The 142,266-nt window shown below is 34.0% G+C and overlaps 14 protein-coding genes and 2 long non-coding RNA genes across 22 annotated transcripts; 7 read left to right on the top strand and 9 right to left on the bottom strand.

The window, feature by feature from the left end:
• Window positions 10,506–15,947, top strand: LOC18596155 (5'-nucleotidase SurE). 2 transcript variants are annotated; one of them, XM_007024455.2, is made up of 10 exons: window positions 10,507–11,157; window positions 11,574–11,668; window positions 11,960–12,027; window positions 12,117–12,160; window positions 12,413–12,490; window positions 12,586–12,739; window positions 14,435–14,587; window positions 14,742–14,846; window positions 15,245–15,310; window positions 15,476–15,947. In XM_007024455.2, exons 1-10 carry the CDS (start codon window positions 10,853–10,855, stop codon window positions 15,572–15,574), a joined length of 1,167 nt encoding a protein of 388 aa, XP_007024517.2. In that variant the 5' UTR covers window positions 10,507–10,852; the 3' UTR covers window positions 15,575–15,947. The 2 variants fall into 2 exon arrangements, with proteins under 2 accessions (XP_017979380.1, XP_007024517.2); XM_018123891.1 differs by lacking the exon at window positions 12,413–12,490 and having other exon boundaries at window positions 10,506–11,157.
• Window positions 17,903–19,641, top strand: LOC18596156. The gene is made up of 3 exons (XM_018122563.1): window positions 17,903–18,246; window positions 18,648–18,741; window positions 19,079–19,641. The coding sequence occupies exons 1-3, from the start codon at window positions 17,982–17,984 to the stop codon at window positions 19,149–19,151; spliced, it is 432 nt and encodes a 143-aa protein (XP_017978052.1). The 5' UTR covers window positions 17,903–17,981; the 3' UTR covers window positions 19,152–19,641.
• Window positions 21,190–23,573, bottom strand: LOC18596157 (transcription factor MYB26). Of its 2 annotated transcripts, XM_007024457.2 has the most exons (4): window positions 23,257–23,573; window positions 22,935–23,064; window positions 21,873–22,729; window positions 21,190–21,527 (listed from the first exon to the last, which is right to left on the bottom strand). In XM_007024457.2, the coding sequence occupies exons 1-3, from the start codon at window positions 23,387–23,389 to the stop codon at window positions 21,919–21,921; spliced, it is 1,074 nt and encodes a 357-aa protein (XP_007024519.2). In that variant the 5' UTR covers window positions 23,390–23,573; the 3' UTR covers window positions 21,190–21,527; window positions 21,873–21,918. The 2 variants fall into 2 exon arrangements, with proteins under 2 accessions (XP_007024519.2, XP_017978197.1); XM_018122708.1 differs by lacking the exon at window positions 21,190–21,527 and having other exon boundaries at window positions 21,678–22,729.
• On the bottom strand, window positions 31,175–35,904 carry LOC18596158 (protein IQ-DOMAIN 1). The gene is made up of 5 exons (XM_018122502.1): window positions 35,718–35,904; window positions 35,368–35,625; window positions 32,380–32,604; window positions 32,120–32,233; window positions 31,175–31,974 (listed from the first exon to the last, which is right to left on the bottom strand). Exons 1-5 carry the CDS (start codon window positions 35,784–35,786, stop codon window positions 31,297–31,299), a joined length of 1,344 nt encoding a protein of 447 aa, XP_017977991.1. The 5' UTR covers window positions 35,787–35,904; the 3' UTR covers window positions 31,175–31,296.
• LOC18596159 (IQ domain-containing protein IQM1) lies at window positions 38,151–41,396 on the bottom strand. The gene is made up of 9 exons (XM_018122501.1): window positions 41,381–41,396; window positions 40,794–41,270; window positions 40,634–40,748; window positions 40,262–40,327; window positions 39,765–39,853; window positions 39,558–39,645; window positions 39,022–39,252; window positions 38,808–38,909; window positions 38,151–38,690 (listed from the first exon to the last, which is right to left on the bottom strand). The coding sequence occupies exons 2-9, from the start codon at window positions 41,255–41,257 to the stop codon at window positions 38,217–38,219; spliced, it is 1,629 nt and encodes a 542-aa protein (XP_017977990.1). The 5' UTR covers window positions 41,258–41,270; window positions 41,381–41,396; the 3' UTR covers window positions 38,151–38,216.
• Window positions 49,532–51,502, bottom strand: LOC108662483. The gene is made up of 3 exons (XR_001928350.1): window positions 51,462–51,502; window positions 51,145–51,219; window positions 49,532–50,082 (listed from the first exon to the last, which is right to left on the bottom strand). It is a non-coding gene; the product is annotated as an uncharacterized LOC108662483 (long non-coding RNA).
• LOC18596160 lies at window positions 55,847–56,862 on the top strand. 2 transcript variants are annotated; one of them, XM_007024460.2, is made up of 2 exons: window positions 55,847–55,969; window positions 56,407–56,862. In XM_007024460.2, the coding sequence occupies exons 1-2, from the start codon at window positions 55,930–55,932 to the stop codon at window positions 56,640–56,642; spliced, it is 276 nt and encodes a 91-aa protein (XP_007024522.1). In that variant the 5' UTR covers window positions 55,847–55,929; the 3' UTR covers window positions 56,643–56,862. The 2 variants fall into 2 exon arrangements, with proteins under 2 accessions (XP_007024522.1, XP_017979308.1); XM_018123819.1 differs by having other exon boundaries at window positions 55,859–55,969; window positions 56,413–56,862.
• On the top strand, window positions 56,963–61,296 carry LOC18596162 (EPIDERMAL PATTERNING FACTOR-like protein 5). Of its 2 annotated transcripts, XM_018123818.1 has the most exons (3): window positions 56,963–58,595; window positions 58,780–60,377; window positions 60,718–61,296. In XM_018123818.1, the coding sequence occupies exons 2-3, from the start codon at window positions 60,269–60,271 to the stop codon at window positions 61,029–61,031; spliced, it is 423 nt and encodes a 140-aa protein (XP_017979307.1). In that variant the 5' UTR covers window positions 56,963–58,595; window positions 58,780–60,268; the 3' UTR covers window positions 61,032–61,296. The 2 variants fall into 2 exon arrangements, with proteins under 2 accessions (XP_017979307.1, XP_007024525.1); XM_007024463.2 differs by having other exon boundaries at window positions 56,963–60,377.
• Window positions 61,774–64,257, bottom strand: LOC18596163 (mitochondrial substrate carrier family protein P). The gene is made up of 7 exons (XM_018122830.1): window positions 64,078–64,257; window positions 63,440–63,525; window positions 63,130–63,337; window positions 62,745–62,880; window positions 62,469–62,653; window positions 62,156–62,275; window positions 61,774–61,845 (listed from the first exon to the last, which is right to left on the bottom strand). The coding sequence occupies exons 1-7, from the start codon at window positions 64,255–64,257 to the stop codon at window positions 61,774–61,776; spliced, it is 987 nt and encodes a 328-aa protein (XP_017978319.1).
• LOC18596164 (coatomer subunit zeta-2) lies at window positions 64,528–66,956 on the top strand. Its single transcript, XM_018123817.1, has 6 exons — window positions 64,528–64,613; window positions 64,936–65,095; window positions 65,367–65,514; window positions 65,624–65,701; window positions 65,974–66,058; window positions 66,277–66,956. The coding sequence occupies exons 1-6, from the start codon at window positions 64,590–64,592 to the stop codon at window positions 66,334–66,336; spliced, it is 555 nt and encodes a 184-aa protein (XP_017979306.1). The 5' UTR covers window positions 64,528–64,589; the 3' UTR covers window positions 66,337–66,956.
• On the top strand, window positions 71,226–77,743 carry LOC18596165 (probable phospholipid-transporting ATPase 4). 2 transcript variants are annotated; one of them, XM_007024466.2, is made up of 11 exons: window positions 71,226–71,481; window positions 72,114–74,026; window positions 74,115–74,225; window positions 74,363–74,639; window positions 74,722–74,810; window positions 74,942–75,014; window positions 75,080–75,316; window positions 75,448–75,573; window positions 76,207–76,305; window positions 76,412–76,603; window positions 76,693–77,743. In XM_007024466.2, the coding sequence occupies exons 2-11, from the start codon at window positions 72,237–72,239 to the stop codon at window positions 77,362–77,364; spliced, it is 3,666 nt and encodes a 1,221-aa protein (XP_007024528.2). In that variant the 5' UTR covers window positions 71,226–71,481; window positions 72,114–72,236; the 3' UTR covers window positions 77,365–77,743. The 2 variants fall into 2 exon arrangements, with proteins under 2 accessions (XP_007024528.2, XP_007024529.2); XM_007024467.2 differs by having other exon boundaries at window positions 75,107–75,316.
• LOC18596166 (casein kinase I) lies at window positions 78,536–84,176 on the top strand. The gene is made up of 14 exons (XM_007024471.2): window positions 78,536–78,983; window positions 79,084–79,124; window positions 80,429–80,498; window positions 80,614–80,762; window positions 80,853–80,948; window positions 81,034–81,104; window positions 81,713–81,774; window positions 81,881–81,944; window positions 82,024–82,108; window positions 82,195–82,321; window positions 82,468–82,550; window positions 82,654–82,717; window positions 82,896–83,044; window positions 83,400–84,176. The coding sequence occupies exons 1-14, from the start codon at window positions 78,908–78,910 to the stop codon at window positions 83,694–83,696; spliced, it is 1,434 nt and encodes a 477-aa protein (XP_007024533.1). The 5' UTR covers window positions 78,536–78,907; the 3' UTR covers window positions 83,697–84,176.
• Window positions 87,651–91,286, bottom strand: LOC18596168 (eukaryotic initiation factor 4A-14). Its single transcript, XM_007024473.2, has 5 exons — window positions 91,037–91,286; window positions 89,515–89,584; window positions 89,270–89,376; window positions 88,694–89,124; window positions 87,651–88,598 (listed from the first exon to the last, which is right to left on the bottom strand). Exons 2-5 carry the CDS (start codon window positions 89,580–89,582, stop codon window positions 87,963–87,965), a joined length of 1,242 nt encoding a protein of 413 aa, XP_007024535.1. The 5' UTR covers window positions 89,583–89,584; window positions 91,037–91,286; the 3' UTR covers window positions 87,651–87,962.
• Window positions 94,631–97,127, bottom strand: LOC18596169 (glycylpeptide N-tetradecanoyltransferase 1). Its single transcript, XM_018123606.1, has 2 exons — window positions 97,002–97,127; window positions 94,631–96,182 (listed from the first exon to the last, which is right to left on the bottom strand). Exon 2 carries the CDS (start codon window positions 96,157–96,159, stop codon window positions 94,855–94,857), a length of 1,305 nt encoding a protein of 434 aa, XP_017979095.1. The 5' UTR covers window positions 96,160–96,182; window positions 97,002–97,127; the 3' UTR covers window positions 94,631–94,854.
• LOC18596170 (telomere repeat-binding factor 4) lies at window positions 97,582–103,547 on the bottom strand. Its single transcript, XM_007024477.2, has 6 exons — window positions 103,164–103,547; window positions 102,275–102,477; window positions 101,628–101,712; window positions 99,167–99,250; window positions 98,030–98,303; window positions 97,582–97,910 (listed from the first exon to the last, which is right to left on the bottom strand). The coding sequence occupies exons 1-6, from the start codon at window positions 103,311–103,313 to the stop codon at window positions 97,879–97,881; spliced, it is 828 nt and encodes a 275-aa protein (XP_007024539.1). The 5' UTR covers window positions 103,314–103,547; the 3' UTR covers window positions 97,582–97,878.
• Window positions 105,144–106,931, bottom strand: LOC108662501. Of its 2 annotated transcripts, none has more exons than XR_001928375.1 (4): window positions 106,910–106,931; window positions 106,180–106,264; window positions 105,706–105,820; window positions 105,144–105,313 (listed from the first exon to the last, which is right to left on the bottom strand). It is a non-coding gene; the product is annotated as an uncharacterized LOC108662501 (long non-coding RNA). The 2 variants fall into 2 exon arrangements; XR_001928376.1 differs by having other exon boundaries at window positions 105,706–105,876.

Genomic DNA, 142,266 nt, shown 5'->3' on the forward strand with positions numbered 1-142,266 from the left:
TTTTTAATGCTTGATTTCTTGATTTCTCTTGATTTTCCCCAAATTTTTTCAGCTAGGGTTCTTATTTCTTTTCCCCCTTTTTCTCTCCTGGTTTGGACAGCTGAAGAAGATGAGAATTCTGGAATTTTGACATTTTTAAAGGCTAAAATAATATAATATTATTTTATTTATTTTTTTTGTTTTATTAATTCCTTAAATTCTAGCCATCCATTTATTTTCAAATTTTCACCATACACTTGTCCCACATATCTATATCTTAGATAAAATTCTCAGACTTATCCAAAGTCTTGGTGGAGTAATTTTTGAAATTTACACTTTTACCCCTGTAGAAGTCAAAAATTACATTTTTACCCCAAAAACTGAAAAATTGCCCATAGACATATTTTTCATCCCTTATACTCATACCATTCTCCAATTTGTCAAATTTGATCTAAATTCTCTCAAAATCTCAAAATTTGTCCGTGGATGGAAAAATTACGATTTTACCCCTACACTCCAGAAATCACCAGAATTAAACTTTTTCACTGCCAAACCCTCAAATTAAACTCCAATAAGTTTAATATAATCAATCTTAATCAAACGGGATTAAAAATTTTCATATTCGTCCTCAGGTGGTAAATTACCATTTTACCCCTAGAATACTTAAAGTTCGGATTAACTCCATATCAGACCTCAAACTCTGAATCCTCATTTTAAATCAACCCATGGGTTTTAGTTTTCTCAAATTCATCCTCGATTCTCTGTTTAAACTAGTTCAAGACTTATTTGACTGAAACGTACCATTAGGGGCAATATAGTCATTTAACTTGTTTTCCGGGGCAATTCAATATACAAACATGCTATCCAAAGCATGTGAATGATATATCACATATAATTTAAGGTCGGGTTTTACATATCTACTCAGCGAAATCAAGCTATTAGTATTACATCAATGCATGTCCTTGAACATGCAATAACTTTTCAAATACTTAGTTATATAAAAAGCTCTAAATTGGATTATTGAAAATTATCAATAAGAGTTTGAAGCTTGTACAGACATAGAACATCAAAAGGATAATAATCAATTATAAAAGACATGAAAGATACAACAAAAATTAAAAAGAAAGAAAATCCCGGTTTAATATGCAAAATAACCATAATAATATTGAAAAGCATAATTATCGTCTATAGACAGAGCAAACATTAAAGATGAAAAATATATAAGGCACAATCCATAAAAATGCACGAACAATAAGGACAAAGAAAATCCAAAAAGAAAAAACAAACAAACAAATAAAATCCATTTTAATGTAGAAAATAAAGAAATTTCATTTCATTATAACCCTATGAATCCTTTGGGCTAAACCAATTTCCTCAAGCACAAATAGAGAAGCAAAAAAAGAAATAAAACCTATAACTAATAACAAAACAAGGTCAGAAACAAAGTAAATACAAGAAATTTGGAACAACTCAAAAGAGACAAACAGTTCTAGACCCTAAAAGGTGAAATTGAAGCGATAAACACAGGAACACATAAAAGCACAAATAGTAAAAGGAAAAGAATGCAAATAGAAAGAAGAAGAAAACCAAGGAGTGAAAATGTCACAATAAACATCTAAAACCCCCTAAATAACCTCGCAAGGACAATTAAAGACCCATTATTGACATTGAAAAGACGATCGAAAAAGCAAAATAAGACACTGAATTCAGGCAAGCTATGTCTACCGGTTGTACAAACCAGAGCCGTTGTGTCCAAATCCCCATAAACTCAAAACTCTCACATCACTGTGGAAAGACAGAAAAAACACAGGACAAGAAGGAAGAAATGAGGCGGGTAAGAAAAAACCCTAAGGCAAGTACAAAATGATGTGGCCATGCAGCCTACCTAAGTTGATTGCATGTCAAAAGCATACCAAACCCCACAAAACCTTCTTCAAATGTCCATTAAAATGATCCGGGCATGTAGCTTGCACTAAACACCTGAAAACACTTTTATGCAGCTTGCCTAAGTTCCTTCTAAGTTAAAAGCCACCTCAAAACACTACTTAAATGGCTAATTGTCCAACTCAAAACCACATTTAAAATCATCTTCAAAAGTCACGTGTCTAACCTAACGGGTGCCACTTGTTGACTTTTGGGAAGCCTTCGCTGCTTCCTTTAATATAGAGGTATAGATATCTTCTTTTAATACATTGAAAATCATCACATTAACTATCAATCATTGCATTTAATACAAAAATATTATTATAAATAGTATATTAAATCCTTAGCAAATCTCTTTAGTATTGCATTAATTAATGAATCAATCACATTGAGCATCCTATTTAAACCAATCACATTGGTTTGGTACTACATTAATTAACAAACTGTGAAAGAAAGTTGTAAGGGCGAGCCACCTTCTTAGTTCATAGTTTTTAGATGAAACCAACGGTCAGGAAAGTGTTAAAGTTTAAATGAGTAATTCAAAGATACAATAGCTGTTACGTGAGGTGAAAGAGGAAGTTTCTTAACTGCACCTAAATCATATCTACCAAAAGAACATACCAAGAAAGGGAATAAAACTCACCACTACATTTTTTGGCAACTTCATTGTTTCTTCCAATTGCACATTAAGACAATCTGAAGAACCAATTTCAACTGAAGCCCGAGCATGCTATAAAATTGAAGCACAAGATTAGAAAATGGAAATAAACTAAATTGAAGGCAAGGTGTATAATTAGTAGGAGTAAGCAAATGGGTGGATTCGGTGGTTTGGTCCACCATACCTAAGGACCAAATGGATCAATTATTTTTAAAAAACTGACCAAATATAATAAAAGACCAAACCGAACCAAACATAGAATTAGTTTAGTTGGTTAAGTTTTGAACCAATGGACCAAAACTTTATCACCTTTTTTTTTTACAAATTATAATATCAAAACTTATAAACTTCATCCATAATTATATATATATATATGAAATTAATAATATAACTTATATGTTATAATATTTTATATCAAAGTTTGTATAAATAATAACTAATTATAAACAATATGTTATGAAATCTAAGGTGAGAGCTAATAAACTTATAAAACGTAATCATATAAATAAAGTTTATTATAAGCTATAGTAATGCTTATGTATAAATTAAATATATGTATATAGATAATATATTACATTATTATATATATAATTAATGATACAAATTTTATGTTAAAATGTTTTATATAATTATATAAATAAAGTCTATTATAAGTTATAGTAATGCTTATGTATAAATTAAATATGTGTATATATAATATATGACTTTATTATATATATATATATAATTAATAACATAATTTATATGTTATAATGTTTTATATCAAAGTTTGTATAAATAATAACGAACTATAAACAATATGTTATAAAATCTAAGGTGATAACTATAAAGTTATTAAATATAATCATATAAATAAAGTTTATTATAAATCATAATAATGCTTATGTATATGTATATATAATTTATTTATACAATTATATATATATATATATTCATACCATTTTATGTTACGAAACATTACTAAGGTGTAATAATTATAACATATTAATATGTAAGATATTTACTATCATATATTATAATATTAACATATAACTTATATCATTTAAAATATATAACTTGTAATTTCATATTAATACAGATTTATAAATAAAAATATATATATAACTAATATTAAATTACTATGATTATGATTTGCATACGTACATACAATACCCTAATATATTTTAAATATATTATTAATTAAGTTTACTATCAATTCTTCTTAATATATAAAAAATATTATATATATGACTATATATAAATATATAAAAAATTAGTTTGGTTTTTTGGGTGGATTGATCCAAAAATTTTAAAATCGAGAACTGACCAAAAAATCAATTGGACCAATTGATCTAATGGATTAATTAGACCGAACCATTTTACTCAAATCACATCTAGTTTGGGTGGGTAATTGGTTTGGATTGGTTTTGCTCACCCCTAATAATTAGTCGTCAATTCTAAGCTTTATATCTTGATTATACCTTACGGATAGAGTTTTTGCATATTGTTCTTTCAAGATAAGATCATTTAAAGCAACTTTTATGCTACATGATTAATCAAGTCATTAACAAGATACAACACACTTTGTTTGGTCTAAACCTTTGCCAATTGCACCTTGAAAACACAAATTTATAAGCTTCACTTAACTCAAATGATAATAGGCACCATATCTGTAATATAACTGAAACATGACATCAATGCAAATTTCTCCAAAGTTTGTGGAGATCAATAATTAATTGATTAGATGTCATACATATAAAAAACTCTATTCACGCCCTAAACATTCATATAAATAAACCCATGCAACATTTTGAATTTGATGTTCACATCAAATCATATGAAATCAAAAGTTTCTAATCCCCTACATAACCAGTAACTAAAATTCTTAACATAAAGCATAGTAGCAGGATTGCAGAACCAAAAAACTCAATGTAAAATCATCCTTTCTCCCATGGAAATTTCAAACTACTTTGCCAAGCCAAAATGAAAAAAAAAAATGTAGACATTGGATTTAACATGTGGGTTTTTATTAACAGAAGAGTGAAGACAATCTAAGCTTAGAAAATTAGAGAAAAAAATCTGAAAAGTCTTGAAAAACATGGATAATGTGGAGCACTGAGCACTATTTTTTTGAGAAGAACAAAAAGGAAAAGTCTATCCAATGAGAAAATATAACATATTCATCATTGTCCAATCATTGAAACAATGTGAAAAATCACACACACACACAGATATTTAAATTCTTTATTTTTTGCAATCATATTTTCCACAACCAAGTTGGTCACCTCTAGTATTTACTAAATGTTACTACACTCTGACGTTGGGGTGTCGTGAAGACACCAAATTGGCAAGGTTAAAAAACCCTATTTAGTGAACATTAATCTTGACTAGGTTTGAAACCCCACTAAAGTGAAAAATAGTCAAACTCTCACTTTGGTTGGTCAAACTAAAGATACTAGAATTTCTTACTCTTTTAAAAAGAGTCTAGAGAAAATATGCACTATTTATTCAAGAAAACATTCTTAATTTATTCTCAACTTAATTGTATAATAATTAAGCATAAGGGTGCTATTTATAGTGTAATAGCCTCAAATTTTAATAAAACTCTACTTTTAGTTATCAAATACAATTAGAGTAGTTAACAAGAGATTTAAATAAAATAGGTATGTTATTCCTAAATAGAATATAACTAGCCTAAAGTCCTAGTGCAAGTAAGTTAAATAAAAGGAGAATTTTATTAGATAATAATAATCTAATAATATACTTTTGCATCATTCTCCCTAGATTGGAGAAAAAAGAATCGTTTTCAAACTCCATGTCTTCTCTGTGTTCTAATTTCCCGATGCATCTTCTTATCCCATATTTTGATCTTGTTGCGACTTTCTCTTTCTCATTGTCGTTTAAGATTTTCTCACCATATAGGGGCATACTTCTTCAATTTAATTGCAACAAGTTTTACACGATTTTCATCAAGAACATCTTTGAGCTCAAAAACTCTTTTCACTATGTAAAGCCAGTCAAGGAAGTCATTAAGGTGAAGTTTTTCTTCAAACTCAACAATGTTGACCTTAATTCCCAAATCTCTAATAGTAGTAACTCTTAGGTGATGTGTAGATACTTCTTCATCAGAGGAAGATTCTTGATGGAAAAGGGCTGGTATTATCCTTTTCATCATTAGAGCTATTATTGTTGATTTGAGTAGCAGCACGTTTTATGAGTTGCTCTTATAATTTTTGAATTTGAAGACGTAATTTCCCAATCTTAATCTCGTGATCATTTATTGACAAGCATTTTAGCGTTTTGGCAGCATGTTGGCTCAAATGAGGAACGACAATTTATGACAGTGATGATATGGTGATAACATGGTGATGGCGATGTGGTGACGCAGAAAAAAAGATGATGATGTAACTATAAAAACAATAAAAAAGATAAAATTACCCGAACAAGGGGAGTCGAAACCCAATAGCGACAAGAACCCGAATTACATAATGAACAATGATCCTCCCACTCTAATACTAAACTGACACTAAAGCATCATGAATACACCAATATTAGAGAGAATAGAAAATGTCACTTAGGTGAATATCAATCTTGGTAAGGTTAGAAACCCCACTAAGGTGAAAAATAGTCAAACTCCCATATTGGTTAGCAAACTAAATATACTAAAACCTCTTACTCTTTTGAAAAGAGTCCAGAGAAAATAAGCACTATTTATTCAAGAAAATATTCTTTAGCTAACAAAATGAGCCAAGACATCAAAATCATTAAAGAATTGTTTATGACATAGAGATTGAGGAACTATGTCTCCAAGTTCAAGAATTGCAAGAACAACTCGCAAGAAGAAATACTGGTCAAATCAACAACAGTAACTCCAATGATGAGAGGATAATACCAACCCTTTTTATCAAGAATCGTCTTTTGATGAAGAAGTATTTATACGTCGCCTAAGAACTGTTGTCTTTTGATGAAGAAGTACCTATAAGTTGCCTAAGAACTGCTGCTAATAGAGATTTAGGAATCAATGTAGATATCCCTGAGTTTGAATGAAGGTTTCACCTTGATAACTTTTTGACTGGCTCTACACATTGAAAAGAGTTTTTGAACTCAAAGATATTCCCGATGAAAAACGTGTAAAGTTTATTGCAATTAAATTGAATAAGTATGCCTCTATTTGGTGAAAAAATCTCAAACTTCAACGAGAAAGGGAAGATCGCAACAAAATCAGAACATGAGATAAAATATATCGAGAACTCAAACGTAAAGGCGTCGTAAAGACACTAATATTGGCGCGATTAGAAAACCCCACCAAGGTGAACATTAAAAATCTCATTAAGGTGAAAATTAGTCAAAGGCAAACCAAAGATATTAGAAACTCTTGTTCTTTTAGAAAGAGTTTAAAGAAAATAAGCACAATTTATGTAAGAAAATATGCTTTATTTATTCCCAACTTGATTGTATAGTAACTAAGGCTAATTATGCTATTTATAGTGTGACAGCTCAAATTCTAATAAAATTCTACTTTAGTTGTTTAATACAATTATAGTAGTTAATAACATTTTTAAATAAAATAAGTGTTTTATACTTAAATAAAACATAATTACTAACCTAAAATTCTAGTGCACGTAAATTAAATAAAAAGAAAAATTTATTTTTTTAGTATTTCTTATGCGAGATTTATATAATAATAATTAATAATATATTCCTCCATCACACTCCCTCCTTCGTTTTAACCTTTGGAGGTCCATAGAATCAAACGACGACTCATGTTCCATTAAGATCCAAGGGACAGTTGCCGAGCGCCCTAATGCTAGTGCCGCTGCTCTCCTGGCATATACTCCTGCTTTCTCAAAAGCTCTTCGATCCAGGCAAGAACATGACAGTGAGACCCTGTTCAATTTCCAGTTGTATTATGCACGTGCACTATTCTTCTCTATCTCTTCAATTGGAGCATCTTCACGACATTCAGCCTCCATTATAAAAATAGACATATAATACTTTATCACTTTCCTCAATATGTACATTACTAAGTAAGGCTAGTATTTTCTAAAACGCCTTCGTACAAGACATTAACCTGATCAAACAGAAATTGTCTAAACTTGGTATATAGTTCATTTTTTCTTTGCAGGGTTGTCTAGGATCCAATCATCCTTTTGGGGCCACTGCTGTTACAATCTTTTAAGGCCATACGTATCACCCTTGAAAATTTGTTTAGAAGTAGAAATTACTGCAGAAATTTCATTAATTTGATAATGTAATTTACCTTTTAAGCTAATCATTAATTTCATGGTTAAAGCATAACTTTTCCCCAAAAAAAACCAAAGTATTCAGTGTTTAAGTTTCCTACGCCATTGCAGTTAATGAAGTTACTTGTAAAAGTGGATCTTATAAGAGGGCCAAGTAATATATTCGATACTTAAACAACTCTGATTTGTGGAGTCTTGGATAACGTAATTGAGTACCACTGAGTTGTCAAATTACTTACACATTATTGAAAAAAAGAAAAGTGTAGAGATTGAAGTAGATCCAAGGTTGCGACTGTTGCTGATGTCCTCTTAATTATTTAAGCCAGATGGAGTTAGCAGTCACCAAACGAGAGACTTTTTGACTTGATATTTTTCAAAGAAAAGAAAATGGGGGGAACATGCTACCTATCATTAAAAGTTAACCCAACTATATATAAAAAATTGTAGTTAAAGCAGCTGCTTTCACGTAAAAAGCTGATCAGTAGTCCCCTTCTCTCCGTTGATGATGCTTCGTCTGATCCCTTCTTTCTTGTCAGGTGTCCCACGCCCCCATTCCGTGTCTCTCTCCAATATTCTAGCTATCTGCGTATTTCATTATGAGCTCGTGGCTTGTTTCCCAAACGTTGACACTATTAGATGCTCATTAGAAATATAGTGAATATATAATTATTGTTGAATAACTCCAAATTTTGAGACATTAGCCAACAAATTAATTATAAGAGCAGTTCTAATTATATATGACAAACACTAACAGGAAAAAACATGAATTCATGTTGAGAAATCAAATCATATGAAAGAAAACAAAAACAAACAAAACCGTTCCTTTCAAAGTGAATTATGGGGCAAGATTTCAAGATTTGGAGCCACTTTGAATAAACCAACTTCCTACTTACATTAATATAGTATTACTTGTACAAGGGACCAACATATATAATGATGTTAGATGCTGCCCTTTAGAGTATTGGTGCAAGAGGTCAGGAACTGATCACTGGATATGTATGGGTCTGTTTGAAGTTCAATTTTAGCACTTACATATAGACATATGTAACAATTATTAAGAATTGATTTTGAAACGCAACCAACACAGTGATGATTCATTTAATCATACGTGTTGAACTATGCTGCCACTGTTGTGACATTTCTTTGGCTGCCGACAACTGCCGATGATATTGTACGTTTCGGGGGTGATAAGAAAAATGGAGAGAAACTTGTTGGAGATTTCATGAATTAATTACTAGCGGTTACAATGGAGTAATCTATCTTTAAGGTTTTGTTTTTATATATACATTTGATTTTGTAATTCCTTAATTAAAATTGGAACATTGTAACATATATGGTGTTTGAATCTTGAAAATTTCACCTTTTTCATGAATTTCTTGTATTTTAATTTATATACAAGTTCATTTATTCATTATTCATCTGTCATCTTACATATTAGAAAACATAATATAATTTAAATAGTGTTAATTGAATCCTTTTTTCGTCTTAAATTTTTGAGAAATGCAGTTACACAAATTAACACGATTCATGAGAAAACTTGGTTTAGTATTTTATCAAGTTGGCGATACCCAAAATCATTACAAATGGGTGCATAATAATATGAACAAATTAGGGGATTAAAAAAAAAAAAAAAAGAGTTCCCAAAATTCCAACCAATGGGAATATATAATTTTGACTCTTGTTTCATGGCTCATCTCTTCTAAACGTGTACCTTTATGAAGGAAACGTGGAGATCGCAACTTCAATTCTATTTTTATCAAAAAAGTGGCTGCCACGACTTCATGGGCTGCCCAAATGTTATTCAAGGTCATGAACGTTGTTAAATTATTTTACATAGATATTATTTATTTTAATTTTTTTTCTTGACAGTATCTTGATTTGTCAAGGTCAATGTAAGTGAAAAAAACTTTTCTGCTCTTGTCCCTAATAAAATCTATTTTATTGTTAGTTGATTTCTTAGATCTTGAAAGAAAATTGACATACTAATGTTAAAAAAGTTTCAAAATTGAAATCTTCTTATAATCAATTATGTGTTAAGTTCAAACATCATAAATATTATTTTATGATAAAAAAGTGTATATATATATATATATAGTTAAGAATTAGAGATCTGAACCCAAATATTAAAATCTAAAGTAATCCTATAAATGTCATAAATTAGACAAATTATGTAAGAATTAGTCATATGAGTGGTGTATGGTACAATAACACAAGTACTAAACGACATATGCTTGCTTTCATTGTGATTTAAATATGAAAATTTAATGATATTAAATGTTTGGGTATGATACGGTCTCTCAAGTACCCCAATAGCATGCCTCTCCTCTCACTTCATGTACCAAATACCCACATCATGAAACGGATCAAGGGGCAGCCTTGGAAATCAATCAAGGTACCCACAAGAAAAAACAGAAAAAAGAAAAAGAAAATATAGTCCATAAAAACAACAGCGTATTCTACTGTATGTATGTATATATATATATTATTAATTAAGTATATAATGTTTTACATTAAAGTTATATAGATATTTTTGGTACAATTTTAATTATTTTAATTATGTTATATATATTATATATATTTTTTGTATGGTGCAGAATTGCTGTTTGCTCTGCAAATTTAAGCTGGAAACATAACATGATTTGGTACCATGTTTTTAAGACCAATCTCGAACTAGTTGTAAAGTAAAAGCAGTGTCAGGCAAAGAGAAAGAAAAAGGAAAAACAGTGGGGAAAAAAAAAAAACCACATCCTCCATTTAGACAACAGTGTTCCATTCCATCTTCCCCCTCCCCTTCTTAATTATTATTCCTCTCGTATCAAAAAGTCCTCTCTCTCTCTCTCTCTCTCTCTGTCTTCAAAAGCTTTTTCACCGTCTTAAAATCACTCTCTCTCTCTCTCTCTCTTTCTCGGTCTCCCGGTAGACCCGGTCTATCCAACTCTCTCTCTCTCTTATTTATCTATCCATTCCGATTCCTTTTTGCAGCAAATTTTCCTTTTCTCATTTATTGTTATCTCTCTCTTTTGGCTCTCTTGTTTAGGGTTTTGATTCAATCATTCTTAATGAAATAAATATGACGACTACTTCTGTGAAGAAGAACATGTTACCTCCTGGTTTGGTTAACAATCTGCAAGAAGTTCTCCTTAGCAGAAAAGGAGGAAACAACAACAATGAACAACAAAAGGATGATTCTGCTGCTGATTCTACTGAGCCATCTACTTCTACTTGTAATGAAGACGCTGCTGATGGTAACGACAGCTCCAAGCCTGTCGTTTTGCTTACCAACGGGGAAGGGATTGACTCCCTTGGCCTTGTTTATCTCGTTCAAGCTTTGGTCCGTTTAGGCCTCTACAATGTCCATGTTTGCGCTCCTCAATCGTGGGTCTTTCCTTGAAATTTCTCAAATTTTCTGATTTCTTTTTTGTTTCGTCGTAATTTTTGCATTTGCTCATCTGGGTTCTCCCCAATTTTTATTTTTTGGTTTGCTTCTCATTGTTTATTTACCAGGATATGCGGGTCTCTCTTATTTTTTAATCGTTTAGCAAATTTGGTTATGTTCTTTTTAGTTGGTCTTGATATCAGAATTGGCAAATATGCAAATTTTCTTTCTTCATAATTCTTTTTAACTCTTTTTTTCTTTTGGAAATGTCGCTTATATCGAATTATGATTGTTCTGCTTTTTTTTAATTATATTAATTTGGACATTTAGTCTAAAAATATTTAATTTCTAACATTTTGGCAAGTAAATCTGGTAATTTGTTGTGATTTATTAGCTTCTGAATGGATTGCTTCAGGGACAAATCTGTTTCGGGTCATTCAGTAACTCTCCGAGAAACAATTGCTGTTACTCCAGCCGAAATTGATGGCGCCACAGCTTATGAAGTATCAGGTGTGATTGGATTTTGCATTAATGTTATTCAATTTTTTCGGGCAAGTTATAAGTATTTGTTGAGTTGGGATATGAAACCACACTATTATAGTAAGCCAAGTATAGTGTGTCAGAACTAAGAACCATCATTTTTTTATATGATGGAAATTTGGCTTTTAATTTTTTTTTCTGACTGTTATTTGTTACCTTTTTCAGATGCTCATGTGAATATATGTCTGCAAGCTTGTGTAAATTTGATGTGGATTGAGTTATAATTCATAATTGGCTTCAATCATGATTCTATGCTTTCAGGGACTACTGTGGATTGCGTCTCCTTAGCCTTGTCTGGGGCACTATTCTCATGGTCAAAGCCTCTACTGGTTAGGCATTCATCCTCTAATCAATGAATTAAAAACATAAGTTTGGTTTTAAGCATTTATTGACTACTGTATGTGATGTAAATTTCCAGGTAATTAGTGGAATTAATCGGGGATCAAGCTGTGGTCATCACATGTAAGTCTTTGAACATGCCTGCACAATAATACCAATTGAATTTTGCTTTGATTTTAACAGGTGGGACTAGTGCCCTTTTAATTGATATTTATAAAAGATACTATAAGTTTTCCTTTGAAGCTTTATCTGCTGATGATAAAGCTTTGCATGTCTTCATGCATGTGTTATGGTTTTTAGATCTTGTTAGTTTACCGATAATCTTTTTTGCTCGTGTTTGGATGCCAAGTGTATTTATAATGTGTAATATACCAGGTTTTACTCAGGTGTTGTGGCTGGCGCTAGAGAAGCATTAATTTGTGGTGTACCCTCTTTGTCAATATCACTGAACTGGTGACTTACAATCCTGTTTTATGGGGATTAGGTTCTACTATTTTCTTTTCACTTTCATAATTGAATGTTCTTTTGAATGTTGGATACTATTGCAGGAAGAGGGAAGAAAGCCAAGAAAGTGATTTTAAGGATGCAGTTGCTGTTTGTTTACCTTTAATCAATGCAGCCATCAGAGATATTGAAAAGGGTGTTTTCCCTAAAAGTTGCTTTCTAAGTATAGAAATCCCTACTTCTCCTTCAGCAAACAAGGTTTGGATTCCTTAGTTTAAGGACATTAATAAAATAAGATTGTGATAACTTTTATGTGATGTGTACTGATGTCTATCATGTTTTAAATGAGATATGATAGTGGTTTTGGTCTTTAAATTGTGGATATCAACTGATGATGAATATTTGCATATAATTGCTTCCTTGTCATGCCCTCATGAAATCTTGTTATATACAACTGTTTAAAAGCCAATTGGATTCTGTTAGACAATTCATTGTAGCTGATGGTGACAATAATTTTCTAGGGTGGGTATTGAGTGTTCCTGTTTTTAAACTGTCTGTTGTGCTTCTTATGTTAGGAGAGGCAAAATATATGAGGTCACTATCATCATAAAAACGATCTTTTGTTAGAGCTAATGTGGAAGATCCTTGCTTACGCCTTAGTAGAGCAATCAATCTGCTCATCTATTCGTATTCATTTGTTTGTTTGTAGGCTATAGCATGAATGTGTGGGAACTCTCATATAGTCATATCAGGTTCAAATTATTAGGTAATCTTGGAATTGTTTTCATAAATGTCCCTTTTGGAACTTTTCGAAGCTCTCTATCTCTTCTTTTAATTTTCTTAGATGCAGAGATTTGAGTGAGATATGATTTACTTCCTAAATTGTTATGGATGGGTGAAGTTTCATTGCTTTTAGTCATGTCAAAGAGTTGGATGTGCCTAAAAGCAGCATTTTTAGAGGTTATTATACAAGGTTCATGCCTTGTCTTCTTTAAGAGAATTAAAATCCTTAGAAAGCATCATGATAATATATGATCTGGTAGGAAGTTTCAAGTCATGCTCTTTATTGATGAAATGGAAATTTCCCTGATGCAATGTCCCTCTTAAAAGATCTGCACCCCAAGTGATTTGGCAGAAAAATTTTTGGAAAATTGATTATGTGAAGCTTCAAGTAGAAAACATCCAATTTTGCTACTTTTGAATGGAAGCTTCTTTGAACAGGGGAAAGCTTTAAATCACCCTTGGAAGGAAGCTTCCTTATGGTGGTTGGATGTTCTATATAAAAGTACATTTCGACAATCCAAGTTCCAACCAGCATAGTTACTCAAATATTTGAATCCAAGTTGTGTCCAACTAGACACAAAAGAATGGCTTTTGAAGTTTGATAAAATTTCACACATGTCATTGTGTCTTGTCACACATAATTCGGACTAAAATTTTTGATCTGTTCAGTGTTACTCCTTTAGATAACCTCTGTAGCTGTGCCTTTTTGTTTCTTTTTAATGTTTCACACATAAATTATGCTAATGGAACATGAGTCCCTATTTGACTTCATAAATTGTTCTTGATGGCTGATGCTTCATACACAATTGATCTGCTATGTTGCCTTCAGTTATGATCTTTCTACTGCTAATTTTTTCCTGCTTATTTTTGTTCTTGTGGGATAACTCTATCTGGCAACTGCATCAACTAATTCTTGCCTTTTTTTTTTTTTGAACATGTTGTTTGTTCTAAGAGCTGATCCATTTAATGACCTTTTACTTTGATGCTATATCTGTTTTATCAGATTATTTTATCAAAACTGTTTAGCTCTATATTCCTTATCTTTCTTCGAGCACAATCTATTGTTTCATTACATCAGCTGCATGCTCCGCCCACTGTTATGTGTAGTTATTTTCGGCACGTAACTTTATCTGGTCTCTTCATATATTTTTGCTTATTCATATGTGACAGGGTTTTAAATTGACCAAGCAAAGTTTTTGGAGATCTGCTCCAAGTTGGCAAGCTGTTTCAGCTAATCGGCATCCTTCTGCTGCACATTTCATGTCTAATCAACAAAGCCTTGGTATCCAACTTGCACAGCTTAGCCGAGATGCATCAGCTGCTGTAAGTTTCTTTTTATTGAACAAGATTGCATCATTCACTCCCCTTCCTCAACCCCCTTATACATGTCTGCATTCTTTATATTAATCTCTTAAATTGTAGGATCAGTATCTTTGTCACTCTTCACTCTTGATAATGTATGCATATGTTTCCACAGGGTGCTGCTCGCCGCTTGACCACACAAAGGAAGAACGTGGAGATAGAATCTGTTGGGGCTGCTAAATCTGATACCAAGAAAGTGAAAAAGTACTTTCGATTGGAGGTATTGAAAATTCCATCTAAGAAATCTAGAAGTTATTAATTGCCATAAATCCCGATTTTTATTGCTCTTGTAGTTGGTGAAACCAAGAACGAGAAATCCTTTTCTTATCATCTTCTTTTCTAAATAAATATTATATTTTAAAATTTTTTCTTATTTCAATAATATATTTGAACATTTCCATAGAATCAGGGTTTGCCTACTTAGGAATCTCTTAAATGGAATATTTAGTTGTCTCATACATGTTGCATGTGCATCTCAAAAGCTTAAAAGCTTCCTTTTTTTTTGTTTATACTAATTTTTGCTTGCTCTTCATCAATCTTTTTTCTTATCCACGTATACTTTAATCTTGTTACGAGTAATTATAGTTGATTGTTGATATGGGTATATATATTTTGCAGTTTGTTGATAGAGAACAGGAAGATACAGATGAGGATTTGGATTTCAGGGCACTCGATAGCGGATTTGTAAGTTGAAACCCTATTGTTTTTTTCCCTGAAATTGGTTTTGAATGATTGATTTTCGTTTTCGTGAGGGTCATGAAATTGACCTATGTAATATTAAATGGTTCCTTTTATGTCACCATAAAACAGCAGTTGATTTGGTTCTTTCATTTTTGCTTGAAATGATAGGTTGCAGTAACTCCCCTATCACTTTCTCCACAAATGGAATCAGACATTCAAACGGCTGCATCAGATTGGATCTCCAGTGCGCTTCATGGGGAGCAATAGAACCTTGGGTACCAACATAAAATCTTAATCAGTCATTTGTATAAAGCCACAGGAGCGATATACATTTAGTCATCAATTGAGATCTGCTTTGTTATGATATTTCTTTTTTCCCTCCTCTTTGTTATGTATTTCCCTTTCCATTTTTTATAAAGGGTTCTAAACACCATCAGGTTTGGGGTTGTCTTGGTTTCCTCTAGGTCTTGATACAAGGAAATAGCCTTGGTCTGAATGATATGACCATGTGCTTTCCCCAAATTATTGTTGTTGTTTCTTTTTTCCTGACCACTTTTTTCATTTTTTGTTCTTTGGATTTGTATGTAATTTCTTCTTTGATTTCTTAGATGGTGTTCATGATTATTAATCAATTTTTTCAATTTACTTTTGTGGTTGACTAATCATTGAGCAATACTATCATAAGCCATCACATTTACTGTATTTATTGAATTATTTGGGATGATTTCAAGTGTATTGAATTAACCTTTTAACTATTGGCCATTAAGCAAAACCTCTCTCAACCTCAATGGTTAAGCTTCCCCAATTACTTATGTGATTGTTAAGATATATTTAAAGATTTAAATTAATCATTACTAGTAACGAGTGTAAGTTTTAATAGTCACGTGATTTAAGGTCGAATTGTTGTTGGGTTAATGGTGTTTGGATATAGATCATTACAATTGATATTCGAACATGTTCTATCGTGGTGTGGACTTTTAATTTTCGTTGGTGAGGCATGGATCATACGGGTGGTGTTTGTTATTTTGTTAGAAATGTGATTATTGAAAATGTGATTACTGGATATGTGATTGTTGAAAAAATAATTTTGTAACGTTTGCAATAACATGAGAAAGTAATATCATAAAGAATGTGATTGGTAGGGGATTATATCGTAGTGTTTGGTTTGAAAGGATTTTATTGGAAATATAGTATAAATTTACAAAATTATCTTTACATATATCAATATACAATTAAGTACTTTTCTTCTTTTTAATATAAATTTTGAAGTTTACATTTCTTTTATAAAAATTGATTGAAGTAAAAAAATATAAAATTATTTTTTAAAATGGTGAATCAAAATATAAGAAAAAAAATGAAAACATCAAATAAAAGAAAAAAAAAAGCAACGAATAGGGGTATTGAAAACGGAACATTGCAGTGTTTTTTCTTTTTATTGATTTACTTTGTTTTGCCCTCGGCAAAGTAAAAATAACTCAAGCTATTGCACTGCAAAGTAAAAGATCATATCCTCTTTCCAAACACACCATAAAGTGCTTTGGGCAAGAAAGAGAAGAACATAGATAGTGTTGACATTTATAAAGCTTTTTAGCCGTTTTTTTCCCCAGAAGGAGCTGCTTATTTTGACGGTGGATCTTGATATTGTTAGTAAAACCACTATTTTGTATGAAGATTGTTTTTGAAAAAAGAATAAAAGAGAGGGTTAGATTATGGTGAGGACTGTTTGGGAGAAAAAAAATTATAACTTAACTTTCCCTTCGGTGAGAGAAGAAAATGATGTTCCCTTTGCTCACTGCAATCACTTTGTAATGGGAAGACTTTTTCGTATTTTTTTTACTAACCAAACACTATAAGCACATTACAATAAATTAAAATGCAGAAAATCTTCTCTACTTACATCATACCACACGCTCTCATAGAGTGAGTTTTGATTGTGATTGCTTTGATGCGAACATCGAGGATCCATGGGGTATTGATTATAATTGTCTTGACAAAAATATCAATGATTTGAGTTTGTGAGATTATTATGCTTATAGCACCTCATATTATACATGAATGTGATTGTTAAGACTTGAATCTTAAATTAGAACATCAAGGATCAAGGGGCTTTTATTATGATTGTCTTGATAAATGTATAAATGATTTGAATCGATAGGATCGCTATATTCATCGATTGTAAATGTGATTGGTAAGATTTAAATTAATGAAATTATTTGAAAAAAAAATTCTAGGTAAATGGTGCTCGGACCCCAAACATATTACAAACCATTGTTAATTTGTATTTAATTTCAAGTTATAAGTATGATTATAAAAAAGTTCTACTACTTACAACTTCAAATTTCATTTTTCTAATTTTTGTACTCTTATCTCTAACTTTCTCTATCTATTCAATTTTTTTTTTTCAAAATTTTCCCTTTTTGAACATCAATTTAAAGTGTAAAAAGGTGCTTATGATTTATTAACCTTCTTTTATGCTAACATATTAATTTCAAAATTAAGTACATAATGAAATTCTATGGAAAAGGCCCAGTAAACTACTTGGGCCTTGTTAGACAACATTAGTTGGGCCCTACACCCATTAACAAACTTGTCTTCCTCTTTTGCAATTCGTCACTCATTTCTATCCCACTCTCTAGGGTTTAGCAAAAGCCAGTTCTTCAACAGAAGAAAAATAATGGCGACTAAAGCCCTTGTTAGAACCGGAGCGTCGCTGATGAACCGGCTGATAGCGAATCCGCTTCTCAAGCAGAAGCCGATTTCCAACCACCGAATTGCGAATCAAGGCTTCCAAATCACTCCTCAGCTCTTCCCGTCTCTCTTGAAGCCACAACCCTCTCTCCATTTTCCTCAAAACGATGCCGACTCCCTCTCTAAAGTCTCCTCTTTAGGGTTTCTCTATCCGACTGGCCTCCCTTCTTTCCGCTTCTTCCTGCCGGACGGTACTCTCTCTCTCTCTCTCTCTTTGATTGCTTTGAAACTAAGTGGCATTGTAGTAATTCTACCGCTTTTAATCTTGGTATTTAGTAGTAGTTCTTAAGAAATTTTGATTTTTTTTTTTATGTTTAACTTCCTTTTAATCATCAGCAACTAGAATGAATGCCGCTGCTCCCCCCAAAATAAATTCATTATTTTAGTCGATAATAATATTTGTTTTCCAGTGTCAACAGTTTATGATTGCACTAATTCCGATGTTCATCAGATTCTAGATTTTGCCTGCAACCCGTTATTGCATGTTTTAAATGGTACATCGGCTGTCTAGTCGATAATTTGTTAACTGGTTTGATTGCTCCCTTTTATGAGTTCTGTTTACAGTTACTGTGTTTCTTACGTATTATTGCAGTGGATTCAGCCAGCGAGCCAATGCTCTTATTCCCCAAAAGAACATATCAGCCTAGTCATATCAAGCGCAAAAGGACTCATGGATATTTTGCTCGGTATAGCTCTCTTTCTTCTCTTATAATGTGAATCATTAACTTTTGGTAGTTCCTCTGACTCGAAATCGGCGTTGTAGTTGGTGAATTTGTTTGAAATATAGTTTCATTTGAAAAATCAGGATGGCTGGTTCAGTGGCTTTGGTTAAGACTAGAATTATTTTTGATTAGGCTAATTACCACCCACATCTTAGTGGGGCTTTCCTTAGAGCAGTTCCCTCTTCCTGGCTACATGACGAAAGGACTTTTTTGGGGGGCCTTTCAAATGAATTTTCCTTTTCAAACTCATTGAAGTCTGTAGATCTGCGAAATCAAATACTATTTTCTTTTTCATGGACAGCAAGGCAACAAAGGGTGGCCGACGAGTCATTGCTCGAAGAATAGCAAAGGGTCGTTCGAGAATTACTGCTTAACATCTCTTTTACTGGTAATGTTTTGATCAGAATCAAATTTCAATGCTCCCTGAAATGTGGTACAACTAAGCAATTTCAAAACACTTTTGCTCAACTCTGTTGGCTCTGCCTGTCCTGGTGACACCTTGGAGGAGTATTGTTCTTTCTTCAGATAGATGTTTTTTTTAGTGATATCTGATATGTTGACTATTAGATTGTCTTTCAATACATTAGTGTTTGCAAGAATTAACTGACTAAGAAAGTTATGAAAATGGTTGTAGTTCATTATCAGGAAGTGTAGTTGCATTTGATTTGATCTCTGTTTGTCTGCTTAGAACAATTGAAATTTTGAGTCTGATTTAGAGATCAAAGATTGTGTTAGGAAGGACAAATTGCGTTTGTTGATTCCAAAAGGATGTGTACCAACTCTTTTCTTCCTAATACATACAGTGCAACTGCTTGTTAGTCTTTGGATGAAGTTTTATGATGAGCGTGGAACAATATTCTACCATTGTAAACTCTTAATAATCTAATTTGGCATATTATTACGGTTCTCTGAATAAAGTAAGTATCTATTGCTTTTCAAAAAAAAAATGTAAGTATATATTATGTTTCTGTGTAGATTTTTTTCCTGTATGTATTCGTTCTCATGGTCTAGTGCAAGGTTCAGTATCAGCATGCATGGTGTCTAAAGCTGACAATATTCAAATTTCATAGATAAACGACGAAATGCCCAGGATTTCTTGCCAAATCTTAGTAGCCATCTGGATCATAGATTTCTTGCGGTACAGTGGGAAGTGGTACTAAATACTGAGTTCAATTACGGCCAGATATGAGATATCAGCTAGATAAGGCTGTACTCCATTTGGTAAATCTTTTCCCAAGTTTGCAAGTTAAGTGTACAAAGCTGGTGGCCTTATGGCCTCTTGCGTCAAACAGTTCTCCGGTCCATATGGATGGAACTCTTGAGTTATTTCCTCAATAAATTAAGCAGGAACTAGCATACTTTTATAGTGTTAATTACCAAGATACTTTCTTCCTCAGTTGTCCAACCCGAAGCAAAGCATGCCCCAATGGCTGAAAGTGATTGCCCTTGAAGGCGGCCTCCAGGCGGTAGTACTAGTGGGGAAACGAAGTCCCCTTACAGATTACATTGCAGTCATCTGGTTCCATCACGAGAGGCAAGCAAAGCAAATGCTGCTTAATTTTTTTTTCTCCTTTATTTGCTTGAGGTTGTGGTCTTCGAGCATAGAAAGCAGACATGGATCATGATCTAATATTAGTGGTTTACTGTTAAGGGTCATTAGCATTAGGGTGTAGTGAAAGGGCATATCTTCTGGGCCCCAACCAGCCCGATTTCCGGATAACTAACCACTGGTCAAGTGTCAAACATTGATGACATGCCGAATCAGTCGGGAAGTTGGCCCGTGCTTGTTTTGTCCTCATTGTTTTACGTTGTTCAGCCTGCAGCCATTTACTTTATAAAATTGAAAGTCCCTTCCATTCACCCAACTTGTTCATCATGACATTTTCTCGTATTATGCTTAGTTTATCAGAATTTTGGCTTTAAACAACAGCCCCCTGGCTACGATGGGCCCAAAAAGAAAAAAAAAATTTATCTTCAAAGTTTTATCCAATTAATTAGGAGGAAGAAAATGCAGGCGCATACACTAATTAATTAGCAGCTGGGCCTGTGCCTCTCAATCTCAACTCAAATTCTATTGGAACATCGCCTGTCTACATATGTAATGTAGACATTATATATCTTCCATACTATTTAATTTAAGAATAATTATTTTTTACTCAACGCATTGTAGAAAAAGATTAAATGCTGAAAATTATACCAACTACCAACTTTACGAAGGGGTCTCCAGGGAACATAAAATATAGTAGTATGTTAGTAATATAATATATAGTATCTATATTTTGTTGGAACCAAGATGTTATTCTTAAGGGATATTGAGAACTTTAATGTTATCCCTGGACGACGATTACGACGTTGATTAATCTGGGATAGAAAAAGGTGAATAAAAAGTCTGCTTTATTTATTTTAAAAGAATATTTATATCAGAGTCATGCAGTACGGTACTTAAAGTAGGATATAATTCTAGGTAGTAATATTTTTGTCTGATTCATGTAACTTGTTCGTCTTCCAACTTAATCCTTCATGCTGTCCCATCCCAATCCCAAATTAAAGTGCATATATGAAAATTAAAATAGCTTCGGAAACTTCCGACGGAAATTATGGAAATCTCTCATAAGACCCTATATCATTACCAGCTACTAAATATGTTGGTCTGCACATTAATCTTTAGTGCCGTCACCTTGCTACAACTTTCTATTAATCATACATAAAATGTATGAATATGAATTTTCCATTGTTTTATATGTCCCCACCTACAAAATGAGAGAGAAAGAGAAAGCTATATAATAGAGGAAATGATATAGAAATATAGAGTAGAACTTCACTAGAGAAAACTATATATATAAGCTGGTATACAAATATATATATATATATATATATATATATATATTTTCGACGAGTAATTAACATGTGAAATTAATTAAGAACCTACATTTATTTATGGAACATCATCAGACAGCATTATATATAATTCTGAACATTTGAAACTAGTAACATTTAGGTTTTAATTTTCTCTCATAAGACCTGAACTTAATATGTTCTGCATATATGTTAAAAGAAAATAATTGCTTTGTATGGAATGAGCCCGTAGACAATACCTCGCTAAATCCAACCCAACATAATGTAAGATGTGATCCGCCATGCCTAGGGGTCCCAGCTGCTTGAAGCAAGATTAGGGTTTGTAACATATTGTCCGCTGGATAATGCTGATAAGGATGACGATGATGAAGATGATGGCAGCTGCGACGTGATGATGGTATCCATGTACTCCATCTGGCTTGTTGGCACGTGCATGTCATGTGGGTAGGTTGAACCAGCTGACGGAAAACATGACGATGAAAGTCTGGAAACTGGATCGATATTTTCTAGTGAAACAGATGCTTGTGGCAAGCTGCAGATGTTTCCTTCAAGGATTTCACAGAGTTTGGGCACGGTTGGGGCCATTAACGGTTGGTCATAAGGAGTTACTGCAGTGGTTGGATTGATAAGCTTATCACTAACAAAATTTTGGACTACTTCATTGCTGAAAATTTGAACGTCTTCTTGGTTTTGATGATCAAGATGTTGAGGGACAAAGGGCGGCAATGGCCATGTTGGGTCAAAGGAAGAAGATGTATTTGAAGGGGGCGGGAGCATTGGAGTTGGAAAATGATGATGAACCAAATCGATATTGTAATTGTTCGAATTTGGCTTGAAATCTCCATGACCAAAACTTTGTAGTACTGGTGCTGCCGGGAAAAGGTAGAGGTGGTCTTGTTGAGTACTTAAGATCAAATTAGGGTTTGCGTTTAGAGAGATAAAACCGTCCTCTGGAGGAGTAGAATTATGAACATCAGCGAAAGATGCTAAAGGTGGAACATCATGAGAGATAAGCTTCTTCTTGATACTTGAATTCCAAAAGTTCTTCACCTCATTATCTGTTCTCCCCGGTAGATGCTTTGCTATCTGTGCCCATCTATTTGAGAGAAAGTGAAAAAAGAAAAATGAAAGATCTAAGTACGAATGTGTAAATACTGATACATATAATGATCATAAAAAAAAAAGAGACATTGATGATTACTATGATGATGGTAATTAACCAATTTCCATAGTACTAGTAACAATGATGATGGAAAATAGTCAAAATTATAATTTTAGCATGTCTATAATAGTTGAACTACCTGTTGCCTAGAATACTATGGAGTTCAATGATGAGAGCTGCTTCTTGTGGAGAGAAACTCCCACGTTTTAAGTCTGGTCTGAGGTAATTTATCCATCTTAATCTGCAGCTCTTTCCACATCTCTGCAGGCCTGCACCATAAAACAAGCCAAAAAGGATTAACAAGCTGAAAAAGATAATAAACAGGCATCAAATGTAGTTGGTAGTTGCAGTTAGTCTGCGAAAAAAAGGTTAGAGAAACTAGAGCAACGGAGATGATGGTAAAAAACAACCAAAAAATTATGGTTATGAGTCAAGAAACCATCGAGAGAGAGAGGAAGAACCTGCAAGTTTAGGGACTGAGCTCCAACAACCATGGCCATAGGTTGTAATGTAGTTAATGAGTTTCTCATCTTCCTCTGGTGACCATAGCCCTCTCTTCACCTTCTGCTTGTTGCAACAGGAATGGTGCCCCATCTCTCTCTCTCTCTCTCTCAATATTGCAGCCAATGGCAGGCCAGAATCAGTGCTGAAAATTGTTTATTCAAAAGGTCAAAAAGAAAAGCAGATCAGAAAAGGGCGAGAGAGAGAGAGAGAGAGAGAGTAGTGTTTCTATATGATCAAAGACCTAAGCCCCAGGAGTTGGTTTACAAGAAAATGTGAAAAACATTGAACTGGGGGTGATATGAGAAACTGATCAGAGTACACTGAGGCTGTGAATTTAATGTAGGGAGCTGTACCATGGTGGCCCAGTTAGGGTTTGCGGGCAAAAGGCTAAAATCTGCAGTCTTAACCTGTAAGGGCTGTATGGCTTATAATGGGATCCTTTCTCTGTTCTTTCAGAGATGGGGCTGCCTTGTCCACATGGCACACATGCAGGCTTGTGGGTCCCCTGTTTTGACAGGTCCCACTTTGGACTTATCGACTTCATGTACGATCAAACTTGAAACTGGCTGAAAAATTTTCTGATCTCTGACCTGCCAATTCCATTGTTGCAATGGTTCAAAAATTTAACCTTCACCGGAAGGATTGATAATTACAACAACATCAAATAATAATGAGGTCAGCTGATCTGACGGTTGTGATGGTATGAAAGTTTTGATGTGATAGTGTGGGTCTTGATTGGATCATTGCAACAGTAAACAGTCCCTGTTTGCAGACTGAAAACCTTCGCAAAATATGTTCTTTGTTTTACAAATTGACAGCAAGGTTTATACAACTGTCCCACCACAGATGCTTTGTTATTCTCTGCTAAAAGTAGATTTTTAACTGTTGAAAATGGAGTATCATCATCATATTCTTGTTATTATCATCATACTTTTATTTGTTCTAAAGCAAGATTAATTAATTGCTGTTGAATTCTTATGGAACTTGCATGTAATCAAGTGCAAAAAGGCCCCTTTTAAAGTCATGCAATGTGAGGAAAAAAAAAACAAGTAAATCTAAATATACAAATATTTTCCACCTCATTTTTCTCTTTTAGATATGAAAGGGGAGTTCAGAAACTTAAAGATTCGAAGATGTGGATATCAGCCATTCTTACATTTTAATTAGTAAAATAAATTCTTGAAATTTAAGTTCTAAATCACTAAGAGTTGAAATGTTTTAACAATATCAAAGAGTTCTTTCCATCATTTATTCTTGGTGTTTAATTTTCTGTTTCCATGTTGTTTATTAGAGTCAATATGCTCTGCAATTTTTGCATCATGCTTTAAATTATATGAATCAGAACTAGACAATTAGTATTAATTATGAATTAACAATTGAAACAACACTTTGAAAGCCAAATCATTGATTGGCATCTAAGCAATGGAAGACAGCCAAACTAGCTCAAGTAATTATTCCTCTTTGGGGACCACATTACACTAGCAATTGCTGAATTTCTTTACTTTGATGGAAGCAATGGATTGCTTAATTAACATCTAGGGCTCATTGTTGACAAAAAATTTCAATGCAAATCCGTTTGTTTTTGTTTTTGTTTTTTTTTTCCCAACTTTTCTTGGATTGGACTCGATTGGATGGCTATATCTTCGGACAAGAGTGGCCACCCCTACCATGAAAAATGCAAACACATAGTAAAGCAGAAATCAATTTACTTTTGAGCTAGATTATTAATTTTCATTAGTGGGGTCATAAGGAATTTGATATATATAAAAATCCAAAATGTGTAAAAAAATTTTATTTGGCTGATTGAATGAGATATTTCAGGCACATATAGAGATGGACAGAGAAATGACTAGCAATGATCATCAATGAAAGAGTCAAAAGAATTTTTAAGCAAGGGTTTGGTTATGATTGAACTAGGGTCGCTAGCACAAATGCTTGCTCTTTCCATATTTAGCAGCCAGGTTTCTTTGTGGTAACATGAAAGAAGGGGAGGACAAGTCTGGCATGGAATGAATGCTGGCCTTTATCTTTATAGATCGGACGATATTGGGAATACTTATTAATGAGTATCGAAACAAAGGCTAAATGATATTGGGAACAAGAATTAAATTGATGGCAAAGAAAACCTTCTGCAAGTAAAATCCAACTTCTTGCAACATTCCATGAAAATATAAACGTTACTTGAATTTAGGTTGTTAGGATCAAAAGTATTAATTTAATAGACCCATAAGTTTAGGTATGTTTTCTTCCAAGTAGAGAATTTAATTATATCGAAACATATAAACTTGATTCTTTGTTGGCTAGAGTCAAAAGTAATTAATTGGTTTAGATGCATCTCAATGATTAGCAATGCTTCATGTTCTGATAATTATTGTGCTAATTGATGGTAGCAAATGCGATGTTCTACAAGACTATGATTAAGGACATGGAAATGGTGATTATACCTCTATATGCCTGCCGGGCGTTTCTTTTATTTTTATTTTTTTCCTAATTCAATCTTTGCTCATTCGATTAGACAAATTTCCACGATTAGAAATTAAATTGTTCATCTTAATCTAAAGCATTTTTGACAATATTCTGCATGATCACTTAAAGGCAAAACAGAGTTGTTTTGCTTTATATTTAATATATATTATATATAAAAGAATAATCATCACGCTTACATTTTCTTCTAAACGAGGGTGAGGCTGTTGAAAAGTTAAACTTTCTTTTGTCTTTCCTCCTTGGTACAATTTATCATGAAACGAAAACCACCTTCAAAGCCATATGAATAAAATTTTTTTTTTTTAAAAAAAAAACCCCTTGGGAGCTAGAGTATAGTATGATCTACTGTACGTTTTTGTCAATCTCCAAAAACATGGCAAACGTACATCATCAGCTTTGTCTTAATTAAGTCGAATATCTTAATTAATTTTATTTTGTCCATCGTCTTTATAATTTTAGAATAAAAAAACAAAATTAGATTTTTTAAAAAATTGAATATTAAAGTATTAAATACTATGGAGGAAAAAAATATGTATTGTAATTTGTTCAAATGAAATGAAAAAAAAAATATTAAATATGAAATGACGTAAAAAGTGTACATATTATATTATATTTTGTTTAGATGAAATTAATGCGTTACCCATTACGTGCTGTACTATCATTAATTCATTATTATCAATTCCTGTAGAGGAAAGTCCCAACCACATCTCGCAACTTTGTTGAGCAAGGTATCTTTCACCGAGTAATATTGCTCCTTGCCTCTTCTTGCAATGCAAGTAATATATATACATTTATGGGAAAAAGTAGATTCAATTAATATGAGTGGCCTTTCTATATCCTTTTTCTCAGGGGAAAAAAATGATGAATTATATACCTAGGTTAGTTGGCAAATTCATAACTATTTTTCCAATGAATAAAAGACCCTCCAGCGTCAAATTCATCACTTTTCTTCAACTAGTATAAAATCTAGACTAATTATAGTAAAACTAAAAGATGGGCTATACTACAATATTCTCCAAGAAAGAATCTGAAATTTTTTGATAAGCACTCTATTCTTTCATACGCAAGAATTAATATGGATTGGTTTTAGTGCTTCTCGGCGTCGTTATTCCAATCAGATTGCTCTCGATTTAGCAAAGTGTTTAACTTGAAACAGATTAAGGTTCCAAATTGTGTTGTTTTCCTCCTTTTGATGCTTGACGTCCAAATTTAGCTCGATGGGAACTTGGGCTAAATTTCTCTCCTTTTGACCAACATCTATTTTCCTTGACATTCCGGTACAGCCACTAGATAATGACAGAGGTTATGATTATACTAAATCTGTTGGCATCATTGAATAATTAACTTAATCAAACTTTATTACGAATTTAGCTACAAATTAAAATAGAAGATACTGCGAGAATAATCGTAGAAGTCTGGACTCTTTTCGTTCATAATCACATAGATCATTAATTAAATTTATCATCATTTTTTTAATATCTATGAATATTTATATAAGCTGAGGTGTCAACATTGGAAAGTTGGTTAATAACAATGATTTACACTGAAAGTTGCAGTGTAGCTAACATTAATTCATTAAGATGAGTCTAAACGTGTTTCACAAGGAGGAATAGACAAAGCAATTCGTCAATGAATAGGGATTGATGCAAAAAGGGGTGAGTCCTGATATGTGTTTAACTAGCTAGCATTATTCCTGGTGGACTACTGCATTGACTTTCGTAAATGATGAACACCAATATAACTTGCAAATACAGGCTTTTGCAGCCAAGTGTGTTCTTCTTGTCTAATCTAGCTAGGTTAGGGACTTATAGTAGATACTTGATACTATGTGTGCTAGTTAAGTCAGATTGATCGATAATGTCCTTAATTTGAAGATTATATCAAGAATTTGAGAAAAAAACATTTGGATTATAATAAGCAATTGGGTATATAAAAGGAAACCCATATCCTAGAAAGTGTTGGAAATTAGGTTATAAGCATGCATAAATATACATCTCCCTGGCTAATGCAATTCCCCATATGAAAAATATGCAAGACGTAAAAGCTAAAATCATCCTTAAAGCAAATGCTCTCTTGAGGTGAAACAGGTGTGCAAAGTATCTAGGTTACATTTTAGTCTTGCTTCCGGAAGAAAAAGGTAAAGAGATTGGAATGCTTGTAATGGAAGAAATAGGACCGAACGAGATTCTTGATTTATTGTTGCACATGCAACAATTAATAGCCCCAGCCTCGTTTGCTTTATTTGTGGAGCCATCAGAGGACATAACCTGTGGAAGGATTTTGTTTTTTCCCAACTCACTGAGCCATCAAAAGAAGTACACATGAAAGAATGACCAGGTAATTCTTTGCCCTGTCTTGAAAGAGAATTGGTTTTGGTATGGGTCATTTTCATTCAATTTTTTTTTTTCGTTTTCGAATAAAAATAAAAAGAAGTAGTAATTTAGAAAATTTGCTTTCAATATCACAATTGAAATTTTAGAGAGGGCACTAATATCCTTTTCCATACTAAAAATGCCCCAAAACCATAAGAAAGGGAGTGTAGATTTTTGCAGTAAGTCATAAACTTCTCACCTAAATTTAACCCTTCCTCTTTGTTCTATACTTTTCCTCAACATTTTCTTTTTTCACTCATAAAACCAACTGATCATCAAATGACCTAAGATTACTCTATGTAAGAATCACGGTTGGAAGAGTATTATAAATAAGAGAAAAAAAAAAAAGCATTTCTCCTTATACCTCCCTTTTACCTCTTCATCAAGATGAAGTAATTACTTGTTCATAAAGAACAACTTGACTCTTATAAAAGCCATAAAAGATGAGAGAGGTGGGGAGCCGGAACTCCAATGGAGTTGCAAATGTCAAAAGAATCACTTTATACATGAAAAGCATGGAAAACTAGGCAATCATAAATTTGGCCCACCTCAATCACATATCTACAAGAAAGAAACAAGTAATTATCATTTTTCATTGGGTTATACTGAACATTTTTTTAAAAGTGGGTATAATTAAATTAACTTCCTTTATCCATGCATAATTAAATCAATGCCTCTATTCTACCTAACTTGACAAAGTCTTAATCCAATCAAACTTTTGGGCATAGGAAATTGGAAAATGTTGAGCAACTCTAGCTACCAATAAAAATAAACAAGTACCCAATATCTTTTCACCTTGACACACACTTGCATTCAATCCTTTAAAGATACAGCAGTTGACAGTAGATTAAAAAAAACGGGTTCAATCCAAATTTGAATCTCTCTTTATAAAATCAATCCTATCTCACCAAACTATATATAGATGTGAGTGTACATATTTATATCAATAGCATTCCCCTTTATACAAAGTAGATGCGGTGAAGAAGATCAAAGAAACTTTTAAACCATAAACGGTAGTGAAAACAAGCTATGCAGTGTACCCCATTATTCAAGAAAACAGGCAGCCTATTAAGACCCCACTAGCCCCCACACTGCCTTCCTTCTCTTCATAGCAACCCCCCCATGAAAGAAAGTCCACTTGTTTACTCAAAATTGAAGAAAGCTTTCCCATACCTTTATTATTATTATTATTTTTTTTTTTTGCCCCTTCACCTTGAGAATCTTATCAAGTTGACGTCCAAGAAATTTTTACAGCTTTTGGTAGCATCCTGATTTCTTGCCTTTGTTAGTGCACATCCCTACACGGAAGCAACTGAATTGATCCAGTGTTCCTTTGCGAGGACATAGTTCCATGCATCATTACAAACAAGACAACCTTTAACGAATTGGAGATACTGTCTATAATTTCTCAAAATATGTCCTCACTCAGTTTTTGAAGATGACCGATCAACCATCTCATCGTCTGATCTATTTGATATCCTAAAATTTTATATTAAAAAATAAATTATTTTTTTGAGTAATATTATTTTATGTTGTTTAAATTTTGGATTACTCGTAATTTTTATATTTAAATTTAATTTTTTTTCTATTATTACCAATTAATTTTAAGTTGAATTTAAGATTATATAACTTAATTTTACTTATTTACTTTAACGGATGAGAAGATTCAAAGTAATATAAAAAAAATTAAGATAAGACTCACTTGCCGACCAGTCTAACTAGGTTAACCCATGATACGGATTTTCAATACCTTTTGATATTTCTTTTAGGGTTGATTTTCTATATCTTTATATTGCTTAAAGAACGAAAGACTAGGCGATTCATAGTATGGAGGGAAGGAACCGATGATGGTGATGTGTGTGGTCCTTTGAAAATGAGCGTGAATAACGGGCCATGGTTTTCACATTTTTATTGATCAGCATATGATAATTAATTGTTTTTTTTAAAGGTTATAAGTAATTGTTGTTGATATAATGATTGAGGTTAACCACATGATGGCATGTGTCATCAAGCTTAATTATTGCTAATCCCTTGTGGTAAATCGTCATCCTCATGATGAAAGCTTTGCTTATCTATTGATCTTAGAGTGACTTAATTTTCTATCATTTTTTTTAATTAGGAAAGTGAATTTGAATTTTACTCTTTAAAATGGAGATCAAGCACCAATCAATGAGTCAAATACTTGTATGCAATATTGTTTCATATACAAGTATAGTATAGCTATTTAACTCTTTTTAAAGAATATTAATCTTTTATTAAAATTAGTCTTAATATGATAAATATGCATGAATCAACATTATGAATATATATGTATAGAGTTTTTAATCAATAAGTTAAATATATGAATAAAAACATTAATTTTATTTTAATTTTAACGAGAGATACATTTATTTATTATTAAACTAAAAGTGGGAATACATCTCATTAGTTAATTTAATTATACTTAATTTGGTAAGCACTCTGGTGATGCTCCAGTTTATGAACTTTTAGCAGCTGGCTTTTCATTCAATAAAGTTTGTTTGTTAATTGCTTACACTATCTCTTTCTTTTTACCAATAAAATGAATTTGTTTCATTAACGTTTCTTTCAAATCAGTTGTGACAAAAAAAAAGAGAAGAAACTCTTTCCTTTTGAAGTTGTCTGAACTTTCCAACATTACTCGGAGGTATTGGATTTTGAGCTAAGAAAAGTGTTGGTTTCGGCATGCACTGACAGGAATCCGGCATTGAAGGCTTTTGGCTAAAGCCAAACATAAATCTGTGGTGGAATAATTTTAAAACCAAGCTTTTGGGACCAACTTGAGGCCCTAAGGCACTACTCCAAAACAATAAGCAGAGAAATCCTAAGTTGTTCCGACATGTTTTGCTTGTCTGTCTGTGTTGTCAAAGCTCTGTTGTATTTTGGTTTTGACTTCAATGGAAATATGACATTTATTAGTAAGGCAAAAGGCACTCCCACTAAATAAATTTTATTTTTATCATCAACAAAAATATTGTATGTAACATTGAGATTGGGGGAATAATTAAAAGTTTTCTTAATTAAACTTGTTTCACTTACATAATACTACAAAAAAGTCTTTTGTAGGATTTCATTGTAGGGTTACATTAATACTTGTGATAGTTAAACAACAGAATTTTCATCTCATCTACCTTGACGCCACTGATTCCTCAGGCAATCATGTCTACCTAATTGTATTGGTCGGTACAACTCCCTGGAGATACTAATTGATGCATTAGAGCCAGCACTGCTCCTGGTGTCCTCACAAGGAAGTGTCACCAATTTCTTATGAAAATGTAAATCATCAACGGCATGTCTTGGCATATTATCTGAGGAAAACCTGAAAGCCTTTTGTTTAGCTTTAATAGACTCTGTAGGGTTCATGTAGCTGGGTTTTTGAGTACGATCATCATCTAATGTGTCGGCAACAAGAGTGTTGCTAGACAATGTGGTTGGAGATGCAGATGTAGATGAAGTAGATGTTGAGCCCTCGTCATAGACAGACTCAGAACTTGGGGCAGACAATGAACCAGAAGTTTGACTGGCAATTGGGGGTCTTGCAAGAACTCTGCTCGTCACATTGTTCCTTTTTACTTTTAGGGAGTCATGTTCAAAACAGCTGGAGTGACTGTTCCGAGAAAATGTGGTCATCTCTGATGCCTCTGTATGAATGTCTTCCATCATCCTGGTTTCCCAGGGCTTGATTGCCATCCAACGATCTAGCCAATTCCAATCTGGGCTATTCCTATCTAGCCTTTGATGTTTGCTAGGCAGTGGCTGCTTGTTTGCTCTTGAATTTGGGCTGGCATATGATCTTGATTGCTGAAAAGTAGAATTAAACTATTTGAAGTCAAACATCAAGGGAAATGTCTTGTAGTTTTACCATTCAACACAACTTTCGCATCCCCTTCCATTATCTAGCTAACAGGAAGTTAATGAAAGTGTCTATGTTTTCAAGCTCTGTTACCTGTTTTGAGAAAGAGTATGCTATTGCTCTCTCCCTCTTTATTGCACCTTCTTGCCTCATTTGTTGTTTTGCGCTTAGTTCTTCTAATGTTCCTGGACTGTTGCACCATCCTCTCTGAAAATTGTTAAGATAAGCAAACAGTATCAGCATCTCGTTATCGTCTAAGTTAAAAGTAAAATGATATATACAATTATATCTTGATGACAGGTAACCATACAAAATCTTATGGAAAAAAACAAAAAACAAGTAACCCATCTAACCTCGGTATTCTTGGTTGGATCAGTTTGGCTGTGGTATTCATTTATTAGTTTCTGCACAGGGTGTCCTTCTGTAGATATCACACATTGTGCTCTTACCCGAGCCTGGACCCTTACAAGTGCTTGCATGCACCTTAATGTCACAGCAGCTTGCTTTCGGACCTGACGACCACGGAATATAGCTTGAATCCTTACTACTGCTTTCAAGGCCCTAAGAGCTCGTCTTGCCTGACAGCATTTCATCGCCTTATTAATGAATCATATATATTTTCCATGAAATAGAAGGAATGCATCAAAAAGTAGATGGACAATTTTCACCAAATGCGCTCTAGTTTCCATTAACTATAATGACAGTTATGCCTTAAGATGAGATAAAATGAGGAGAAAGCATAATTATGGCCACTTACCATAAGATCAATTCTTCCTAAAAGACTAATTGTCACAATTGAATTTACCAAAATCATGCTTGCAAAAGAACAGTCTAAGATCAAGAGTCCTAGTTTCCTCCTTTTATTCGCTTGTTCAACATCAAAAGCATAAATAAGCTGTGCAAGTTCATATCAAGCCAAGTTTCATCCAGGACAGACTTTCTGAAATTTTAACTCAGTTGAGTCAGTTCCACTCTCGTAGAAGATTAACACAATGAAAAACTATGTGAATAAGAGATATGACAAAGATAAGTGGTGTTTAAGAACGGAAATCCTCGTCTTTACCCGTGTTCCCTTAATTTCCTGTTTCATTTATATTTTAATGTGATGTGTTTCCTGCATTAAGTTTATTAATATTATTTAATCAGATAAAAACGTTAAAGAGAGGAAAAAAATCTATTTAAAAGGGAACAAAAGTCACAAATTGAGATTAAATAATGGAAAAAAATTACAGGAGATAAAATGGATAGTAAAAATTTGTACGAAACCCCAATAGCAAAACCTACCGCCGTTAATTAATGATTTTCATAGGATTAAATAATTTTAATAAACTTAATGCAAGAAGCATGTGGTATTAAAATATAAACAGAACAAAATAAAAAAACACATGATAAAGGCAAAGGATTTCTGTTCGGTGTTTAAACCCTTCAACACTTTCAATGGCTTATCCCTTTTATGAGTTGTTAAGGGTTATACTTAATTGCCATTGTCTCTTCCCATTTATCTCTTCATGAGCTCGTGAATCCACTAGGTGAGTGAGTTAATTGTATATGTGATACCTGATTTACAGTTAAATACTCGATTGGATATTTAAAATTTTAAAATTCACAATTGAATATTCTAATTTTCTTTTTATTTATTAATTTGCTTATAAAATTGCACAATTAAACACTGGATGTGTCCAAAAACAACAAATAAGAAGACATCATACATTCTAAAAAATATATATTATGTTTAACAGCATAAATTTAACAGCAAAATATAGAAGCAAAAGCAGCAAGTACCAAGTAAGATTGAAATAAAATAAACGAAAAATTGGAACAAGGAAAGTAACAGTCAAAAACTGTGGTCATTAATTATCCTTAAGGCTTTGGACATGGATCGTATCGCCAGCAAACTAACACGGTGCGGTTTGAGCATTTTTTAATCTACTCGTGCTGCGGGCTATCATTGAGTCAAGCCAGCGCACTGATGATCCATGGAAAACACCCCACTCATATTTGGACATCAAAGGTCCATCACGAGTGGAGCCTATATGGTGCAATTAGTATAGCCCACGCATCGATGGTCCAATCATTACCCTAGCCCAAGTTCATATTTAATTTATTTTAATAAATAGATAAATATAGTTTATTATATAGATGATAAATATGTGTGATATTAATAAGGTATAGCTTATTATCTTTGAAGCATTGATCGTGATTAATTTTTATACACTATCAGCCAACAAACAAAATGCTGACATCTCATTAATGAGATAAAAATTAAAACATACAAACACTTAATAATAAATATTTTAACTTTTACATGTTAATTAAAAATATATATTTTAATTTTTTCTCCTAATTCAGTTTAAATGTTTATATTTTAGATTGCTTTCTGGTCTGTTCTCTACATCATAAAGACAACATCTTGAAGTAGAGAATAGATTGAAGAAGCAAAATGAAATATAAATCTTAATACTGAATTTGGAGAAAAAACTACAATATTTTATTTTTTAATTAATCGGCAAAAGTATTTTAATGTTTATTATTAAGCTTTTGTAAACTTTGATTTTTACCTCATTAATGAGGTGACAGTATCTATTAGTTGTCAATGCATCAAATATTAATCTTATAAATAAAACAAAATATAAGTATAAAAATAAATAAATAATTATATAAATAAGTGACTATAACCAGGAAATATATAATCAGTTTATTTTAATAAATAGATGAATAAATAAAAAGAAAAACACATATAATTAGTTATGTAAAATAAAAATATACGAGTAATTAATAAAATGAATATTACTTTGTTATTTTCCAATATGTTATATTATTAGTTTTTAAAAAATAATAATTATGTGTTAAATATTATTAACTTTGTAAATGTCAAAGATAATATAAATTTACATAATATATCAACTTTACTTTAATGTCATTAATGATTATTTTATTTTCTTATCACATCTTACTTCACAGCAACCAACTGTTACTAATATTATCTGACCCTTAATTTCAATCTCTTATTGTAACTCTCGATCTCACCCTTACATTTCTCAATCTCAACCATCAACACCACCGCTGTTTTCATTCTTAGGGAAACTAATCTCACTAACTGGCCTACACTGTTCAGTGCTCACCGTTACATATTTTAGCCAAAACTTGTCTGGAAAAAAGAGCAAGGAAATCAAACCCATAGATCAAAGTCACGTAGCCCTAAAAGGAGCCTTGGCATGTACCCTAAACCTCAAAGTTTGACGATTCACGAGGAAATATTAAAATTTATAGCAGAAGCTAAAATTATGCATATAAGGGAAAAAAAATCGTATCAACCATAGAGAGAGTAGAAACCCATATACCAACAAGCCTCGAAATGCAGTCTGGATTCGAATCGCGGCCCATTCTCGCTTCACAGCTCGGAAATCTTTGGGTTGAACACGAACAATGGTAGCCATAGCTGCAGCGAGCACATCATCATCCACCATGAAAGAAGAATCGGAAGCCTCTGAAGAAGCCACGGTGCGCATCTTGAGACCCTTGGATGAGGAGGATCCGAACCCTTCCGATGAGCTTCTCCATAGCCTCCATTTCTTCTTGGCTTTATCTCCCACTTTCTCCTACAAAACCAGTAAAAGAAAATGAAATCCGGGAAGCAAGAAGAAGAAAGCTAGAAAAGTGGTATTCCTAGTTTTGGTCTTGGCGAAATTACTTGGTTACTGGGAGCTTGAAGGGTTTTGAGAGTTATAAGTGATTTGAACCATTTTCCTGAAGCACCCATTTTAGGAATTGGAAGAAATGTAGTATTTAGAAAGCTTCAATTTGCTGGAATCAGAGCAAGTAAGCTTAAGAGGAGGAGGAGGAGATGGAGAGGGGAACTTGATTTTTGGTTAAGAAGTGAGTTTGGCCTTTTGAGGAAGGGGTGAGCATTTTATCGGGGAGGGACACGTTTTGAATTTTTGAAATTCGAAAAAAGTAGTAATAAATAGTCATAACGGATACATTGACTCTTGGGTTTTGGATATGGTCTGAACGCTCCCCCTCTTTGTTACAAGGTTGTCTACCTTTATATTCGGACATATCTACAAATTGAAAATTAAAAAAATAAAAATAAAAAAGGATGTAAAATCATTCTTTTCTTAGGAGAGCATCATATTTGCTGGCCGATTTCTATCCTGAGGATTTCATATTAGTAAAGAGAGTTAACGAAACAAAATTTAGAAATATTTAATATATATATCCACATGCATATATAGAAAGAAGCAAAATTGCATTGGCCTTTGAATTCCCGTTTTCTTTTTTGGTGAATTAGGATCCCTTGAGTTCCAATTTTGGCAAAGCAACCTTGTAACCTTTTTAAAAGCAACTAAATCTTTTCTTTTTTGACAATTAAATATTATTAGTAATACTATATCAAAAGGAGCCATGATTTCCAAATATTGCTTTATCTTCATTTAAAAAAAGAAGAAGAAAACTCGAAATGTTGCTTGTCGAGGTGTAATGGACCCCGTTGCTTTTGAGGCCAGGTTTTCTTCTACTAATTATATTGTGACCCCAAAGAAATTCAAAAATGTTGTGCTCAACACATGAGGTATCTGATGTCTTTGCCTTTCCTCTATCATCTGATAATTTGTTAGGCCAGATTGCCCTAAACAAGAGGAGACTAAATAAAGAAATTGGCATACTTGCATTCAGATTCGTGGCACCCAAAAATCATTCATGAGTGTGAAACAAAGGCAGCAGCAAATCAAATAATAGTAGAATGGAACTGCTTCAATACATGTCGTTTTCTACTTGGAAACGTATTAAGACTACGAAATAAGGGATTCGGCACAATGTGTTCCATAAAGAAATTGCGTCAGTAGGAACAAACTAAAAGGAAATTCTATCTCAACAAAGTTTCTTAGTTCAAACAGCGTGGAAACAACGCTTGGGAAAGAGGCAAGGGAACTACTTGTTTTGTTTTATGTGTGTGTGTCTAATCACGAATAAGACGTAGATAAATGTAGACCCGACCCTATAATAAATAAATAGTGCAATTACGATTTTATTTTTTCCTTCTTTATTTCCTTTTGCAAGTTTTATCAGTTACCTTGATTTGCGTTTATTTTTTATTTTTTTCAAATTGATTAGTGAGATTAAAGTCAAATTTATAACTGTAGCATTTTATGATTGAATATTGAGTCTTTCCTTCCATTTCAATCTTATTCAATTTTATCTCCGTATTTTCAATTTTATAAACTTTTAAAATAAAAAAAAAATAATTGAACATTTGTACAAATTAGTTTGTTGAAGCAAGTGCATATTTTTGTTCATTTCTGTTATTTATTTGTTTTAAAATCAACAAAGACACTATAATGGTAAAATTACTGAAGTTGAAGTATAGTGATAATATTTAACTTTGAATCACAACATAAAAATAAATTTGACCTTAATCTTTTAATCAGTAAGGTTGTTTTCAACTATTAAAATAAATTTAGAGTACTTGACTAAAGACTGCATGAATCGACCAGGATTATTTGGGCGCCTGCCTACAACTCTAATCCCTCATTAATTACAAGAGTATAACTGCAAAATTGAACTTTAAAAAAATTAAGCATAATGTGAATATCTTTATTTCGGACGACATGCCATTAAAAGTTTGAAACATAACTTTCAGATTAGAATAGACATGGAAGAAGTTCCCCTCTATGTACCATAAGAACTTACGGTATAAATAAATTGAAACGTATTGTTTTTTTTTTTTTTGTTCAAATATTTGATGCAGGCGTGTAGTCAAATGTTAATCTACCTTTCAATTATTGGTTTATGCAAGAAGGAGAGAGATTTTCTAAACTTATTTGCATTAAATTCTGAAATGTGAGTACAATTAACAAGCTTTGGATATATTCGAGCATTTGTTTCATTGGTTGGTGTATAATCTCTCTACTTAAATAGCAAAGTTCGAATCTCTCCTCCTTTAATTATAAAAAAAAAAACAAGCTTTGGATAAACCAACTCTTGCTTTGCAAAACAATTTCTCAAGAAACTGTTCCGCAAGAAAAATTAATCTAAAAAGGAAAATACCAACGCACTGCACAGCCGAGGTAAAAAAAAAGTAAAAATTATATGTAAGAACAATAAATTTTGAGTTACTCCTGTGAAACTCAAAGAGGGCCTATGGACCTTAAAAAAAGAAGAAGGTATCATTTAGTGAGTTGGTGAATTGCGCTTAATTAGAAGCAGGAACCCGGACCCTTGGGCTAACGAGTCCAATACAGGCAAGCCTAGGAGATAAGTGAAGTTTTGGACTTGGTCTGGGAGAAGGAATTGGGGCACAAGGCACCGAAGGATGCCCTGCCTTGACCCTTGGTGATAAATTAACCTGTTCCAGTGCTTTGAATTGTAGCTGTGCTGGGTAGTCTCTGACACAACCGATACGAGGACCTACTCCTGTACACCATTTGGATTTCACAGGCTTCCCCAAGTCATGCGCTGCAGCTTTGTCAACTAATCTGCTTCTGTCAGTATTTCCTTCATTCTCATTTTTTCCAATTATATGGTCTTTGGTGCACCCATTTGCATGAATTGGCTCGGCGCCATTGTTGGATGGCATGTTTTCAGTCGTTTCTTTTACGGACTCTGGTTTCAGTTCCTCGTGAATTTTAACTTGACTGAGGATCACATCATCATCCATGGCATATTTCTGCAGAGAAAAATAAAAAATAAATAAATAAATTTCAACAATCTAGTAAGCTCAACAAAATTGTCTTGAAATGGTGCCTCAGGTCAATGAAAGGAAGCTGAAGAGCAACCGAGTTACCTTGACATTTGTCAAGTCAACATGATGTTCCTCCAAGAAACGGCATAATTCCGCGAAATTTGCTTCGGTCGGGCGATAATGACCACTGTAGGGCCAGACAGCCTGAAGAAGGGGAAAAAAAAATCAACGTTTAAAAATCTTATGTTCAAAAATTGATATCGTGCACGCGTGCAAGTATTATTTTCGCGTTCATGAGACGAAGGAATTCACATACATCAAGAGTTCCATCAAGAATAACCAATCTGCCAGACGCAATGGTGGCTCCCCCAGCTAGGAAACTCGAGTGCTGAAACAGACCCTTCTCCTTCTGCCCAACATATAGGATTCTTGATGTACTAAGAACAAAGATCCACTTGGTTCCCTCTATGGTGTTAACTGCCACTTTGCTTTGTTTGTAAATCAGCTTCCCTTTCTCCAGAACTACTTCGTATGCTTCCCTTTCTTTCTACAAAAGCAAGCAATGAAACTGAGCATTAAATACACATTCCCTTAAAAACCTAAACCAAAATATGCAAGACTTATTCTGCAAACAAAAACAATTGCTTTTCTAACGTAAGACTTATCATGCAAATCAGGGTCACTGTCCTGAAGTAACGAAGGAGAAAAGTCCCTTGTTGCCTTGACTAAAAGGAAACAGCTGCGCATGGCATGGCATGGCATGCCATCTCTTTCAATTAGAATAGACTACTACCAATATATGCAAGTGCCAATGGTAGGTAACTAGGTATTAAATTGCCCCTTAGGCCTTACCGGTCCAAGATATTTGATGCATTGACGCTGTAGATCAGTCCTTGGGCATTTGTCAATATTAACTTCTTTGCCATCTCCAACATCCAACCTTCATTTTGATGAAATGAAAATTTTAACTAACTCAAGAACTATTTGACAAACTTAAAAAGTTTTCAAATTCCAGATGAAATCTTTGGAAATTTTATTTTGTGATTTTTTTTAATTTACCAGTAGAAAAAGGGTTGAGAACTCCCAATCTCAAACCAGATATTGTAATACAAATGTAGGTTGTGACCGTAACGATGACGTGGATCAATCTGTGCAATAAAATCAAACGATTAATTAAAGATAGTAAAATTTCTTTTAATTATATGTTAAATAACAAAGCATTTAAATGCAAGTCCCATGATAACTTATTCTAACAAGAAAATAAAGGTTTCATAATTTCATGCCAAAAATAGTTAAGGGAATGAGGGGACGTGTCTCCTTAACAAAAACCTCAGTTTAAAATAATAAATTTGGAGGTATATTTTTCTTCCATTCATTTTTTGCAGAATAAATGATACATTAAATACAAGCAGAACCCATGCTAATACATCGTTTAATCAAGTATATCATCATTCATCCAAACTTAATCAAACCCAATGATAAAGTCGTGAATAATATTGGAAGCATAATAGAGATGAATTCAAAGTAGAAGTAAGAATACTCCAGCGCTGACTTACAGCTTCAAGCCAGTGTCGTAAAGCCAACTGCTGACCTTTCACGTCCTTTGACAAGCCTTTCCCAACCTATACAATTTGTTCATAAGCAACAAATTTGAGATTGAATATCGGTTTGCAGCAAGAAGATTATTGGTATACTTTATAGGGTCATCATTAATAGGGTCCTGGACCTGGTCAAAGAAGGGATTTGCTCGACATTTTTCTTAATTCACAGCAATTTCCATCTTTAAGAGACACAGAATTAGATTTGGTCTAAAAGTTGAAACACGTGACAGCGAATATTAAGACTTTGTCTGATTATCTTCAGAAAACCTTGTCCATTCAAATAACGAACTCACTACATTAACAAAACAAGAAAAAAATAAAGCATACCTTGGCCGCTCTTGTCCGAGCTCGTGCCCAACGGGAAACAGCCGTTTCTGATTTTTTCGAATTAAAGAACGATACAGAGCTTCTTCTCAGAGCTGCAAATTCTAATGCCTTCCACCTGAAGAAGAAGAAGAAGAAGAAGAAGAAGAATAAGAATTATGACCCATAATTGCATTGGAAGAAAGAAATGATCGTAGTTAAGAGAACAAACCATAGCTCCTCGACAACAACAGCACAATCTGCAAGGTTTCTTCGAGTCCGGTAACTCTTGTAGAATTTTTGCAGCTTAGTAGCAGCTGCATGAAGCTCGCTAGCCGGCCTGGAAGACAGGAATTTTTCCTGCTCTGGTGAGGAAAATGTGATAGAATTTGCTTTGTTAACCAATTCATCATTTCCACCTAAATCAGAAATCTTTCTGTTCATGATATCCAGTGCTGGAATAGTCATTTGGAGCTCTAGCTTCCCGGGTTTCTTTTTCTTGAAGCTTATAGACTCTCCAACAAGGACATTATCTTGCTCATGATCGGATACATACGCACTGTTCTCCGAATCCCTTTTCTTGAAGCTGCTTGTTCTCAATGTCGCCTTCCCCATCCTCTCAAAGTCGACGGATGTCATCATGACCATCTCTGCGTCTTCTCTATAAAACGAATTGACCGTGTCATGAGATTGCAAGTCATAACAATCAAGGATGAATTGAAATCTCTATAACAAATGCCTGAAAGAAGGAAGAAGATTAATCAATCGTACCTGAATGAAAGTAGGAAACCGGAATCTACACTCTCACTATAAAATAATAATACTACAAAGTTTTATTAATGTTAAAATGTTGAGTCCAGTGTTTCTTAACATGACTGAGACCTCCTTTATATATCCTGCAAACATGTAAGGTTAAGAAGACCGGAAAATAAATGAAGTTTAGTAAACATGCATGTGGTACCTTCAAATACGTAAAGATGAGGAAAATGAGAGCCGCTTTTGAAATCTTGTACCCATCAAACCCTGGTGGTTTGAATAGAAAATATATAACACGAGTTGTTTGAAGATGAAGACTTCAATCTTCAAATAAAGTTTCCAAAATGTTTCTATCTTTGTACTTGCTTTGGAATTGGAAATGAAAAGGAGACTAACTATAGTGAACTTGTGAACCGTCTAATTCATGCTCTAAATTAAGATGTTTTCCCCTTTTTTTTTCTTCCATATATGTATGTGAAACAAAGAGGATAGTCAAAGGAGCAGCTCTGTTCCAATGTAGAAAGGTTTTGCTGTTTTTTCATTCGTCCAAAAAGAAAAGGCTAGCTAGCTTCTTATGATATGCTTTGATGTGACCATCTTTTAACTTTGGTCCGATTTCATTCTTTTTATTTGTTAAATTAGCCTCAAATGCATAATTAAAATAAAGAAATTATATATATATATATATATGGATGTATTTATATGCATTTTCATATATTAGAGTTCATTTTTTTAACAAGATTGTTTGTCAAATGAAATAATTTAACCCATAACTAATGATTTAAATGTGGCAATTAAATTCATTTATAAATTTATTATTATATTCTTTGTTACCTATATATTATAAGATAGCCATTCAAAATTTAGAAAAAATCAAGAATAGAAAACCAGAAAAAAACTACCGACCAACTACCACAATTTCACACGTCAAACACTTCAACAAAGAATTTCTAGGATATGTCATGGTCAATATAAATTTAGTCATTATTCATGCATGCGGGACATGCCCTAAAAGAAAAAAAAAATGCATACCATGACTAGGGTTAGCTTTTCTCTGTCTTTAAATTCCTACATATTACTATTAATCAATTAATATTTTTAGTTAATATAATATATTCTGCCTGCAAAGAGGGAAGAAATTAGACATGTCATTTTCCTTCTGAACTTGACTTCACTGAATGAAATCGCTGGTCGCAGCAAATAAAAGATGAATATGGGATGGGGTGTGATTCACAAAAAGTCTTTGTTTTCACAAGAGCTTGAAACAGTTCTAGCAAAATTGGCTAGAACTTGAACCAATTGCTTAACTGTTTCAAGTTTTTATTTCCCAAATTCATCAAACATAATCTCTTTACGTCCCGTTCTTGCCTTTTAGCTTTTAGCATTTCACATTTTAATACTATCTGCATCTATCAATGTAAGGTACTCATGCATTTGATAGAAAAAATATATTTTAAGATAAATTTAATTTTAAAGTAATAAAAAATAATTAAAAATACATATGAATATTTGATTTATTAATTGATGTATGATTTTTGAGTAAAATTAAAATTTTCTTACCTTAATTATAAAAAAATAATGACTAAAAATGTTTCCTTAAATGCAAGCAAAGCCATAACCGTCAGTTCTGCGATAAATTCCTTGAGTAAAATAACGAAGAAATATCGGGGACGGTTTGAAGCAGACGGCACTGTTTTTCCACGCGCTTTTGCAGACACGATTGAAGAGCAGTGGACCCTTACCAAATTAATCCCTTGACTTCTTCAGCCCGATTTGTGGGCCGTCACCTTCTTCATATTTTTTGGAGAATCAAAGAAAACAAGGAGATTCATGTGATGTGAGGGATCCCCGACCAAAAAAACACTGCCCTAAACAGATGAAGCTCAAGCTGTGGGTCAAAATGCTCGTGGGTTTCCATTTTGAGGAGCTGTTAGCTCCTATTTAAACATGTGTTTGCGTTCTTCATATTCATAATGGTTAGCGTTGAATATGTTAGAAAAAACACTGGAAAATAAATGAAAATAAAATAAGGTAAGTAAAAACAGTAAAAAATCTAAGACATAATATCATTATTTTTAAAGATAATTTTCATCTTTTCGAAGTACAAAATTCAGTGCAAAAGAACTGCAGTGATTATCCTTCAAGATTCAACAGACTCTTCCTGATTAGTTTGTACAAACTATCAGAGATACTAGAAATAATAGAAAAATTACTAATAAGAAAGAACCCATCAAAATAAGGAAGTGAGGGAAGCAGAGAAGTGAAGTATATTGAGAATCAACATGGAGGCTACATTTATAGGGAGGAACGATTGAGAGAATCAAGAAAAAATAAAAAATAAAGTATTATGTAACGTTATAAATATTTTGAAAAAATTAAAGACTAAATCAAAATAAAATATTCTATCTAACGTTACAAAACATTTATAACGGCAGAATGCATATCAAAGACTAATTCTTTCTTTATATTAAAAAGACTAAGTCAAGGTAAAGTAAAAAATAAAATTGACCACCAAGGTACAAAATATCATCTGGCAATGTGGGACTTTGAAACTTTATGAAATACATTTATTTTTTCAAAAGAATATTGGGTCCATTTTTTTTTTTTTAAAAGCATTCATTTTCATTAACAAGGAGATATGTGCGTTGTACACTTTCATAGTCATAATAATGGTTAGGGTTGAATCTTCATTTGATTTTTTTTTTTTGAAAAAGCAACAAAGAGGCATATACATATATTATACAGTTTAACAGGCTCACAGTTTGGAGTTGGCAAACCCTGCCATTATTAGTTGCAGGACAAAGAGATGCACCCCAGATGTTAACAAGAGCAAAAAAAACCATCACCATCCACACAAAATCTCGCCATAATTTATGTTTAGCCTCATTCACAATTATGAAATATTTGAGAAACCTCATCTCAAAACACATCAACAAAAAATTTATCCATTAGCAAAAACAAAAGATTAAGAGTACCTGCTATAAAATAGGTAACACAACAACCTTGTAGTCAGGGGTAGAGTTAAGGGGGTGGCATGTGGTGGCGACCGTCATCCCTCAATTTTTAATTTGCTTTGTTACTATGAATATAAAATTTTTTATATATAATTATATATAATATTATTACTCTTATAATTACATTTTAGTCACTCTTTATATAAAATCTTGAATTCGTCACTGACTGTAATCAACCAAAAACATTCTCAAAACCAAATCATCTAATAGGACCTCTTGATCAACCCATAGTGTCATGGTCCACACCAACCCCTATGAGGTATTATTCACTTTGGCCCTACTAGCCTTAAGGTTTTGTCCCACAAAAGGCGTCTCACATGTTGAAGGTGGTGTGAACCCTTATATTCTTAGTATCACTCTAGTACATATCAATGTGAGATTCGTGGCTCCTCTCTCTAGGACCATGACATCCTCCTTTACTCCCTGCTGGGAGTTGCTCTTTAATGTGAGACTTTGTTCCTTTACCCTTTTGGGAGTTTCTCTTCAATGTGAGACTTTGTGGCTTTACCTGCGGGGAGCATTATCTCGATGATGTAAGATTCATGTCCACACGAGGGTCATGACACATAGCATCAACAGATCTTAAAAGGCTTGAGAAACAACAAAAACAGAGGTGCTAAAGTCTTTGAAAGTTTGAATTGTCTAGGCAAACACGTTGAGAAATTGGTAATCATGTTACACTCCTGCCTTTGCAAGGCTATCTACTAGGTTATCTACAGCTCTTGGCATATATACAATCTGCCATCGGCCTACTTACGCCTTCAAATTTTTAGTTTACAACATTAATTTCCTCATCCTCCAACGGGAGGAAGTTAAGAGTGATATCCACTTCACCACTTTTGATGAATTGCTTTCCACCACCAAAACATGTGTTTTTGCCCATTTTGAAACTATACAGAAAAAGCTCTTTCATTACAAGAAGTTCAATAAAATTAGAGTCATTAATGCCTACAGATTTTGAAAATATCACTTAGACAGCTTTGTTTGCATCGTGTAGCAACCCTTTGATACAAACTTCCCCTTAGCAACCTCTCTTCATCTACATTAAACTTAAGGTAGCCTCCATTTAAATTCTTCCACACCACATTTTCCCTTTTTTTCTTTTACTACTTACCAGTCAAAACAAGTATTGTTCACCCACGGGCCATAATCTCTCAACATTCCCCTCTTTTTATTGGAAAGGTGAAGATTCTTGGGAAAGCAAGTTAGAGGATGATAACCTCAATCCATTTGTCAAACAAAAGAAAAACATTTTTTCATTGATTACAACAAAACCAAATCCTAACGACACAAAAAAATATATTTCTTATTTGGATAAAGAGGACTTACAATATTTTTCCAAATTTTAAAGCACCAATAGTTGTTTTGGATTTTTGAGAGCAAATTGCAAGAAATGATGTCATTTTTCTCCACTATAACATTTCTTCAAAAGTAGTCTTGTTTATTTTCGTACCTTTATATTCATTTATTTAATAAAGTCCTATTTTTACCAAGAGATCAATAATCTCGAAGCTCATGTGATCCTTCTACTTGCAAATTGTTCTTCAATCCACATAATGAATTTTTAGCATGGATGATGCTTTACTCTATGTAAGTCTTCTCTAGATTCTATTCAACACCTCTTTCACCCTTTGTGGCACGTAAAATAAAGATTTGAAAAAATTGTAAAGGCTTACAAGCACATGCCTTAGCAGAGTGACTCTCCCTCCAATGAACAACAACTTAGACTTTGATGTTGCTAATATAGACTCAAATATTTCCATAATCGACTTCTAGATCTTCAATGATTGTTGATTAGATCGTAAGAATAAACCTAGATAAGTAGAAGGGAGTTTGCACTTTTCCATGAGAATGTTTACTGCCAATATGGTTGTCATGTGATCATCTAGTCCAACCCAAGGAGGCAGTTTTTTTAATAATATATTTTAAAGCCAACTCTCAAATTTTGGTTCACCAAAGATCTTGGTGTCATCAATGTATTGAAAATGCGAAATAATCAACCCATTCTTCCCAATAGAAATACCCTTGCCCAGCCAAACTTCAATTGCCTTGTTCATCAATGCACTAAAAGCTTCAACCACATTGTTAAAAATATATATATATATTTTAGGGGCCACCTTGTATCAAATACCTTCCCATTTTGAATTCTCTCATTAAGGTATTACTAAGATTAGGGAAGAGAATAAATTCCTTTATCCAACCTCGTCTTTGCTCTCAAAACACAATTTGGACAACATCATCTCCACGAAGACCCAATTTACACTATCATTTGTCTTCTCAAAATCTATTTTGAGTATAATTCCTTTTTCGCTTCCCCTTTTCATGAGGTCGATTATTTCGTTTGCGATTGGGGGACAGTCCATAAATTGTCATCCTCTAATAAAAACAAATTGATTGCAACCTATTACTTCTTGCATCACCTGTCCCATCCAATTTTTGAAGACTTCAATTACTGTTTTATACACACTACCTTCCGAGCTAATGGGCTTGTAATCACTCAAAGCTTTCGAATTTGTGTACTTTAGAATAAGGATTATAAATGAAGTGTTGATATATCCTTGAGCTTACCAGGGTTGAAAAATTCTATCATAAAGTTCATCATTGTGCCTTTAACCCCTGCCTTTGACTTTTGAAAAAAATTGAAGTCAAAACTGTTGAGACCAAGTGCTTTGTTACTATCACAACTACAAACAGTCACCCATACCTCCATTTCTGTAAAAAGTTTCTTAAGGAATCAAACCAATTACTCACTCAATTTTTGGAAATTGCGATTTCTATCTCTCAACTTTGTCACATCTTTGTTTCTATAGAGTACTTAAAAAAAAAATCTTACAACCTCTTCATTCATCATCTATAGTTTCTAACCATCTTCTAATGGACATTGATTCTCTCGATACAATTAATTCTTTTCCTTGCTTATGTCATTCAACGAAAAAATTTTGAATTTTGATATTTCTTTAGCATCCATATTACTTTCGCCTTTTGTTATCACACATTTTTCTCTGCTCTATAATGAGATCACATAAATCGACCTTTTATTCATAATGGATTCCTTTTTGCCCTTTTCGGCTTTGTTTTCGTGCCATTCCTATTCATATTTTGGATTTCCTCCTCCAAAGTGATAATTTTTTCTCTGATGTGTCCAAACTTTTTTGCTCTTGTTTTAATAGCGAACTTTAATTTCTTAAGCCTTTACCAAACACCTTCTCTCATTGTCTATTCATGTTCAACATTCTCCTAATTTTTCTTTACTAAGTCATGGAAATTGCTTTCTTTTAACCAATGGTTAAAAAATTTGAATAGTTTTGGGCCCCAATTTAACTTCTCCATCCCAAATAGAATAGGATTATGATCCGAGAAGGAGCTAAGTAAGCATTTTTTGTGGAGTTTTGGATAGCACCTTAACAATTTCACATTAATAAGGAAAGTGTCCAATTTGCTGAAGGTAGCATTTTCTCTATTATTAGACTGGGTGAACTTGTTCCCAGACATTGAAGATCCACTAGTCTCAATTCTTCTGTAAACTCTAAAGAACTAACTGCACGTTTGATTCGTAGAATAAAATAGATTAGAATAAAATAAGTATTCTATGGCAATAGAATGAAAATTTTGTTATATAATTTGGTTAACGGAATAGAATAAGGTAGGAATTACTATTATGAATTATTATAATGTTTGGTTGGTAAAAATAATTTTAGAATAACAAAGAAATAAGTGATAAAAAGACAAAAAATAACTTTTATTATAATATATGATTATTTATTTTTATTTTATTTTATTTTTATAAATATTAATAATTTATCATTTATTTAAAATATTAATAATTAATAGTTTAAATATTAACCTTTTAAATATTAATATTTTATTTATAATTTAAATATTATTATGATTAAAATAGTAATAATTTCAATTAATTTTTAAATTTAAAATATTAATTGTTATAATATATCATTAGAAACTTAAACTTTTTTTTTATTTTTTTCTTGTCTCATTTTCCTTTCTTCTCCTTTAGCTAGCCATTGAAGATGTGGTTGGCGTATTGATGTGCCAATCTGGTGCTCCTTGTGGTCAAATCTAGCCATTAGGGCACCAGATCAACACTTTTTGTAGTTGGATTTGGCCAAATTCGACCCTTACACCACTTTCGCAGTTGCCATCCCCTTTGATGGTGGGTGAAAGATTAGAGAAAGAAGGAGAAATGCAGAAAGTGGAATGGAGGGAGCGAAAGAAGAAAGAGAGAAAAAAGAATGTTTTTATATAAGTAGGGTTGTAATTTTTCACACTTATAACGGGCATTTTAATCTTTTCAATTTTAGAGGCTATTCCCCCAATCATGAAATAACAAATACCATGAGGGGTTGGGATTAGTTAAATGTTGTTTTTCGAGAGATTTTAGAAATTAACTATTACAAGAAAATAGCTATTCCTTGAACCAAATTGTCAACCAAACGATAAAAGAAATAATATATGAAAATAAAGGGAGAATAGCTTAATTATTTTTCATTTATGCTCTTCATATTACTGAAATTCCCCCAAGCACCACAAGGCCTCCAGTCCTTTAATTACCTTTACCAATTCCTCACATAATACCTTACTCTTGTTTTCTTTTTAGTTAGATGTTGCCAAATCCACAATATTGATTTATCTTCTTAATCTTTTCAATCACAAGAATGTAATTTTTTTTTCATAACACAATTTTCAAATTCAAAGGAATTTTCCCAAATAGTGATCAGGCTCCTTATTACCCCTTTGACTCTAAAAATTGGCCTTTTCCCTGTACCAATTCCTACACTCCATTGGCTACCATTTACAATTTAGTTTCTTGAAAGAAAACAAACCAGGGACAGCTCAATAACTTCAAAGATTTAAAGTAAAATATTCAAATGAGACCTTTTTTGTTGAAATTAAAAAAAATTAACTTTGAATAATCAAATTTATATTTTCAATTTGATATATTCGAATATTTATTATGAAGTACCAAAAATATTTAACTATTATAATTATTTTATATATTTTAAATGGCCAATATAAAATCAACAATCAAAATTTCTAATTCAAATAAATTAACTATCACATAAAATAAAGATAATATAATAATAATAATATAAACTTTAAATTAAAGTAAAAAAGTCTGCAAAAATTAGAACAATAGTACTTAATTGTCGAATGCTTATTGCTGAATGAGGTTGACAGCCTTATAAAGATAATAGCACAATAAACTTCCGTATTCTTTGGAAGAAAATTGAAATTAAAGAAAAAAAAAACAAATGAAGGAAGAAGAATGTCACAGCCCAAATTTCGGGCCATGACCAGCATAAGGGCCCAATGGGCATAGCCCACTAAGCCCAAGCAAGCCTATTTATGAAATTCTATTTCATCATTCCCGCCATCATTTCTAAGCACAAAATTTTTATTCTCAACTATACGTATTTCGATAATAAACAAGACAACCAAATATTTATATTTGTACTAATCCAAAATACTGTCATTCATTGCCATCTCATAATGGCATCATCATATCACATATACATCTATTGTTTGTAGCCTAAATCTTAGCGATTTACATCGAGTGTAAATCCACATGCAAAATTCTTGACGACCAACGGAGTGACTTGGGTGAGGGCATAGCTACCGAATGCCATATACCTACTAAAGGGTGAATACAAGTGGTCTCCTTAATCTCGGTCCCAACTAGCTACGGATCTGAAAACATGCAATTTAAAAAGAGTGAGTATAAACTCAGTGAGTGAACACAAGAAGGGAACAAGCAACGACAATGAATGTTTTAAAAAACATGGTGCACTTACTATAAAACCATGCAATTTAATCAAATTTTTGGTTAAAACCCCTCATTTCAAACTTTGAATATTTAATCCCTTAATGTTACAAGATCCATGATAAACCATGAAGTTGAATAGAATGCAAGTTTCAGCAATGACCAAGCAAGACAAGCAAATTGAGGGTTTTCTCGCTGCAGCGATAACGTATTATTTGTTTGCATATGTTTTGGTTTTTAAGCATATCTCCAACTACAGAAGTCCAATTGATATGATTTTTAAGTCATTAGAAAGCTAAGAGGCTGGGCTACAACTTTTTTGTTTACCCCTTTGCCCAGTTTTGATCAGAATGTGGTCAAAATCTTTGTAAAAATGAAAGCACTACACTAAAATTTTGGAACCACCCGAGAGTTTCTCGCTGCAGCGAGAACCAGGCCAATGTAACCCCCCTCCCCAACCCGAGAGTTTCTCGCTGCAGAGAGAATGAATCTCGCTGCAGCGAGAAACAGAGCAATTTATTTAAAAGGGGTATTGTTACATCAAAAAGTCATTTTCTTGCTGAAATGAAAAGCAATTTGGGAGCAATTAACAATATCAACATACAACACAATCACAATTATTTTCATAAACTTTCTATAACATATATACATATATATACATCATCATGCATACCATCCCGCCACACTCAGCTCATGCGCACTCTTTACTCACATATAACCGGGTCATCATCAGCTCATGTGCACTCCCACACCACACATAGTTGGGTCATCATTATCACACAAAAGGAGCATCCAAAGCATAATATACATATCAATATAATGTGATAACGCTTGAACTATTCATATTACACATTTCACAAGATAGAAACATTTCATCAAGGGCTTGTTCCCTAAGTATATTTTTAAAGTAAAAACAAATGAAACTTTCAAATGATTTATTTAAACATGTAGGCACTTCCCAAAATATTTTGAAATGTAAGTTCACTCACCAGTCTTTGTTGATGTTTTGATGGGCTCTAACTTCGATTAATGTTCCGAATGGAGGTGTGGGGTTTTGTTGAAACCTATCACACACAACAACATCGCCATCAACCCAACTAGGCATTAATACCATTCCGAAAGCTATTTTCTAAATCAAGTTCTACTAGTCATCCCTAACTAACTTCCAACTACTACTAAATGGCTATTATTTGCACTACTCTAGTCACACAAAAAATGAATAAACAACCTCAACAATAAAACACTCACTAATCTAATTACTAGACATTATCAACAACTAAAGAGATTAACCCTAACTCATACTCACCTTGATGGTCTTTGTAGTTGAATTCTCTTTCAAAATTCTTCAAGCTAATAAGGGAAATCACTCACACTCTCTCTCTCTACACGTCCAGCTAGTGAGTGAATGTACTAAAGAAAGACTTTTGAAGGCTGTTGAGGTGTAAAAGTGGAAGAGCATGAAAAACCCTATGAAGGAGTGGACAAAAGCATGAAACTTGGACTTTCTATGATAGATTTATGGAGGATTCAAGGTTTTCTTCCCATGGAGGGTGAAGAAAACGTGAAATGGAGAGAAGAGATGGATGGAAGAAAAAGCTGTTGGAAGTTGCTGGAACTTAGATATTTATATCTAAAGTTTATCCAATTCCTCATCTAAATTACCAAAATGCCCTTAAAAAGGTCACTTTGTCTTCCTCCCATCCTTTGTGCAACCTTTTTACTCTTTTGACACTGAGACAAAGTCCATAATAGTTTAAAAATACTCGGGTTCACGAAAACGTAAAAATTTATATCATAGATGTAAAATGACCATTTTGCCCCTACTATGGAAATTATCAGTGTTTCTATCTTTTTCATTTATTTTACCATCATTCATTTATTCCTTAGGCTTACTTAGACTATAATAACATTAGAAAACTACTTCCAAGAGTTCACCATGAGAAATGACGAAATTACCCTTGGTTCGTGTTATTGCGTCTACTTCTAGTTACGGGTCTATGAAGGTCCAGGTTTCACAATACGAGGGTACTGGGTGTCACAAAAAATTTAGAAGTAAATATTATAAATTGAAAAAAAAAGATAATTAGTTTTATATATAGAAAATAAAATAGTTGTTGGAAATTATTAAATACATCTTATCGTTAGTAGATTGGAAATAAATGAAATAGGTGAGAAAAAATTGTTGTTGGAGATCATGAAATACATATTACCCTTAGTTGATTACAAATAGAAGAAATAGTTGGGAATTAATAGGATTTTAGGAATTAGAGAGTGATAAACAATTAAGATTTATTAGACATATAGTTAAAGAAACAGGAGAAAATGTTATCTTATTAATTATTTTTTACTTTTTATTCTTCATATATTTTTAATAAGAAATGAGATAATTAGTTCAAGATTAATATGAAAATGGAAGTGAGAGAAAATAAATATTTATTAGGCATAAAAAAATAAATAAATATTTTATTAACTATCTTAAGTTTTATATATTTTTAATATAATTAAATATATTATTATTATTATAAAAATATAAAATCTCTTCTAATTTGAAACCTAAACCCCTTACTTATGTGGCCTTACCAAGAACCGATCCTGAAACCAACTCTGATTTTACTTTACTAACCACCATTCTCACAACTCTTTTCTACTCCCCTTCTCAAGCCCCATACTCCGAGTAAAACTAATCATAAATAGCAATTCTCACCCCCAATGCTCGAGGCCATTGGCTCCTTAGCATGTCCTTTCCCTTCTATCTTCCAGCTCCAGGGCAGTGAAGACCTAGATCATTACTTCTTTATTCTTGTGGAAAAACATCCCTAGCTTCTGTCTAGTGACCCATGTTTCCTCTGTCTCTTTTAGTACGATTGAATTTCGGACCATATATATCATCATTAAAGATTGACCCTTGTCAATGCACTTTCTTATCCTCTTGCTCCCCATACAAAACCTCCATGATTTCTCGCCTCAGCCCAGTCATTTTGACATAAGAAGGACAATTAATTATAGTATTTCCTTTCAGTCCAACGTGTGCTAGGTCCTTTTATCGACCGCTTTACATCATTTTCTTGTTTCTAATTGTTCGTTGTGTCTCCATGTGCATGGCGACCAGCGAGGACAAAAAAACTATCTTTGTTGTGGTTAGTGGAGCCTCTCTAATCAAATTAATTATTGCCAAAGTTTGAACATGAAAACTCCATAAAACACATGTGCAAATCGGCCGCTGATAAAAGACATTCCTAGCAATCAATGAGTCTTGTTCAAAGTGAATAGTATAGTTTTTTTTTTTTTTTTGTAATGTCAAATTGGATTTTTTTTCAAAAATATCCCTCATATATAAAGTATTTTTGAAAATAGCTCTTTTTATATTTTTATTTATTTTTAATCAAAGAAAATTAATTTTGGATAAAATTGCCCTTAATGAAACCGATTCATATGTTTAGGTCAACGCCTCAAATCGACTCGTATCCTTTGAGCTTTCCTTTTCAGACTATTCATTTCTGGAGTATTTTTTACCAAAAAAAAAAATATTTGAGCATTTTGAATATTTTGAAGTGATTTTTGATACACGAAAAGTAACTTTTGAGCGTTTTAAGTATTTTTAAACATTTTGTAATGATTTTTTATATATAAAGAAAAATTTTTGAGCATTTTGAGCATTCTTCACCAAGTAGGCATATCCATTGATTATGTTGTTAAATGAAATAAGCTATATTATTTGAAGTTATTGATTTTGTTAAATGAAATTCAGTAGTTTTTGTAATTTTTAAACACTGCATAATCAATTTTTGGGCATTAGAATACTAGTTTTTAGACATTACATTACTAATTTTTAGACATTGTATTACTAATTTTTAGGTATTGTGTGATTGATTTTTAGATATTGTGTGACTGGTTGATAGGCATTGCGTGACTGGTTAATAAGGCATTGCGTGACTGGTTAGTAAGGCATTACGTGACTTAGACATTATCTAAAAATCAGTCACGCAATGCCTAAAAACTAATCACGTAATACCTAAAATCAGCGAAGCAATGATTAAGTCATGCAATGCTTAAAAATCAGTCTCACAATACCTAATAATTAATTGATTTGCCTACTCGCAATCAAGTTTAAGTTACCAAAATCATACAATGTTATAATTTACAAATATATCTAATCAATTTCAACCTCAACTTCGGGGTTCGATAAATAAACCAATACACCAAAGAACCTAAAATACATACATTGATGTCATAATTTAATTTTGAAATTTTTATTTGGATAGCGGGATAAAGAAAATCAAAATCATTTTAATTTGTTTGAAATTATTTGAAAGGTATTATTATTATTAAGTTATGTAAAAAATTAATTAAAAATTATTAAAATTATAATAAAAAATATTTTTGAATTGAACTTATAAAGAGAATTATAAATTTCTCATAATTTTCTTTAAAAAATTCAAAGACAATAAAGTAATCCAAAACTTTTAAGTTAGGGTGCATATATACGGTTTTCCTCCTTGTCTCTTTTCCAAAAGTTTGAATTTTGGATAACAACGTTAGTATTTAAGCCCAGGATCATCATTTCTATGGTGGCATGCATGCAGGTAAAAGTAGCAATTAAGCCAATCCCACGTCGGTATTAGCAAGGGTTAATAGAGAAATTCACATTGATGTACTTTCAACAGTGAAAAACCTATGAATTTATATTATAATAAGATAATCTGAAACAAATGAACTTTTGTATAAGGCGCCCTTTACATTATATTCTTTTAAAAATCTGCAACTAATATCATACTTTCTCTCGTGCCATATTAACTCTTAACTATTAATTCTATTATCACTAATTAAGTAAATCATAAAGTTTCTAATATTAAATAGCCAGTAGACAAAAACACAGGGGAATTGCTTTTTCTTAATTTATCCGCTCACTTTGTTTTTTCCGCTAAAGATAAATGCAAGGTAACGGAGAAAGCTTTTTCCAATAAAAAAGAGGTGGAGAAGAACAAAACAGCCCCTGTTTGCTAAGAAGGAACTAATTAATTAATTATTTTTTATAAGTACTAATTAATTAATTGCAACCAAGCCTGGGTAAATTGGAGAAGAAATATCAAAATTCAACACCCAGCAAAGGGTAAACATCAATCAGAAAAAGAACAAGGAGGAAGAACAAGCTAGCGAAAGAATATTAATTTTTAGTTAAATAAATTTTTAAAATTAATAATTAATTAAATGTTATTAGTTATAATGTCTGATATGATATTAACATGAAAAATAAAAAATATCATGTATCAATATTATTTTGTCAAATTAATATATCACTTTATTATTTATTATGAAATATCAATTTGTATGTCAACATTGTATAATATAAAATGACAAGTAATATATTAAGTAATAAAAATTAATTAAATATTAATTATAAAAATTAATATAATTTAAAATAAAAATATAAAAAAATTATTTTAAATTGAGTCACATAAAAATATATTTATTCAAACTTAAGATTAAGGTTAAAAAAGAAAAGTATCAGCCATTTCCTCAAAAATCTGTAAATGGAGGTATAACTATTAATTAGGCTTTTGCTACTCCTCGAGCCTAATTCCAGCCTCCAGGCACCCACGTAGGCCACGAAGCCCAGACCAGTACGTCAATTGTGAATCTGATCCTTCCACGTCATCAGGATGATGGGCCCCACATAAATCCGCCCTCATGATCATAATCAGAAGTTCCCAAACAACTCTCAAAGTTCTAAATCAATCTCGCTAAAGGTTTCCTGTTTGGAAATTTCAGATCAAATGTCTGAACCAAAACATCATCCAACGGATCATCGCTCAGGTACTATGTTTTTGTCTCAATTTCTTCTTGTCTTTTTTGTTTTTTGGTTTTTAAAATTGAACTTATTATTATGCCTGATTGTGGACTTCGCCAAATTATGTGTAAATATATGGCTTTTGATCTGTGAATATATAGCTTTTTACAGAAAATGGGTTTCTCTAGTTAAAGACTTAGATTTTAAGGCTAATCTAATCATCTCTCACTTTAATCTTTCCCTAGGAACTATTTATTTTGTGTCTTTTATTGGGTGGGAAAGAGGATGACGATATTTTTAAGAAATGTGAACCCTTTGCTTGTGGCAGTTTACATGGAAAAAAATGGAGTCCTTAGATTTTTGTATTTTGGTCTTGTTCATTCTAGTTTTGGAGGTAAAATAACTGGCAATTTTATGGGCTTTCCCCCCTAATTTTCTTGTCTTCTCTGCTTTCCTATGGAAGAAAAAGATGTTAAAGCACCCAACATAATTGAGAGAGCTAAGGAAGAGATTGGGGCCATAATCCACACTGATAAAAAACCACACCATCACAAAGAGACACATGGAAGGAACGATGATATCGATGAGGACACCCCCGTACATGATGTTAAAGGCCCTAACGTGTTTGAACGAGTGAAGGAAGAAGTGGAGGCCATTGTTGGAGCAATTCATCCTAAGAAAGAATCTAAAGGATCATGAGTCATCTTCAAAGTAAGAGGTGGGTTGAGACTTCTACCATGAGAAAGATGTTGTAAAATTTGCTTTCAATGAGGATCGTGTTGTGAAAGTTAAACTGTATATTTTTAGGATGTTTAATTGCTTTAATTTGTTTACTCAACTGAGACGTTATGAATTATAGTCCTTGTTTGCTTTGTAGAATTTGATTCTTGCGTTTGACAAGTAACTTGTCTTTTCCCAATATTCTTTTTCCTCTCTTCCTCCCGTTAGGTTAGGAATTCTTTATCTTAATGGTGCCCAGTGTTCTTTGACAGAGTCTATGTGACACAATCTCCCTATAGTCATCAGCATCTAAACTTATCATCTGGGTAAAATATTGCGTACATGGAATTGAAACATAAACAGATGTCTCAAACTTCCAAAAATCAATTAGGGCATAATCTTGTAGAAATCTCATAACAGAAGAGCTGATTTTACCTGTGTGAAAACGCATAAATCATAAATAGTATGGCGATTATTATGCTAGTTTCAATAAAATGCATATATTACTCACATCTGGAAGATGGGGAATAACAGATGTGGTGATGTGATAGCCTTCTTTTTTCACTTCTATTAGATGAGGCACGTTAGTTCAAGTTGTGGTTACTGCCCTTACTTATACATGTCATAAACGGGGCAACTGCTTATTGCTCTGCTGTTATTGCATGTACATACACCTGAGGACTTCCGTTCAATATTAATACGTTTCATTTTTGAGACTACTGATATAAACATATAACTGCAACATTTAGCTCCAATTTGTCATAATTATGTGCATTTGGCTCTGATATTATTTTCATTTTTATGGTTGGGGTCATTTCGACTTAAAACTTGTATGCAATATTCTGCCTTCAAATGCTCCAGTTAGGAAATTAGGCAATATCACTGGAATGGAGACAGATATCTCGGTCATCTCTTTTTCATTGATGGTTTTGTAGAACACCTGTAATGGTAACGTGTCTTGTAAGCAGTTAAGGATGTGGTTATCCTGTTGGATAACATTTGTCGTTTAGGAATCTATATTTATCCCGGAGCAGGTGGTCTTTTTTTTACTGGGTTCAGACTTAGGACAGGTGGTCCTTTTATGTGTACAAGGAATGAAGTTTAAGGTTTGCAGAAATACTAGTTAGGGATCAAATGGCTAAGAAATTTTTGTCAGATCCTAGATTTTTCAGCTAGATTTTGTTTAGCAGTTAGTACTAATTGTTAGGAGTTTAAGGGCATGTCCAAAAGGCTAGCATTTTAGAACTGCTATCAAAAAGTACTACTAGTACAAGCTGCTTAAGAACATCCTTTGCTTCTTTCAACTCAGTCATGAGCAGGTGGATTTTAGTATGCCTTTTCACTTTTCCAATTTCTTGGACAAAAAGAAAAGAAGTCTGGTCTCTTTGTTCGTGTATAGTGGAAGTTTGTAAATTTATGGTCAATAGGATCTAGAATACCCATATTAGTTCAACAATTTATGAGATCATAGCAATTAAACATTATCAGATGTTTCATGAATAATATAATGATTAAACTAACAAACAAAGATAAATTGTATAATTTCGAGGGGCCCTTTATGGGACGGACATGAGACCTTTCTGCACCTTCAAACTAAACTACTAAACTAGGCAGGCACTAGACAGTGTTTGTGGTAAAGCCCAAATTTGGAAACACTCGCCAAGAATGGTAAAGAAGCCTTTAAACTATGAGATGCACTCAACAATCAACACAAAAATGATAAGCTCAGCCTTTTATCTCAATAATGTCAGCTCAGTTGCACCTAATCCAGATTTGTCTTTCAGATGAGGTTGAATGCTGTAGCCTATCGAATACAACTTTTTTTGGATATTTGGAATATGAAGAGAATGATGACTGATCTGTAAGCACTCTTTGCTTAATTTTTACTCAATGGCCTCGAAGTCTGTAAATGCAATATACCATTAGAAACAGGTGTGGCAACTTAAGCCAAGTTAAAGTTGTGTATCATGCTTTTGGGTGTGCTTGGAGAAAATGAATGATATGGAAGATTATTCTGAGCATGAGTTTTTTTGCGATTACCAGTAGGTTAAAACAATAAAGTTTTCCTTACCATAAGTCAATTTGTGTTGGTGTCTTGTGTTTTGCATGGACAAAGCGGTGTTTAATGTGGGAGGGTCTGCAAGAGCCAGGATGCTTTAGAGCAGAGACTTGTCTTTATACTCCAGTGATAATTGAGGAATCAGCAGTGATCTCTTTCACCTTTATTTATATGGAAAAAGATACTGACTGGGGATAGTACAGTACATTGAAAGATCTTATCACTGTAGCCAGACACAAATCCATAGAAAACATAGAAAAAGCATTTGTTGTTTGCCAGTGCCTACTTTGATTTCATTGATGGTTATTTGACGTACTTTTTAAAGTCCCCGGGCCCCAGCCTTTCATTGTGGGAAAGTTCTTCGTAAGCTCATAGAAAATTAGCCTGCAGCAGAGCCTACCGCCCAGACTATCAACTAGAGAGTTAAAAGGTTTACTGAGTGGTGCAATCAAGACTGCCTTATTTCGAGCTTTGCTTCCATGGCTCAGCTTCACAGCTATCACCTCAAAGTTTAACATTCAGATAGAACATTCAATGAATGGAATCGCCCTTTTGAGCTATTTGCATTCTTACTGGGTAGCTCCTGGTGCTTTTCCACCATTTCAAGAAAATCGAAAACTCAAAATGAAATAAGATGGTGATACTGTCTGGTAGGATTTACGACTCCTTATTAAATGTGCACATCCGGAGAACTAAAAATGAATCAGGGACCACAAATTTCTTAATTGCCATCTTGGCTGATTGTCCAAATGGACGATCAGGATTTGATCAAGCGTGCGTTACCCTGTGTGCTCCCCACCAACCAATCTGTGAAAAGTTGACCCCAAGTAGTAATTTTTTTAACCAACTCATTAAAATTGCTGCAGTCCTGGATGTCTCAGACGTTGATGCTTTTCTATACATAAATGGGACTCTGCCACTGGATTTTCCTACCCTTAATAAGAATAAAACTATCAGAGGTAAAAAGGCACTGCAGTCTAGGCAACGCTAAGATTTCTTCTGATATTTAGGTCCCTTGGATCTAAAAGAGAGAGCTGTTATCCGGGGCCAATGCACCACCTCAAAGAGTACTATATTAGTAGATTGATTCGAAGGGTGGAGACAGAAGTTAGCTTGTGCGGAGAAGCAAGTCTTCAAGAGGTCAAGAGGCTACAAGGAGAAGAGAGAGAGAGAGAGAGAGAGGGAGAAACAGATTAATCAAAAGGCTTCCAAGCTGAGTTGTCATAACAAAAAATGAGGACTGAAATTACTGGCACTTTTAACCATATGACAAGAAACCAGAATCACTTGCTTGTGAAGCAATATCTCCATGCCAATGCAAGATAAGAAGTAGAGAAAAACCCAAGAAATACTAGAGGTTTTGCCTTGATCCTTGACGTTGGGAAATGGGATTTCCGGTTGCCAGGCTTTTCCCACCACCTTATATTCCAACAGTCATGCATGGCCTCTTGAAGCGTGCAAGTGCTTAATTTTCTCTAGCTCCCTTGATCTCTCACATTGCCATCATAATTAGTCAATCAACATCACCATTTGAGGTTTTGAAGAAATGCAGGGAAGGTTGTTTTGTTTTCTATTAGCTCTTCAAATAGTAAGCTGGACTTCTGCAGCCAGCAGGCCTTTAGCACCAAATGATGGTTTTGGTGTTCATCAACCAGGTTAGCTAAGCTACTTGCCTGCCTTTGCTTTCTTTTCTATCATCACAATAGGGTCCTCAATCTTTTTCTTGCAATGATTATGTCTATTAAGCTACCTTAAAGCTACCTTAATTATCATGTCAGCACTTTTGACATCAATCCGGTTCCAAAATAAATTCCCCTTAGAACTTTCTCTTCTCTGCTAGCTATCTTCAACAGTCTCCAACCTTTGACCCTACCATTTGGCTTGGCATTAGCCTCTCTTTTCTCATCCGCCAGTTCAGCTGTAGTCATTTTGTGTGTTTTGTGAGTTCAATAGCCATCCAAATATGCTGTACTAATCCAACTTAACTTTTATTAGTCACAGGCCAGAGACCACAGTCTTTACAAGATACCTCGGGCCCAAGTTCGAGCTCAAAAGAAGTGTCTATGCAGAGTTTTGAAAGCAAGGGAGGAACGGCTGCCACAAATGAAGAAGCAAATGCCGAAGGGGAGAGCAAACAGGGCATAGGATCAAGTCCTCCAAGCTGTGAACACAAATGCTATGGCTGCATCCCATGTGAAGCCATTCAAGTGCCTACTACTAGCAAGCTCAGCCATGTGGGTCTGCAGTATGCAAATTATGAGCCTGAGAGTTGGAAATGCAAGTGTGGTCCTTCCATTTACAGCCCTTGAACTATAAACCTCAGAGGCCTTGATATAAGCTGCTCAATGCTCAGTGTTCACAACGTTCTCTAAAGAGTTTGATTAGGATCAAAAATCCCTTAGCCATCCCTTTGTACAAAAACTAAATTCACCTTGTTTTTAAGGTAGTCTTTTGTTGCAACGCCCTAGAGTGTGGAGAATCATTTTTAGCTATAGAAATGTGTTCTGCTACTAGTAATTAGCTGTTATAATACCCTTTTCTGTTTAAAACAAATGCACTTCTTTTTCGCTTTTATCTCTTTCCAATTCCAATGGTTGGATGGATTATTTATTGGGAGTAACCCCTCCCATTTCTTCTTACCTCTCAAACTTTTCTCATCTAAAACGTGTGAAATTTTGGACCATGTTACGGACTCGAGAGAGTGAATAATGGTGAATGGATTATAATAATTAAATGTTCTTGAAATAGAACTGCAACTGCAATATTGTGCAACTATATTATGAACAAGAACGTTTTCAGATTTTGATTCAAAACAACTAATCCAGCAAGAAGCAGATCAACATCGACTGCAGAAAGCTGCGGTTTGCTCTTTTAGACAATCCTGTATTAGCAACATCGACATTTTGTTTGCTTAGTCTATTAAAATGCTCTACTCCATAGCAGATCACACCTAGCTGGCCTGAGATGGTGTTCACCTCGAACAATCTTTACTTTTCTCTAGGGGAATATGGAAAACCTTCTCTTTCTGCAGCTGATACTGATCAAAAACTGCTACGATGGGATATGTAGCCAGCACTTAATAACATCGAATGATGCGAGACCAACGGCTACCGAAGGAACAACCTGCAACAGAGTGATTTTTAGATTGTGATAGGGTGCTAGACTGCTAAATTCATCTTCATGTTACTTTCAAATCTAGCAAAAGATCTTCCAGTTTATGCAAACAAGTGAACAGCCTACTTGCATTTTCATCCAATTAAACTTTTCTTTTAGGAGAACATAGTTATAAACCAAATGAATTAGTCATTGAGTTCCACATTTCCTAGCTTTCTACCTAAAAAGCACTATGAAACTGATAGCTTAAAGCCTTGGTTTTTTACCTTATATTCAAGTCTATGCCCTTAAGAAAGAGTGATGGATATCTTGAAATTACCTTCATGTAATTAATGCATAAGCCTCCATACAACTGTCTCCATCCTTGATTACGAATAATGGCTGTGAGACCTTCAATGGTGTCATTGTACCGCGCACCACTCTGATTCAGAATGTCAACCTGTAGTAATCAGACTGATCACCGATGTAAACAGCTTTGAATTTGAAGTTTGAACATAAAAAGCCAGTTAAAACACTTATGTATGATTATCACCTACAGTCAACAGAGTGACATCGCTGGCAAAGATCACAGAAGAAATTTAGACATAATTAGTATTCTCTAGCTTAAAAGAAGGCAAATTAAATTGGTTTACCTGCATCTGTCTCCTAACAACATCCAATGGATACATGACAGTTTGTCCAAATAGGCCAGCCAAAGCTCCACAAGAAAGATTCAATGCAATGGAGCTTTGATGTTCTTTGGGAACCCATCTCTTGAGCTCTTCTTGAGCATAGAATTTTATAACATTATAAGGGAGGATTCCACCAAGTGTTGGACCTGATCATTAAAATTTAATGATTATTGATGGAATCTGTCAAGAAGCTTTATTCAACGTTTACATTTTTGTAAGAACAGAAGCCTCGCATACCTACACCTCGATAGAAAGCAAGCATTCCACCTCCTCTATAGACAGTCCTGAAGACATCTTTTATCCCTTGGTGTGCAGGATGACCCGAATGGATACATCTAAGACCATCACTGCCACTTTGACCTCGATCCACCACCTTAACAAAGAAAAGAAAATCATATTGAAATTAACATCAGCTTAGAATGAACACTGAGAGAATTAGCCTCATGGATCAAGAGACTTATCCAACAAACACAGTGCCTCTAGTTGATGGCTGAAATTGGAGTTCTACATGAAAACTTTGCAATGTCTACAAGTTAGATTGTTGATTACTGTCGTAGCATAGATTCTCAGGTTAGTGAAGAAAATGCTTACATATACCTGGTCTCTTGTTTAAACTAACTACCTGATAAGCATACTTCGTTCGAGCCAAATCCAAGGGATAAGTGCATAAGAATGCTGTTCCATTAGCTGCAGAGCCAGCTAAAATATTTAACAGAGGCCCTGTTCCTACAGATGGGCATTTGTAGTGCAGCAAACTCCGATATTGTTCGTATGTCATGTATTGAAATGCAGAATGGGGTAACATTCGAAGGATACTAACACCATTTGCTCTGGAAAGAAAAGGAGTTATTAATATAAATTATTAAAATTTTGATACTAAAAAATGGGTTGTTTCAAAGAAAGCAATACTCAAATTGCACTGCTGAACTTACTTGTATAGCCCCCTAAGACCTTCATACTTCACTAGCTTCTTCAATGATCCATACACCCCAACTGAATGAAATCCTTCTGCCTTAGTCTATCAATGCCAGCCAATAATAAAACTAGGCTTTAGATAGAAAGGAGTCGTACACTTCATATTGTACTCGGAAAACAACAGATATTGAATCAAATGATAAGATTTCATTACACCATGCCAATTGTTTCATTCAATCCAGATAACTGGTAAAAATTAACCAACCTGCTGTTGTATCATTTACACCTGATGCAACCAGGATATCAGTTTTTAAAATTTCTTATAGGTAAGTAAATTCATATATGGTAATATCTTCTCTTTTTTTGCCTAAATATTCTTAACATCTCAAAACTAAACTAAGATTCATGAATCTAGGAAGAAATTAAAGGGAAAAAATCGCCATTGTAACAACTAGAAAAGGCTCAAATCAACACTGCCTGACAACAGACTTTGATTGATATCCAATGCTATAAGCAACCATAAGGACCAATGAATAAGACATAGATCAACACATAGGTGAACAAAATTCTTATAAGATGTAACAATTATAATCTTGAAAAAATGGTTCATTGAAAAAAAAAAAAGAGTAACTAACAGAGAATTCACATATTTAACCTGCAAAAGTATCTTGATTCGCTCCAATGGAGCAACTGTAGTTTTTGCAAGGGAGCTTGAAGCACCAGCAGCGATTAACTCCAATAGAAAATAAGGCAAAGAATGAACAATTTGAACTTGTTCATCTTCATAAGAGTCACCCTCATTGGAAGAACAGATATCAGAACCTTCATTGTCCATCATGAATTGGACAGAAAAGTGTAAAAGAGGTGTTGTATAACCAGTTATACCATAGTGCAATTTTGGAAAGTTCCATGTCACATTAAACAATGTTAACACAAATTGGTGTTGTCAGTGAAATTAAAATTTTAAGACGAACGGTTCTTTTATTCCCTCTCCTTTCTTTTAGCTAAACAATTTGACCACATGTTCAGATATTGCATGAAACTCTCTCCAATGGGCTATTTTAGCCATTCAAAATGGTTCTTTATCCACCTCAACCAAAATGAAAACAACTTGCACATACATATAACTGAAAGCCCAACTAACCGCAACCTTCTCTTCATTCAAACATGGCTCGCTTCTTTTCCTCTAGGGTACGTAAGTTTCTCTCTTTCTCAGTCCTTACCCATGATTCAGTTTTCTTTGTTAATGCTTTGCATTCCCCTTTGTGTTTGTTTTGGCTGCATTTGGATTGTAAATATTCTTGTATTTTTCTCATTGATCTGCATGTTGTAATTATTACATGAAAGATATGGATGTTAACAGTAATTAGTAGTTTGCACAATGTGATTCTGGGAATGCTTTTTTGAGTGGATCTGAAAATGTTGGGCGTAATTTAAAGTTAACTGAATGGTGAACTTGTAGGATCATGCTATCTTAATATGATTCAATTATTGTTGTTTATTTGTTTTATAGGATTCATGCCCTGCAGTAAAGAACATTCTTATTCTGGACTCTGAAGGGAAACGTGTAGCAGTTAAGTACTACTCGGATGAATGGCCAACAAATAGTGCCAAGTTAGCTTTTGAAAAATCTCTCTTCACAAAGACACTCAAATCAAATGCTCGTACGGAAGGTAATCGACATGAGGTTTTATTACTCCTTAATCACATTCAACATTTTCCTTTTCCCTATCAAGTTAACGCAAAATTTGAGTTGCATGGAGTTTATGCTCTATGCAGTGCTCATATGCTAAAAGATACCTCTGGCTAATCCTAGAGTGCAATTTATTATCTAATTAATCAGCTCATAGGAACCTCTTGGTGGGTATATACTGAAATCTTGATCAATCCCTTTCTTTTTAAGCTTGAGACTTGCATTGTTGATATGTTCTATTTCATATGCAGCTGAAATCACAATGTTTGATAGCAACATTGTTATCTATAAGTTTGTCCAGGACCTCCACTTCTTTGTAACTGGGGGTGATGATGAAAATGAACTCGTACTAGCCGGTGTGCTTCAGGGGCTCTATGATGCAATTTCTCTTCTTGTGAGGTTTTGCTTTTGCTTTTAGCTCGTGACTTGAGCCTTCAATTTATAATTTTGATTTTCAATGCCTAATTTTATGCTTCTATATCACCAATTTTTTGTGCCCTCATTGTAGGAACACTATTGATAAAAGGGAGGCACTTGAGAACTTAGATCTCATCTTCTTATGCATTGATGAAATTGTTGATCAAGGGTATGCAATACGTTGCCTTTATAATTCATGGAAGATTATAAATATCCTTTCTCTTAGTTTCAAGCATCACATCACTAAGACCAAGATCATTATGAAAATGCCACCAATATCAATGTCATCATTGAACAGCTCCCCCAATTTATAATCACTATTTATGTATATAAGAAAGCTTCTTTATCTTTTATCAACAATGAAAATATGATAGGCACAACTCATTCATCAGCAAAAAAAAATGTACAAATCATGGATTTTTCCTTTTTTGTGGGGAGCAGGATGATACTCGAAACGGATGCAAATGTTCTAGCAGGAAAGGTGGCAATCCAAAACATGGAAGTTTCAGCACCATTGTCTGAGCAGGTGACATTATTCTAATCTTGCTTTCTGTGTTCAAATGACGAGATTGCCAAAACAGACTGATCTCAAATCCTTGAAATTTGCTAATTATCATGAGATGCCTAACATCAACTTCAAATATGCTCCTAAACAGAGTGATTTATGCCTATTCCATGCCCATCTTAGTCATCTGAACTGTTGATGACAATTATAGGGCTTATATTTCTATTCTAACATTGCAGACAATAAGTCAAGCATTGGCTACAGCTCGTGAACACTTGACAAGAACACTTCTAAAATGATATCTGTGTTCCCAGAGCCTTCTTCACTTTGATTTAATCCCATTTTGGCAGTTGGCACTTGGTTCTTCTATATGTAATTCCTTTTTATTCTTTTCTGAGCTTGAAACATGACCGCCCCCCAATGTGTTGTGGGCTTTTATTTCTATCCAATCAATCAAAATAATGGAAATAGATAGCAATTCTGTCAGTTTTTGCTCAATTATTGATCCGGGCTTAATTTACAATGCCAAATATTTTGGACCATAGCGTGCACCAAAGGGGAAATAAATCTTTGATGAATCTTATCTGTTCCACCGGCTCTCATCATTTCAACTCCTCTTTCCTTTGCCTACTAGAGAAAAAGTTGATTGCTACAAGCCCTTGAAGAAGCTGGAAAAGAAGAAAAAACCTTTGCCCGCCCTCTTTGAATTTCTTTATGCCTAGGACTGACAAGGGATCGCACATTTAATGGGTGGGATGTCACTTCTTTGGCTCTTTCAGCAAAATAGATAAAGAGCCGTGTATTTTACTGCTATAGCTATCACACAAGTCTTGTTGGGTCAATGAAGCATTAGATCGCAGCATCTTGTCCTGTCTTTGAGGGTTGGATGCTGCGGCTTACCAATACCATGGACCCAAGCCTGGCGTCTTTTCTTCCATTTTCTTCTTTGTTGCAGTATATACAATTTTCATGTCTATGTTTTTATTAATTGTATAATTAGCATCATTAATTTGACCCTAATATTCATTTTTCTAGAAGATCATATGCTGAAACTAAATTCCAAGGTCCAATCCACCCCAAAGAAAAAAAATAAAGGAAAAAAAAATCAAAGTTGGAATCATTGTGGTCCATTTACATCAATTTCCACGAAAGTCTACGGCAGATCCGAAAAAACCATTAACTTAGGAAAACGTAAAAGAAAGCATAAGGATGTTGCAGAGAAATTGCTGTCCCATGGACCAATAAAGTCACTAAGAATAATCGAATATCACTCATAATTTAAAATGGAAAAAAAAAAGTTTAATATTCGAATTTCCTTTTCTTATATTATGAATTAAAATAAAATTAACACGTCTGAGCAAACCGAGTTGATCTGCTTTAGATAGTGGGATTTACAGCTTAGCTTTGATCCGACCTTATCTCCCTGTGGAAGTAAATGATCAGCCTTTACCCACAAAGCGAGAAGCTTGTTCGCCAAAATTTTAAAACATGGCACGTTTTATTCATACAATATGATTGGACCGTAGCCCTTTTTCTTTCGCATTGTAAATCGAGTATAATGTTGATAAAAGGGGGTTAATGTAGTGGAGCCCATCAACCACGAACCGCTTTAAATATCATTTAATTTGCAGACTATTGGCCCTTTTTGGGGAACTTAGAAAACATTAAGTGGTCAACATTATTTCTTATGCAAAAGTACACATCCAAAATAATATAAATTTAATTTTTTTTAAAAAAAAAGATTCTAATCCTTCATATCATAGTGGCCATTTTTGACAAATTAATCATTAGTATAGCATTTGGTTTTCATTAATATTGGAGGAAGTCCTCTCTTTTTATATATTTTATTTCAACATATAAATTTAATTTGATTTAGTATCTTAAATTTATTTATTTTTTCAAATAAAATATTATTGCTGTTGCTGTTGCTGGTTTTATCAAGCAAGATGGTAACGAAGTAATCAAAACCAACCACATATTTTTTGGATAATTGGGATAGGTAAGATACAACTATCATGAATTAAAACTAGTTGCCTTATCCACATTTTTTGAAATTATAGTTTAAATCTTAATCTGTAGACAGAATGCAAAGTTTTAACAAATCATCATTGCGAAACCTAATAATGATTTAACTTTAGTATGCACAAAAGAGATGATCCATATCTGATATGACTAATTAACTATTATTAAATTAAGTAGTAGTAAGTATTTATTTCACTTTTAGGTATCAATGCCTTATTACCTTTTAAAAATAAAATATCAATGCCAGGCATTTAATAATCTTTTTCATAGGAAAGAGGAGTAGTTACTTGATGGCCAACGCCGTTGAAATCTCCTTGTATCGTATGCCTTTACATCATCAACTAAAATATCTTAGCAGCATTGAATTTTTTAGAACGAGAAATAGGTCCTGCATTGCTTCCGACACTTTTTTTTTTTATAGATAATAAAATGATATAATATTTTGAAAAAATAAATTATTTATAAAATTAAAATAAATATATATTTTTATCTTAATATTTTTATATTTTATTTTAAATTAAATATTTTTTAATTAACTGTTAATTAATTATTATAAATCAAATTGTTATTCGTCATTTTATGTTATATGATATTGATATGATATGTAATTATGTCGTAATAAATAACGATGTCATATATTTATATGACATGATAATATAAATCTATAATATTTTTATTTTTTATATCAATGTCAACAAATATAAAATAATAAATAGTATTTTATTTAATGATACTTATTATTTAATAAAAAAGTTTTAATTTGAATCATGCTATTATTTAATTTTGAATTTTTTTCAATCAGTTGCTTCGTATAATGGAATAGAGAAAAAATAGAATCGTTATTCTGTAATAATAGAATAAGAGCGGAATAGCTATTATATAATTTGGTTTATAAGAATGTTTAATGACTGGTTGACAGAAATAGTTTGAGGAATAATTAAGAAATAAGTGGTAAATGATAAAAATACATTTTTATTAAAATTAAAGAATTTATTTGTTAAAAGATAAAAATATTCTAAGTAATAAAATCAAAATACCTTTTATTATAGTTAAATAATATTTTCACCAAAATACAAATGTATTTTTATTATAATTTAAGAATATTTAATATTATTAAACCTTTTATTATAATTAAATAATATTTAATATTAAAAGACAAAATACATTCTTCATTAAATTTAAATAATACTATATAATAATCTTTATTACATTTATTATATTCAAATAATAATATTAAATAATATTCCTTATAATATTTACTATAATCAAATAATATTAATATATTAAATAATATTTAAAATATTTTTATTTCCTTTTTTGGGAAATGAATTAAAAAAATTTGTATCTTCTATGCTTTAGAGAGAGAAAAAGAGTGAGAAAGAGAGAGAAAAAAATAAGTTTAATATTATTTTATAAGGTAATTTTTTTTAATTATAAAAAATATTTTTATCTAATTAACTTTTTTTCTTATTTTCAATAATTTGAAATAGTCATTGTCATGGGGATCTTGATAATGGCTATTCAAGCCCCTTTTGAAATGATTATTCTAAACAATAGTTATTTTATTAAACCAAATATAGTTTTATGTCAAAAATGATAATCGATGAGGAATGACTATTTCATTTTTCAAACCAAACACGCCCTTAATGTCTTAAAAATATTTATAAAGATTTTATTTTATAAAATTTTAAATATTTTATGTTGTGACATTTTAAAAATAAATTGTATGTGCATTATAAATCATTGTTTAGATCAAAGAATAAGTTAATATCCTAGTTGCTGTTTAAAAAAATAGTAAAAAGGCCTAAAGGGTCATCCAAGTAGAATGCTTCAATTCAAACCCACTTCTTAAGCTTAAGTACATAAGAAAGAAAAACATATATTAGTAAAAGCAAGCAAAATTCTCTTTCTTCTGTAAGATGTAGTATTTAATTTAATTATATTTTGCTAAAATAACAAAGAGCTGACCAAGAAAATTTAACTTAAGAGAATTCAATTTTACCAACGTAAAAAATGGGTTTAAAATACCACTTTTTTTGTATACCTAACAATATTAATTTGTATTTCTTTTTTTTTTCCAGAAGCAGGATGTAGCCTGCATCATTTAAGTTGACTAAATAATGACTAAATAATCGATCATGACGGGAGGGAAGGAGTGGGAGAACTTGCTGTGGTGTCCCACATTTTACCATTTTTTTAATCACCAGCCGATTCACCACCGTCCGATTTGATGAATTCTCGTGGGAAAACAGATTTTTTGATCCCAATGTTCCCCATGTGTTCCCAATGTTGACCGGCAATCAAACAAATCACGGCTTCGTGCATTCTGGAAACAGGTAGCAAACACGGTTATGACTTATGACGTCGTTTTAATAGTATCAACTGAACAAAGAAATGAATAATTATTTACAATTTTACCATCAGAGTGTAGTGGACAATTTCAGTCGGCATAAATAGAAAAAACTCAATATCAGTTTCCACAAAGACAATTTCAAGATGCCCGTATTTCCAGCCTCTGACTAAAATTAAGCTTTCAATTTAAGTTTAGGTAAATTTAATTATTAAATCAAAATTATGCAAATATAAATTCATTCATTCTTTCCTCTGCATCCCAGTAACATCGGAGAACATTTGCAGAGGTAAAGATGCTTAATGTCCAGGAGTTCCTAAACTCAATATTAGGTGGGTCCCACTTTGTCTAAATTGTCTAAAACCTCACTCGGAAAACTTAAATACACGAAATTATTAGTAGGGATATGTATACTAAATTTTTCTTTTTATTTTGCCAAACCGAGACAGGAGGGACAAGAAAAAAAAAATTAAAAAGAAAACGAGTAAAAGACTGAGGGGAGCATCTGCCACGTAGGATAAAAAAGGGGCCCCACGAAGGACAAAACGTTAGAAAAGACTGGTTCTCCTTTGGCTGGTTTTTTTTTTTAATAAATAAAAAAAAAGTTGATCCCCAGCCAGGTCATTCTTTACAAAGAAGAACCGATCAAAAAGTTGATCTGTGTTCAAATTTAAGAAAGAAAGAAACCTTATAAATTTCAAAAAAGAAAAACTGAATGAAGTTCGAAGAGAAAATACAAGTGGAATTTTGGAAAATAGAAAAAAATATATATTATAAATATTTTTAAAGTATTATTTATAGAAGGCAAGGGGACCCCGGGAATTCCTGTCATTGGTTCAAAGAGAGAGAGAGAAAATTTCTCTCTCCTAAGCCTAAAACCCTGGCTAGGCTCTTTCTCTCTCTAGATTTCCTCCCTTAATCAAAATTAAAAAAAAATAAAAACTCGTCTCCTTTTTTGCTTGTCTCTCCCTATTTCTTGATCTGCAAAAGATATTGTCTACTCTTTTTCAATGGTTTTCGCAGATGGGTTTGTTAATTTTGAATTGAAGATGAACCAGCCTCCAGATTCAAGGTACCCCTTTTTGTTTTGGCCTCCCTTTTCTTCTTGTCGGTTTTATAAATTGTTGTTTTGGTTAAATTTTCAAAACTTTTACTATCTGGGTTTCTTTCTTTGGGTCAAATATCAATGATCTGCTCATTTGTTGAAAATTTAAAGTTTTAGCTGGGCATTGTCTCCTTTGTCCACCTCCTCTTTGATTTCATGATTTCAATAATGTTAGCTGTTTATTTGGATATTTGAGGTGAAAAGCGGAATTGGGTATGGGATTTTTATTCCAGCTATCAAAATTTGGTATTTTTAATGTTGAGTTCTGGATACGTTGGGACTGGCCATATGGATGCTTTTTCTGTTAATTTTTACGTCAACATCTTTTTTTTTTTTGGTCAATTTTGTAGCTTTCACCAATGTAGATTTGTTCTCATCTTTCCCTTAATTCTCTTTTCTTCCTAGACTTTTAACGGTCGTAAGACTTTCAAATCTGGGTAAAGCAAGAATATTGAATGTAATTTAAATATCACATTTTCAGAATGTTTGTGTTTTAGAATTTTTGGCGTTTTATATGGAGCTCTAATTGTTATAAGCTTCAATTTGTGTATATAAGTTATGTACTTACGTTTAATTTCCATTTGGTTTTGTGAAATCAGGTCCTAAAGCAAGGAACTGTGAATCAGTGGCTGCATTAATATCCACCAGGGAAGGCTAGGTTTGGAGCTTCTCTTTGTTTGACAGTTGTGCGCTGGTTGCTTTTTAAAGCTTGATTCTAAGAGATGGCAGGGGGTAGGATAAGAGCACGGATCCGGCGGAGTCATCTCTATACATTCTCATGTCTTAGGCCAAGTGCTACTGAAGAGGGGCCACATTCTATCGAAGGGCCTGGATACTCAAGAATTGTGCATTGCAACCAACCTCTTATGCACAAGAAAAAACCTTTAAATTACCGGTCAAATTACATATCCACAACCAAGTATAATTTTCTCACTTTCTTGCCAAAAGCTTTGTATGAACAATTCCACCGAGTTGCCAATTTGTACTTCCTTGGAGCTGCAATTATTTCAGTTACACCCCTTTCGCCATTTTCTGCTGTGAGCATGATAGCCCCCTTGGCCTTTGTTGTAGGGCTTAGCATGGCAAAGGAAGCTTTGGAGGATTGGCGAAGGTTTATGCAAGATATGAAGGTTAATACTCGGAAAGGAAAAGTTCATAAAGAGGAAGGCATTTTTGGTAATAAGTCGTGGCAGAAGGTTCAGGTTGGAGATGTGCTGAAAGTGGAAAAGGATCAGTTTTTTCCAGCAGATTTACTACTCTTGTCATCAAGTTACGAGGACGGAATTTGTTATGTGGAGACTATGAATTTAGATGGTGAGACAAACTTGAAGGTAAAGAGAGCTTTGGAGGTAACCTTGCCTTTGGATGATGATGAGGCTTTCAAGAACTTCACAGGAACAATTAAATGTGAAGATCCAAACCCCAGCCTTTACACCTTTGTTGGTAATCTTGAATACGAACGTCAAGTCTATCCTCTTGACCCTAGCCAGATTCTCCTTAGAGATTCAAAGCTGCGCAATACAGCTTTTGTCTACGGTGTTGTGATTTTCACTGGTCATGATAGCAAAGTCATGCAGAATGCCACGAAGTCCCCTTCAAAGAGAAGCAGAATAGAAAGGAAAATGGATTATATAATATATGTTCTTTTCAGCCTCCTTCTGGTGATCTCATTGATGAGCTCCATAGGCTTTGCTGTGAAAACAAAGTTCTACATGCCAGACTGGTGGTATCTGCAACCCCAGAGTACAGATGATTATTATAATCCAGAAAAGCCTGTTGTATCAGGGGTTACCCATCTGGTCACTGCCCTCATGCTTTATGGCTATTTAATACCTATTTCACTTTATGTTTCGATTGAGGTGGTGAAGGTTTTGCAAGCAACCTTTATTAATCAAGACATACAAATGTATGATGAAGAAACAGGGAATCCTGCTCAAGCACGGACATCAAATTTAAATGAGGAGTTGGGTCAGGTGGATACAATCCTATCGGACAAAACAGGCACTTTGACCTGCAATCAGATGGATTTTCTTAGATGTTCCATTGCTGGTACTGCATATGGTGTGCGCTCTAGTGAAGTTGAACTTGCTGCTGCACAACAGATGGCTATTGACCTTGAGGATCAGGATGTAGAAAGATCAACTGTTTCCAGGCAAAAAGGCAAACAACAAGAAATTGAACTGGAGACTGTTGTTACTTCCAAAGATGAAAAGAATTATAAATCTCCCATAAAAGGGTTTAGCTTTGAGGACAGCCGCATCATGAAAGGGAACTGGTTGAAAGAGCCTAAAGCAGACATCATTAAGTTATTTTTCCGAACATTAGCAATTTGTCACACTGCTATCCCTGAGCTGAATGAAGAGACCGGCAGTTATACATATGAAGCAGAGTCACCTGATGAAGGAGCCTTTCTTGTTGCAGCCAGAGAATTTGGTTTTGAGTTTTTTAAAAGAACACAATCAAGTGTGTTTATCCATGAAAGATATTCATCTTCAGGACAACCAATTGAAAGGTTGGATCAAATCCACAATGTCTCTTTGCTAATCACTTTTGAATTCCTTTTGTTTAAGCATCTTAATGGTCCTCTTGGTTTCTTGTAGGGAGTTCAAAATTCTAAATATGTTGGAATTTACGAGCAAAAGAAAGCGGATGACAGTAATTGTGAGGGATGAAGATGGGCAGATTCTTCTCCTGTGTAAAGGTGCTGACAGGTTAGTCTCTTTATTGCTCTTTTGACTTCTTCAAAGGTTTTAACAGATGAACAAGGTAGCCTACTCCAATCCGTACGTTAAATGGCCTGATGATTTATGTTTGACTGATTAATTATCTCTCTGTTTGGCTTATGCAGCATTATTTTTGATCGGTTATCAAAGAATGGAAGAATGTATGAGGAAGATACCACTAGGCATTTGAATGAGTATGGAGAAGCCGGCTTACGTACATTGGCGCTCGCTTATAGAAAGCTTGAAGAGTCTGAGTATTCTGCTTGGAACAATGAATTTCAGAAAGCAAAAACTTCTATTGGGGCTGATAGAGAGACAATGCTTGAAAAGGTGGCAGATATGATGGAGAGGGAGTTGATTCTCATTGGTGCTACTGCTGTGGAAGACAAATTGCAAAAGGGGGTATGTGTTATCCTTGCTTGCTTGCTCTAAGATATTTCTGATTTTCTTTACTTCAACCTAATTTAACTTCTCTTCATTTCAGGTACCACAATGTATAGATAAACTTGCACAAGCTGGTCTGAAGATCTGGGTTTTGACCGGGGACAAGATGGAAACTGCTATAAACATAGGGTCTGTCTCTTACCATTTAATATTAGGCTCTTTTCAGTACCTCTTACTTCTCTTGGGTACCTGAAATTGGATTTCTCATGGAAAGATGCTCAATGAAAGCAATTTAATGAAAGTTTCTTTGTGTGATGCAGATATGCTTGCAGTTTACTGAGACAAGGCATGAAGCAGATCTGTATTACAGCAATTAGTTCAGATGCCAAAGAGGTATGCATTTCTTTGTGAAATAGGACAGGAACTTTTCTTCAGGAAATTGTTTCATTTGATGTTAGACTGCGTTGCTTTTTGTTACCGATCAGGTAGTTAAGGAGAATATATTGATGCAAATTACCAATGCTTCACAAATGATCAAACTAGAAAAAGATCCACATGCTGCATTTGCTTTGATCATTGATGGGAAGACTCTAGCATATGCCTTGGGGGATGATATGAAGCAGCAATTCTTAGGCTTAGCAGTTGATTGTGCATCTGTCATATGCTGTCGTGTGTCTCCCAAGCAGAAGGCACTAGTAAGATTTCTTTTTCCTTTCTTTTCCTCCTAGCTTTTTTTAAGCTTTTAGACGATGAAATCAGGTGACATTCCTGACAGTGGAAATATTATTTTGTAGTCTACTTACTTAGTACTTATTTTTGGTACCAGGTAACAAGACTAGTAAAAGAAGGAACTGGGAAAACCACCTTAGCAATTGGCGATGGTGCAAATGATGTTGGAATGATTCAAGAAGCTGACATTGGAGTCGGCATCAGTGGTGTTGAAGGTATGCAGGTTGGTAACATATCTAACTCTCTTTCTACACAATGCAGCTATAATACTAACCTTTTTTTTTTTTTGCCTCAAAAAAGAAGGCTTCAAGGTTGTTTGTCAATTTTCATTTTCACTTTTTGCAATATCATTTCTCCATTGGTAGTAGCAAATTTTATGTAGTTTTATATTAAGGATATTCATATTTATGAGCTGTAGAAAAGGAGAGACTATCTCATTAGAGTTGGATTTTAGATGGGAATTTGCTCATTTGGTCCTTTTCTGCATTTATAATATATATCTCTCTCTTGGAGGAAGATGTAGTCAAGTTTTTTAGCTTCATGGTTCTTTGTCAGCTGCTCTTCTATTTAATTAGTAAATGATGTAAAACTTAGCAGTTTATATGCAACCATCCTCATAGGGAGATTAAGATATTGTTAGGCTTCTTTTGACTGTACTCAGAAATGTTTAGGAGCAGTGACTTATTAAAATGTTCAGTATTACGTTCTCTCAAGTGCAGATAATCGTTTCCTTCTGTATCTTGTTTGATGTATTTAATTATTATATTTTAGACTTTAGCTGTCTATCTTGACGTGATGCTTCTTAAGACAAGTTGTCTCTGCATGTTAGTGAATTACAACTTGTTCCCTTTTGCAGGCTGTAATGGCCAGTGACTTCTCTGTTGCCCAATTTCGTTTCTTGGAAAGACTTCTTGTTGTCCATGGACACTGGTGTTATAAGAGGATTGCACAGATGGTAATTAGTAGGGATTTGTCTGCAAGAATGTTTCATTTTCTTGCATTTTTTATGCTTCGTTCTCCTCTAATGCTGTACCATTTAAACTTTGGTATTTTGGATTCAGGTTTGCTATTTCTTCTACAAGAATATAGCATTTGGCCTCACCCTCTTTTACTTTGAGGCGTTCACAGGCTTTTCTGGACAATCAGTTTACGACGACTGGTACATGTTATTGTTCAATGTCGTTCTTACCTCATTGCCTGTAATCTCACTAGGAGTTTTTGAGCAAGATGTTTCTTCCGAGGTCTGCTTACAGGTTAGTCTGTAAACAATTCTTTTTTAGCAATTCATCCATATTGCTGGTGACTTTATTACAAGACTTATGCATGCCTATTCATGTTGCAGTTTCCTGCATTATATCAGCAAGGACCTAGAAATTTGTTTTTCGACTGGTATAGAATACTTGGGTGGATGGGCAATGGTCTATATTCCTCTCTCATCATTTTCTTCCTCAATATTATCATCTTCTATGACCAAGCTTTCCGTGCTGGAGGCCAGACTGCTGATATGGCTGCCTTGGGCACGACAATGTTCACTTGCATCATTTGGGCTCTCAATTGCCAGATTGCACTCACAATGAGCCACTTCACATGGATCCAACACCTCTTCATATGGGGCAGCATTGTCACTTGGTATTTGTTTCTCCTAGTTTATGGCATGGTATCTCCCACTATTTCTGGTAATGCCTACCAAATTCTAGTGGAAGCTCTTGCTCCTGCACCCATCTATTGGTCAGCCACCCTCTTAGTAACAGTTGCTTGTAATCTCCCATACATGGCCCATATATCTTTCCAGAGATGTTTCCACCCATTGGATCATCATATCATCCAAGAGATCAAGTACTATAGGAAAGATGTTGAGGATCAACGCATGTGGAGTAGGGAGCGATCGAAGGCAAGACAGAAAACTAAGATCGGGTTCACAGCACGGGTAGATGCAAAGATCAGGCAGTTAAGAGGCAGATTGCAAAGAAAACAACCATCTTTGGAAACGCATAGTCCAATGTCGCCATCATAACAATGCTCATGAACTTAGTTTATTTTTGAAGATTTTTAGGTTTTTCTTGTTTCAGCCGTTTGCAGTTTTACTTTGAGGCCTTTTTCTTCTTTTTTCTTTTTAATTCATTTGTTGATCCTTATTAGATTAAAGTCCCATTCATTATACAAAGGCCTTGGGTGCTGTTGTATGTACACTACTTGACACACATATAAGAGTTGTAGCTTGTGAAAATAGTCGATATCTTCATCATTATTTACGATTTGCCTTATCTCGGCTTGTTTGTATAATTCTGTACAATGTAACAATGTTAAAACTGTTGTTGTAAAGAAAAAGCAGGATTTGAAGCAAGTCAATCTTCCTTATGTTGAACTAATAAACCTGTTTGAAGTTTTGGTCTTGTCTTGTTCATTGACTTTAATGCTTACTTGTATGTCTTTACTTATGCTCTTGTCCAATCTTAGACTCATTCCTAACTCCATGAGTTTGGGTTGATTCCATTTGGTAGGACTAGGTCTCAGCTTTCATTTTCTTGTTCCAAACCTAATCCAACAGGATTTTAGAAATGAAAGTTTGCATGTTTAAGCTATATTTTGCAACTACTGGACTGGCTTTGATCCCTTTCCCATCTTCCCAGTCGTTATTCTATTTGCATTGCACTAAGAAATGAGGATCTAAGCATATCTAATTCATTTATATCCCATTATCTTTGAGTTTTACTTAAAAAGAGAAAACATTGTGATAATATATATATATATATATATAGGATCATAACTCAAAATTGAATATATTAATTTTCTTACACTCGTTTGTAATGATTAAATGTAATTTGCCCTAATTGACATGTATATATTAGGAAAAAATAATCGGTTTATAAATCTTAATTCTAATCTGTAGCAAAATGGGATGACATAAAAGGGAAAAAACAAGTAATAAAAAATGTAAAGTGATATACATAGAAATATTAAAAAAAATTCGAGATTCGCATCTGAAGACATGATTTCTGTCCTCTTTCGTAATAAAAAGTAAAAGTTAGAGCACCTGCCGAAATGTAAGGAAAAGGAGAAACGACAGCGTTTGATACTCCATTCGAGCCTCGGAAAAGCTTGGGCTTTCGATTGGATCAACGCTGAAGATCAGTTATCCTGCTACACTAAGAAGGAACAATAATAATAATAATGCTATCTTTCTCTCTCTCTCTCTCTAATTTCGTTATTCTCTTCCCTTTTAGAGAGAGAGAGGAAGTTCCCCTCTTTATTCCTATCCATGTACCCGCTCCCCACCCCTACAACGCTTCTACGCCGTTGATTCCTGCTCAATCATCACATCCTCTCCCTCCCCCTTCTACTCCAGCACTGCCTTCTTTATACGGCCCTTAAATTCCTTTTATTTTCTTTCCTTTTCCTTTTTTCTCTCTTTTGGTGAAATGGTATTTAAGGTTTAGGGTTTTCTTTCCTTTTTTTGTTTATGTTAATCTAAATTGAGCGTTACAGAAAGAGAAAGAGAAAAAGAGAACTAGGTTTTTTTATTTGATTTTAATTTTCATTTTGTTTATTCGGCTATTATGGAGCCGCGAGTTGGGAACAAGTATCGGCTCGGTCGAAAGATCGGTAGCGGATCATTTGGAGAGATCTATCTCGGTTTGTGCTTTTTCACTCTTCTTCTTCTTTTTTATGTTTGTTTTCTTTTTGAAGTATTTATTATATTTTTATCTTTTTGTTACGTTTGTTTTAATTTTAGGTACTAATATTCAAACGAATGAGGAGGTTGCGATTAAGCTTGTAAGTAATTTCCTTCTAATGAAGTTTGCGCCTTTTTATATTAAATTTTTGTATTTTCATTGCAAATGTTTTATATTAGTAAGTGAAGAATGATGAATGAAATATCTGCTATGGTTTGACTTGCAAGATGATTAGTTAACCAGCTCAATGATTGGTAGTTTTTTTCGGTACAAATTCGCCGGCTAATGCTGTTATTAAATAGGTTTATCAATGGTAATTTTACTTCCAAGTATAGTAATGATTTCATTGATAAAGTAGGAAAGTGTCAATTATTTACTTCGAAATTTATTTCAGTACAAATTCGCCACGTAATGCTGTTATTATCAATGGCGATTTTACTTCCAAGTATAGTAATGATTTCGTTGATAAAGTATAAAAAAGTGTATTATTTACTTCAAAATTTTGTTATTTACCTTATTTTATTGACCATGTTTAGAATAAAAGCCTTGATGGAAAATGAAAAAGGTTGTCCAAAACGAAACCGGCCTTACCTTTTCTGCTTAGTGAACTGTGTTTTTGAAAAATAGTGCAGAGGAGCATCTTTAATTTCTACCGCTTTAAATGCTCCAGTGTTGGATAATACTACTCTATTTTAAGTAATTTCTAGTTTACCGGTTTTAAGCTAGGATTTGTGTACAATGAAAAGTGGGGTTGTGGTTAGTAGACCTTAACTACATTGATTGCTTCTGATTGTTTTGAATCTGGATGATTAACTATGGTTATTGTCTAGTTGGAGAATGTTTTTATTCTATAACCCTGAATGTTTTTAGATCTATTACGGTTATAGTTCGTGTTGGTTAAACGATTCACTTGGCTTAGGTTTGTGTCTTGAATTCACCATTTCACTTAAAGCCTTTGGGTATTGGGAGCAATTTTCGGAAGATCATTAAAATATGGGAGCTTGATTCATGGCATTGGTCATACGTGGTCTTTAAATTAAAATGATTTGAGTGGTTTTGGTAGCCAGCTTGCCACTACCTGAATTGCATGATAGCATATTGAGCTGTCCAAGTTAAAGCAATTTTATTGACATGTCAGAGATTAAATAATGAAACTATGATTCAACAATAGCATTTGTCTTAAAAAATTCAACTAGCATGACTAAAATCTTGCTATTGAGTGTATTGAAAAATGTTCCCATATAAGGCATGGATAAGTGCAATTTTATTCAGCAACACTATTGTGATGTGATCTACCATGCATCTTTCTTTTGTTTCTTGTCTTTATTGTCAGTGGCATGGATTGTGCCGCCAATTATATCTAATATCTATGCAAAGAAATGTTGATAATTTTGTTTTACTCAGGAAAATGTGAAGACAAAGCATCCCCAATTGTTGTATGAATCGAAGTTGTATAAAATACTCCAGGGAGGAAGTAAGGACCACTTTTCCTGCTTGTAGTGCATTTGAAATGGGAAGGGTCGGAGTGCACTATTCTGCGTATTTATCTTATATTAATAGTGAATGCTACTATTCTCTATCTTTGGCAGCTGGAATTCCAAATGTAAGATGGTTTGGTGTTGAAGGGGACTATAATGTCCTTGTGATGGATTTACTGGGGCCGAGTCTTGAAGATTTATTCAACTTCTGCAGTAGGAAACTGTCACTTAAAACTGTTCTCATGCTTGCGGATCAGATGGTAGGATTTCCTGCATTATGTGCATTTATTCTGGTACTGTGTACTTTGAGTTTCATTAATTTCGTTTGGTAATTATTGTATTTCCATCAGATCAATCGAGTTGAATTTGTTCATTCAAAATCATTTCTGCATCGAGATATCAAACCAGACAACTTCCTCATGGGCTTAGGAAGGCGTGCAAATCAGGTATCATCTCAAAACTTGTGTTTATGGTGGATCTTTAACTTCATGTTATATACTGACTTTTTACTTGATTTTTAATTGCATATAGGTCTACATCATTGATTTTGGTCTGGCTAAGAAGTACAGAGATACTTCAACTCATCAGCATATTCCTTATCGGTCAGTCCTCTTGAGTGCTCATAACTCTTGAATTCAATTAATTTGTTTAAGTTGAATGCTGCATCTGAAGTCATGTCAGTACATGTGGATTTTAGTATTTTGATATTCTTAGAAGGTTGTTTATGTGATTTGGTTTTCTTCGGGGTCCTGTCATGGTTGCTTTATTACTGTTATAGGTTAGTGGTGTTCTAAGATCTTTGCTGTTAAGACATAAGCTTATCTAAGGCTGCTTATTACAGCTGTAATGGGAGGTTATGAATTTTGAATGAATTAGAATTTTTAAGAGCTAGTTTCTCTCATTATTTTTCTTCCACTTTCGTATCATGCCAATCCTAGTTAAGAGTATTATTTAGTTCGTTTCCTTTTTCTACTAGATCCCCCCTTAGGTTTAATAGCCCCTCTAATTTTTGTCATAGCTTTTCTCTATAAATACTGCATGATGCTTATGCAGTTATTATTATTGGTTTGTTTAATTGTTAAATATTGAAAGTTAAACGAACTTAAAGGTTGTGTCGGCACAACCTTTGTGTACTTATAGTGTATATTATAAATCTGTGACATGCTTGGTTTGGACTAAAAATTTTTTGACATGCTTCTATTAATTGCAGAGAAAATAAAAATCTGACGGGAACTGCAAGATATGCAAGCATGAATACTCACCTTGGAATTGGTAGGACATTATGTTCCACCTCGTTTTCCTTTGTCAGATAACCTGGAGAGTGATTGATAAATATTTCATACTAGTTTGGACTACTAACTCTTTTCATTTTGTGTAGAACAAAGCCGTAGGGATGATTTAGAGTCACTTGGATATGTTCTTATGTACTTCTTAAGAGGAAGGTAACTACTGCCCGCCACTTTTATCTTACATAGAGCAAAGCAGTAGGGATGATTCAGTTATAACCAAATGTTGTTGTAGTCTTCCTTGGCAGGGACTGAAAGCAGGAACTAAGAAGCAGAAGTATGAGAAGATTAGTGAAAAGAAAGTGTCAACTTCTATTGAGGTAAACCAATTTCTGATTAAAGCTGATGCCTGTGATACCTTTTCATCAACTTAAACTGAGTGGAAATCTTACTCATTTCTTCTTAGGCCTTGTGTCGAGGTTATCCTACTGAATTTGCATCTTACTTCCATTACTGCCGGTCCTTGCGGTTTGATGATAAACCAGATTATTCTTATCTGAAGCGCCTCTTTCGTGACCTCTTTATTCGTGAAGGTTAGAACCGAACAAGTTCTTTTTTTTTTTGGTTCAAAGATGAAGATATTATACATGACTGAAATTGTAAATCTTTAAATAAGCAATGAAGCAACCTCTATTTTATAAAGTTTGACCATGGTTTGTTATTTTTCTTCTTATTTCAGGTTTTCAGTTTGATTACGTGTTTGATTGGACAATATTAAAGTATCAGCAGTCACAGATTGCCAATCCTCCTACCCGTGCTCTTGTAAGTGGTTTACCAAACTAGGTATTTTATTGGGATCTAGCATCTTCACACCTTTAATTAGATATTAATCGTATATTGCATTACTTTATTTTTTTTTTTCCAGGGCCCTGGTGCTGGACCAAGCTCTGGCATACCTCCTGCAGGTGCAATTGCTGATCGGCAATCAGGTACCTTTGTTTGATCTGTTTGGCTCATATTTTGTCAAGTCTTATATGTGTGTGTGTGTGTATATATAGTATCTTTTTATTTGATTCTTTCTGATTTTGGTTTATGCATAATATCAGTAAGATAGTATTCTAGATAATGGTCCATTGTGTAACTCGAGCAAATGATAACCGTGCACAGGTGGAGAAGATGGTAGACCTTCTGGTTGGTCTTCAACAGATCCGACTCGCAGGAGACACTCTGGCCCAATTGTAAATTCTGGAAACTTAGCAAAACAAAAAAGTCCAGTAGCAAATGATCCTCCTCTAGCTAAAGATCCTATGGCAATGGTAATTTTTTTTTTTCCCTGACGTATAGATCTCCCATGGATTAGGCCTGTTTCTCATTGTCCAGTATCTGTTTTTGACATAGTGACCTGGATTAATTTGGTTTCTGAAAGGTGATTTTCAAATGCAATCTGAGTGTAGTTTTATTTTTTGAATGCACAGTAGTTAGATATCAAAAAGTGAGATATAGTAGATATATAAACCTGCTTTCTTCGTGCTATTAGAAGTATCTCATCCTTCCAGCTTCTCCCTCTTCCCTTTCTCCTGTCTTTTTCCTTTTCTGGTATAAAATTGTCATATGATGGTGTGTGATTTCGACTGCCCTTTCTAACTAATGTTTCTGGCTTGACTTGTGCAGTTGTCTGGTTCTAATTTCTTGCGCTCAAGTGGATCTTCAAGGAGAGCTGCTGTCTCTAGCAGTCGTGATGCAGCAATAATGGGGAGTGACTCTGAACCCTCTCGCCTTCGCAGCATCGACACAAGTGCAGGATCACTGCCAAAAATCTCTAGTGGGCAAAGAAGCTCACCTGTTTTATCATCGGAGGTGAAGCGCTCATCCTCTGGTAGAAACACCTCAAATATGAAGAATATAGAGTCTGCTCTGAGGGGCATTGAAGGCCTGCATTTTAGCAATGATGAGAGGTTACATTATTAGGCTACACCTGACGTGAAATTATTGCCTCCTGTAAATGTTAAGATGGTATACATTCTAATGCAGTCGGAGTGGAGAAGATGTTGTCTTTGTGTTGTGTTTTAAAAAATCCGAGATGAGAAGCACAAGCTAAGATGGGAATCATAACTGTAAGTAGCAATAAAGAAAGAAACAGGAAGAGTGGGATGCCCGATGATGTCAAACCTAGGTATCAAAAATATCCAGGTAAAGAGGCTGTTGTCTAAATGCAGTTTAAAATATTTGAGTTGGATGTTCTTTCATAATGTGGACGTAAGTATTATTGTAAAATTCAAAGCCAGGCTATTTGTATTGTTTTGGAATTGTTAGGTGGTTGCATTTTGAACGCTGTGCTTATCACCATTGCCATTTGAATTTAGTAAAAGACGGTCCAAACGAACTAAGCTAGTTGCGTTGGTTGTCGCCTTTTTTTATAAAAAAATTTATTGCTTTGTTTTGTTATCATTTCTTGTTGGTGTAGGATTCAGCTCTTGCTTGTGCCTCAATCATCATACCTCAAGGAGATCTCCAACATGACTCAACAGGTCCCATCTCCAGCATTAAAACATGAAACTGGTAGACAACGTTGCTCTATCATCTTTTTCTATTCTACAAACACCAGCCAAGCCAATGGTTTGTATACATAAGATGGAACCTAGTATCTCTTGTCAAAACGTTAATAGAACTTCAATTACAAGGAGAACTTTAATGCTTGTGGTCCTGTACTGTTTTGGCTTCTGGTAAGCATTCATTCATTCTGGCCAATCACATTAATGCAATACTGACCACTGACTGATTCTTAAGGGAGAAGGCAATACCAGAAAGTAAGATATAACTTTAGTAAAAAAAAAAAAACAAAACAAAAAGGCTTTGATTGTTTTAAGTGAAGGAAATATCAGAAATCACTTTAAACAAAGTTGAACCTCCCAGTTCTAATCTAGAGCTGAAATTGACATTGTGGAAACAACTCTTTCCTCTTGTGCTACGGCAGCTGGAATAAAACGACAGATCTGTTCCTTTCACAATAGTCTAACTTGGAAAATCTTGACCAGATACTCTTGATTCCAAGTTTCAACTTAGCCCTTAACCTTATACTACTCAATCACCAGACTGTCACAATGCCGAATGACCCGATTTTGAAAGTGGAAGGCAACCTGAGAAATCATTGACATGTACAATTTTTGCTATGGATCTTGATCACACCCACTTCAAAAACTCAACCGACTGAACATAAATTTCCACATTTCATATATTTAGATTTGCCTAGATGCCAAATAAGTACACCGACAGTCCATAATTATAATTCTATAACGATAATTCATGTTATGCTATATAAGATTATGAAATTTTTCAGATTCAAGATTCTTAGACAACAGGGAAACTTCCCAATTTCCCCAAGTTCCCCCTCCAACATTCACCAACAAAGCAAAACACAAACTCCCCAAAGCCAAAACAAAAATAGGAAACAAAAAAAGAAAAACAGAGGGAGAACCTATGGATCACCTCCACCCATAGACTACTTGGGTATAAGTGTCTTTGATCCACCTGAAACTCTTCCTCAAAGACCCTTTCATCTTGCCTTCAACTGCATACACCTTGTAGCTAGCAACCCTCTTCTTCCTCTGCAGCTCAGGATCATTAAAGCTCCAGCTTTTTGAAGAAGACCCAAACGGGCTTTTGCTTTTCTTGATCTTAATCTCTTTGCCAAGCTGATTTGGCTGAACAGAATTTGCATAACTTGCACTGTAACACCTAAGGTCTTGCATGTTGCTTGGCCCTCCCTCCCTACCTCCATAGTAACTCCCCATCTGCATCCCTCCATCCCTATATGACTTGGATCTAAAATCCTCCATAAGAAAAAAGGTTGTATGAATTCTAGACAACGATTGCAAGGTGTTCAAGGATGAAGATGAATATGTGGGAGTGGAGAAGGAGATGATCAATACCGTTTGGGTTTTTGCCTTTCTTTTGTGGAGTTGTTGATGATGTTATGGAGTCGTATTATTTATTGAAATGAATTTCTTCTTTTTTTTTATTGGGGTTTCTTTGGGGTAAGGGAAAGAGCTCAAGTGGGTGCCTTTAGTCTTTCCTTGGGTAGAGTTTGTGGAGAGATGTGACATTTTCTACTTTAGATTCACACAGCAAGGCAGTTGCACTTTGCATGGGGCAGCTTATTTTGAATGGTCATTGATGCGTATCTGCCACGTGTATTGGTTAATATTTGACCTGGTAAAATGAATTGAAAAACCAGAACTGGATACATTAGGAGCGTCTAGATCAGTAGGCGGAGAGAAAAATGGGTGTTTTTTTATGTTGAAAATTAATTTAGATTGCATAAAATTTTGGACCGTTTGATCTTATGAATTTTCTGCAACCATCAATGTTCTCCCTGGTGATGGCTTTTGACTGCAGAGCTGCTGTGGGTCCAGGCTGCTGAGAAGTTGCCAATTATTATGCAAGAATTACATCACAGTTCCAATGTGAAATTTGTCATGTTTTACCTCTTAGATCTGATCGATGGTGGTCGTACCAAATTTTACTTGTAGATCTCACCCTGTCCCTCACTTTTCTAGAATCCCTCACTTTTCTAGAATAACCTCATTGAAAAGTGAGTAGAATGATGGATTCCTGGAAACGGAGCAAGGGCCAAACCAACGGGCAGAAACTAGAACTCATCTTCTTGGAGAAGGGAACTGAAATATTTACACCAGTCTTCAAAGAGATGAAATAATTTGTTCAGAGATTAGTCAAGGTTAGTCTTCAAAGACCACAAAATTTTCACCGGTGGATACCTAACTTAACCACATACATCCAAAGAAAGTGAAGGGTGAAAGTAAGTTCTGTTGTCGGAATAGACAGACAGAAGACTAGATTGCAAATTAGAGATGCTAGTGACGAAGATTAGGTCGGAATGTTGAGTGTTGACCATATATTTGTACATGGGGCTACAATCTTGGTACAACCGAACCGACCCATATCAAGACACAAGTGCCAGAATATATGAATTGTTGATCTGAAGTTTTACAACCCAACCTTTTTCCCATTATGAACTCTCCAAGTTGATGAAAAGGGTTGTATCGTATCTGCCTCTCCAGGGAAATGCTATACACTATCATAATTCATAGGCGGCATCTAAACAGCTGTTCCAGGGGACCTCTAGGTCATGGCATGTTTCACATTGTCTAATCTTATATCTTACAAGATTAGCTGAATATGGAATTTAAAGGGCACCGACCACGTAGCATATGGAAAGCTGCCCAAGTCATCAAATAACACCGTAGAGGTAAAGACAGAGATCAGTGATTCAATGATATGAAACTTCCAAGGATTTAAGTAATGCAAAATTGGGAGCAGTTTCATTTGATAAATGCTTACGCGTGACGCAATTGCTCTATTAGTATGATTATTTAACCACCTTGTGACTCTAATCTCTATTATATTTTCGAATTTAATCAATTTTTAAACATGGAATACTCTAATCTCACCTCTGGAGTGCAAAAGAGGCATGCTTAAACTACCAACTAAATCCTGCCCAAGGGAAAGCAAAAAAGAATAACAAGACGAAGAAAGGGGAGGGAATAAAAAAGAGTAAGTGGCCCCGGCCCGCTCATAATTTCAATCAAACAACGTTCTTCACTAATTGAATGTAGTTAAAAGGAGCCAAGTCTCATCCGTTAAACCGATCAACCTACTGAACCAATCCAATCAAAAGCCTATCATTGCGTTCAATGCCTGTAAGCATAATAGAAGCGGTTTGGCCTGCCTGAGCTTTCAATACAACGAGTTTCACAGACTTCTCAGAAAATGCAGGAGAACATATACTTCTATGAGTTGTTACAACCCTCGCCAAAGCAATGAAATACATTACTCATCAGGCCAACGGTAGCCAAGAACATCCATTCAAAGAAATGTGCTACTAAAACTAAAGGGAGCTGAGGATCAATCAACTACCAGTAACAGCCTTTAATAATTTATATATAAGGATGAAATACTAATAGCAACATACAATCCAAAAACCTAACCGCATCAAAACTTGAAATAACATAAACCCACCATCACGGAGTGGGCAAAACTGGACAATCTTTATGTAGCAATTGTGCAAGACCCATATCATTAAATGGTCAGATATGTTTAAGAACAACATTAACTTAAGACACTAAATGAGAAAAGAAAAAGAAAGGAGCACGTTAAATAGTACTTGCAAAACAACAAAACCCCTTGCCTCAACAATCTTCAAAAAGGGTAATCTCATCAAAGGAGATCAGCAACGTTTGATGGCAGCTCCTCAACAACCACATTGTAGAATTTCTGGATGTCAAACAGCATTCTCTCATCATCCCTAGTCACAAAGTTAATGGCAACACCTTTTCTTCCAAACCTTCCACTTCGTCCAATACGGTGGAGGTAGTTTTCTGGTTGAGTCGGCAGATCATAGTTTATGACAAGAGAGACTTGCTGCACATCAATACCACGAGCCAAGAGATCAGTAGTGATGAGAACACGAGAAGAACCAGAACGGAATTCACGCATTATAATGTCACGCGTATTCTGGTCCATGTCTCCATGGGTGGCAGACACTGTGTGGTCACGACTTCGCATCTTGTCAGTTAGCCAGTCAACCTTGCGCCTGGTGTTCACAAAAATGACACTCTGGGTGATGGCCAGGGTCTCATAGAGATCACATAGAGTTTCAAGCTTCCACTCTTCCTTTTCAACATTCACATAAAACTGCTTGATACCCTCGAGGGTGAGCTCATCACGCTTAACCAAAATTCTCACAGGTTTATTCATGAACTTCCTAGTGATCTCAAGGGCTTCTGGTGGCATTGTGGCAGAAAATACTCCAACCTGAATCTTGGCCGGCAGCTGCTGAAAAATATCATAGATCTGACAGAGATAACAACATTATTAGAGCACAAAATCTCAAAACCAGAGCTTCCAAACCTCATAATCATTAAAAGGACATGATGGAAATAACAAACCTGATCCTTAAAACCACGAGAAAGCATTTCATCAGCCTCATCCAAGACAAACATCTTAATATAATCTGGTCGAAGTGACTGCCTTCTCAACATGTCAAAGACACGACCCGGAGTGCCAACAACAACATGCACACCACTTTGAAGAATGCGTTGATCCTCTCGAACACTTGTCCCACCAACACAAGCATGGACCTTCACACCAAGGTAATCACCAAGTGCCCGCATCACCTTCTCAATCTGTTGCGCCAACTCCCTAGTGGGTGCCAAAACCAGAGCCTGGCATTGGACTACACCATAGTCAAGTTGTTGTAGAATTCCAGAGCAGAAAGTTGCTGTCTTCCCGGTTCCAGACTGTGCCTGCTGAATTACATCAAGACCCTTGCAGAATGGAACAATTCCTCTTTGCTGAATTGCAGAAGGCTTCTCAAAACCTTGGAAAATATTTTGGACAATGGATTCAGTAAAAATTAGAACATTGAAAAATTATAGAAGTCCAAACAAATAGCACGCTAGGATACTTGAAGAATTTATAAAAGCTGACAGAACTTATAATTTTCTTTTTAAAGTCCCACCTACCATATGCATAGATACCCCTCAAAAGGTTCTCTTGAAGTCCCATTGAATCAAAACTGTCATAAACTTCATCATAACTTGTGAAAAACTCATCTCCATCAGTTTGAAGCCTGTTCCATTTGAATTTTCACTACATATAAGCATCACCAAGTTGTAAAGCAAATAGTATTTTCTTTTTTCTTTTTTTGCTTTAAAAGAAAGACACATGCAAAGGGAGGAAAGCACGTGGTCCACAAACAAAAACTTACAACTCAGTCATTTTCTGATCATATTGACGAGCATCGAATTGGGATCCTTCTGGTGCCAAACCTGCCATGACTGTGCAGAGGAAACAAAGAATAAGCTTCGTTAGCAAAGTTCAGCTCAGCTGTAGATGGAGATTATAGCTTTAAGATTAAAGATATCATAGGTAATCAAGATGTTGCATTATACACAAATACCAGCAAATATAATCTGACGGTTGATGTTTGAAAGATGTTAATTTTCAAAAAAATAAAAGTCAGAGCCTTTTCATATTGAGAAAAATGTAACAGAAGAGCCAAACTTGCACACCAGAGAACAAGGCGCACAAGCATTAACTTCTGATTCAGTATCTGGAGAAGATACACAAAGGGGAAATTGGTATCTGTCATTTTGGACAAGAATCCTTTACCAGACACCATTGCCCATCTCTCCAAAATTCACCCAGGGCCATGAACTTCAAAGGAGATAGTTTAACAAATTGTTATCACCAAATCTTTAAATAGTACTACATAAGACACATACTGATAAAACTGTCTTAGGAACACATAACCATCACTCATCACCATTGGGTAGTTCACAAAAGGGTTTTAATATTCTAGGAAAATACGCAAACCTGCTTTGTTTATTATACATTCATCCTGCTGAGTACACAGGTTGATGGATGATTGACTATTAGCTAAGTTAATTAATCCTAAAAGTTGGAAAAGGCATCAAAATCATTCCTAGAATTACCTTCTAAAGCTAGGTCACAAACTCCCATCCATTTGACCAGTGACAGTGATTACACATTCAACTCAGACCAAAAAATTCCAAACTTGTCATCTATCAAGTTCAGAGTTACAGCGAAGCAACACATTAAAACTAAACTATCATCAAACACTTTAGCATCATTATGTTTTTTTATATACCATCATAACGTTTTTCCAATACCAAGTACCAAGAATTTGCTTAGTCAGAGAATAACCACCAAACAAAAGCTAATTATAAGACTTTGGGCCCAAGTTAGAAGTTACAACATTGACAGTTAAGATCTGTTTACAATCAGAACAGCATATCAATACTTTTCTACCATAGAAGCTCATATAACTATAACCTTAAAATTCCTACTACTTGGAATCTACAATACAAACCCTAAAAACAGTTTTTTTTCCTTCTTTTCCGCTTCAACCTCCAATAAAGTTTATTTATTGAGAAATAAATAAAGCAAGGTTATAAGAGAGCTTAGTCTGGCAAAGCTTAAATTTGTTAATTTCCCAAATCTCAAACTAAAAAAAAATCAACTTTAGAAAATAAAAATAGAAGGAAAACCTAAAAAATCTCAACATGAACTAATCAATCTCAAAAACGAAAACCCAAAAACATACCAAGAAAACAGATCAAAACCCAGATCCCAAACAGTAAAACTAAATCCAATAAACATCAAATCGAATCCAACCAAAAGGAAAACAATCAAACAAACACCCAGAAAAAGAAAGACGAAACCCACGAAAGATAAGATAGAAAGATAGAGAGAGAGAAAATAGCAACCTTGAAGCAGATGAAGATAGCTAGAGCAAGAGAAGAAGAAAGTGTTTTAGGGAGTGGGTGGATTTGTTGAGGAGATAGACAGAGAGAGAGAGAGAGGTGAAAAGGGGTAGTTTTCGGGAGGCTTTTTCGGTTGAGATTTAGAGAGAGAGTTAGGGTTTCCCAGACTCCTCGGATCTGCGCCGTGGAGTTTAAAGGAAAAAAAGAGGAGAAGAGAGAAGAGAGCGCTGTTTAGTGTTGATAGCAATAAACTGCGTATCGAATTGCGTTTAGGTTTTATATCCTCTTCTACTTGTGGCCGTGGCCTACTAGGACTACTACTACTACTTCCGCCCACCCAAAACCCTTTTCCTTTCTCCCCTTATTTCCCCCTTTTGCCCTTCCTTTTCTACCTTTATTACAATTAAGATTTCTTCTCCTAAAATTCATTCAGCAAATGTTTTGATTTTTATAGAAATAAAAAAAAAATGAAATAGTAACTTTTAATTGGGCTGCCCCATATATTTTTTTTTTTTTTACTTTGTTATATGCACAGTTTAAAAAAAATAAAAACTTGGAAATAATGCTCTCAATTCTTAAAAAAAAAAAAAGAAAATGTTCCCATCATTTGGAAGTAATTGGTACTAATCTTTGTTTGTTTGAAGTTAATGAACTTTTAAATTTATTTTGTTTCAATGAAAGTAGCCCTTAATGTGATTTTTTTATATATTTATACATAAATGTAATGCATGTTTTAATTGGCAAAAAATATAAAGATGCATTTTTAAATGAGTATAATACTTAAAAGGGCCTTTAAATTATTTAAAAATTTCTCATAAAATTTTATTTTTTTATTACATTTAATTAAACTTTTATCGATTTATTTTGAATCAAGTATACTCTTATAATTATTAGTTAATTAATTGTTATAAGATAAAATGTCACTTGTTATTCTATGATCATATGACACTAACGTAATATGTTGATATGTTATAATAAATTATAATGTCATATTATAACATGATCATATGACATTTTCACTTTTTATGGCATCATCAAAATAACGTCATGCAGGTATTAACATAATAATTGACGTTTTAACTAATAACAATTAATAAACTATTGAACATATGAGTCAACTTAACCTAAAATAAAAATATAAAAATTTGATTAAATGAATATAAAAATAAAATTTTATTTAAATATTTTAAAAATAATTCAAAAATTTTTTCAAAAATAATCTTTGTACTAACAGTCTCCTACATGATAACTTTAACCTTGTGGCCCTAAGTATTGGACAAATTAATGGAAATAAGGTGAAGGAGTATGAACTTAGTTGGCAAGTGTACACCCCTAAAACATTTTGCCCTTTGCATATTCTTTCTTCTAATCTCACATTCAGTCAAGCAAAGTTAATCCAAGACTTCAAAAAGCAAGCATATTTCAACTTCATATGAGACAAAAAAAAAAAACAAAATAAAACAAAACAGAAGAGCATATTATGAAGATTCCAATAAAACATGTAATTGCTCAAAAAGATAAGAATAAAGTAAATGAGTTTGGCATTAATTTTAAAACTTATTAGGCACAAACTCTTTTAAATTGGGTTTTTGATATTGAGTTGACCTTTTTGGTCTACATGCAATGGATAATTTTTATAAAGTTTCACATTTGTACTACGTTACACTATTTTTGGCTTTGTTAATGGAATATGATTACTCAGCAATGGAGGATTCTTCTAAACGAAGAAAGCAAAAGATGGAGACCTACCAAGCGTTTTTATCGCTTTGCTTTGGGCCATTCATTATATTATTTTATTATTGCTATTATTATTATGCTTATTATTAAACGTGACAGACCACATAGAACTATGCTTTTTCATTAATATATATTTTCTATCTTGTCTACCATTGGAGCTACATGCACCAACAATATTTTCATTGAATACCTCAAGTGGGCTTATTTGAGCCCATTTGTCACCAAGTCAAAACCAGTCCATGAGTTTGGCTGATTGGGCTTTTTCTTGGACCCAGGACCCAGACGATGAGGACTCAATCCATCGTGAAGTGTAGATAGCTAATCTATAACAGCACGTTTGGTTCGCGAAATAGGTAGGAATAGAATAGAATTGTTATTATGTGAGAATAAAATAAAATAATTATTACTTTATTTGGTATTGTGAATGGAATAGAGTAGGAATTACTATTATGACTTATCACAGTGTTTGGTTGGTAGAAATAAGATTGGAATAAGAAAGGAATAGGTGATAAAAAGATAAAAATACCCTTGACCATATTAACAATTATTTTCATAAAAAATAAAATTATCCTTATTATCATTTAAATACACATTTATCCCAAAAGATAATTACCCATCATAATTATATTTTTTCCCAATTACTAAAAATAATTATAATTTAATCACATATTTTTATAAATAGATAATTATTTTAAAATATAATTTAATTATATTATATTTTATCTATAATAATCAATTAAATTTGTGTATAGATTTTTTTTTTAAGCCAATTCTTCATATATTATGAATCATTTACACTTGTGTTTAAAAAAAATATTGGAGAAGAAATATTAGGAAAAAATGAAAAAACTAGTAGAAATAGAAAATCATGTTTTTTGATATCAATAATTTATTATTAAATTAGTTGTATGATTTTTAATTTTAACAATTTGAATCATTTTTCTCTATTTGTATTTTTCATGTCTTAACCTTTTAATTTACATTTTCATTAAACATCAATAATTTATTATTAAATTATTAAATAATTTATATTAAATTAGTTATATAATTTTTACTTTCATTATTTNTATTTTATTTTAATTTTTTATATTTTTATTATATTCAATTAAATCTTTTTTTTATTTTAAGTTAAATAAGCTCTTTTAATTAATAATTTATTAATTGATATATTTTTATTTTTTTCTCATCTTTCCTTTTTCTCTTTGGACATTGGATAGCTAATTTGGCGTTGGCCCTGGCTATATCTAGCCGTTGAAGCATCGATCTGGCCAATGGAGCCACCACAGCGAAGGACGACAGCGATTGTGGAGGAGGACGGTTGCAAACTTGCTGAGAGAGAGGGGAAGACAAGTGAGAGAGAGGGGAAGACCCACAGCTGAGATAGTGGCTGAGAGAGAGGAAGAAGATCGATTGAGAGAGGACGAAAGATAGGGGAAGATCGGTTGAGAGAGTAGATGAAGACAGGGGAAGGTCGGCTGAGAGAGGAGATGCTTTTCGGGGGAAGGGCGGCTGAAAGTGCTGAGGAAGACGGAGGAAGGAGAAAGAGAGAGAAAACAAAGTAGGTTTTATATGGGACATAATCGTGATATTATGAATCAATTGAGGGTATTTTAGTCAAATGATATTTCAAACTTATTCCCCGTTCACGGAATAGATAATACCAAGGGAGGGAGTGGTATTAGCCATTCCCACCCCAAAGACAAATATGAGGAATTTCTATTCCTTAGGAATTCCTATTCCTCACCTTGTTTGACAACCAAACAAGGGATGAGGAATGGCAAGGGAATAGAGGCTATTCCCCCTACCAAACGTGCTGTAATTGATTTTACTACCCTGTTTCTAAATTTCATAAATAATGGATGAAAAAACGACCAAAATATTTAAATATACAGCAAATTTGTTCCAAGAGTTTGAGGCTTTAAGGATCCATGCCTGTAAATCCTCTATGCAAAAGAAAATTCACAAACATCTGTTTGTTTTAAATGGTAAGAGGAGGTCTAAAGACTAACAAAGGGTTGCCATGATTCAACCTTACAACCAATCAACAGCAAAATTTCCATTTAACTTGTAGGAGAAAAACAAGCCTAATGGAGTACAAGACCAAGCTCTGATGGTTTCAGTGTATTCCTTATCCTATAATTGTAAAGATAATAGTGAAGACTTCCATCGCCTGGCCCAAATTTCAGTTCCTTCAAGAAAGATTCATTATGCATGACATCCAATGCATTGAAAACATCAAAGTCTTTTTGTTTTGCCACAATAAGAGCATCATTCATCAGTTGAAGCAGAGGGGTCTTTGTAGAAATGTTATAATATGAATATGCTGCCTTCAGAGTTGAATGATTCTGGTTTCCAAGGATCAATGAAGGAAGTGTGTAGAAACTGCAGAAATCAGTAATCTCATGGGTCTCGGAGCTTTCAACAATATAACTATCCACAACACCCTCAGTAGGAAGAAGCCAATGCTCCACATCATGTTCACTGAAATCAGGTGCAACCACAAACTGGCTCAGATAATTCCTGAGTAGTCCTGTAACTGCAGGAACATCACGAAGCTCCATTTTCCTGAACCCTGGTGTGACTGTCGATTCAGGTAACTTGTAAAGCTTAATTGTCCGGCTCATAGTCATCCTTGCACCAAGTCTAGAAAACCCAACTTCAATCAGCTTCTTTGGATTCAAAGATCTATGCCAATACTGGCAAGAAGTTATTGGTGTTGGAATAACAATTCCAGCAGTATACGCTGCTTGCCAGATATTCTCCAAGTGAACTCTCCTTGTCACCTCTTTAATCATGACAGGAGCAAGCCTATTTGATCTGAGCTTTTTATGAACACATAGAAAATTGACCTCTGCCATGTTAACAACGTCATCACGGACCCGGATTCTTGCTGGGACACCTGTAATGAAAGCAACTAACTTCTTTGAACTTTTGACACGGACACCAATGTGCCAGCTCTTGAAATAACCAGGGGGCCGAACAGCCCAGTGCAGAAACTCCTTTGAATAATTAAATCTGAACATGTTCTCATCATCTTCAACATAGTTATTTGCCAGAAGTTTGTAGACCTCGGTGCACATCTCGTCAGAGTCAATATCACAAGTGACCCACTCATACATATTTGGAAGATTGTATGGTTCCTGCTTGACTTCAGATAAAGGTGTTGGAGCTTCAATAGGGCCTTCAGGCAAACTGGAATCTCCCAAGTCTTTGAACTGCCCAACAGGCTGGGATTCCCAAAACTTGTGTCTCCTCTCAAGGCCAAGTGACTCTTGAACCTTTTGAGCTAGTGCATCAAGTGCAAGGTCGCTCTCGGAAGGTGCATTTCCATCAGGATTAGGATTTGGGGTATCCTCAGGTGAACCAGAAGATGCATTGCTATCAACCATTATGAGTAATTTTCAAAGGCAGCCTGAAAGGTAACAAAATTTACAAGTTCTCAATCACCTGACTGTGCATATCGCATTTGTTTCTCTCCTATAGGAAAAATAATGAAGATTGACTAAACTACTTTCTTCTTGTTTCATAATTGGAAGTAAACATGAAAGCATATACATGATAGGAAGGACCATAATTTTACTTGCCCGGAAAAACCATTCCAAGATCATGTTCTTTGAATTTTCTAGGAGACCAAAAGAAGAATAAAACAATGTTCTTTTTTACCTTTCCCAGTGACGAGAACAAAGCTTTTCATTTCCCAGACATCAAAACAAAATAAATCATAATATTTCCACATCTTATCTTCTTTATTATCCTGAGTTTTCTTAGCAACCAAATGAATCTATAAAAGATGGAAAAGCCAAGCCAATTATAATAGGGGAACAAAGAAATTAGCTTAAAGCTGGATTAATCTTAAATACAAATTCCCAATTCATCAAGAAAAAGTGTAGAGGACAACCAAGTTCCCTAAAATTACTCTTTTTTCCCTTATACATTAGTAATTTATAAATCAAACAACAACATAATTATCAAGTTTTCTTTTCCATTTTTCTCCTATACTCAATGTTCTCAGCAACCAAACAGTACGTAACAAAAAATTTGTATACAATTATCAGTTAGGAAGTGAAGAAAAGACACATTGGAATCAAACACATGTGAATTCTTTTTCTAATTTACATTAATTTTCTCATCGACCGAAAAGGGCCCGGAAAGTGAAAACCATGCAAATCCAGACACCAAACAGAAATAAGATAATTACCTAAAGTAGGAAAAAAAAAAGGGGAATAATTACCTAAAATTTCTGGAAATGAATAAAATTAAAGAGGAGATCTGAGAGAGAGTTCTGAAGCGTCGCCTTGAGAGAGAGATAGCATCTGGAAATAGTGGAAAGCGTGGAAACGGGGCAGCCGTCTGTGCAGTTTAATATTTATATAATATGTGGGGATGGGTATATCTGTCATTTTCGGTTTTCGTGTATTCATCCAGTGATGACTTGTTTTGGGAATCATAGTTAGTAGTACCGTTGGTATTTTGCATCCACGTCCTTAGCTAATGTTGCTGACCAAACCAACTGGTCAGACTGTTCTTGGAGCCATAAAGAGAAAACGAGTTGAACCTTTAAACCTCAATTGCTTTAAGAATTACAACTAAAGTTAGACCACCAAACTTTTTAACTTGTTAGAATTGATACAACGTTACTCGCCACATTCAACCATCAATTCTCCCTCAAGCTACCAAGAGATGTTCCACGGCCCACAAATGGTCGGTTCAACGTGCGCCACAAAACTGGCAAAAGGCTGCTTTTACAAATGGAGCATGCTTCTCCTTTCAGCACCTTTTCACGATTACATGATAAATAGGTTCTCCGTTGATTACGCAGCACCAAGCCAAGGTCTAAAGATGTTTATTCAGTATATCATTCTAAAATGTACATTCCCCTAAATGCATTGCTTCCAAAACTCAAAACTAGTTTCCGCTCTCAATATGATGGGCTAATTGTACATTGATTTTATATGATTCATCATTGATCTTTGGATGGGCGTAATTTCCCATGCATTTCAATAAAATGCCGAGGCATTTATCCCCACGATCAATGAATTTACATAGATACAGATTCCAAAAATTATAGAGGAAAGACTCCTATCAGTTACATCCTAGGAAGCTAAGACTCAAGCCAAAAGAACAATTTCACCACGCGAACCTGCAACAACACAGCAAAATAAAAAATATATTTAGGTAGCAGGATACAATAAAAACATACGCTACTAATTTAAATAGGTATTAGCCCAAAAAAGAGTAGGCATGTGTAATTCCACATACACTGTTCATAGATTTCTTTCACTAGCTGTAGCATTGAATCTGTATCTTCCGCCATTTTTGATACTCTTTCTGCCTCCTTAACTGCTTCAGCAGCCAAAAATGATTTATTTTCTGCTTCAGCAACTTTATAGGCAGCTGTAATTGCTGCTTCTTCCATTGTTTCACCAGAACTCACTACACCAGAATTCTGCCGTAACCTAATATCTTTTTGTTTAGGGGTAGGTGTTTTCGTTCCCATCAAGATATCTTTTCTGATCTTGTAGCAATTTTGTATCTACATTGGATGGTTTTGACATGGGTGAGAAGATGCTATCAGACATGTAAGCTTAAAAACATCAATCACAAAATCACTCTTTTCATTAATTTATTCTATAATGTAATACAACATCAATGACTCTCACATATCATCACTACTTATCGCATCTCCTAAGTTCCAGCATACTAGCAAATCCTCCCCAGAGATTGATTTGCTAAAAATCATTGTTAGCATGAAAACAAACATCATCCAGATTTTAAGCATCATTCAACGTTGCCTAAAATCAGAAAAGCACCAGCAAGCTTTGCCAGTATGCACTTGGTAGTTACAATGGAGACACAAGATCCAATCTCCCAGGCTTTGCTGGTGTTAAATAAGCAACAATGAAAAGACGCTATTCAAATGAATTTAGCTAAGGACTAACTAGAACTCTGATAAAATACAATGATCTTATAAATATATAAATGATAGGAGAGCTTCAAAAGTGAAGTCAAAAGCTTTGTCTACTTTAAAAAAATTGGAGAATTGAAAATCTATTTACAGATTCTGTGAAAAGGTGGTAAATGTCATGCTGATAATCCTGGAGGTCAATGTAGTCGCTCTTACTCAGTTTAACTAACGTGAATGTGAACGTGCACGAAAAAATAAAACTCAAATAATATAATGATGTTCTCAGCTGTTTCCTGCAATTTCAGCAGTTTAGATTAGCATGGAAAATGCCAGCATGAAAGCATTCAAAGTCTAAACTCAAATAACATATCATCCATTGGAAGCAATTGTCATCATGTTTAGCATACTCCAGATGATTGTTTGACAAAAGAAAAGGTGAAACCATCATTCATGAAGTAAGGTATGTTATTCATTAGTAGCATCATAATTACCTTTTCCAGTTTGCCTTGAGAAACAAGTCTTCTCAACCTTGAACTTAGTAACCTTCTAAAATTTGGTGGAACCTCATGCCTTTGCTGCAGCATGTGAATCAAGACAGTTAACATCAACATTTCCCAACATGCATTGAAAAATAGAGAATGATAACTGGTTCAAATACAGTAACACACACAAAGAAGACAAAAGGCACCCCAAGATAAAAACACACATATCCAGTTTCATAGTTTTAAGGAAAGAAGGATGTGATGTGCCCGTAAAAGTGATTTATTACACTGTACTTGACATTTGAAGATCAAAGTTCATATTATTAGGATGCAGCTATCATATAAGAAGGAGAAATACCTAAAGAGTAAGGAAGGATTTAATTAAAGGTCTCGTTGAAATCGCACTTGTCAGTTATCAAAATTTTCTGTGTTTAGAAGATTAATGCCATTTCTTCAGAAATCCCCATGCAACAATGAAGCATTGAGAAAGATGTTTCTAACATTTCTAAACACAACCTGATACTCGCTACAAGCTACAGAATACCCAAATGCAGAAAAAATACACCAAAAAAATTGGTATATCTTATTTTTTATTTTAAAATAATAGGACATACACAGTTGTTGCCATTTAACATGTAGCATTAAGGTGGCGTTTGGTACCTTACAATGCAATGTAATTATAAGCAATGAAATTGCAAGCATCGTGATTATAGGGAATATAACATTGCAATGTTTGGTACATAAGCAAAGTAATGATTAAAATGCAAAGAAGATAACATTGCAGTGTTTGGTTTAAAAATACTTTGCTGTAAATGTAATGTCAATTTACAGAATTACCCCAATTTATTAAAATGCAAATTTAATATATTAGTATTTTTTATTGTTAATTTTTATATAATATCATCTTTTAAAAATATTTTTAATGTCATATATTTTATTTTTATTTCTTATTATAATCTTATATATTTTATTTTCATTTCTTAAAATAATTTCCTATATTATATATTTTATTTCAATTTCTTTTTTCTTTGAAAGATAATATAAATTTTATTGACAATCACCATTCGCCACCCAATAGAGAATGACTACTGAGAGTTACAAAGAGACATCTCTCGAAATCTATATATATATATATATAATTATAACATTGCAAAATATCTTTAACAAAGTAACAAAATTGAAGAGAAAAAATATCTTTAATAACATTACACAGTGCAATGCAATCTAATTGCATTGGTTTTGGACTGTAATCACATTATATCTAGATCAGATAATTTTAGACACAACACGTTAACACGACATAAGAAGACACGGGGTTAAACAGGTTTGTGTTTAGCCTTAACGTGTTTCGTGTTTAATCGTGTCTGACGTTTAAAACAAAAAAATTTTCGTATCTTGACGTGTCAGGCACGAGTAACACGTTTAATTAATTGTGTTAATCGTGTTATCGTGTTTAAACGTATAAACGTATTTAATCGCCTTAATGTGTTTAAATATGTATACATAACACACTTATCAACTTGTTAAAAATTAATAGTCAAAAGCTGTTTTAGCCTTACTTAAATAATTTTAAACAATTATTTTAATAAAATTTTTAAATTTTATAAAGATAATAATGCAATTATGTCATGCCCAAATACTAATTTTAAATTTTGTTTTGTTATATTTAATGTTCTTGTTATTTTGTTTTATTATAATTGTTTTTATAATTATTGATTTTAAATTTAAATAATATAATTATGTTGAATTGTAAATATTTTTATTTAATCGTGTTAATCGTGTTATTAATCATGTCGTGTCATATATTGACACGTTTAATAAACGTGTCTAAACGTGTTATGTCGTGTTACACGGTTATTAAACATATACACGTACGTGTTTCAGATTTAAGATACGAATAGTATTCGTGTCGTGTTCGCGTTTAACCTTAATGTGTTTCGTGTCTAATCGTGTCTAACACGTTTAAGACATGAAAACACGAAGTGTCAGGTCTAATTACATCCATTGGTTGTAATGTAATTGCATTGCAAATATTACAATGATTTGTTGTAAAACAAACACTATAATGTAATTTAATTGAGCACATTGCAGGGAATTTGCTCCCACTTCCCTCATACTAAACGCTACCTAAGGTCATGCAATGAAATCATCTAATAAATTGAAATTCAGCGACCAATCAGCATTTATGAGGAAATTTTAACATGTTGTAAACCTGCTCTAAACTTTGATGCTCAATAATGGTTGCTTGCTAGGATTTAGATATTGTAACTATCTCTTCTGATCTTCTTGGTTTCTAGGTTAAGCCAAATTTGGCTTTCTTCTAACCAATAGACCTCAAGGAGGTCCTCTAACAAAGCTAGAAACATTCTATTCAAGCAGCAATTTCATGCCTGATAAAACATAAGAAATACACATGATTTGCAACTAAAAAGAGGGAAAAAAAAAACAAAAGAAACAAAATCCATCTCACCTCAATGTAGCTTACAATTGCACTAATATCAGACCCGTTTGTATCTTTAATGGTTGAAAGGGCTTCAAAAATCATTGTGTTATACCTGGTAAAGTGAAAATTAAAAGAAGAGACAATGGCATCAAGTACCCAATGACAAGAGAACATTATGAACAAAATATTTATCCAAGCTACTCCAACATAAAGCAAAAGAGACTCTCTGCATCTGAGAAAAAAATGAAAGAGAATGTACTAATCACAAAAAATGGTGAGCCAGTCAACTTGCAAGTTAAGGCAGTGCAGCATCATTGGAAAATACAAGAAATTATGTAAAACCAAAAGTGAAAATTCAACTTAAACTTACTTGCATTCATCAAACTTAAGTATCTAAGACTTCGACTTAATCTTTTTTATCAATAGAAAAGGGGAAGTAGGAATGTAAAGCAAACCAGAATATAAAACCTTCATTCATAGCATGAGATGTTTCAAATTTCTAATTGACCATGTAAAACGAAATCAAATATAATAAGTTCTTTTGACATCCAAACAGCTTTTGGGATGTCCTCTGCTTTGTTCCCATCCTCACATCATACTTACAAGAAGATTAGTCACCAACACAGATGTCTTTACTCAATTGAATATGGACTAGAAAGAACAGAAATACAAACCTAGGAGCATTCTTCCCATCTAAGGAGCTGTTTGAAGCATCACCCACCACAGCATCAGTAGTTACAATGTGAGCACGTGAAGCAGCTGGAGCAGAACTGGGAGTGTTGGGAAGGGAAGCAACAATGGCTTTCACCTTAGGTGCTCTTGATTTATCTCTGGAGCCTTGAGCAGAAGTACTAACACTCAAATTTCGCCATTTGTCCTGCAAATGAGAGTAAAAATGAAAAAACCATATTAGTTAACCATAAAAGAGCAGGCTAAGGATAAATTAAAATTCACTGAAATAAAACATCAAGCATATTAAAATGGATGACTGGTACTAGACAAACATTTTGTCAATGGTTTTGAGTTTTAACAGACATCTTTTATCTTTCACCACAGTTATCTAGATTGAATTTTCTTCATTACTAAGGCCCCAGTCACCTGATATGGCCTAACACATCAACAAACCCACTACAACTTGTTAAATTCTTCCAAAAAACTAAAAAGCTTAAAAATTTATCATATCGCCCTCAACGTTTAGGACACAAGTTTTATTCTCATTGAGGCATTTAAATTATCATATGCAGCCTCGCTTAACATGAAATTATGGTTGACAGTTATCTAGTTTACACAAGTGCATTCGACAATATTCCAGAATTTCTTTTAATTTAATCTGTCACCAATTCAATTTCAGTCAAAATCACACAGCTAGGGTTTCTTAATGTAAATAGCATCTTAATTAAAACAGTATCAAGAAGAAAAATTTACTACTAATTCACAAAATAAACCCTATAACCAAACAAGAAATAAGAGCAAATATGATTTAAGGAAAATTACAACTACACTGAAATCCAAGAATTAACTCGAGACGGTAGGACAAAATTATTTATTAAAAAAAAGGAGAACCTTGAGGTCAATGTTGGAGCGGTGAGTGAGGTAAGGGGCAAAGTCGGGATCTTTAAGAATGTTCTTCCACTTGCCAGGGCCGTGTTTGGCGACTCCGGCGAGAAGCGCCTCCTCTTCTTCCGCCGTCCATTTTTGCTTCTGATTTCCCATTCTACCCTTCTCGCTCTGTGTATCTCCCTCGCTACAACGCTAAAACACCAAGGAAAAAAAAAACTATATTTTGGTGTGAAGCTGCTGAGTTAAAGATCTCTGTTTGTAATTTTGTGGAGGGTTTTTCTTTTTGGAAGGGAATGACAAAAAAAGGGGAAAAAAAAAAAAATCCTGTTTTTGGCTCCCGCCTACCAAAAGTCCACCTATTCTCACCTCAATTTCGGCCATTCCTTTTTTTTTTTTCTTTTCATCAGTTACTATAACAAAGGGATAATATTTTTTTATTATTAATATATAATAGTTTAACAATTTGAAGTATTTATATTTATTTTTGGGCTCCATTCCAAAAGAAATGGGTAAAATATTTTATCCTGATCAAAATTATATAAAAATTTATTAGTTTTTAAAATAAACACTTCACCTCAAAATTACAAACATTATTAATAAAAATAATAAAAAATAAAAATATTTTTTATTTTTTATTAATTAAAAAAAATTATTATTATATTTTTAAAAATAAAAAAATAAATAGCATCGATCGGTGTTTCCAAAAAAGGGGGTGCATCGCCAAGGGAGGGGAGCATTAGATCTGTGCTCCCCAAAAAAGGGGAGCCCCGATCTTAGGGAGTTCTGTTTGGGGCTCGCTTAGTGCTCCCTAGTAGGGAGTTTTTTTTTAATTAATAAAAAATAAAAAGTAATAAATTATATAATTATAATTATAAAAATTAATTAAAGATAAAATTATTTTTTTATCCTTATCACGTCAGCAAATTGACGAAAAATATTAATGGTTGACTAACGGTTAGATTTATGTGTCCAGCGAAATATATTTTTTTGTAGTGAAGTGTTCATTTTGAAAAATATTGAACTCCGTGTAATTTTGATCAAAACTTAAGGAGTTAGGTATTTTATTCAAAAAATAGTATTCATTAGACACATAAATTTAGCTATTAGTCAACTATTAGTGTTTCCATTAGTTTGATGACGTGGTAATATTAAAAAGATAATTTTACCCTTTATTAATTTTAAAAATTATTATTATATATTTTTATTAATTTAAAAAAAAAAGTGCTTCGATCAGGCTCCCTCAGGGAGCACAGAATCGAGGCTCCTACGAGAGCACCAAATCTAGTGCTCCCTTGGGAGCTTCAGCGTTCCCTTTGGGGAGCCCGATCAAGGTTCCGATGCTCTCTAGTGCTCTTCATGGGTGATCGGTCGTTGTAAAGGACGTTGTTGACCAACTCAAGAGAAAGAAATAAAAAAAAGAAAAAAGGTATTTTAGACATTTCATATTTAATATTAATGTTGTTTAGACATTTAGGGTAAAATGTCCATTTTGAAAACTAAAAAACTACTATATAATTTCGATTAAACCTTAGAGAGTTTGGGGTATTTTATTGTCACGACTTGGTACTCCCTTCGAGTTCGTGACAATCGCCGCGATTTCTCGATAGACGTTCATTACCCGAAATATCAACCGAAATCTCATAAGGCTCTTACATCAATTTTACGTCTCCTCTGTGAGCAACAGTTACTTAATATCATGTTTTAAGGGAATATAAACTATTTTTAAATAAAAAACAAACAAAAGTAATTTTTGCCACATAGGGGTATTTTGGTCATTTTTACTTAAAAATTTTGAAACCTGGTGAAAATACAGCATATGATCGAAAAATATACATTTCTTATCTAAAAATAATTTTAGTAATCTAAATCATCCATTTAAAATGAAATTTTGGCTAATCAAACAAAATAAAAATATTAAATAAAATATTTTATTTTCTTATAAAACAATATTTATAGAATCCTAAATAAACAATTTTTGTAGTGTAAGAGCAAAATAAATTCACATATATAATAGCACACTAAATCAAATATACGAAAATATTCTACAATGACATGTGTGCCCCGATATAATCGAAAATTTGCAAGATTGTAGACCTTCGATTTTTAAGGATGCAGATCCAAACAAAATCGGCCGTCTACAGACTGTCCTGAGCCTGAAATGGGTGAGAAGAAGGGTTTGAGTTTTTATAAACCCAGTGTGTAAACAAAATTCATCTATAACATCTAAAGCCGAGTAAATAGAGACAGTTAAATCATCCCATCATAATATAGTTCATAACATTCAAAACTCATTTCAATTCTCATAAAACAATTACATTTTATCAAAATAATCAACAAGGCTTATGATTCTCTTAAAAACTTGGCTTGTGCCAAAACTCATACTCGGTGACACCTTGGCCCGGGCATCCAACAGAGTCCGTCAAGAATGTTAAAACAACATATACCCATAAAACATGTTTTTACTTTTAAAATATAGCAATTCATTAGCGTTGGCTGAGTTTTATCCTCACGTGGTGGTTCGACGTGAAGTGAACTCTAAACTTACCTTAGGAGATACCCTTCGCGCCTCTCGTACTAAGATAAATATAACAGGATTTACCGTGCCCCTCAATAGACTAGTCCACGAAAACCGGCCCACTGCAGTAAGCTAAATACATAACCTACCAAATCAACAAAATTTCGACAGCATAACATGACTAATATAGTACTATCCAACCTGTCAATGTAAGACAAAACAATTTATATAATTCACAAAACCATAATTTCAGCCATTCATGCTACCACAATTTCATAAGCCATCAATTCAAATCATGTATATATATAATACAAATGTATAGCCTCCACTTACTCTATTTCGAAAATCAACATTTTGTTTCAGAATAATTTATAAATCTCATTCATTTAACCAACATTTAAAATGTAAAACATAATAATTTGTAAATTAAGTGCTTTATTCTTTAAAATCTTAAAACAAGTATAAACCACTTTAGATAATTAAGATGAACATCTGATTACTCACAATAAAGGGAGTTTGGAGTGGTATAAGTACTCCTATTCTCGATCCTCGGGTACGATATCTTTACCCTTATCAGAGGGCTCACCACCTATACATAATACACAACACGTAATTCAATATATTTATGCCAAATTGTTATAAAACTATTTCAGGCTCTATATGAATACATGACATTGAATGAGAATTGTCCGAATAATCACTTAAAGACGGTGTTCTACGTGGGTTCAATTATGATCAGAATGAATTGGCATTCGACCTAACTCGCACTATGCCTTGTTTAATTAGCCAAAACATCCAATTCAACTTCAAATATCTTCATTACACTTCCAATATTCTGAATACACCAAAGTACCTCAATGAGCTTAATTGTGACTTAATTCACCGTAATCAAAATTCATTCCGATTTCGATATCCGATACCATAAATCATCAATTACGAACTAAATAACATGAAATACAACCAAATCCGTCATCAACATGCCCTATAGAAAATTCGACCAAATGAGGGTGATTGAAGAACATGTGATTTTCTTGCTTGTTTTTCCTTCCAAATATCACAAAATGACTAAAAACACTAGGATATTATGAAATCTAGCAAAATTCATCACCAAAACTTCTCTCTCTAGGTTTGGCCAGCAAAGGTTCTCTCTTAAAAACTTGAATTTCAGCCATAGAGAATGAAAAAAATACATGAAAAAGGTAGATCACAAGCTAAAATAAAAAAAAAATCTTACCTTTACTTGCTTGATTCATTGAAATCCAACAATTTCTCTTAGATTTTTCCTTCCTAGGGTTTGTTCTTCTCTTTTTCTCTTTGTTCCCTTGCTTGGCCGGCTATAAGAGTGTGAATGTGAGGGTTTTAAGTGAGTTTATATAGGCAATTAAAATAATATTAAAGCTTGACACTTGTCACCTTTTAATTGGTTTATGTTTAAAAACTTAATAATTAAGCATTTCATTCTCACCACATATAATGTCTCATTTATCCAAAGTATAAAATGATAATAGGTAAAATTCATGGGCTTGACAAGTGTCATGGTGCTGTAAAATTCTAAAAATTCCAATTATGTCCTCATGGGCAAGTAAAATGATCGTTTTGCCCTTATGCTCTGAATTGAAATTTTTAAATTCTCAAATTCAAATCATGCCCTAATTAGTTAATCTTGGTCAAAAATTTTGTGCAACATTCCAATTTTACCCTCAGGTGACAAAATGACCATTTTGCCCTTACGTTATGAAAATTCCTAATTTAGCTCCAAATTAATTTTCGAACTCCGAATCACCATATTAAAACATTCTATGGTTCAATAACTCTCAAATACATTCTAAAATCTCTATTCAAACTAGTTCGAGGTTTTAATCGACTTAATTGTACCACTAGGTACGATACCGACTTTTAACGGTTCTCCGAGGCATCCAAGTATACAAACATGCTATCAAGTACATGAATGACATGGCAAGTATATAATAGAGTAGAGCTTGACATTTATCCTTTATTTTTTTTAGAATCACTTTGATTTTTTTGAAAAGAATAAATCAAATCAAAATAAAAAAAATGAGAAACCTTTTATTATAAATTATAACCAAATAATTACTAGTAGATAGTAAGTTAATATGGATTATTATCTTATACATAATTGATAAAATTTTAATATTTACAAGTAGATTCATTCCATTAAAATATATTTAAAAATTAATAAATTAATTTGAGAAATAAAAAGACACGTGATAATGTTATAATTTTTAACTCCTTTTAATTGATCAATGTAAGCCAAAATTAGATAAAAAATTTAGTGGTAGGGGCTAGCAGGAAATGCAAAGTTTATTAATAGTATATAGACATGCTTGTAACCATAATGCATTTACGATATTCATAAATCTTTAGCTGACTTGGATTAAAAGTTTACGTTTGTAAAATGATATTTTATTTAAAAGGCTTTCATGGGCCGTAAAATGAAATATCCAGATTTCTTTCTTTTGGGTGGATTTTCCTGCAGTCTACCAGGTCCGACCGTCCGAGTTTAAAACTCCAGAGTTAAACCCTATAAACTGTATAGGTCTCTCGATCTTTTTCGTGTTCTACCAATTTTGCCTCTGTATCTCTTTAACCTTTGCTTCTCTTTCGCATACCAGCACATATCTGCTGGATCCAGCACAGCCAGAATCCAGAAGGCTTGTTTCATGTTTCCCATTAAAGGAAAACAGCTGCTCCAATCATCATCACTACGTAGTACGTACCATCGTTGATCGATAGTCTCGATGGCTCTCTGTTGATAGAAATCTCCATCGAATCCCTTGCACGGAAACAATCAGCCGTTCCAAGTCTGTCTGCTTCTCCCTGGTCTCCACCCACTATTTTAGTTGGAAGCGGTTTTCACACTACAATAACAGTGATGACGACCACCTTCACTTCACAGGACCAAAGCACTTCTCAATATTCTCCCCATCAGCTGGATAATCATGGTTAAGGGATTTTCCTTTTGGCTCTCTTAGCATACTAGCTTCGTGCAATAATTTAGTTTTGTGCTGTATCAATAAATAAATGGTATGCCAGCTGGTTGTCTTGGCCCATTTTTTGTCTGCAATCCGTTCACTATGCGAATTGCGATGGCAAACCGTCCCTGCTCGCGCACCAAAACACGATTGTACTGTGTGGTCTTACGAGCTGCTCTCCTGCGACTTGCACTATTCAGAGAAAACTCAATCAGGGGATCATCATGCCGATGCTAATAATATTGGAATTATTTAGTGGGGTACAAGGTGGTGCGCTCATGAAGATTGTTTGGTTGCTGAGGTGTGTTTTCTTTTGAGACTGGAGGGTGGACCAGTTCCAAAACAGTAACGACGCCAGGTTTGAGTCGGAGCGACCAATTGTTCACTCCTGGTATATTGCCTGTAATGGCTGGCTCCAGGCTAAACTTTGCCTTTCCACGGTGGCCAACGCCTATTCGGCTATTCCCCAGCACTGTACAAAGCCTATTCGATCTCCTTAATTTCTTTGATAATTAGTTAGTACTAGTACTATATTTGAAAGTATTAAAAACTAAACTTAAAACTTTTCGTTTACTTTGCAGAAATTAAGAATTAAATCATAGTACTATATGTTATAATCTATATACATATATATATATATATATATATATATATATATATATATATATATATGTAAAGTGTAATAAAGTTTAAATACTCTCTAGCCTAATTTTTTTTTTTGACAAGCATTCAACTCTTGGCCTAAATTAAACTCTCTTGCAAGTTATCCATTAAGACTTTTGTTACTTTAATATAACGTGTAGAAACACACTTATACTATGATTTTTTAATATTTTTTATAATTACTTTGAAAACTTAAAAATTGAAAAAACAATAAATTATGTATATTATCTTATACAAGTTCTTAGGGTACATCTTTTATACTATATCAGTTTTAATTTTAATACTTAAATTAACTATGTCAACAATGTCACCGTTCGAAAACTTTCCAAAGGTGGAAACTATGCATATCACGTCATTTGAAAGAAAATTATCAAAATCTCTTAAACAAAAATTCTTAAGATAGTTCTTGACTGCAATGGTTCATCAGTGCTATGGAATATCACTTTCTCAAACTTACTTAATTGAAGTTGGAGTCGGAGCTGGGTCAAAGTTGAATTCGGAGGTCGTAGGTCATTGCAGAATGTTAGTATATGCCTTTGAGCCAATTAGATTGGTCAAAGAATATATATTATCATTTAATTCATATTAAATCGCATAACAATAAGTGATAGAAGTTTTTCTTCATGTTAGTACAATAATAAAGAGTTATTAAGTATTAATTGGATAAAGTCCATAGAACATAAAGGCCTTGCAAGAGAATTGTAAAGTTGTTATAATTATGAGATCATTATGCAATAAAGCCATATTTTTAAAATTGTTCCTAGTCATTGTATTGTCAAGATAGGGCATTGACAATGCTTAAAGACTGATACATGTTAAGTTTTTTTACTTAGGAAGTAAGCAATCGACCTTATAAATTGAAATATATGAGATACTTGAGGATAACAGGTGGGTGCTTGTTAAAGAATAAGTTCATTGAACATGACCTGCTAGGAGAACTTCATTTGGTATTTCACTCAAGCATCTATGGAATATGTTCTCATGTGATAGTCATGCAACTAGTCCTCATACTTGAGACATTAGGTCATCTTGTATGGGGAATGACATATTTTAATTTCACCTTTACGGGTCTGGAGGTGACCAGATACATAAACAAGGTGTTTTTGGATATGTCATGAAGCATACGAAAGTGAATGAGTGGTCAAGAAAGGATTCATCACCCCAAGTAATATGAAGGAATGTATCTCACTTGTTTTCAATTCTTGATTAACTTATATAAAGTCTTGGGCCAAAGTATGATGAATTTGAGGAAAGTTAATTTTCTAAATTCATAATGTTAGTCATGAATTATGAGAACTAATATCAAATGTCATAAGTAGACATTGAACCATGCTTTATGACATATTCGGGATATTTGATGAAAAAATCGTATTACACTACTTGTGCGACACGTACGCTGTGTGTGTGTAGAATCAGCAACAAGTTTTTACCGAGGAGTTATTTTTCTATTCTTTTTCTAATATTAATACCAAGTAGGCTAATCTTAATTCAAGCTTTAGTTTTCTTTATTTTTAAGTACGTAAAACCATCAATATATGAGAAAAGTGCGAAGTTTGGAATGGGTTTTGCATGATCCAGAAATAGGAAAAACTTTTCAAAGATTACTAAGACAAAATCCCCAAGATGGTGATCAAGTTGAAAACATGTCTAGAAATCAAAAGGAACAATGTGTGCAGGAGCATGTAGTAGCAGATCATAGATCCTTGAGAGATTACTGAGTTCTATTGGTACAAGGCCTTCATTCAAGTATTAGGAGGCCGACAATTCAAACTAACAACTTTGAGATCAAGCCGGCTATTATCCAAATGATATAAAGATCAGTGCAATTTGGAGGCTTCCCCAACAATGACCTCAATGCTCATATTGTTAACTTTTTGAAAATCTGCGACACATTCAAGCACAATGGGGTCACCGACGATGCTATACGACTAAAGTTGTTTTCTTTCTCATTGTAAGACAAGGCAAAAGTTTGGTTGATCTCTCTTCCCACCGGCTCCATCATTACTTGGGACGACCTTACACAAAAGTTTTTAGCCAAGTTCTTTCTTCCAGCGAAGAACTTGGATTTTAAAGTTTTAATTTAATTTTAAAATTAGATTTGATTAGATAAAATTAGAGTGCTAAATTTTAATAATTAGCAAGAGTTTAGATACAATTCCCTGTGGAGATAATACTTACTTACTAGTATATTATTTGTGCGACATGTACGCTTGCGTGCGTGTAGAATCAGCAACATCATGCAATTTGGAAACAAGAGCAAAAATTGAGACTATAGACTAATAAACTTTTATGGATATACGTCTTTCCATTTTAACTCCCATGGTGGCCAATACTCATTCAACACTACCACTCCCATGGTGGCTAATACTCATTCAACACTACCACAAGAATTGCAAGAAAAAAAAAATATTAGTATGGATGTTGTGTTCTTGCAAATTAATGAATATGTTGTTTTCGTGCAATTTGGAAACAAAAAAACTAAAAATTGAGGCTACCACTAATAAACTTTCACAGATATACGCCTTTTCATTTGAACTTTCATATTGGCCAACTTCCTTTCCTGTTGAATTTTATAAAAATAACTAAACAAAACATAAACTTAAAAAATTGAAAAAGCCAGAGAACTTAAAATATGGAGAAAATCAATAAAGAGAGAAAATGCTCGAGGAAGAAAGAAAACAATTAATTAAATATTTAAATATAAGCGAAAACAACAAATAACATAAAATAAGCAAAATGGATAGTGCATGGCTATAGACTAGTGAGTTTCCTTTACAAACAAACCAAATAAACGAGTGTCACTTGGCTTTTACAAAACAAAAAACAGTAACTATCAAACAGAATTAAAAAAGCACATGCAAGGCACGACTATTCAACTTTATCAAATTGATTTAAACATTTCACGCCAATTTGTTTGCTAAACAATCATCCACTTCAACAATTCAATACTATCACAAGTATTGTGAGAAAGATTAATACTATCTAGGTTTAGTTTATATGTATGAGATGTCTTAATTCTAAGCTTAACTCAAGACTTAGTTGGATAAAAAATACTGTGGCCACTCCTCCTCTCCCTTCCACTCTCAATCTGTCTTTCCAAAGAGTCAAAACTTTTTTGACGAAAATTCAACGAAAATTGCTAAAAATATAGTGAAAATTGGAAAGAAAATAATTTAATATTGACGCATTCATTCTATTAATGTTTTGTAGCGATAGTGAAGGTGAAGGCGTCAATCTTCAAATAAGACTCAAAAGAGGTTGTCCCACCCTCTCTGACAGTGACAGTGAAGGATATGATAGTCGAGCACTCGAAGGAGGATTTGAGAAAGTGTGGTACTGTGAAGGATACGGTGAAGGATTCAAAAAAGGATTCACTATTCTCTGCAGCGGCCTCCAAATCCATATCCTACTTCGATTAAGTAAGTCTTGGTGTGATATTCTATAGTATTGATAAACCATTGCAGTCAAGAACTACCTTCAGTTTATGAGATTTTGTTAATTTTCCTTCAATTGTTTGTAATTTCATATTTTGTTATTTTCCTTCAAGTATTTGTAATTCAATTTCAGATTTTGATTTGTGGCATTATAATCTTGGTATTGTGATGTAAATATGCCAACTCATGTATAAAGTATTGCTATAACCTTGTTGTTTCAGTCTTCATTAACTTCTATCTTTTGGGATGTGAAGCTACTCTAATAACGACTGATGTTATTAATTTAACTCCCACTCCCTTATAACAAAAAAAATTTAATACTTAAATTATACTTTCTTTTTAAGTTAAACGATTTGGATTAAAATTTAACTCCTTTACCTTAAATAATTATCTACTTTTTTTTTACTTAATTATTATATTACAAGATAATTTTTAAATTATGAAAAATATTATATTTATATCCGTAACACTTTTATCTTAATATATTTTTTTGTCTTCAACAATTATTTATTAATGGTTATCTTGCCACTTGAACTCACTAATGCTTATTCAACACTACCACAAGAATTGTAAGAAAAAAATATTACTATGAATGTTGGGTTCTTGCAAGTAGATGAATGTGTTGTTTTCACGCAATTTGGAAACAAAAGAACTAAAGTTGAGGATGCAATCGATAAACTTGGTCATCTTTTCACCTGAACTCACCAACACTTATTCAACACTACCACAAGAATTGTACGAAAAAATATTATTATGGATGTTGTGTTCTTGCAAATAGATGAATATGTTGTTTTTGTGCAATTTGGAAACAAGAGAACTAAAAGTTGAGGATACAATTGATAAACTTCCATAGATATATGCCTTTGCTTGTGTTTGGTTGGCTATTGGCAGCAAGCTGCTATTTTCAATGATGCAACAATGATTGAGTCCTTTAGCAATTGCTTTTAATGACGGTTGCAGAAGGATTTTTTAGGTTGTACAGGGACTCAGATGAAGGATTTAAGAGATTCATCATGTTATTTCAAGTTAACTTTTTTTTTAAAAAAAAATCATGTAATTTCCAGTTACCTGTGATTTGTTTTAGTGTATATGTAGGAAATGTGTATTTCTTTCAAATAAGCTTAACTCATAACTTAGCTAGATACAAATTTGTTGTTCATAAACCATATTACCATTTGTTTCGTTAAAAAAAATTGGCAACTTTTATAAATTTGTGATGATCTTAATCATTTGAATTTGAGGTTTCTTACGATGAGGTCTGGGAGGTCATTGGTATTCTTGGTAATATCTGTGATATGAATATATCTTTTTCATGCTAGCTCCAACTATAATAAGCTACAAGGATTGTTTTTTTTAGCAAGGCAAAGTGAAGGAAGTGCAGCGGGATCTAGGAAGTTGCTAAAGCATTTCAAGACTGGATATTTCACGGAATAATATTAGTGCTTCAATAATTTTAAAGCCAAAACCCAAAGGTAAAACTAACTTCACCATAAAGCATTGTTGCTAGTTGCAGGTACATTTTAATGGTGCTGACACCAAATTTGCCATTGGCAATAAGCAAGTTAAGTCATCTAATGATCTGGTCCTCGTCATTTTGTATACAAGGTTCAATGTTTTTCAGCATTTTGCTTACAAGATTCAATGCTTTTCAGAATTGTAAGAATATTGATGCATGAAATGTAGCAGCTCCTTTGCCAGGGGCTTTTAATTTGTTTTAAGATTTGCGGGCAAATTTGGCTGCTTTCTTCTGAATACTGTTGCCCCTTTCTCATCACAGATCGAGTGGGCGTAGTGATTAAGTTCCCTGTTTCACTTACTAATTACTTCGACCTTGTCACGTACTAATTAAATATTCCACACAAGTGTATCTTTCATTTTTTATGGACAAGTGAATACGAATTACTTTGCTCCTTTGTTTTTTTTTTTTTTTGTTCATATTCAATTTCTTTTTCTGGGTGGGAATTGAGAGCAAATTGCCATTAATTTGGTGTAGTAATTATATGCATTCGGTTACATATAGATGCATGGCTGAAGCACTTCAAGTTGAAAGGCAAGGCCAAAAATGGTTTATGTCAAGGTAAACAAAATAATAAATACCGGCATTCAACTAACTTTTCGTGTTTCTTCTCTTTAGTAACTACGTACACTGTCTTTTAAGCAAGTTAAGTGGTCGCCTTCATTTAGTTATCATAGCATTCAAAGGGAAGAAACCAGAAGCTAGAAAAAGCAAAAACATAGCTCACGCAGCAGGAATATTGGATCACGGCCAAACTACTTAGTCTTAGCAAATCCTGGACCAAAAGCAACTTCAAAAGTTAAAATTGATGGGACCAACCTCCAAATAGAGCTAAAAGAGGGAAGGAGTAAACTAAACTAGTGTTTACAATGAGCTGATAAGTCTCTAGAACTATATTTTTCTAAGAATGCAGAGCGTAAATGACAAGAGAAAAATGTAACAGTCAGTCAAAAAGGAGTTCACATTTTTAAAGCCTGTTCACCCAAATTACTAGAAATTAGAAATTATTTGTAATATATATGGAGATCCACCTATACCAATTCAGAAAAACCTATTCTAAGCCCTTTGAACTAGGCACGTCCAAGTTATGAAAACTGAAAAAGTGTACTCTAATCACTGGGATTCCCTCACAAATTATGCGTTGAACTAACTTTCACATTTAGTTAGGATTAATGTATTATATATATATATATATCCTTTTTCCTTTAGGACAAATCAATCTTTTGTTAAGCAGAACCGACCTGTAGAGAAAATTAAACAGAAGATGTGGAAGGACTCTGGCTCAGCGGAAGTAAACCTGGCCAGTCCCAGTCTCGGATTTGTCCATGATGCTATGTCTACATCTAAAGGGTTCTTTTCCGTTTGTTAATTAGTTTAAACCTAAATTGTTGCCTTGTTCTTCTCTAGCTGAGGTCTTCTGGACCGACACTTCACTAGTTTCTACTAGCTCATTTTTTTAACTGTTTTTAATAATCGATTTATTTGTTTCAATTAATTTCTCCTCGAACATGTGTCCAGACGGGATAAGAAGAGCAACAGGATAGTGAAAGTTGAGTTTACTATGATTCCGCATGCCCAAAATCTGGCTAAAGTGGAGAAGGTAATGGAGGTACTAGTACTATCAGGTAAAACCCTGTTCATCTTAGCTCACTATTTTCCTCAAAACTTACAGATAATCATTTGTTTTGACATGTATATATAATTTGGTAAACCAGCTTCAAAGACTTGGGTTGTTGGGAGGGCTGTGAAGACAGAGATGTTCAACAATTGCCCCAAGGAGAGGTGGATGAGGTTCACCTTGACTGTGTGTGTGAAGAACCTCAATGGATCCTTTCAAGACGTTGAATCGCAGCAACTTTTTGTTTTCTTCGGACAAATCACCTTACCAAAAGCGATGTGGCGATACGACCATCTTAAGTTTATTGGACAAACAAAGAGTCTGTCTGGAGGATTGATAACTACTCAAGTCCTTGCTTCAGCCTCTTCTTTTTGAGCTTACACTAATTTCCAAATCCATTCCCTCGTGTAAGGTTCACTCCATGGTATTATATGCCGAATTGATTTGTCTTTTCCTTTTTTCCTTTTTTCCTTTTTCCACAGTCCTTCACTAAGTTTACCTCAAGTCTCTACACTTGTGATATGAAGCAAGGTGGTAACGATCACGGTGCTCGTAAATTTAGAGAAATGAAGGAGGGGAACATGAGTAGTGGAGCTTTTAAACATTCATCCATAGATACTGTCAAAGACAGAGGTCTTGTCTGTTCTTTGTTTCGGGAAGAAAATGTGAGAAAAATTGAAAGTGCAAGTGGATCTGATGGTTCTGATCATTCAGAGGATGAATATCAAGCAGAAGCTGAAGAAAAAGACTTTGACACTGGTTCAGATTCTTCAGAAGAGCAAGGGGAGGAAGAAGATGAGGCAGAAAAAGAGGAAAATAAGAAAGAAGAAGATGAAGAGGAGGAGGAGGAAGTTGAGGAAGAAGAAGATGAAGAGGAAGAGGAGGAGGAGGAAGTTGAGGAAGAAGAAGAAGAAGAAGAAGAAGAGGAGGAGGAGGAAGAAGGAGAAGAAAGAGAAGAGGAAGAGCATGGAGAAGAAGAAAAAACGGCGAAAGAGGAAGATGGAACAGTCATTTTGGTGTCAGTGAAAGATAGCCAAAATCCTGCTTCAAAAATAGTAGGTAGAATCAAACTTCACCAGTGTTCCAATCATGGACATCTGCTAAAAGCTATCTGAAATATATGAGCAAAGTATACAAAAAAGGAGGTCCATGGTCAAGGTGATGCTGATGTTTCTTTTGAGAATGTATGGCCTGGTTATACCCTCAAATATTATAGCTATGGAGAAAAACTACTGCCTACTCCAAACGTAATGGATTGGGGGGAGATAGCTGATTTGCTTGGTTCCATCCTAGCAAAGGAAGGGGAAGAAGAAGAAGAAGACAATACTATTTCAATCAACCTTGTTAATGGCGAGAGTAATTTAGAAAATGTAGGTTCTGTTAACCTTGATGCATGTCATGATCACAAAGATTTGGTAGCTTCTGTCCATTGCGCATGGGTGAAATACACTGGAAATGAGCCTCGGCCTTTAGATACCATCAATGAGAGCACTGCATGGCCTGGATTTAAGGTTACATATCTTCAGCAGAGCAATGCAGGTTCTTCAGCTCATTATCCTTTTGAACCATGTAAAATGCATTGGACTGATGTTGATAATTTGCTTCACGAAATTAATGTAAAAAAAGAAGAAAAAGATGATGAACAGGAGGGGGAGAAAGAATAAGAAGAGGATAGCGAAGATTGAGGTTTCAATTTTCAACTCTATTGGAACCTCCATACTCAGACTGAGGTCCGCTCTTGCCAATGTTATTTACAAACACAGAGTTGCACATACGAAGAAACTGGTTTGCTGTGTTAATTTATGCTATGCCTATGAAAACTGTGCTTGAATACAAAATCATTCATATTTGGCACGCCCAATCCCTTAGAAATGTAAAAGCTTTTCATTCAATGATTATCAAGATGGCAACCCCGTCATGTTATGATAATGATACTGATACCAGATTAAACCAATGAATCGAAACGAATCAACTGCTCCCACCATGGTCACATAGTCATTACAGAATTCCTTTTCACTGTGATGGCTCCCATAAATAAACCATAAGATCAAAGAATGTTATTCAGTATTATTATTATACATTAGAGCTAAATAAACTTTTCCTACAGTAGAGAGGTACTCATAGGGTTGAGTAAAAGAAGTGCTCGCGGTAAATTAATTTTGATTTTTTCATGTTGAGGGTTCCTAAAATACTTGGGACTCCACTAGGTAGACTTTGATGCATCTTCTTCATGATAAGGTGTTTGTCCCGAACCATCAACCTTAATAGCTTCTTACAGTGCTGCATCAGAAATACAGATGAATCCATTAGTGTTCATGCACACCAGGAGGGTACAGAGAATGCCGCTATAAAAATATGTTCACCATGGTAAAGATTACAGCAAGAGTGTAAAAATTGATTTCCAACGAAAGCAAGAGTAAATAAGTTTTTAGCTTATAATTCTAGTTATGGCAGAATGTGATCCCCATATTATCATCAAGGTTAAAGCCCGTCTTATGAGTTCTATGTTCTAACATTTCAAATAATCCATGCAAAACAACAGAGAGGACATATAAACCTACGTTTTTTATTTGCTATTAACAAATATCTTTCCCCTTTTAAAAATAAGAGAGAATAAATCAATAATCGACACTCACACACACGTATATACATACATACATACATATAATATATTTATCTACCCACATAATCAGTGTCCTTAGGAATTGGTTACTACTTTGTTGGCTACATTATTTGTTTGCATCTAGCGAAAGCAAAGGGCTATAAGCTAGATATACGTGATAAACTTAGTGTATATCTATGGTCTGAATGTAACAAAATAAGCAGAGGTACATAAATCTTGAAATTATATATTGAATAGCATCTTACCTGGGGGTTTGGCAAATTCATTTTGCGAATAATATTATCCTGCACAAACAGTGGGGAAAAAGAATGAGAATGTGTGTTGTGACATCCAAAAACAAGTCCCACTATGTAGCTGGACATGACCAGCCCAAACTAGAATAACTTCCAGTTAAATAGGCCATTAACCACTTAAATTGCCATTTCACACTCCTAAGAACAAAAAACTAAAGGTGGTGAACATGTAGAAAACAATCGCTTCATTTTTATATTTATATAGAGAAGAAAACGCATGAATAATAAAGAAATTAGTCATAACTGTGTAAATAATATATTCTTTTTTCAGGGGATTTAATTAAGTAGACCACAACTTCAACCACATTTATTTGAAATATCCCATCTCTTTCGCAAGTACCGAAGAAGTATATGTGAGGAAAGGAAAATTGTTCAATACGAACTACAGAAACTTCCCCTTGCAGCCATCACTACGAGTCTAAAAGAAAAACTAAAAAGTAATCAAATCTTTTATAATTAGCAGCAATTTGCAAGCAAGATATCTAAGTAATTTTACACCCTCATCCCTATTCTTTTGCACTAATTGTTTAATTTTCCATTTTGTACCAAAAGCTAGTCATAATGCAGTTAAAATGAAATAAAGCAACTAAAAAAAGCATGTACCTCCAGGATTCCTGGATTTTGCATCACAATACGAAAGGTTTGCCTTATGATCCTCTTATGCATATTCTTCTTGGTGATCCTATCTGCACCATGACATTTGCAGCCTTCAGGCAGACCATGTCTATTATTTGCTCCTGGTAATACAACATTGCGTCGCATAGAATCCTCATGCAAATCAACAGTGTGAGTTTTATTAGGCAATGAATCAACATGCTCATGACGATTGAGAATGTTGAATTTTTGCACATCATCGTAATCCATGTGTATGCTTGAGGGCTTCTTTGTTGATCCAGCAATGACACGAAGTGAACCGTTAATTCTGACCTGTATAAAAGCATCAACCATTACAAGAAACCATTTGTTAGGATGGAAATTTAACTTGTACACTTGTCAAGACATCAAACAAACTGGTTCAAATTCCACAGTTCAAGCATAAAACAGCCCAAATATTTGTGAATCTATGAAAAAGTTAAAGATAATGTAATGGGTATCATTCCCTCGTCTTCTACATAGGACCAGATGACCTCAAGATGCTAGAATATCAGGTCAGAAAATCCTAACAGGGTCCATCCCTTTGTTTTTGAATAAATGTTTTAATTCTTTTCATAGGTTCAAAAATATGTGACGCAACATTGAGTTAATTGCATTGACCAGGACAAGAAGTAAGGCATAAATGAAATATCAGAATGGAAGATGACCCAAAAGGGGGCTAGAAAGAGAATCCCTTCAAGCCTTCAACTTGCAATGTTTCACCATGATTTATGGTATACCATAGGTATGGTGTCCTACAAATTTTTCCAAATTTGAGGAATAAATATGGTCAAATGACAGAATCAAACCTACCTTTTCTGCTAGTCCAAACTTTTGGAGTACATCAATGACAAGTTCAGCCATTTCTTTTCCTGAAAAGATCAACAAGAAATAAGCACTAACGTCATGTATGTAGGTCTTTCTAGTAATGAAAGAAATGCATGTTTAAATATGTCCGTCCTAGTAAAAATTATCATGTATACCTAATGTATCCATAACTCTGGAAACTTCTCTAATGGCCAAACCTTGATCACCAGCCTTCTGGATGGCAGTGTAGACAGTTTTAAAGACTTCGGGAGACAAAGTACCAACATGTTCTTGATTGGAAGTTAATGGCATCAAAAGTGTAGCATAACCAACCATCAGTTCCCAAGGCGAGTCACAAGAATACCCAGGAGTAGGGAGAATGCTTCCGAAATTTACATTTTCGTTAACAACTTCAGAATGTGATGAATTGCTGCCAATTTCAAGACTTGCAGAAATGCCACCTAGATAATTTTCACCAACAAAATGTTCATTACCACACTTCTCCCAATTCTTGAATGATGGTTCTAGAGCAACAGCTCTTGATATTGGTGCTCGATGCACAGATAACTTGATACCAGGAAAACCTTTTTCTCGGCTATAATCCATGGGGTCATTGAAAAGGGGGGTGTGTTGTAAGTTTCTGATATATTCAGCTTCTCCGACACCATCGACTGGAACACATGGGGAAATGAACAGTTCACCTGAAGAAACTAACGCAAACAAATGAAAAACTTCCCCACACGTTAAATCTGGACTGAGATCGATTCCTCCTCTCAGAAAATCTTTTTCACGTGCACGAAGCCAGCTAGAAAATCTAGCAGCACTACTCCCTGTATTAGATGGAAATTGAGAGTCGCAGACATTTCCAGGGGCCTCCAGTGTAGCCACCGGCCTGCTACGAAGAACCTCTTCCAAGGCTAAATTAATCTTTTCCATATTATAATTGTCACAGTGTTCTTCCTGGACACCTCTAGTTTGATTGCATCCAATGCCTTCAAAGAAACTCCTGTAATTACCTGCCCCTGATGAACATGGTATGAGTAGTCCACGATCATCATCATCCATTGACCTGCTCCCCGTTTCTTCCAGGTGCTTTTCATAATGTTGGCTAAGCATATTACAAAGGCTTATTAAAGATTCTCTGAACTTTCTATTCTGCTTTAGGAATGACATTCTTCTTCTGCAAACTGTTGGAGGTGCTGGAAGGTCAGAAAGTGAGGCCCTGCTTTTGTCAGAAAATTTCGCTCCTGCGCGGTGTTTTACTTATTGAATTACCAATTGCCTGAAAGAAAAACATTCATTTACACAAAATGAAGCAATTAGTATGAACTATACTCTCATGGGAAATGCAAAAAAGGGAGAAAAAAAAAAGACTGCAGTATCATTTTTCTATTTTTCAAAACTAATCCAACTCTATTCGGCTATAGCAAAATAGTCAAGCCACAATTGCATAGAAATAAATATTGTTCACCGTCTATTGAGTTAAGCCAGTTAAATATTGTTACATGTTTTTTATTTATCATATTAGTTTATTTACTCTTAAATATATTTTAATAAAATATGTGGCAACCCTCTAACTCCGTTAATAGAATTAAAAAACTCTATCCACAGTGCATGAGATAATAATGTATAAATAAATGCAAACTTCCCAAAAGTTTCCCCATAAGTAACTTTCACAGAAAATATTTTATGCAAACTTCATTGGAAACATAGGTCCCACATTAATTAATTCATTTTCCATTACCTGTCTGCTTCATCTGTCCACGGAAACCTTCTTTGACGTGCTGACTTCATCTTGGAAAAGGCTGAACGACTGGTATAGGAGTCACACTTGTCTCTATTTACTCCAGGCTTTTCAGAAGTCTTCCAATGATCTTCCTCTTGATGTTCTTGCACCCGAGTTTCATGCTCGCGAGGAGAGGCTAACATAAGATTTTCTTCCCCCATGAAATCTTCATCACCGCCAGCTGATCTAGGAAGGCTGTGCTGACAAAATGGTCCAGTTTCATTATCAACTTTTCCAAGCTTTAAAGCTCTAGCTTCTGCAGTTCCTTTTCCGAGAAAAAGAACTGCTGTTCATTGGTTGGCATTCTGCCCCTACAGCATCTAAATTATCCTGAATTTTACTACGATGTCGGAGCTTAGCAAAACACACACGAAGCACCTGCAACATTTCAAGGGAGAGATATCCTTAACAACAAATTAATTCTGTGAAAGTTAGGTAAACTATGAACATTAATTCAACAAATTAATGAAAACCATTGAGCAATGAAATTTTAAGATGTCAAGCTTTTCCCTTGGTCCAGACTCAGGCCAATATTTTTGTTAATAAAGAAAAAAGTGAAAAACCATTTGGAAACTGAAACATGATCTAACCTGCTCCAAGGTGAGATTTAGATTCTTCGCGATCTCCTTACATTCTTTGTATGGAAGTTTTTGATTGAAGTTACTGTTCACTATAAGTTTGAGTACCTTGGCTCGCTGACTGGCCGTCATTCCTCGACCTGAGGCCCATGACTTGTGACCAAAAATCTGTAAAAGTTTTATTCGTGATTACCTTCCATCTTGGATGGGAACTAAAACAAGGCAATCTTAACGGTTATGGACAAAATTAACAAACATACTAATTAACATATAGAAGATTTCTATTTCCACATAGATGATCAATGCATAAATATTTTCTCATGTAAAGATTTCTGAAATCCTACCATTTGTGCATAAGTGGAAAAATAATATGCACGCATACCTCATGAACTGTAGATCCAGGGAATGCATGCAAAGCAGCTTTCGGATCAGCCACTGCATAAATATATTCCAAAACTCGCCAGTATTCATCAATAGCATCTCTGTTTGAGAGGATAAAATCATGTCTGACAAATCTCATCAACGGCATCTCTGTCTGGGCAACAATCAAGACATCCAGAACTTGAACATGTTGCAATTAATGGCGGTTCCTCTATACAAGGCTTAAGCTCCAGGACATACATAGGACTGGCATGTGGGACAATGACTCCATCTTCAGAGCTTTCACTAGTTACCGGACGAATCAACTATGTACAAGTGTCAATTTTAGTCTTGATACTAGGAATGTATAAAGTAAGAGCATCCAGAGCAATTGACAGAAAAAAACTTCAGAAATAAATGATAATTTATGCTTCAAGATCGAAGATAAGCAGCATGCATGCAGTATGTAACAATGTATTATCCATGGTGGTATATAGCTGTAACTGCGCCAGTCATGATCGTTTCTAAGTTTGATTCACTGCCCGGCCAAGGTTAAATTATTAGAAAGCCAATCAGGCTTATGATGACTCAAGCCCTCTTTTTAAGAGATTGGTATCTACACCAATAGATACCAATCTAATAGTAATATAGCATGACACTCAAACATTCAGAAAACTGAATCAGCTCAGTTCAAATGATATCGTACATGAAAAAATCTAGAAGCCTATATTCACAGGATAAATTTAATTTAAAATGTGAGCAAGAAATTTTACCTTCAACCGCTGTAAAATAGATAGAATCGATGACAGTCTCCTAATTGCTGGAGTGACATTTAGATCCTTATACTCCCGAATGGAAAGATCACATAAACGGACTCCCTTCCTAAACTTCTCTATCATGTTGTCAACTTGAACAGTGGAACCCACAACTTGAAGGAATAGCTCAAGTGGAATGCCCTCGATAGCAGCTTTCACATCAAACAGATTGTGAGTGACATAAGGATTCTGTAGATCATGATCTTGTCTCCCATATGAGAAGACACCATCCCTAGCAGGTGAACTACATGCATAATCCCAGAGAAAAATATGCAACAGCTTTGCACGCACCATTTTTCCCGATATGAATCCATTAGCACGCATGGCTGCCATTCTAAGAGCTAGGGCATCCGAACCAGCTTGAGTGTGAGTTCTTTGTACGCCATCCAATACAAGAACTGAGTTAATGTTCTTTTTCTTAAATGAGCCCTGGCCATGAGTTTGCTTCTCGAAAGACATGAGTCTATAACGGATTCTACCTAGTACTTCAGAAGATAAACTTTGAATAGATGGGTGCAGAACCACCTTGACTTTACGGTTAGCATCAGTATTCATAATCTCATGTACAGGTAGGTGTACACATTTGCATTGCCCTTGGTTATCAAGCTTGTCCAAAATTCGGTCTACACATTTCCTGCCCATTGTTGTGCTTTTGTCCTTCTCAAGATTCACAAGCCACCTATATAGCTCTGCTCTCAAGACAATCTTTTCAACCTGCATTGGCTTACACACAAACACACAGAAGACAGTAGTTCATGAGTAATCAAATTATTGAAAGCAAAAAAAAAAAAAAAAGAGTTATTTCCTGTCTCAAGTGAAGTGGATGAGGCAAAGACCTGTAACCATTCAACTATTCTCTGCTCCCTCCGGGTGTTATCAACTGTCAAATACTGACGGGGTTTAAGTGGCATTGTTTGACTGTTCACTGTATGGAGTCCTGTGTCGGAAACAACTTTTTTGGTTTCATGGATTAACTCTTGTGATTTGCAAGTATTGGAGATACTATCGCCTGCCTCACTACCTCTGGTAGAGCAACACGAAAGCTCTATTTCAGTTTCCCTGTTGTTTGTCTTCCCCAGGGTATCACTTTCAGAATTCAAAAGGTCTAAAATTTGGGCTGACCCGTCTGAAAACCCAGGATTGACAACACCCAAACTAGAATTTTTGCTGAAAAGGTCTTTTGATCTACTTGGAATCGCATCCGATGATTCACAGTTCTTGGCTGTCCGAATTCTGTATTCACAGTTTTTGTTATGAAGTTCCCTCTGCATAGGCATCCCAAACTTATTGCTCATAATACAACAGTTTTTGTAATTTGTCTTCATATCGACTCCAAACCTCTGGCTGACCTGTTTCACAGAAAAATCTATGAATGAGATGGAAAAGGGACATCTAGATTTGGAATGAAGCGTTATACATTTGTAGAAATGCGCATTCCCAAGATCTAGAAAGGACTATAATTGTGACAGAACAGACTGACAAAGGGAAATTGCAATATACATAAACATTTCAAAGAATATTGATTCTGCCTATCATCTTGAAATAATTCAGGTCTCAGGTGTACTGTTATTCAAGGTGGCCCCCAATGTGCACCAAGCCAACCATGCATTTACTTAATCATTGCTCATTTGACACTATGTACTGAGTTCTAACTTTCCCTTCACAAAACTAGTATTACATGTATAACACAGCCACCTTCTTCTTCTTTGTGTTCAAAATGTGAATTTTTTTAGCATTTCAAGAGCAACAATGTAGTTTAAACAAGGTAATATAACCATGAAACTAGTGTACGGCTTTTATGACCTGTCTTGACTCAGATGGTTAAGTCGAGAATAGCATCTTAAGAAAGGCCACAAACATCTCCAATCTCAACCAACTTTAAAATAAACTTGTCAATGCAAAGATAAAACTAGAACTCTATCAAACTTCCTACGAAATTGCCCGCTATGAGCCTTTCTCTCTTATCAATATAACAATGCAGTTACTTCTGAAGACCTCTACTTGCGCCTATTTCTCACCAGCCAGAAAGAATTATGAATGCCCCACCTGCAGTTTTCACATTTCAGCCAAAGACTAAATTTCTCTGCCAATTTTCCATTCCTTTTTAAGTGTGTGTACTGCCAAAGTTGGAAAGAGGCAGAAAAATATAACTTCGCTCACTCGAGAATCAGCTCCACAGAAGAGATGGGCTGCCCAGTTAAGGTGCTAGATTTATTTATTTATTTATTTATTTTTATTGGGGAGAAGGGATTCGAATCGTACTTTTTAAGTAAATGATCATTTACCAACTAAACAACCAAATACTCAGATGCAAATGCTAGATTTACTTATTACTATATTCTTTCCTTGAGATAGCCTTGCATCGGGTCTTAACCTGTCCTTGATTTTGAAAAATTCTCCAAATGCAGTATCAAGGTCTAACATTTCACAAATCCAGAACCCTTCATGGAAGTTATATTTGGAATACAACTAAAATTATTTTAGCATAAACACGACTGCTCAAAAGAAAAAGGCAGATCCATTTGATATACCCCAAGTTCCCAACTAGTCAAAATAAGACATTTTAGACTTGAGAAGAATATTAAAAAGGTATTATGCATTAGGATAGGTTCCTTAAAATTTCTAGGAAGAAAATATGCATAGAGAGTCAGAACTTAAATAATGCTGCTAAAGTGCGTAATATTAAGATAAAAACATGTAACTTCTTCCTTCCACATCCCCCCAGCCCCCACCTTTCCGTTTACTTGAGGAAGGTGCAGTGCCAAACATTTAAAAATATGTAAAACTCTATTATGAAGATGCTCAAGAACGAAACTTTTTAATCATTATTGGGATGTACAGAAAAGTAAATGTAAGACTCTTGGGAAAACCTCTTTAATAAGCATCCCCTTAACTCCTGCAGCATCAATTTCGTCATAAATCTGATGCACAATGGGAAGCTCCACAAGCTGGTTAGCTATTTGACATCTTCCAAATTTCAGCTCTTTGCCTTCAACATGCTTGATTGGTTTTTGCTCAAAATCCACGAGGGAAAACTTTTTTAGCAAATGTAGGCAGCGCTCATCCTGTGTAAAGTAGGAAAATGCTAAGGCATACTTTTCAGCAATATAGACACCTTCATGAAATAGCAAAAAATTTGTTCCACTTGCTTGAAGGAAGTTCAACACCTTAAACAAAGCTATCTCACAAAGATATCATATGCATATAGTCTCCAAAATTCTATTATGATTGTATTTATTTGATCATTTATATTTAGGAAATTAACCTCCTGTTAATTTTAAAAATGACGACATAAACGAAGGAATGCAAGGTTTGGCTTATAAAAAAAAAAAAACAGTTAAATGGGGTTGGGTAAGTAATGCAGCAGAAAGAAGAAACGAGATTATTAGTTGGATTGAATTTTGGCCCATCCAGTTAAAGCCAAATGGCTTCTTTCTGAAGTTAAATATAATCAATGCCAAAAAACATATTTAGCAATAATGACTGAAATGAGAGAAAAAAGAGAAGATTATGAACTGAAAACAAAATAATGTATAAACCAAACAACAGGAATACTATAAATCCATAAAATGAATGCTCTTGGATTCCACGGTAAACATAAATGTATAAAGAAAATGGAGATGGGAAATGTGAAATCAATGAGCAGAAACATTGGTTGCAGAAGTTGTCAAACTAACCTTCCTGTTCACTTTTACATAAGTCTCCTCTACTACACCAGCATTTTTCAATCTGCCACATATCTAACAGCAGATTGCAAAGTAAGCAATAAGATGAAACCGATTCAGAATAAACCACCGAGAGAATACAAAGAAAAAGAAAAGAAGAGATTCAATGCAATTGGCAGTTTCAAGAAAAAGAAAAACCAATAAAAGTACTTACATTTTCCCAATCTCTACGCTTTGACCGCGACCCACTGTAGCCAAGATCATGTTTAATATCAGAAATGACGAGAACCTATCAATAAAAAAAGAGAATTCAGATAACAACATCAGCAAAAATGCTCAAAAGAAAGTATATATATATATATATAGTATATATATATATATATGTCTATCAATTAATGTTTATAATATAACTGACCTTGGAATCAGCTTCTGCAAGCTTATCACATATAGCTTTCATTGATGGTACATAATCTTTTACAAGCACGCCCTCTTTAATATGTTCTATGTTAGGATCCTGATTGCCCGCGGCCTCTTCCTCTTTGGTAATCTCAAATTTTTGTTGAGATCCCAAATGCTTTGCATAACGGTGTAAATGAATTAACCTTGTGGACTGCCCTTGATTGTCTGCCCCTCTTGTTCTCTCAACTGCTTCTTGCCTTACAATTAAGCCTCTTTTCTCAAGATTCCTTACCATATAGAAAGTTTTATTGCCTTCCATTCCAAATTCCTTGCTTAGCTGGCTTTGAGTTATCCCATTTGTTCTACAAGCAAACAATTAAAATAAAAAAGACATTCATCAACAATTTCCTAGACAATAAAGAATTTCTCGTTAAACAAACTGAACTGAAATTATGCTAAATCTTAGCGCGCGCGCACACAAAAAAAAAAGGAAAAGAAAGAACAAGCAGTGTTCATTAACCTAGCACTGTCAATGCGTTCAAGAACGAGACGTTGTCGACGAAAATCTTTCTCATCAGCTCCCAAAGAGAAATCGTAAATGCCTAAAAAGTTATCACGGAGTTTCTCCCTAGCAACAATGATCAAATCCAGCTTTTCCGCATCCTCGAAGCATCGAATCGAAGGGTCATCGGGATCGTAAACACGATTTGGAACTTGAAACTGAACGGTTGGGATTTTGAGTAGGTTGGTCCACAAGGCTCGTTTAAGCTCGACGCTCAGACCGAGCTTCGAGCAAAGGGAGGATAGGGCGAGGCCATGTCGCCCTTGTTCGCAGATTTCTTCGAGAGCAGAGGATATGATCGCGTCCATTGATCGGCTTGGTTTCCGTTTGAATGGAACGGTCGAAACGCTCTTCTTTTATTTTTTTTTATTCAAATGGTGGACATGGAGGTGTTGGCGGGAAGGGAGAGCGGCGGGGTCGTTGAGAGTGCAGGTAGAAAGCAGTCGATGGGAGTAGAGTCTAAGGTTCGAATCTTGTCAGACACAGAAATATATATATATAAATATAAAAAAAAATAAATATCTAATGACGCTTTAATTTGACACCGTTTTGGATTGGACTTCGGGGTCTGCCGTTTAGTATGGCGGGAATAGTATTGTTGATTTGATAATTGATATGCTATCATATTTTTCATTGATTGCTGAAAATTTTTCTTATACTCAAACTCTATTTGGTTTAATTTTTTAAAAATTTTTAAAATTAGGTTAAAATTATTTAATAAATTATTTAATAAAATAAATTATATAAACTTTAATTTTGATTAAAATTATCATAAATGATATTTATGATATCTTCTAAATCAAAACGGAATAAATCTGTTTAAAGTTTTATAGATTTTAAATGTTAAAATTAAAAAAATTCTTAGCAAAAGAGACAATTCTCAAACTTGTATAGTAGTAATAATATTATATTTTTTGATGAAAAAGATAAAAAAAACTTTAAATAGTACTTGAATACAGTTTTGAATTTTGAGTTTTTTTCTTTTAATTTTTATAAGAATAAAAAAATCTTAAATTTGATTATTCTGTTGCTAAGTCTTTTCTTTTTAGTAATCTTTGTAGAGAGAGGTAGAGGAAAGAGAGATCGCAATTTTACGTTGAAAAATGATGATTTGCAAAATAAGAGAAAGGATAGGAAGATTGATGGAGAAAAAAATGATATTTTTTTAAAAGTTGATATAATTTTAAAAGAAGAGAAGAGAAAGCTCTTTTTGGAGCTTTTCTTTAAATTTTTTTTAATTTTATTCTTTGAAAAATAGTTGTTGTTTTTAAGAGCTTCCCAAAAGTCTTGTTTGACCTTATTTCTACTTTTAAAATGTAGATAAGCTGATAAAAAATTAAACCAAACAGACACTTTAACACAATTAAAGGGTTAACATGTAAATTCTACTAATAAAGAGGTTAATATTTTATCTTATTAGTATATATTTATGAAAATTAATCTGTTAATGAACTATTATGTAACTATCTTTCATCTAATTTTGAGTTTAAAAACTTCATTATCGATATTTAGAATAATAATCTTTTGAATTTATATCTTATTTTGCAAGTTTGAATTTTACAACAAACATAAATAAATACACATACACAGACTATATACATGTATTTTTTGTTGAGTTGTTATGTAGTTCAACGCAATTATCGTTGTATAAAGTAAGTTGTGGAGAATATAGTGAAAGACTATTAATTATATTAAATACGATTTAGATTTATAAACAAAAGTTAGTGAATTAATTAGAAAGATTATGCTAAAAAATCTTTTTTATGATTGAAAAAAAAAGTAAAATAGTCAATAAACCATTGTAGTTTATGTAATCTTATGCAACGTGTATGAATTATTATTTTTAGTCTAATATAAATATATAAAAATGCATAATCTTTGATAAAAAGGCAATTATCTTATGCAATGTGGATGAATATGTTTGATTGGAAATTAATGTTAAAAATTTTGAATGCATTCTTTCTATTTTTGAAATAAATTACTCATGTTTCACTTTTTAATGGTGTAATTTTAAGATTGTATTCGATAAAAAGTTCTAATTATCATACTAAATATGAATTCCACATCAGTAAGAGATAAAATGGGTTTTGAGTATAAAAACATATTTTTTGGATTAGAAACGTAAGCTTTTGACAAGTAGTATCAAAGTAGACTCGAATCTTCATTGATGTGGAGTCCTATGAGAGATACAAGAATTAAGGTAAACCTAAACTAGTGTAAGAATCTTTCTCCTCCATGGGTAAAAAACTAATGCAACGAGGGTATTGTACAATTGGGTGGGTCAGAATGTAACAGAACCCACATCAGTAAGAGATGGGTGAGATGAGGTAGGTTTTAAGTAAAAATGGATCTTCCACCACCTATTAAATATGTCTTTTGGATTAGAAATGTAGACTCGTGACAATATATATGTGTATGACAATTTAATGTTAAAAATATAAATATAAAAAGGATGTTGTCGCACATAACCATATTCAATTTATAAAATTATAAAGTACAAATTACCTATTGTGATGTTAAAGCCATAAATTAATCTGACTATTTCATGAAAAGTCAAATGGTAGCATATTTTGTTCTCGTGATAAAATATTGTGTTGATCAATGTTATTTAAGAAAAATTAGAAAACTAAATGATTAAGACCAAATTAAAATAATTACTCCTCTTACCATCATAACTTTAGATGAACACCTAAATTTGACTAAATACTCAATTTGAGGCTAAAATCTTTGAATTTTTGTTAATTTAAGGCTAAACGTTTCAATTGTAACAATCAAATATCAAACATTTTTTATTTCTTACAATTAGGGCCGGAGTTAGAGCATTTTTAAGGGGGGCTAAACAAAAAAAGACATAAAACAGTCAAAGAGAATTTTATATACAATTCAATTATCACTCATATAAAAATTAAATAAAATTTACAAGACATTGGATATACAAAAAATGCATATTAATAATAATTGTAGTACCACGTACCTTGATATGGTGGCTAACAATACTAGTTTTATGATATTTATATTTATTTTATGTTTTTATAGGAGTCGGATCAAAAGTAATTTCAATTGGTGCAGAAAGGTGCACAATGGACTGTTACTCTGTTTGCATATGTTTCGGTTTTTCAAGTATATCTCCCACCACACAAGTCCAAATGCAACGATTTTTAAACCATTAGAAATTAAGAGGCAGGGCTACAACTTTGATGTTTACCACTTTGCTCAATTCTGGCGAGAAGGTAGTCAAAATCTTTATTGAAGTGAAAGTACTGTATTAGAGGAATAGAATTTGGCAAAACATTTAAGAGCCGCGGCACTAGAAATTGAGAGCCACGACCCTCACTGTAATTTTCACAAATAATAAGTTTATGGGATTTTTGAAGCTAGAGCTTTTGAGGGCTATTTAAGGGATCTTTTTCAGAGGATTTTGGACCTTTTCCCAGTGTCAAAAGAGTAACAAGATTGCACAAGCAAATGAAGAAGACAAGTGGCCTTGTTAAGGGCATTATTATAATTGCATAAGAAATTATATAAGCTTTAACCACAAAGATCTCATCTTTTCTAGCAGTTTCTACATTTCTCCAACAACTTCTTCTTCTTCCTCCTCCCATCTCACGTTTCTCTCATCTTCCATGAAAGCTTGTCTCAAGCTTCCATCACTCTCTCAAACTAACCTTAATTTTCATGCTTTACACACCTTGTTGTAAGGTTTTTCATACTCTTTTACTCCTTCACCTTAAACAAACCCTTAAAAGTCTTTCTTCAATACTTTCTCTAACTAGCTGAACTTTGTAGAGAGAGAAAGAGAGGTTTCATGTTAGCTTGAGGACTCTTGGGAAGAAATTTCATTATAATCACCAAGGTGAGTGATGAATTAGGACTAATTTTAAGTTGTTGATGATGGCTAGTAATTAGAGTTATGAGTTGTGTTATTTGCTGAAATTGTTTATCTATTTCTAATGTTATTAAAGTAGAGAAACAAAATAGCCAATCAAATGGTAATTGGAAGATAGATAGGAAGGACTATTGAAGCTTGATTTGGGAAATAGCTTTTGGAGTGATATTAATGTAAATTGGATTGGGTGTGATGTTTTTGTGCGTGATAGGTTCCAAAAAGGCCCCTCAGCCCCATTTGAACCATTAGGGAGGTTAGAGTCAATTAAAGGTTCAACAAATACCTGTGAGTGAATTTGCATTTCAAAATGTTTTAGGAAAATGTTTACGTGTTTCAATGAATCATTGGGGAATTTAATCAATTTTTGCTTTAAAATTGCCCAGGAACAAGCCCTTGATAAAATTTTGATGTTGTGAAATGTCAAATGTGTAAAAGGATTAATCCATATGTTTTTGTATAATGTTGATATACATATATATACACTATGTCATAAATGATACCATTATGTGACAAATATAGCCGTGCATGTGCGGGGTGAGTGTGCACTTGCCGGTGATGACGATGGTGAGGGAGATGGATAGTGATACTATCCAGCTATATGCACAATGTGGTGGGATGCACATGAGCTGGGTGAGATGGGATGTACAGCTATGTACACGATGTGGTGGGATGCACATGAGCTAGGTGAGATGGGATGTCCAGTTATGTACACGATGTGGTGGGATGCACATAAGTTGTGTGAGATGCACATGATGAATCTTGAAAATTTATCGTTACTTGCAAATTGATTTTATTGCAACGAGAAACATTCTGTTTATACTACCTTACTTGGATAATTGCTAAAAATTTCCCTTTTTTCTAATTTCATGCTGAATGCGATTATTTCATCATTAAATGATTTTAAAACCAAAGGTTTAATGGAGGAATTTTAATAAGAACTTGAACTAAATGGCATTATTTTTAAACAAGTGCATCATGTTTTCTAATCCATTCCTTGTTATTGCTTGTTCCCTTCCTATGTTCACTCACTGAGTTTATACTCACATTTTTAAACTTCATGTTTTAGGTTATCTGAATTAAAGGTGACTGGATCCTAGGATGAGGTGCTCTTCCCTATTCATTGTTCGGTAAGTTTGTCATGATACTAAGTGTTAGCACCCCCACCCAAAGTCACTCCACTGACGGTTAGAGTCTTTAAATGTGTACATGTAAACTGGATGTAACTTGCTAGGAATCGTTTGACAAACTATTTATGTATATTCCGATTAATGAATACCATTATGAGTATATACTTGGATTTTATGAATTGATTTCAATGTAGTTATTATTTGAATATTATGATTTATAGATCTTAAAAAGGGAGTATGGATGATACATGGACTAATGTATAAGTTCATACAGGAAGGCTTGCTAGGGCTTAGTGGGTTATGCCTATTGGGTCCTTGCGCCGGTCATGACCCAAAAATTAGGCTATGACAATAATGATGATGTCATATTGTAGACACCTTAAAAAATAAAGAATCTAATAAAATAAAATATAAAATAAAATAATATATATAATAATAATAAAAAAGAAGAATGGCTGGGCGTATGCCCAGCCATCCCTTCCCCAACCACCATGAGTGATGGGGCTCTAGCTACCAACTCCTTGGTGCTAGAACCCCATTGCTGGGTTGTCCAAATTTTTGGACAACCCAGCTTTTAAAGATGGAACCTACAAAACGAAAATGAAAAAGCCGAAATCAGAGAGCAAGAACCAGAAACCAAAAAGCCAAAAAAAGAAAAAAAAATGATTCAAAAAATAGGGAGCTAATCTAAAAAAAAAAAAACAGATTCAAACCAAAGGAAAAAACCACAAAATCAGACCCAAAAAACAAACAAACAAACCTCAGTGTTCTAGCAGCTGGCATAACCACCACAACAACCAAAAAATAAAGTACAAGAATATATATACAAAAACAAAAAAATGAGAGAGACAGCAGTGGGCTAGGATTTGGATTCGGGTTCGTTTGAGTGAGGGAGATTGGTGAGCGTTTAGGAAAGGGCTGGATCTTTGGAATGCCGGCTAAAGGAGAATGGAAGCCAAGCTTTTCGAGGCCGGTATACCAATCACCGACAAGGGAAAGGGGACCGATCTGGATAGCGATGAGGGAGGAGGAAGAGAGAGGTCGACGGGGAAGACTTTTGGGCCACTAATTACTAATCAGAGAGAGGGGAAGCCGCCGACTTAAGGGAGAGAGAAAAAATGGTGGAAGCGACGACGACGGAGTGAGAGAAAGAAAAGAAGGGGGGCGGTTGAAGCTAGAGAGAAAGTGGAGAGTGCCGCTGCTAGAGAGAGAAAGTGAGAAATGAAAATGAAGAGAGAAAGAGAGAAAAAGGGGTTAAATACCTAGGTTTTGGGTTTCAAAACGGTGTCGTTTCATAGATAAAGATTTTGAAGAAGAGTGTATCAAAACGACGTCATTTAGAAGGAGCACCAAGCTGTGCGTTTTGAAGGAAGTTTGCTGGGGCTAAGGTGAGTCACTGTGGCCCTTCACAAGCCAAGCGTTCTTGGGCTAGTCCAAGCCCAAATCAGGTTAAGCCTTATCCTTGTTGTAGGGTCTAATTGTGTTTATTAGGGCCTGTCCATTTGTAATCCAAGAAGGTTTAGTGTTTAAAATTTAGTTTAGGATAAAATAAAATATAATATGAAAGTTATGTGATGTTTTAAAGTAGAAAAATAACAACAAAAAAATATAAAGTGGTAAATTAAAAGATGGGTAAATATTTGATAAAAAATAGATATAAACAAATATTTGAACAAAAAATAAGAATAATAATAAAAAGAGACGATAATGGTTGTAACAGTAAATATATATATAATTGGGATCAATATTAATATTTAGGAGAGTTCCTAGGGTTGGTCTAAAAAATCAATAAATAAATAGAAATAAAAATAAAATAAAATAACATGATGTAAATACAAATATTATAAAAAATGAAATGGTTATTTGAGTGATTTCTCCTAAAAAGGGTAAAGAGTTGCCTCTTTCGAGTGGGTTACTTAGGTGCAGAGTTCGAGACAGATTTTCACCAAAGCGTCGAGATAAATTCGAACTCTAAACTCCAACACCCGCTAAGTCAAATAATTGTTGTTAAAAAAAATAACATATTAAAAAATAAATTTACATAATGTTGCATTTGAACTTAAATTAATATAATTAGTTAATTAGCTTAAATAAATATTATTAAATAAAGTTAATTTAATCGTTTAAAAATTAATTAATTGTTTATTTGATAAGCTATATAATCGAGTAAAACATTAATCAACAACGTTAATTAAGGGATATGGATAAAAATAGAAAACAAAAAAATATAAAAAAAAATAATCCATGAAGAAAAATAACAAATAATAATAAACATATAAACAAAGTGATAAATTGTTAAACACATAATTGGGTGAATTATGAACCACCTAAGTTAATAAACACGTGCATGTAGATATCATCATTTTATCCTGTCATAGCATGCCACGTTTATCTTGCAAATGGTGTGGGAGTTCCGATGATGGGATTTCCTCGAAAAGCTTGTAGAGACGAGTTCTTCCGGAGATATCTCTAAGTGAGGAAAATTTCGAGATTTCACTAAAGCGTTGGGATGGTCTTCGAATGATTTTTCAATAAAAGATTGTCGACCCCATTATTTAAAATAAACAAGTCATGACATCATTTTATGCTTGCATCATGTGCATACGTAAAACCAAATATAAAATTCAGTCAGCCAATTTAATAAAGAATTAGTTAATAAGCAGTGATTAAATCAAAAGTAGGCTATAATAGGATAACTTAAGATTAAATGGTACTGTTCGTAGAACGGGCACCACGGAGGTGCTAACTCTTCTTCGTGCGTAACCGCACTTCCGAATCCATCTCTAAAAAAGACGTGGATTAGTTCTCGTTCTTTCGACGGACCTAAAATTAATTTAGGACTTCGTCGATTAGAATCGGATTAATAGATGACCAATCACACCTAGATAAAAAAGATTGGTAGCGACTCCTAAACTATTTAATTTTCTTCGACGTCTGGCGGTTGGGTTTCCTGACCCGTACGTTACGACAGATGGCGATTCCACTAGGAAAATCGAGAGTCAAGCCATTAATTAATCATAAGTTATCTTAAGCCTTAAATAATTTGTTGTCTTCTCTAGGATCAATTTTGCATATTTTTGTTTAATGCATTCATTTATTTTGCTATTATTACTTCACTGTTTTTAATAATTATGAGAAATTTAGGATAAAGGGAGTGTGAAATTTCAGTATATTTCTTCTCACACACTACACATATTGCATTCATGCATAAGCCTTCCACTTGGGCTTTGTCTTTAATTAAGAGAGAGTTAAGTAGCTACGCTCTCGTGAGGTGATAACCTCCGCATGGGCTAGTGAATACTCTCACTCAGATCAAACCTAGTCTGTTTGAAGCCTGTAATGGGTGAGGATCGGGGTGCCTTACTAGTCCGTATGGACGATAGTGAGGAGCGATTTGAGAACTTTTAATTCCATTTTCAACCCAAACTCAGCATGTAAAATACCAAGAGTCGTCTTTGCTTAGGTAGAGCTTCACCCGTGAGAATATACCTTTTGACTAGGTACACATGAAGGAATTTTCATAATCCCCTTGTTCTAAATTCTTCTCCGTGAAGTAATAAAGGTATCATGTTATTAATTATTCATCTTTTGAAATTCTTGTTTATGGTACTGATAGACTTGGCAATTTTGGATACGACTCGTTAACACGACACGAGAAAACACGGGTTAAAAAAGTTTTGGGTTTACCCTTAACGTGTTTCGTGTCTAATCGTGTTTGACACGTTAAGACACGAAAATTTTCGTGTCTAATCGTGTCTGACACGTTAAGACATGAAAATTTTCGTGTTTTAACATGTCAAACACGACAAACACGTTTAAAACACGTTTAAACACGTTCATTTAATCGTGTATACGTGTATACATGACACGTTTATTAACCTATTAAACATTAATAGTTAAAAACTATTTTAACCTTATATAAATAATTTTTAATAATTATTTGATGTGTATTTTAACTTTATATATGATAATGAATTTTATATATGTTATTTATATTAAATTTTATTATATTTGATGTTATTATTATTTTTTTATTATAATTATTTTTATAATTATAGATTTTAAATTTAAATAATAAAATTATATTTAATTATAAAATTTTTTATTTAATCGTGTTAATCGTGTTAAACGTATTATTAATAGTGTCGTGTCGTATATTGACACGTTTAATAAACGTGTAAAATGTGTTAATCATGTCGTGTCGTGTTACACGTGTATTAAACGTATACGTGTACGTGTTTTAAATTTAAGACACGAATATTAAACGTGTCGTATTTGTGTTTAGCCTTAACATGTTTCGTGTCTAAACGTGTCTAACACGTTTAAGACACGAAAACACGAATTGCCAGGTCTAGGTATTGACTTAAACTTTTTGTCATATGCATATTTGCATAATAATTTTGCATATAGGAAAAGTATTTGTCACCTGACAACCATTGACAGAGTAGATCCAATTGCATACATGGAGTCATCATGGCCATCTTCAAGTTACGATGAAATATACGAAGTGACTCAGCACATGGCGAGTGCCCAACAAAGTGAGGGAGATTGCTTGTCAAAAGATCACTTCTCATCACTACCTGATAGGGTCCACATTGATTTTAAATAGAATGATTTCACCGATCTGCTTGACATATGGGATAGATGGAGGGCCACCACTCGAGCAAGTTTCGATAAGAAATATGACCACATAGCCCGACTTCTTAAGGTCCAGATTGATGAACAGTTATTGAAGGCCATTGTGTAATTTTGGGATCCGTCATACAGGTGCTTCATGTTTAATGAAGTGGATATGGTTCCCACAATCGAAGAGTACTCGACTCTTCTACAAATCGATCTTGATAATCCGGACAAGATATATTGGAGAGGACAAAAGACCGAACACAGGCGAAAGTTAGCCAAGATTATGGGTATTACCTCGGCGGAAGTTGACAAAAACTTAAGGAAAAAGGGGGACAATGAATGTATCCCATGGAGTTTTCTACGTAGTTATATCATGAAGCATTGGGACACCGAGCAAAGACAACTTGTGATGGCCTTGAGAATTTATGGGCTAGTGATCTTTCCCAAAGTCTTGGGTTATATAAAGGTCGAAATTATAGATTTCTTCGAGCAAGTCATCAACAAGGCCAACCCTTCACCTTCTATTCTAGCAAAAACTCTCAGATCACTGAATTATTGTCGAAGAAAGGGGGAAGGACGATTTGTGGGATGTGCACAGCTTTTTTCCATTTGGATAGTAAGTCACTTTGAATGCAAGGTAGATAAGTTCAGAAAGTCATTTCATCCGCAAAGTGCCCTATCAGAGAATTTTGTGAGAGTGAATGGCCAAAAAATAGGACTAAGGAACAATGGATCTCAAGGCTTCGAAAACTCATAAGTGTGGAAGTAACGTGGAGAGCTCCATGGATGCCTCATTGCCCGATCTCGTACAAATGCGGAGATGAACCTTGGGTGCCGTTAATGGGGCCATGGGGAGTAATTAGCTACACGTCAATCATGGTGATAAGACAATTTGGGTCAGAGTAATTTGTACCAATGACACACTGACTTAATACTTTAGAGTTTGCTTATGGAGAGCCAGGTTTTCTGAAAAAGATTGAGGAGATTGTGCAAGCTTGGAAGAAAACCAGCCGAGTTGACCAAGGGAGGTACACCGATGAAGTAACTACCGGATATCAGATATGGCATGAGCAACGAGTTAAAGATGTGGTATATCTGAAGGAAAATGCACTGCGTGGCCCAGTTGATCCGGAACCACGAGATGCTTTGCTCGAAACTGAGTTGGCTCGAAAGAAGTTCGAAGCTGAAAATGCCAGGTGGAAGCAACGGTATGAAGACCTCTAAAAAGAGTGTGAGAATATAAAGAAAAAAGTAATTGAACAAAGAAAGAAGGTTCGAAAAATAGATAGTAATTGAGAAGGGAAGTATGAGAGCCTGAATAATAAGTTTTCTGCCACAACTAGTGAACTTTAAAGGGAAATACAAGTGAGAGAAAATCGAGGCAATGAACTTCAAGTGTACAATGATGGACTAAGAAATCAAGTGCGATTCCAACAAGAGTCCATCCAATTACTAAGATAGGAGTATGAAAAGTTTGAAGGGGCCATGATGACTTATCAACAGGAATATGAACGCCTCAAGCAACAGAGCACCAAAATTCAAGAATGGGGTGAATCCTACAGACAAGCTTACATAGAGAAACACGACCAGATGGATTACTTGGTTTAGCAAATGAGAGAGGTGGCTTACAAGGCGAGAAGCATGGCTTGGAAGACAAACATATTAAGGAGCCAGGTCTTTCCAGTTGAAAAACAAGAGCAACAGTTGATTAAGTATTTAGATGAGGTGTATAACCATTATAATAAAATTGGTGAATATTTCTAGATGACTCTTGAGTTGTAATCAAAGACAATATCTTATGCAATGGATGACTTTGTTGTTGGGTGTCATGTGACAAATACTTTTAGTGCATAATCATTCATACATGCATAAATCATCATTTCATGACAATAAGTATTTTCACCTAAAAATAAAGATAATGGGTTCAGTTCTTCATTTCATTCATGCATCGAATATGCATCTAATTCATGTTTATGATTACAATAAGGTTCCAAAAATAGCTCAATCACCTAAGCCAAGTGACCAACGTGTCCATAATACGTGTCGACGAGCAAGAATCATGGAAGAAGAACAAAAAGAGTGAATGGATAGAATGAAAAGAGCTCAAGAAGAAATGAGAGAACAATTAGCAAAGATGATGGAATTGATGATAAGCTTAAGTAAAGGAAAAAGAGTTGCGAAAGAGTCAGCTCCGTCAGAAAATCCATCAGCTCAAGACACTGAAAACCAAAGGGATGATCCACCTTATCCCCCAGGGTTCACTCCATCACATGCCCAAACCTTTCAAAGGGTCCACCCTTAAGCAATGCCATCTGTTTATTACAATGTACCACCCCCGATGGGCCATCAACCAACTCATGGGCAATTTAGGTCGTATTCTGGGATAAATCCTGCTGAACAAATACACGTCCTGGATTTAGACGATCCAAAAGAGCAAGAGAAACTAAGAAAAGAGTCATCACAAATAGGAATGAAAAAGATAAGAAAAAGTACGATTTATTGGAAGAGCGTCTTCGTGCTATCGAAGGAGTTGATAGGTTCGGTACCATGGATGCAACCGAACTATTCTTAGTGCCTGATGTACTGATCCCAACCAAGTTCAAAGTTCTGAAATTTAAAAAATATGATCGAATAAAGTGTCCCATGGCACATATTACTATGTATTGTCGAAAAATGGTTGCACAATCTCATGATGACAAGCTACTAATCCATTTTTTTCCAAGATAGCTTGACTGGGTCAGCTGCTCGATGGTACGTACAGCTAGATCGAAATCGTATTAAGACTTGGAAAGATCTAGCAAGAGCCTTCATAGCCCAATACAAGCATGTGGCTGAATTAACCCATAATCGATTGTCATTGCAGACTATGGAAAAGAAGCAAAGTGAGAGCTTCAAGGAATATGCCCAAAGGTGGAGGGATACAGCAGCGCAACTTCAGCCACCTCTCACTGATAAGGAAATGATTGTGTTGTTCATAAACACACTCCGAGCTCTATTTTACGAATGCTTGATTGGCAACGCCACGAAAAACTTTACGGATTTTGTCTTATCTGGAGAAATAATAGAAGAAGCTATCAAAAGTGGAAAAATTGAATGGCAGGAGGTTGCTAGCTCAAAGAAAAGGAGTATGCCCAAGAGAAAAGAAGGAGATGTACAAGTAGTGGCCTATGACAGACAACAGACCCACAACTTTAACCCATATTACCCGTACCCCCCATACCAACCCTTCTATCTGAACATAGGCAACATAGCACAAAACCCATATGTATACCAACCTACCCCACAACCAACGTTTCAGACCAATGTTCTCCCACAAGCTCCACCACCAAGACCGGTAGCTTCAACCAATAATTCTGACAATGTTCAAAGAGGACCTAAAACTACCTTAGAAAAACCAAAGTTTGATCCTATTCCAGTCCCTTACACTATATTGTTGCCACAACTCATAGAAAATTGACTCTTTGCTTGAACCCCTTTAGAACCACTCCGACCACCTTTCTCGAAATGGTATGACCCGAATGCGCATTGTGATTACCATTTTGGAATTCAAGGGCACTCCACCGAGAATTGTACTTCTTTAAAACATAAAGTTCAAGCGCTTATTAAGGCAAGACTTTTAAATTTTGCCAAAAAGGACAGTTCAAGTGTTGATGGGAATCCTTTACCTAACCATGGAAGACCGACAGTGAACGTCATACATGAAGAGATGATTCGAAGGGTGAAAAAAAGTATTGATGAGATTCAAATGCCAATGAATAAAGTGTTTGAAGCGTTGATCGAAATAAATGCCATAACTCCAGAACCCATAGACATAAAAGAATTGGGGTATGATCTCACTCATTCTTGCAAATTTCATATGGGGGCAGTTGGGCATTCCATTCAAAATTGTGATGGCTTTCTCTGTAAGTTGCAAGAATTAATGGATTTGTCGGTAATTGAGTTTTATGAAGAAGCCAAAGAGAATTTGGTCGGAACCATAAATGAAGACACCCAGCTGAAGTGGCATCAAGTTCATTTAGGGTGAACAAACCTAAACCTCTCACCATCTTCTATGAAGAAAACAAAAGCCCGATGAATGATACATCCCCTACTATGATCAGAAGTGGTATCACCATCGAAGTCCTCAGCTCGTTCCCTTACAAAAGCGATAAGGCTGTCTCGTGGAATTATGAGTGTAATATTTTGGGCACAACTTCATCCGCCCCCCAAG

The sequence above is a fragment of the Theobroma cacao genome, chromosome 6 (assembly GCF_000208745.1).
Source record: "Theobroma cacao cultivar B97-61/B2 chromosome 6, Criollo_cocoa_genome_V2, whole genome shotgun sequence".
Classification (NCBI taxonomy): Eukaryota; Viridiplantae; Streptophyta; class Magnoliopsida; order Malvales; family Malvaceae; genus Theobroma; species Theobroma cacao.

Excerpts from the sequence above, each read along its gene's own strand:
- LOC18596155 (XM_007024455.2), top strand. The coding sequence starts at position 10,853 with ATGACGACTACTTCTGTGAAGAAGAACATGTTACCTCCTGGTTTGGTT. Across the intron at positions 12,028-12,116 it reads CATGGTCAAAGCCTCTACTG|GTAATTAGTGGAATTAATCG; the intron begins GTTAGGCATTCA and ends GTAAATTTCCAG. Across the intron at positions 12,161-12,412 it reads TCAAGCTGTGGTCATCACAT|GTTTTACTCAGGTGTTGTGG; the intron begins GTAAGTCTTTGA and ends GTAATATACCAG.
- LOC18596156 (XM_018122563.1), top strand. The coding sequence starts at position 17,982 with ATGGCGACTAAAGCCCTTGTTAGAACCGGAGCGTCGCTGATGAACCGG. Across the intron at positions 18,247-18,647 it reads CCGCTTCTTCCTGCCGGACG|TGGATTCAGCCAGCGAGCCA; the intron begins GTACTCTCTCTC and ends GTATTATTGCAG. Across the intron at positions 18,742-19,078 it reads ACTCATGGATATTTTGCTCG|CAAGGCAACAAAGGGTGGCC; the intron begins GTATAGCTCTCT and ends TTTCATGGACAG.
- LOC18596157 (XM_007024457.2), bottom strand. The coding sequence starts at position 23,389 with ATGGGGCACCATTCCTGTTGCAACAAGCAGAAGGTGAAGAGAGGGCTA. Across the intron at positions 23,065-23,256 it reads CTCAGTCCCTAAACTTGCAG|GCCTGCAGAGATGTGGAAAG; the intron begins GTTCTTCCTCTC and ends TTTATGGTGCAG. Across the intron at positions 22,730-22,934 it reads CATAGTATTCTAGGCAACAG|ATGGGCACAGATAGCAAAGC; the intron begins GTAGTTCAACTA and ends TCTCTCAAATAG.
- LOC18596158 (XM_018122502.1), bottom strand. The coding sequence starts at position 35,786 with ATGGGTGCTTCAGGAAAATGGTTCAAATCACTTATAACTCTCAAAACC. Across the intron at positions 32,605-35,367 it reads CTGCATTTCGAGGCTTGTTG|GCAAGACGAGCTCTTAGGGC; the intron begins GTATATGGGTTT and ends AAATGCTGTCAG. Across the intron at positions 32,234-32,379 it reads ATCCAACCAAGAATACCGAG|AGAGGATGGTGCAACAGTCC; the intron begins GTTAGATGGGTT and ends AACAATTTTCAG.
- LOC18596159 (XM_018122501.1), bottom strand. The coding sequence starts at position 41,257 with ATGGTCATGATGACATCCGTCGACTTTGAGAGGATGGGGAAGGCGACA. Across the intron at positions 39,646-39,764 it reads TCTCAACCCTTTTTCTACTG|GTTGGATGTTGGAGATGGCA; the intron begins GTAAATTAAAAA and ends ATCAAAATGAAG. Across the intron at positions 38,691-38,807 it reads TTGACTTGACAAATGTCAAG|AAATATGCCATGGATGATGA; the intron begins GTAACTCGGTTG and ends TTTTCTCTGCAG.
- LOC18596160 (XM_007024460.2), top strand. The coding sequence starts at position 55,930 with ATGTCTGAACCAAAACATCATCCAACGGATCATCGCTCAG. Across the intron at positions 55,970-56,406 it reads TCCAACGGATCATCGCTCAG|AAAAAGATGTTAAAGCACCC; the intron begins GTACTATGTTTT and ends TTCCTATGGAAG.
- LOC18596162 (XM_007024463.2), top strand. The coding sequence starts at position 60,269 with ATGCAGGGAAGGTTGTTTTGTTTTCTATTAGCTCTTCAAATAGTAAGC. Across the intron at positions 60,378-60,717 it reads TTTTGGTGTTCATCAACCAG|TCACAGGCCAGAGACCACAG; the intron begins GTTAGCTAAGCT and ends AACTTTTATTAG.
- LOC18596163 (XM_018122830.1), bottom strand. The coding sequence starts at position 64,257 with ATGGACAATGAAGGTTCTGATATCTGTTCTTCCAATGAGGGTGACTCT. Across the intron at positions 62,276-62,468 it reads TTGTTAGGAGACAGATGCAG|GTTGACATTCTGAATCAGAG; the intron begins GTAAACCAATTT and ends TGATTACTACAG. Across the intron at positions 61,846-62,155 it reads TATGCATTAATTACATGAAG|GTTGTTCCTTCGGTAGCCGT; the intron begins GTAATTTCAAGA and ends ACTCTGTTGCAG.
- LOC18596164 (XM_018123817.1), top strand. The coding sequence starts at position 64,590 with ATGGCTCGCTTCTTTTCCTCTAGG. Across the intron at positions 65,515-65,623 it reads GCAATTTCTCTTCTTGTGAG|GAACACTATTGATAAAAGGG; the intron begins GTTTTGCTTTTG and ends CCCTCATTGTAG. Across the intron at positions 66,059-66,276 it reads CAGCACCATTGTCTGAGCAG|ACAATAAGTCAAGCATTGGC; the intron begins GTGACATTATTC and ends CTAACATTGCAG.
- LOC18596165 (XM_007024466.2), top strand. The coding sequence starts at position 72,237 with ATGGCAGGGGGTAGGATAAGAGCACGGATCCGGCGGAGTCATCTCTAT. Across the intron at positions 74,811-74,941 it reads GAAACTGCTATAAACATAGG|ATATGCTTGCAGTTTACTGA; the intron begins GTCTGTCTCTTA and ends TGTGTGATGCAG. Across the intron at positions 76,604-76,692 it reads CTTCCGAGGTCTGCTTACAG|TTTCCTGCATTATATCAGCA; the intron begins GTTAGTCTGTAA and ends TTCATGTTGCAG.
- LOC18596166 (XM_007024471.2), top strand. The coding sequence starts at position 78,908 with ATGGAGCCGCGAGTTGGGAACAAGTATCGGCTCGGTCGAAAGATCGGT. Across the intron at positions 80,499-80,613 it reads TAAAATACTCCAGGGAGGAA|CTGGAATTCCAAATGTAAGA; the intron begins GTAAGGACCACT and ends TATCTTTGGCAG. Across the intron at positions 80,763-80,852 it reads TCATGCTTGCGGATCAGATG|ATCAATCGAGTTGAATTTGT; the intron begins GTAGGATTTCCT and ends TATTTCCATCAG.
- LOC18596168 (XM_007024473.2), bottom strand. The coding sequence starts at position 89,582 with ATGGCAGGTTTGGCACCAGAAGGATCCCAATTCGATGCTCGTCAATAT. Across the intron at positions 89,377-89,514 it reads GATCAGAAAATGACTGAGTT|GCTTCAAACTGATGGAGATG; the intron begins GTAAGTTTTTGT and ends CAAATGGAACAG. Across the intron at positions 89,125-89,269 it reads GAGGGGTATCTATGCATATG|GTTTTGAGAAGCCTTCTGCA; the intron begins GTAGGTGGGACT and ends ATATTTTCCAAG.
- LOC18596169 (XM_018123606.1), bottom strand. The coding sequence starts at position 96,159 with ATGGTTGATAGCAATGCATCTTCTGGTTCACCTGAGGATACCCCAAAT.
- LOC18596170 (XM_007024477.2), bottom strand. The coding sequence starts at position 103,313 with ATGGGAAATCAGAAGCAAAAATGGACGGCGGAAGAAGAGGAGGCGCTT. Across the intron at positions 102,478-103,163 it reads GCTCCAACATTGACCTCAAG|GACAAATGGCGAAATTTGAG; the intron begins GTTCTCCTTTTT and ends TCTCATTTGCAG. Across the intron at positions 99,251-101,627 it reads CAATTGTAAGCTACATTGAG|CAAAGGCATGAGGTTCCACC; the intron begins GTGAGATGGATT and ends CACATGCTGCAG.